General features: G+C 44.0%; 1 protein-coding gene across 1 annotated transcript; it reads right to left on the reverse strand.

The window, feature by feature from the left end:
* Positions 1 to 23920: 23920 nt before the first annotated feature.
* Positions 23921 to 108552, reverse strand: LOC141051284 (hexokinase-1). Its single transcript, XM_073548165.1, has 18 exons — positions 108096 to 108552; positions 91321 to 91483; positions 77189 to 77337; positions 64971 to 65090; positions 59103 to 59198; positions 58209 to 58308; positions 57945 to 58128; positions 39433 to 39588; positions 39101 to 39334; positions 37685 to 37989; positions 36361 to 36509; positions 34596 to 34715; positions 34384 to 34479; positions 32539 to 32638; positions 28043 to 28226; positions 27800 to 27955; positions 25859 to 26092; positions 23921 to 24887 (listed from the first exon to the last, which is right to left on the reverse strand). The coding sequence occupies exons 1-18, from the start codon at positions 108156 to 108158 to the stop codon at positions 24743 to 24745; spliced, it is 2754 nt and encodes a 917-aa protein (XP_073404266.1). The 5' UTR covers positions 108159 to 108552; the 3' UTR covers positions 23921 to 24742.
* Between the last annotated feature and the right edge of the window lie 30359 nt (positions 108553 to 138911).

Raw genomic sequence — 138911 nt, forward strand, 5'->3', positions numbered from 1 at the left:
ATTATATACTATATGTAGGTGCTTTTTATTATATATATATTGTATATGTATATGTATATTTGCTCTGGCAAAAATTAAGAGACCACTGCAAAATTTTCAGTTCCCTCGACCAAAACTGTGCCACTAACTATAGACCTGTCTCTAATCTTCCCTTCATCTCTAAACTCCTGGAACGCCTGGTCCACTCCCGTCTTATCCGCTATCTCTGTGATAACCCTCTTCTCGACCCTCTCCAATCCGGTTTCCGCTCTTTACACTCTACTGAAACTGCCCTCACTAAAGTCTCTAATGATCTACTAACAGCTAAATCTAATGGTCATTACTCCATGCTATTTCTCTTGGATCTCTCTGCAGCATTCGATACTGTGGATCATCAGCTCCTCCTCACTATGCTCCGTTCCATTGGTCTCAAGGACACCGTTCTCTCCTGGTTCTCCTCCTATCTCTCTGACCGCTCTTTTACTGTATCTTTTGCCGGTTCCTCCTCCTCTCACCTTCCCCTTACTTTTGGGGTTCCTCAAGGATCAGTCCTAGGCCCCCTCCTCTTCTTGTACACTGCCCCTATTGGTCAAACAATCAGTAGATTTGGTTTCCAGAACCATCTCTATGCTGACGACACCCAATTATACGCTTCTTCTCCTGACATCACGCCAGCCTTTCTAGAAAACACCGGCGATTGTCTAAACACTGTGTCTAACATCATGTCCTCACTATATCTGAAACTGAACCTGTCAAAGACTGAACTCCTTGTGTTTCCTCCCTCTACTAATGTACCTATACCCGACATTGCCATTTCCGTGTGTGGTTCCACTATTACTCCCCAGCAACATGCCCGCTGTCTTGAGGTCATACTTGACTCCGAGCTTTCCTTTGTCCCCCACATACGATCACTGGCTCGCTCTTGTAAGCTGCACCTCAAAAACATTTCTAGAATTCAACCTTTTCTTACTTTTGACTCTGCAAAAATTCTTAGTGTTTCTCTTATTCATTCTCGTCTCAACTATTGTAACTCTCTTCTAATCGGTCTCCCTCTTACCAAACTCTCCCCTCTCCAATCTGTCTTGAATGCTGCTGCCAGGATCATATTCCTCGCCAATCGTTACACCGATGCCTCTACCTTGTGCCAGTCATTACACTGGCTACCCATCCACTCCAGAATCCAGTACAAACTTATTACCCTCACCCACAAAGCTCTCCATGGCTCAGCACCACCCTTCATCTCCTCCCTTGTTTCAGTATACCATCCTACCCGCACCCTCCGTTCTGCTGATGACCTGAGGTTAGCATCCTCAATAATCAGAACCTCCCACCCCTGTCTCCAAGACTATACACGTGCTGTGCCAATTCTTTGGAATGCACTTCCCAGGTCAATACGATTAGTCCCCAATCCCCACAATTTTAAGCGTGCCCTGAAAACTCATTTATTCAGACTGGCCTACCGCCTCAACACATTAACCTAATCTATCCCTGCGTGGCACAGCCAAAAGTTTTTACCATAACCAGGTTCCCCGCATCATGTTCCCACATGCTTTATGCATCCATTAGCCCTCTGTGTCTGTACTGTTACACACTTAACATCATGGCTGGTCCATACAATCAGGGCAACTGTTACCACCCACCTTTCGTGTCTCCCCTTTTTTCCTCCTAGATTGTAAGCTTGCGAGCAGGGCCCTCATTCCTCTTGGTATCTGTTATGATCTATGTGATTATTGCTATGCTGTAATGTCAATTGTCTGTACAAATCCCCTCCGAAATGTAAAGTGCTGCGGAATATGTCGGCGCTATAGAAATAAAATTTATTATTATTACTTATTATTAGTTTGTCTGATTTTTCTCTTTATAGGTATAATTTTGAGTAAATTGCTCTTTTATTCTATAAACTACTGACAACGTCTCCGAATTTCCAAGCACTAAATTTTGTATTTATTTTCAGAAAATGAGAAATGGTCAAAATAACAAAAAATGCAGTTCTTGCAGACCTCAAATAATGCTAAGAAACCAAGTTTATAATCATTTAGAAACAACAATACTAATGTTTTAACTCAGGAAGAGTTCAGAAATCAATATTTTATGGAATAACCATGATTTTTAATCACAGCTTTCATGTGTCTTGGCATGCTTTCCACCAGTCTTCCACACTGCTTTTGGGTGACCTTATGCCACTCCTGGTATAAAAATGTAAGCAGTTCTTCTTTGTTTGATCCTTCACCAAATTTCACAGTGGGTGCTAGACACACTGGCTTGTACGCCTCTCCAGGTCTCCGTCTAACCATTAGACGACCAGGTGTTGAGCAAAGCTGAAAATTAAACTCATCAGAGAAGATTTCCTTACTCCAGTCGTCTATGGTCCAATCCTTATGGTCTTTGGCAAACTTCAGCCTGGCTCACCTTTGCTTCTCATTGATGAAAGGCTTTTTTCTACCTTTACATGACTTGAGCCCTGCCTTTAGGAGCCTGTTACAAACTGTTCTTGCCGTGCACTTCACCCCAGCTGCCATTTGCCATTGCTTTTGTAGGTCACTTGATGTCATCCTGCGATTGCTGAGTGACACTCAAATAAGATGACAGTCATCCCAGTCAGTGGAGAGTCGTTTTCGCCCTCTGCCGGTCTGTAACTTTGTTGTCCTCAATATCTGCTGCTTGACCTTGTTGTAATGGACTGCTATCTTAGAAATTTTAAGGATGGAGGCAACATGACGCTCACTGTATCCCTCTGCTAGTAAAGCCAGAATTGAGCCCTTCTTTTTCTCACTCAAGACTTCTTTTCAACTCCTTTGGCATGGCTACAAGTTATTTTTTCATTCCTATTACTTTTGGGATATTACTAGCACTTGTTTTGCCATCCAGCTTGTCCTATTGCAAGAGGATTGTGAACACCACAGCAGGGTTTTTTATACTTTCTTCATTAAATAAGATTTGGTTCAGGTGATCACCTAATCAGAAGCACATTAAGTAGAATGAGGTGTACTCTGGCTGGAATTCAACTGACACTGGAATAGAATGGCTGTCAGACATGTAGAGAAGCTGATTTTTATAAAACTGTTAACTTTTGCCAGAGCTGTATGTGTGCTGTGTATTATCTTATATATACATGTGCTGTGTATTATATATAACATATATATATATTTGTGCGATGTTTATATATATATATATATATATATATATATATATATATATATATATATATATGAACAACGACAAAGCAAAGTCCAGCAATAACGTGAGCAATCCAGGATGCTGTTAAAAAATTTTTTCTTTTTATTCATAAATCCATTAAAATGCAATGGTCCAAGCAGTTCAAAACAGCAATAACGCAGGAAAGTCATGCAGATAGGACTACGCGTTTTAGCGGTAGAACCCGCCTTCTTCACGGTCCAGAATCTCTTGGACCATTGCATTTTAATGGATTTATGAATAAAAAGAAAAAAATTTTTAACAGCATCCTGGATTGCTCACGTTATTGCTGGACTTTGCTTTGTCGTTGTTCACATTTGTATGGATGGACTCCTACATCCAGATCCGGGCACAACGGAGTTAACCAGGTCAGCTGAGGTTCCAGGTGGTTCACAGGAGTGAGCTGGTCTACATTGTTGGATATATATATATATATATATATATATATATATATATATATATATATACACACACTGTGTATTTTATATATTTTATACAGTGGGGAAAAAAAGTATTTAGTCAGTCAGCAATAGTGCAAGTTCCACCACTTAAAAAGATGAGAGTCGTCTGTAATTTACATCATAGGTAGACCTCAACTATGGGAGACAAACTGAGAAAAAAAAATCCAGAAAATCACATTGTCTGTTTTTTTTTTCATTTTATTTGCATATTATGGTGGAAAATAAGTATTTGGTCAGAAACAAAATTTCATCTCAATACTTTGTGATATATCCTTTGTTGGCAATGACAGAGGTCAAACGTTTTCTGTAAGTCTTCACAAGGTTGCCACACACTGTTGTTGGTATGTTGGCCCATTCCTCCATGCAGATCTCCTCTAGAGCAGTGATGTTTTTGGCTTTTTGCTTGGCAACACGGACTTTCAACTCCCTCCAAAGGTTTTCTATAGGGTTGAGATCTGGAGACTGGCTAGGCCACTCCAGGACCTTGAAATGCTTCTTACAAAGCCACTCCTTCGTTGCCCTGGCGGTGTGCTTTGGATCATTGTCATGTTGAAAGACCCAGCCACGTTTCATCTTCATTGCCCTTGCTGATGGAAGGAGGTTTGCACTCAAAATCTCACGATACATGGCCCCATTCATTCTTTCATGTACCCGGATCAGTCGTCCTGGCCCCTTTGCAGAGAAACAGCCCCAAAGCATGATGTTTCCACCACCATGCTTTACAGTAGGTATGGTGTTTGATGGATGCAACTCAGTATTCTTTTTCCTCCAAACACGACAAGTTGTGTTTCTACCAAACAGTTCCAGTTTGGTTTCATCAGACCATAGGACATTCTCCCAAAACTCCTCTGGATCATCCAAATGCTCTCTAGCAAACTTCAGACGGGCCCGGACATGTACAGGCTTAAGCAGTGGGACACGTCTGGCACTGCAGGATCTGAGTCCATGGTGGCGTAGTGTGTTACTTATGGTAGGCCTTGTTACATTGGTCCCAGCTCTCTGCAGTTCATTCACTAGGTCCCCCCGCCTGGTTCTGGGATTTTTGCTCACCGTTCTTGTGATCATTCTGACCCCACGGGGTGGGATTTTGCGTGGAGCACCAGATCGAGGGAGATTATCAGTGGTCTTGTATGTCTTCCATTTTCTAATTATTGCTCCCACAGTTGATTTCTTCACTCCAAGCTGGTTGGCTATTGCAGATTCAGTCTTCCCAGCCTGGTGCAGGGCTACAATTTTGTTTCTGGTGTCCTTTGACAGCTCTTTGGTCTTCACCATAGTGGAGTTTGGAGTCAGACTGTTTGAGGGTGTGCACAGGCGTCTTTTTATACTGATAACAAGTTTAAACAGGTGCCATTACTACAGGTAATGAGTGGAGGAAAGAGGAGACTCTTAAAGAAGAAGTTACAGGTCTGTGAGAGCCAGAAATCTTGATTGCTTGTTTCTGCACAAATACTTATTTTCCACCATAATATGCAAATAAAATAAAAAAAAAAAACCAGACAATGTGATTTTCTGGATTTTTGTTTCTCAGTTTGTCTCCCATAGTTGAGGTCTACCTATGATGTAAATTACAGACGCCTCTCATCTTTTTAAGTGGTGGAACTTGCACTATTGCTGACTGACTAAATACTTTTTTTCCCCACTGTATATATTTGCTATGTATTTGTGAAAATGTACAGATCCAGTGTCTGGGGAGCTGTCAATGTTCCTCACTTCTCCTCTACTACATACTTGTGTTCTTCATGATGTAACACTTCTGCAGAACCTTTCTTACATTTGCCTTGTGCAGATCCTCTGTTATTCCTCCTGTATAATAAGATGAATTAATATCGGAGTGTGGCCATCAACTTTGTCAAAGAGGTGTGTCTCTACATGGTACTGGTAACACTGATTGGACAGCATGAGTGCTCCCATTGACACACCCAAACCTGTTAACATCCAGTTGTCAATTTACGTTTTAAATTCTAGGAGAAATAACAGAGGAACAAACATTGCAGAGTGGTAGGAAAACATACTCTGTCAAGAGAGTTGACATGAAAAATAAAATGCAAAGAGAGGCGCAATGAGTGTACCTGTGTTTAAATTAATTCCCTAACTGAATCGACAGGGTGCTCACCTTGCAGGGTTGTGCCACCCTTGCACAACCACGGTGTGAACGTGAATGGTAGTTGGGGAGCGTGTCCTCGCAACCCAGAAGGGCACTGTACGTGGCTGTCAGCAACCTCCGCTCTCCTGGTCAGTCCATCTCTCACCGGCTTTCGGATGTGAAGTTGAGACCGATCCCAGCTGTAAGTGAACACCAAGGATCCCGAAGCTTCCCTGCACCGCCCAGCAATTGCAGGCTCTCCCACAAGCAACTGCCCTCCAAGCTGCTCCTGCCGCTGATCCTCAGAGAGGAAAATTCAATGTGAAGCAACAACAAAAAAAGTGGTCTATAGGAGCGCTAAAGGAGAGGCAGAAACCAGAAAAAGGGTAAAAAAACCTCAGCTTTAATTCTTCCTCCAATACCCACTTATTGAGAGTTGACATGTCTTCTGGTGGGAGTTATATTGGAATGAGGCAGGCAGAGTTTATTTTACTCTCTCCACTACATTTTACGTCACCTTTTTAAATAAGCTTTGACATATCCAAATTTGATAAATTATGCATTGCGCATATCGCACTGTGACAAAGTTTGGCCACTCCCCAATTCACACCTATTTACCATTTCTTTCTAGTCTGGCAGGTTGAGATGTCAGAGGGGTGGTGGTTGTGAGGGACATTCAGAAGACACCCTAGATTGCAAGGTGTAGACTCAAATAAAGAACTGTCCTGTACCCTGTGTAGGGGGCACATGGCGGTAGTCATGGGTGAGGTGCTGTTGTTCTCCCACACCCTGGCACCCCACAAGTAAATAATGTCCTGTCTGTCGTGTGGTTTGTGTAAAGTTTATAACACTCACTTTTGGTCCTGAAGATTCCGCTTGTTCCACGATCCCGGACCCGGATGCAACCACACAGTCAACGAGAGCCTTTATCCATTTTCAACAGTTCAATTTTACTCTGCAGATTTAGGTCAGTCTTAGGCCTGTTTCGCACTTCAGTTTTTTGTGTCAGTTAAAATCCGCCAAAATGGTGGAAAACGGATCCGTTGCAAAACTGATGTGAACGGATGCCACCGGACCGTTTTTTTAACGGATCCGATGACTGAAGAATTTTAAAGGAAACGTAGCCCGGGGACGAGAGAGAGAGAGAATTTCTTCTGTCCACCAGAAATGATTTCAGGGTTAAATTTCCGGGTGACTTCATTCCTCCGGGCATACGCACTATAAAATGCGGATCCTGCAGCAAAAAAACGTTGCATGGTCTGTCCGGGCACGTTGGCGGACGCAAAAAATTTGACGGATCCGCTAAAAAACGGATCCAACGGATGGCCATCCGTCAAGATCCGTCGGTAATGCAAATCAATGAGGAAAAAAACGGATCCGCCAAAAAAATGGCGGATCCGTTTTTTTTTGCAAAACGGCGGATTTTGACTGATGGTAAAAACGGAAGTGTGAAACAGGCCTTAGTAACCGATATTGCACAGTACATTTGATTGATAATAGTTCCTTTAGCTTGCACTATCCCTTTCCTTGCTGGCATTCCTTGCCCCTGGGATATTACACCCTGCTCCGCAGCTTCCCAGAAACTCGACCCGATTACGGTCTGTGAATCCCTGTCCGTTTTCCCTTTTGGGGATGAAAACAAGGCAGGCTCCTCCATACCTTTTTCAGGACATTGGTCTCGGGACTAGAGATGAGTGACTTTGCCTTTTTTCGGGTCGAGTCGGGTTTCGCAAAAGTCGGGTCGAACGCAATCGGCCGATTATCGTGAAAAGTCGAAGGCCGACTGAAACACGAAACCCAATGCAAGTCAATGGGGAAGAAAAGTCGGCAGTGAGTGGAGGACAGGAAACACACCTACAGTGCCCATTTTAATGCCAAAAACATTATTACTTAAGCTTGTCAACCTTAATTTACTTTATAATAATAGTTAGGCATTGAAAACTGGGGGTTATTTGGCTAAAGTTGCGGGGGGGAGCTGGAGCACATGGTCCGGATTCCGGTCTCCGAGTTTATAGGGACACTGACGGTCCTGCAGCAGAAACCGGAGGAAGTAGCAGCTGTAAATGCTCTGTTCCCAACTGAGGCTCGGAGGCCCCAGCAGCGACGTGTGTGAGCCAGAAGGAAAAGGCTATGGCTGCCTGCCATACGAGAAAGTTCCAAAAGAGAGTCAACAGGGGAACTTCAGTGAACTCAGTACTGCGAGTACCTCAGATAAGCGCTAGAACGGAGGCCACACTACCTATCTGCAGAGAGAGAATTCCTAATTTGCTTCCAGGCTGACCAACTCCTTCTCTTCCTGTACTCTGGGTCCTGGACAGCACTTACCAAGTACAGGTAAAGGAACTGCACGACTGTCTGTCATCTTTCTCCTGCGCCTGGTGCACGGCTCTGCTACATCCTGCACTGCACACCATCTACCAACTCTTTCCTCTGCCCTGCGACTACGGCCCTACCTGTGCAGGGCTTCTACATCTTAGCTGCACCACAACATCTGTCCTAGAGAAGCGACACTGCAGCGCTGGTCAATCTGATCAGTAACCACAGGTGGCGTCACGTATCATTCACCTATAAACATTATTCACCCCTTTGCATGGACGTCCAGGGCCACGGACCGGGTTACCACCACCGTGACATATCCCTCTGAGACATGGGCCCGGTACGGATTAACCCCACTGCCCTGGCTGACGACCCACACTCCATGTCAGATTCATCTTGGACTGATGAATTCACGATTTGACTTGATAACCCAGGCATGGTATGTGAGAAAGAGCTACACGGACTAATGTGAAGTGTGGCCTGCTGCATCATACACTTTTGGTGGGGGTGAAGGACACAAGGAAAGGGGTTCTTCCTGACCAGGAGCCAGCACTTGACGACTCAGTGCTTGCATTTTTTGAAACTTCAGAAGAGGAGGGCATATTAGCTGGTGTCTGTTTCGGCAATGTAAGCCAAAACCAGTTCCTGATGCTCCGGCTTTAAAAGCGGTTAACCTACTCCCAGAAAAGGTAGCCTTCCAGGCCTTCCGGAGCCAGACCATGACGCAGGCTCAACACCTCCTGCCTTAGCTGCTATTGTGCTTTTTCCACTACCAGCAGATGCACCACCACCATCAGTACCAGCTGGCTCCCCCACGTCCACGTCCGCGGCCTCTTCCACCATACGTCCAAATTTTAGAGAAAATATACCCAAAATAACATCAGATATATGGTACTGTATCAGAGGCGTACAGCTGTATACAGTCAAAGGATAATTGTAAATCTCCGTATATATTTCATGAGTCACACAGAGACGCTCACAGGCTCAGTATGGATTAGACAAGAATATAAAAAGTAGAAAAAGGGTACAGTATCATCAGATAGCAGGTATATATAGTATAGTTTAAACATTCTAAATCTCCGTATATATTTCAGGAGGCAGACACAGACGCTCTCAGGCTCAGTATGGATTACAACACAATATAAAAAGCCGTAAAACGGTAATGGATCTGAAGCGTTCAGCTGTACACAGTGTAGGGGTCATTGTCAATCTCAGTATTTATTTCCAGAGTCAGAAACAGAATTTCACCTGACCAGTTTGGATTAGACCAGAATATAAAAAGCAGTAAATGGGTAATGTATCACAAGCGTAGAGCTGTATACAGTGTTGGGGTAATTTTTAAATCTACATATAAATTGCAGGAGTAACCCACAGACTCTCACACGCTCAGGATGGATCATACCACAATATAAAAAGAAGATCCGCAAGAAATAATCACACATGTGGGCCAATGTTCCAGGTGTCAATGATACACTTAGAGTGGTGGGTGGAGGAGGACTTTCTGGCAGTAAGGGTACAGTATCACCAGATACCAGGTATATATAGCATAGTTTAAATATTAAAAATGTATGTCTATATATCAGGAGTAGTGTTGAGCCACCCCTCTAGTGTTCGAGTTCGGTTCGTCGAACAGGAGGCAAGTTCGTCGAATGTTCGCCAAACCCCATTGAAAACAATGGCAGGCAAACACAAACACATACAAACACATAGAAAACACATACAAAACACCTTAAAAGGTGTCCCAAAGCAGACAAAATGCTCAGAAGACACAAATAACATATGGAAAAGGGCAACTACATATAGAAAAGAGGTGGAGGAGTAAAAGGAGGAGGAGGAGGAGACACAGATATAGGCATGTCATGCCCTTATAAAGTCAAGAAAGGCTGGAATAAAAAATCTAAAATAAAAAAAAATTCTAAAATCGAAGACGATCATATACCGTCGGACTTCCCACCATAAATTATGCCAACTGCCGATCAGGCGGCGCTATTCCCACGACCCTCCGAACAGCGTCCATGAAGGCAAAGTGTTTGGTTTCCGGGAGAAGTATGGTTGCAAAGCTGAACCTTAAAGGAATATCCAGAAGGGCACCACCAGGAGTGGAGCCTGCGGCTCAATTGGACTCCACACGGGCAACCTCAACCATGCCAGCCACGGGAAGGATGGACAGATTGCAAGCTTTCTCGATTCTGTGGGTGGTGGTGCATGGCCGTTTTTAGTTGTGCTAGCGATTTGTCAGCTTAATTCCGTTAACGAACGAGACTCCGGGATGCCCCCGCGGTCCGCGTCCAGCTTACTAGAGGGACACGCGAGGCTCTGGCACGTGAGATCGAGCAATAACAGGTCTGTCAAGCCTTACATGTCCGGGACTGCAAGCGCGCTACACTGAAAGGACCAGCGTGTGTCGCTTACAGGTGCGGATAACCCGCTGAACCCTGTTAGTGATGGGGATCTGGGATTCCAATTCTTCCCCGCGAACGAGGATTTCCCAGTAAGTGCAGGTCAACTGGAATTCTGGAATTAGGCCTAACCGGTATTCCAGAAAGAATGTGAAAAAATTAAGTGTCCAAACCACAGGTGCTGTAGCTTGCTTTACAGCTTGGCTCCTCTGCGGAGTAGCACACAGTTGTTACATAAACAGGCGGCATAGCTTGGTTCACGGGTGGGCAACTCTGCTGAATAGCAGACAGTGCTTACATAAACAGGCGGCATAGCTAGGTTCACGGGTGGGCTCCTCTGCTGAGCAGTAGACACAGGTACTAGGCCCAAAGTATTCACTGGGCTAAATGGAGTTAAAAATGGTTCTTACATAAACAGGCGGCACAGCTTGGTTCGCGGGTGGGCTCATCTGCTGAGTAGCAGACAGTGCTACAAGACCCAAAAGGATTTTCTGGACAAGATGCGGTAAAAAATTATTAGAAACACACATGGTGTAGCTCCTTGACAGGTGTACTACATCGCTGGCTACCAGACACCGCTACTATGCCATGAAACTGTCTATTAACATTGAAAACCATTATTAATGTGAAAATAAAGTTACGCTTTTGGTGAACGAACCGTTCTCGAACGGAACCTCGAACGGCCGAATTTTAAAGCAAAGTGTTCGAGTTTGACGAACGGCTCGAACACAGCCCAAAACAGCTCGAATTTGAACTTGGCGAACAGTTCGACTCGAACACCGCTCATCTCTGATCAGGAGGCAGACTCAGACGGTCTCAGGCCCAGTATGGATTCGACAAGATTCTAGAAAGTTGAGAAAGGGTACAGTATCACCGGATACCAGGTATATATAGCATAGTTTACACATTAAAAATCTATGTCTATATATCAGGAGGCAGACTCAGATGGTCTCAGGCCCAGTATGGATTCAACAAGATTGTAGAAAGTTGAGAAAGGGTACAGTATCACCGGATACCAGGTATATATAGCATAGTATACAAATTAAAAATCTATGTCTATATATCAGGAGGCAGACTCAGACGGTCTCAGGCCCAGTATGGATTCGACAAGATTGTAGAAAGTTGAGAAAGGGTACAGTATCACCGGATAACAGGTATACATAGCATAGTTTAAACATTAAAAATCTCCGTGTATATTTCCGGAGTCCGACAAAGACACTCACAGCCTCAGTATGGATTAGACAAGAATCTAAAAAGTAGAAAAAGAGTAATGTATTCGAAGCGTACACCAGTATACACTGTTGGGGTATTTTTAAATCTTCATATATATTTCAGTCTCAGTAAGACAGTCCAGACTCTCCGCAAGAGGAAACGAGATGGATAAAAGTACAGACTGAAAGTCGAGTGATTGCAGAAATTTTGGAATTACTAATCACGGGAAAAACTCCCGGGGAGAATTCTCAGAGGCGAGGCTGACCCTCAAGTACTTTGTCTGTGGAGACAGCGAAAACAGTTCTTTGTGAAGAAAGGGTTGCTGTATCGCAGTACCGTGGCTCCCATCACCGTTTCTCATCTCCATCAAATTGTGATCACAGGGAGAGATGTAGACATGGTCCTCACTGCCTTTCATGATCTGTCAGGTAACTTTGGAGTGCAAAAGACAGAAGCCACAGGCCGTAGGCGATTCCATTGGATTGGCATGAGAGGACACATTTAAAAATGTGGGCAGGAATGTCACACGTCTGTGAGTAGGAAAACTGTGAAAGCTGATGATAAACCACCACTGCATCTCATTGTGAGTCGACGTCCATAACAAATGGAAGCCATTGATCATCTGAAGGTAGAGCCCAGCAGGACAGGGCATAGCTACGTCTTAACCATCATCTATCAGTTCATCAAATTTGTAGTGGCAATCCCAGTGAAGGATTTAACAGCCCAGACTACACAGCGGTGCAGCAGGGAGAGGTAAGTATTGCAAGTGCTGGGGCCCTGAGTAAGCAGGGGGGCCCACTCGTGGGCGGTGGTACTGGCACAGGGTCCCTCATAGTACGCAGGTGTGTCTGACGGCGGGTGTGCACCCCCACCGTCAGAGACACTTGATTGTACTATGAGGGACCCTGTGCCAGTGCTGTCGCCCAAGAGTGGGCCCACCCACCTGTCCAGGGCAACGGCACTCGCATGGGTGCGTGCGCCAGGTCGTGACCCCGGCCCTGGGGGGGGAGGCAGCCCAGTTAGGGAGGTTGAAAAAATGCCAAATACAGCAGTAAATGCCAATAATGATCAGAAAATGACAATTAATTCTCACCAAAGATAATATATATATAGCAGCAAGTGAGATAAAATATAACTTTTAATGCATAACTTAAAAGTACCAAAACTACCGTGTCACCACACCACAGGGAAAGTGTAGGGCTTGTGCAATATAGGGCTAGCTGTGGACTGCCCTTGTAAGGGCAGGAGCCTGGGGATCAGATAATGGTCAGGTTGTGAGGGATTTGACAGGGCATTGTCTTCCCGTCGCTACCTTCCTGTATGTATACAGAGTATCCCTGGGGACTCCTGACCGTCTGCAAAAATTGGTGAGATTTTTCCTTTTTATTCTCATCTATTGGTGGCTACGAACTTTTTTGTCCAGCGAATATAAAAAAATATATATGTGCATTTGGCTATGGCATTTTGTTGCTATTTTTTATGCTGTATCCATTATATAGATTGCTGTTTGGATTGCTATACTAGCGGCATTCTATATCCCTTTTTGATGCTATTGGGTGTTTTCAATTATCCCTCGGGGATCACCCATTGAATGGGCATCCTTTTTAATCACTATGTGGTGACACGGTAGTTTTGGTACTTTTAAGTTATGCATTAAAAGTTATATTTTATCTCACTTGCTGCTATATATAGGTTGAAAAAATGGCATATGTTGATGTTGGACATTCAGCAGCTGCAAATGGAGTAATTGGAGAAGTCCGAGGAAGAGGAGGACAAAAGCAAGCCATTTTTCTGGCAACCTATGTGTCATCAGGGGAAGGTGGGACAAAATCCTTTGAAACCCATGCATGGTTCATTTTAATGAAGGTTAGATCATCAACATTTTGGGTCGACAGACGGGTCCTTTTTTCTGTCAGGATTGATCCAGCAGCACTGAAGACTCTTTCGGATAACACACTAGCAGCAGGGCAAGCGAGCTCCTGTAAGGCATATTGTGCCAATTCAGGCCAGGTGTCCAGTTTACAGGCCCAATAGTCAAAGGGGAATGACCTGTGAGGAAGAACATCGATATGGGAGGAGAAGTAGTTTGTAACCATAGTGGACAACTGCTGTCTCCTGTCACTTTCAATCGATGCAGTATTACCAGTCGTGTGAGCGGTACTTGAAAAATCAGTCTACAATATGGTCATGAAACCCCTGTCTCCAACGCCACTTCGGATGTGTGCACCACGAACACCTCTTCCATGTTGCCCCCTGCGGCTCGTGGGAGAACCATCACCGCTGCTGTGTGCTGGGAATGCCTCAAACAAACGGTTTACCAGAGTTACTTGTTTGTTAGCCAATATTAGCTCTAAGTTCTCCTGTGGCATGATGTTTTGGAATTTGCCTTTATAGCGTGGATCCAGGATGCTGGCCAACCATTAGTCGTCATCGTTCATCATTTTGGCAATGTGGGGGTCCTTTTTTAGGATCTGGAAGGTATAATCACACATGTGGGCCAATGTTCCAGGTGTCAATGATGCACTGCGAGTGCTGGGTGGAGGTGCACTTTCTGGCAAATGCACATCCCTCCAGTCACGCACAAACCCTGTACCTGACCTTGCCACGCCAACATTTTCTCTTGCCTCCTGAGAAGCATCCTCCTCCCCTAAATAATCATCCCCATCATCCTCCTCCTCCTCTTCCTCTACCTCGTCCAGGAGAGTTCCCTGAGCAGACAATGGCTGACTGTCATCAAGTCTTCCCTCCTCCTCTTCCTCCTCGGCTGCAGACGCCTGCTCCTTAATGTGCGTCAAAGTTTGCATGAGCAGACGCATAAGTGGGATGCTCTTGATTATGATGGCGTCGTCTGCGCTTACAAGCCGTGTACATTCCTCAAAACACTGAAGGACTTTACAGAGGTCTTTCAGCTTCGACCACTGCACACCCGACAACTCCATGTCTGCCCTCAAACTGCCTGCCCGTGTATCCTCCCAAAAATGCATTACAGCCTGCCTTTGTTCGCACAGCCTCTCAACCATGTGCAGGGTGGCGTTCCAGCTTGTTGCAACGTCGATAATTAGGCGGTGCTTTGGAAGGTGGAGCAATCGCTGCAACTTCTGCATACGACTGGAGTGTACAGGCAACCGGCGGATGTGCGAGCACAGTCTTCGCACCTTATGGAGCAGGGCTGTTAACTCCGGAAAATTATTGAGGAAGCACTGCACCACCAGGTTCAAGGTGTGAGCCAGGCAAGGTATGTGTCTGAGTTTTGAAAGGGCTATGGCTGCCACAAAATTCCGGCCATTATCACTAACTACCTTGCCTGCCTCAAGATGTAGACTGCCCAGCCATGACTCAGTTTGTCGCTGCAAGTAGTCGGCAGTACCTCCGCGGTGTGCCTGTTGTCGCCCAAACACATCATCTTCAACACAGCCTGCTGACGCTTACCACTAGCTGTTCGATAGTGGGACACCTCGTGTGCAACACTGGCAGCTGCGGATGGAGTGCTCATGCGACTGCGCTCTGTGGACGAGCTTTCGCTTCTGGAGGAGGAGGAGGGTCGAACGCCTACAGCCAACTGTTTCCTATACCGTGGGCTAGGCAGAACTGTCCCACCGCCGCTGTCCCCTGTGGACCCTGCAGCCACCACATTAACCCAGTGCGCAGTGATGGACACGTAACCGCCCTGGCCATGCCTACTGGACCATGCATCTGTTGTGAGGTGCACCTTTCCACTCACTGATTGCTTGAGTGCATGGACAATGCGGTCTTTCACATGCAGGTGGAGGGCTGGGATGGCTTTTTGAGAAAAGAAGTGCCGACTGGGTAGGTCATAGCGTGGTACTGCGTAGGCCTTGAGCTCGCAGAAAGCTTCGCTTTCAACCAACCGGTAGGGCATCATCTCTAACGAGATTAGTTTGGCAATGTGGGCGTTCAAACACAATGTACGCAGATGAGAGGATGAGTACTTTCTTGTCCTACTCAGAGTCTCTGGTAGGGTGAGCTGGACTTGAGAGCTGCATATGGTGGAACTAGCGGTGGACATGGCGAACTGAGAGAGGGTTGGTGATGGTGATGGTGTTGGTGGTCTTGCTGATGGCCTAGATTCAGTCTTTCATAGCAATAACATTGTGATTCCCTGACTGCTTTGGCCTTGCGACGACACCTCAACATTTGCTGCTGGCGGTGTGCTAACCGGTGGGCTTACAGTGGGGGAAGCGATGTAGCGTTGCTGACTACCTTCATTCGGAGCAGGTGCACATGTGGTACGTGAGGTTTGGTAGTCCGTCCACGCTTGCAAGTGCATGGTGGTTAAATGTCTAAGCATGCAACTGGCATTCAAATTTCTCAGATTTTTCCCTCGGCTAAAGTTCTTTGCGCACTTCTTACAGATAACCTATGCCTGATCATTAGGATTTTGTTCAAAAAAGTGCCACACTGCACTCTTCCTACTATGGAAGACATTTTGAGGCCTTGCATGCTGTGCTAATTTGACCGTCTGGCCAAGCTGTCCTGCAACTCTTTTGGTATTTGTAACCCGTTTTTGGACTGCTACGGGCCTGCCAGATAACAGCTGTTGCGATGTCGATGCCTGCTGGGGATCATCCTCCTCCTCTTCGGAGCTATTGGCAGCGGCACCCTCTTCCCCCAATGGATGCCAATCTGGGTCAACAACTGGGTCATCCATCACCTCCTCTTCAATTTCATGTGCATCTTCCTCTGTGTCACCGTGTAAGGTGGTATAGTATGCGGGAAGGGGCACCTGAGTTTCATCAGGGTCAGATTCTGGCTCAGTACACTGCGAGGACAATGTAGTACTCTGAGTGAATGTACCAGCAGAAAAATCTAACAGTGGCTGTGCATCAGTGCACTCCATGTCAGATTCATCTTGGACTGGGGAATTCATGATTTGCTTGATAACCCAGGCATGGTATGTGAAAAGAGCTCCATGGAGTAATCTGTAGTGTGGCCTGCCGCATCCTTCACTTTTGGTAGGGGTGAAGGACACAAGGAAAGGTGTTGTTCCTGACCAGGAGCCTCCACTGACGACTCAGTGCTTTTATTTTTTGAAACTTCAGAAGAGGAGGCGATAGAGCTGGAGGCTGTGTCAGCAATGTAAGCCAAAACTTGTTCCTGAAGCTCCAGCTTTAAAAGCGGTTTATGTACTCCCAGAAAAAGGAGCCTTCGAGGCCTTGTGGAGCCAGACGATGACGCAGGCTCAACACCTCCTGCCTTAGGTGCTATTGTGCTTTTACCACTACAAGCAGATGCACCACCACCACCATCAGTACCAGCTGGCAACCCCCGCCCACTTCCATGGCCTCTTCCACCATACTTTCTCATTTTTAGGAAAATGTACCCAAAATACCACCAGCTATATGGTACTGTAAAACAAGGTACAAGGTGTATATAGTATTGGGGAGAATATGAATCTCCCTAGAGATTTTAGGAGACTGAACTATTATCTCAGGCCCACTATAGATTACACCTCAAATTAACAGGCTGAAATAGGCTGGTGTATGACAAGGTACAAGGTGTATATAGTATTGGGGAGAATTTGAATCTCCCTAGAGATTTTAGGAGGCTGAACTATTATCTCAGGCCCACTATAGATTACACCTCAATGTAACAGGCTGAAATTGGCTGGTGTATGACAAGGTACAAGGTGTATATAGTATTGGGGAGAATTTGAATCTCCCTAGAGATTTTAGGAGGCTGAACAATTATCTCAGGCCCACTATAGATTACACTTCAATTTAACAGGCTGAAATAGGCTGGTGTATGAGAAGGTACAAGGTGTATATAGTATTGGGGAGAATTTGAATCTCCCTAGAGATTTTAGGAGGCTGAACTATTATCTCAGGCCCACTATAGATTACACCTCAATTTAACAGGCTGAAATTGGCTGGTGTATGACAAGGTACAAGGTGTATATAGTATTGGGGAGAATTTGAATCTGCCTAGAGATTTTAGGAGGCTGACAATGATGCTCTCAGTCCAAGTATGGCAGCAGGCAGCCTAATAAGCAGGACTGCTGCACACAAAAGTGTGGAAAAATGAACTCTTGGTAACTATGCAGAAAAGAGGAAGAAAATAATTTTTGCTTTTAAAAAAGCAGTCTGCACAGCAGTGTGCAAACAGCAATGCAGCTATCAGGGAGCCTTATAAGGCAGCCTAATAACCAACACAGCTGATGCACAAAAATATAGCCTCCCCTGTCACTGCACACAAACTGTTGTGTTGTAAGTGGAAATCGCTACCAGCAGAAGCAGTTTTTTTTTCTTCATTCCTGCCTAACGCTCTCCCTTATTCAGAATCAGCAGCAGCAACCTCTCCCTATGCTAAGATCGGCAGAAGTAAGATGGCGGTCGGTGTGCCCGCCCTTTTATAGCCCCTGTGACGCCACACAAAGCAAGCCAATCACTTGCATGCCCTTCTCAAAGATGGTGGTGACCGCTGCCCATGTCATCGCGTTGCCCACAGTGTGCGTCCTCCTTCATTGGCTGAAAAAGGGCGCTGGAAGCATCATTTGAAACGTGACTTTGGCGCTCTGGTCGCCGACCTCATGGCCGACCTCACGCTATGGTCCGGTTTCGTTTCATGAAACCCGACTTTAGCGAAAGTCAGCGACTTATGAATTTGACCGACCCGTTTCGCTCAACTCTACTCGGGATGTTACGAGAAGGACAAATGAAATTTGTCGCAGCCGTTCTCATGCTGCGCTTTCGTTTTGTATCCCATGTGACCTTCAGCCCTGTGGCCCTGAACTCCAGCTCTGATTACTCTTATCTAATCTAAATCTCTTAAGCGGGAGTCACACATAGCAATCTCGCTAGCGATATCGCTGCTGAGTCACAACTTTTGTGACATAACAGCGATCTCACCAGCGAGATCGCTGTGTGTGACAGCGATCAGCGACCGTCCCCCCTGCCGGTATCGCTGATCGCTGTAAGAAACCTCTGGACATTTTTTTGGTCGCTGGTCTCCCGCTGGCCAGCACGCATCGCTGCGTGTGACAGGCGGGAGACCAGCGATCAGCTGTAAAAAATAGAATTAAAATAAAAAATATTGTTATTCTCACCTTCCGACGTCCCGCGCCGCATTCCTCTCTCCACGCTCCAGTCCCAGTGATCCTTTGCACGAATGACCGCGAGACTTCGCGCTCCCGCGAGACCGTGACGTCTCGTTGTCATTCTCGCAAAGGATTACTGGGACCGGAGCGTGGAGAGAGGCAGGATGGCTGCGCGGGACGTCAGAAGGTGAGAATAACAATATTTTTTATTTTAATTCTATTTTTTACAGGGATGACAAGCGATGCCGGGCGCTCGGCATCGCTGTGCTGATCGCTGGTGAAGATGTCTGTGTGACAGCTCACCAGCGATCACATAGCGACTTACCAGCGATCCTGACACCTTGATATCGGTGTCGGTATCGCTGGTAAGTCGCTATGTGTGACTCCAGCTTTACTTTCAACATCTCTTCCCAACTCACTAAACTGCTCCTACCCCTTCCAACTGGGGTATTTCCCTAAAGCCTTAACTGTTTGTATGCTAAACCTATTTAACTTCCTGAACTAGTGTGCCCTCCAGTGAATTATCCTATCTAACGCTTAACTTAAGTCCTATTCCTTATTCTGTCCCTATGTTTCATGAAATACAACATTATGACATTATCAAAATATAGATGAGTCATCACAACATTAATATGGAAACATTCTACAGCATTATTTGCATCACAGCAAAAAGCGTACCGGTTTTATTAGGAAGGAATGAAGATCATGCTTGTCCCTGGCATATTCTTACTTCCAGGATGGTTGGGACTAGAGATGAGCGGATCAATTCACGGGACTCTGATCCAGTGTGCAGGTCAGTGGTACCAGGCGGCTGGACGGGAGGCCGCAAATCTGTTACCTTCGCCATCCCCGGCACAGCTTTTGATCACCCAGTGCTGGCGTGGTGTCATCTGTGCCTCCTGCTCATCTCTAGTTGGGACCTATGGATGAGATTTCCATTGGCGGTCAAGCTGAGAAGATCCGCGAGGAGACTGCAACAGGCGAGACCCGCTTGCGACTGCAGAGGGACAGTGTGTGTGAGCATGGCCTTCACTCCCAGCTATCATCTATGGTATCGGGGACGTCTGAAATTAGGGTATCAGGTTGGGAGTGGGCCGGTTGGTGCATGGGAGGCTGAATGGGATTAGATAGACTACGTCAGGACGAGGCTTGCGGCCTAATGGGAAAACTTGGTGACCCCCCCACTAGGGCCAGTTTTGCAGAGAGAGAACTCACGCGGTGACTCCCACGATTGGGTAAAATGATTGTCATGTACCACTGTCATGAACAGACCATTAATGCTATATCTACAAAGACTTCTTTAGCGCTATCAAGTTTATTTATCCTGCAATAAAGGAGAATTGGCAATCAGTTCTAAATAAAATGAAGGGAATGTGCAGATGCAGGTAGCTGCGATGGCATAGAAATGTCACTAGCAGACAAACACAACTGTCCTCAGCTCACATTACAATTATAGAGTGTGAACCCATCTGCCAGTCACAAGGTGGGGCTTTAAGATGGGACCCTATCATAAAAAGACAGTCTCCTCGTGCCTAGGCCTAAAATGAACTGTGAAACAACAGCAGGAAGAATACTGTAATGCCCTCACATTTTTATGTGCCTAACAATATCGTAGTGCATGCATTCACAGTGCTCAGTTCACCACAGCCATGGCGCACAAGCATCTGTAGAGTTACTTGATACTATGACAAACAAATAAATACCTCTCCTGCACGTCAATCCCTTTAAGCACGTCAATTTTGTAAGTGCGGTTCTGCAGCAGTAATGCATTCAGTGCACGTAAGCCTCGGCTGTAGTAATGCATTCAGTGCATGTATGCCACGGCTGCAGTAATGCATTCAGTGCATGTATGCCACGGCTGCAGTAATGCATTCAGTGCATGTATGCCACGGCTGCAGTAATGCATTCAGTGCATGTATGCCACGGCTGCAGTAATGCATTCAGTGCATGTATGCCACGGCTGCAGTAATGCATTCAGTGCATGTATGCCACGGCTGCAGTAATGCATTCAGTGCATGTATGCCATGGCTGCAGTAATGCATTCAGTGCATGTATGCCACGGCTGCAGTAATGCATTCAGTGCATGTATGCCATGGCTGCAGTAATGCATTCAGTGCCTGTATGCCACGGCTGCAGTAATGCATTCAGTGCATGTATGCCACGGCTGCAGTAATGCATTCAGTGCATGTAAACCTCGGCTGTAGTAATGCATTCAGTGCACGTAAGCATGTATGCCATGGTTGCAGTAATGCATTCAGTGCATGCATGCCACGGCTGCAGTAATGCATTCAGTGCACGTAAGCATGTATGCCATGGCTGCAGTAATGCATTCAGTGCATGTATGCTACGGCTGCAGTAATGCATTCAGTGCATGTATGCCATGGCTGCAGTAATGCATTCAGTGCATGTATGCTACGGCTGCAGTAATGCATTCAGTGCATGTATGCTACGGCTGCAGTAATGCATTCAGTGCATGTAAGCCTCGGCTGTAGTAATGCATTCAGTGCATGTAAGCCTCGGCTGTAGTAATGCATTCAGTGCATGTAAGCCATGGCTGTAGTAATGCATTCAGTGCACGTAAACATGTATGCCATGGCTGAAGTAATGCATTCAGTGCCTGTATGCCACGGCTGCAGTAATGCATTCAGTGCATGTAAACCTCGGCTGTAGTAATGCATTCAGTGCACGTAAGCATGTATGCCATGGTTGCAGTAATGCATTCAGTGCATGCATGCCACGGCTGCAGTAATGCATTCAGTGCACGTAAGCATGTATGCCATGGCTGCAGTAATGCATTCAGTGCATGTATGCTACGGCTGCAGTAATGCATTCAGTGCATGTATGCCATGGCTGCAGTAATGCATTCAGTGCATGTATGCTACGGCTGCAGTAATGCATTCAGTGCATGTATGCTACGGCTGCAGTAATGCATTCAGTGCATGTAAGCCTCGGCTGTAGTAATGCATTCAGTGCATGTATGCCACGGCTGCAGTAATGCATTCAGTGCATGTAAGACTCGGCTGTAGTAATGCATTCAGTGCACGTAAACATGTATGCCATGGCTGAAGTAATGCATTCAGTGCATGTAAGCCTCGGCTGCAGTAATGCATTCAGTGCATTTAAGGCTAGTTTCACACTAGCATTACCAAGCGCAGCGCAGGGCCGCCACTAAGCTCCGCCCCCGACCATGCCCCCACCATTCAGCTCCTCCTCTGAGTGAATGACGCTGCATGTGACCAGCGTACCCTATATTTAACGTTACGTACGCTGGCCGTGCGCTGGTATGGTTTTGCTGGCGCATGCGCCCTTGTTGCGCTGTGCCGACATGCGCCAAACGCACTCTGTTGCATTTTTGTGCGCTCGGCGCAACGCACAAAGGACGCATGCGCCGGTAAAACCATACCAGCGCACGGCCAGCGTACCTAACGCTAAATATAGGGTACGCTGGTCGCATGCAGCGTCATGCGACCATAGGAGGAGCTGACCGGAGGAGGTGTGTATTATGTATTTATTTATTATTATTAATAAGAGAAATCATTATTGTTATTATTGCGGGGGCAGATGTTACCAGAGGTGTGAAGAGGGTGGGGAAGAGGCATGGTCTGGAAAAGAAGCATAACTATGAGTAAAAATATTCCAGTGCTGCTGTTTGTTCCACCTGTGTCCTACTATAAGGGCTCGGCAGGTATAATTATTGGTCACTTCCAAAAAATAAATCTGCATTTCTCATAGGTAAAAAGGAAAACTCAGAAATACACTGAGATACTGTGCCAAGGTCTGTCATCTAGTGAATGAAATACCAAAAAAACGAAAATAAACACCGCGCTAGGGCTAATGTGGATGATATGATTAATACAGCGTGCTGATACCAAAATGGGTGCAACTAATTGCAGTAAAGCAAGAGACCTCTAGATAATGTGCGTTTCGCTGTGGCAATGGCCCAATGAAAATATTAGCTGACATAGATTGATTAATAGATGGTAAGGGAAGAGATTTCACTCACTTCTGGTCAGCTGAGGTGTCGTTGCTGTGTTCCAGCCGATGAGGAGTGGATGAATAGAGCGGTTTGGATGTGCTCTATGCAGGCACTATGTCCTATAAAATGATTGTCATAAATCAATATTATATAGGAAAATACGTATAACAGGATCAACCTGTTAGCTTAAAAACTGGAGGAAAACTTACTCCTATCATCCACATTAGCCCTAGCGCGGAGTCTATTTTCGTTTCTTTTTAAATCTGCATTTTTTACTCTTCATCATAAAGTAAGATCTTTCTAAAACACCTGCAGCCAGCAAATATTACAGAAATGTACAGATTGTGCTCCGATGTGTTGATGTTCTCATAGCATTAGAAGCATTTAGCTCTCCACTACGTTACTACAGCAACAAGCTCGTAGTCCCATCTTCACACCTACACATCATAGTCTCATCGGATGCCGCTAGGAAATTTATTATAGCTGCAATTCAAAGGAATTTACTATTCATAGCAGCGATCTTAACCTATTTTAAATTTTTGAGTAGATACTGTAAATAATATGAGCCCGGTGTGGCATACAGGAATGGTCCTGCCAACGACAAAGGAACTTTCTGAGATGGGACCTTATCCAAACAGACAAAACTCTCTTTGTGATAAGGTATAGAATGGCGGATAAGGAACCCATACCTGAGCGAGTGCATGGCACATGTGCGGGATCACAGCGCCACAACTGCACGTCAGCGGGCAGTGCGACTTACAAGGGAGGGGGGGTAATATTGTAATGATGACAGGAGGCAGGGATTTCTTCCAGGCACCGCACGCCCCGGAGCCTGGAAGAAATCATTAACATAAAAGATTAAAAGTGCATTTCCCAGCATCTAGACCGCAGCTATGAGGCATACAGGTAAGACTAGTTTAACCATTCAATAACCTGTACTATCGGCATACAGGTAATTGAATGGTTAAACTAGTCCTACCTGTATGCCCATAGTAATATCTACAGTACAAGCGTCCCAGGGGGTGACAGATTCCCTTTAAAGTTAACACTCATGCATTTAGCAGTAATCTTTTTCTCTCGCCTATTCCCCTGTTTTTTAGCCTTTTATTAGAAAATCACAAAGTAGTGACTTTTGTACATTTGATTTGGGTGTAAGATTTTCGGGGCAGGTCAGAGACACCCTACTTTGGTATACCTGAGTTACCATATATGAGAACAGTGAACACTCTGGACCACAAGACACACATTGGAAAACTTTATTGAGTGGATAAATACAATAAGTGACTCTAGTGTGGCATAATACGGTCTTCTGACCTAAACTGAATCTGTCAGGCATTTTTTTTTTTATAATACAGACTTTAAAAACATAAATTCACACCTTAACACATCCAATCACAGTGCAACAAAATATTCATAGAAAAGTATACAACCTCTCAGATGTTGGGGGCCATTAAGAATAGCAGCTTACAAAAGTGCCGTCCCATGAACAGGTTGAATTTTGCCTGACAATTTGAACAAAACCTACATGTTGAATTGATACATACTAACGACACAACACTATTCATACAAGCAATGAGAAATGCCACTGGCACTGAAGTATCCAGTGAGTCCTGTGCCGCTGGATATAATCCCGTCGCTCTCGGACTGCCCTTTGTGCCCTACATCTACGTGGATAATGCCACTGGTGGTGGTACAACATGGAGTAAAGTGTCACCTAATTACATGGCTCTTCATGTATGGCTGATGAGATCCAGTTTTAGAGGCTTAACTTAAAAGGTGAAATGATTTGGGAAACTAAAGAAATTTCAACAAACTGATAAATAAAGTATAAAACAAAAGAATAAATTAGACATAAATGGCCTAAATACAGGTTATGTTAGGTGGGGAGTGATGCAGTCCAGTAACAGCCAATGCTACTCAATTCTCTTCCTATGGTGGTCTCCTGTTTCTCCATGGCTACATTTCTATAGACAGTAGAGTTGGAAAGTTCCATCGTTGTTACAGTTACTTCTTGTAATGAAAGTGCTGGGAAGGCAGGAAAAGACAAGCACGATGACCCAATCTTTAATTTTGCTCAGCATCACGAAGTCTACATCCGACAGCAGTGATCAGAGCCGCCCCTTTCCCACTACCATCTTCTGAGAGGAGGAAGGACACATTACACTTTGGTGCAAGATCAACTACTGTCTGGTGCATGATTCTGGAGAAGCTGCAAAGAAAGAAAATATTTTTATCTACTTGACTTCCACAATAACAAAGCCATTAATACAATCATGGTGGGGTAGGGTACTGTGCAATGCAAAGTTTCCATGTACAAGGTCTAGGTTTGTCCCAGAAACCTTCTCCACTCTTTACATGTGCTCTCAAACTCACGGTCAGCGTGTAACAAACTCTCCTACATCCATGACTTTGTTCTGATCAGATCAGTTGGCATGGACCGGAAAAGGTGCGGGCTCAACGCTGGAGCCCACACCAAACAGGGGGAGGCATCCAAGTTCTGATATATCCTCATTGGATGTTAAGGGGTTAAACAATGTTTTACTTCAAAGAGAGAATCCTTTGCAATCTCCTGCTGTAATGTCTATATTCATTTTTCTCTGTTTTTTTGGTTGCTGCAACATAGCATTAATATGCAATAACGGGTGATCAAAACATCGCATCTAAACCAAAATGGTATTCATAAAAACGTCAGATTGACACGCAAAAAAATAAGCCCTCACCCAGCCCCAGACATTACGGGTCTCGAAAAATGGCAACTTTTTTTTTTTAATTTCTTTTACAAATTTTGGATTTTTTTTTACCACTTAAATAAAAAAAGCACTTAGACATGTTTGGTATCAGACCATGTTCCTGTATGGTCAGACCCAGCCATTACACAGTACACAGCAGGAGCACATGTATAAGATTATCTCAGCGCAGGAACATTTTATTTGATCACATCCAATTGTGGAAATTATTATCATTCCAAGATCTATTGAATAAAATTAACTTTTATTTGTGGGATAACCCCTTTAACTCCCATCCTACAGGCACGCTTGTTTCCATTTTCACATATCCAGTCCACCCTCCCTTTTTTTCTAATTTTTAAGCTGGATAAGAAAATATGATACCTACATATAAAGAAGAGTTTGGATAGATGGAAAATGTAAATCTACAAGACACAGAAATGTCATTACTTACTGTGGATGTAATTTATACAGAGTTCCATCAACACCAACTGTGACCTCCAAATGGTCCAGACCTCTGTTTTCCCGTATCTTATCCACCACGGCCGCCATTCCTGCTCCGCACAGCTGTGCTGCTCTTCTTGATACAATGCCACAGACTTCTTTGACGATTATACTGTCATCACAGGTGCTGTTAAGACCCAGCTGCTGAAGGATCGACCGTACTTGCAGCAATGCTAACCTATCACTGTACGAAAAGAGATACCATGTTCTTAACATCTCCTTAGTATCACAGATGTAGTATCCATCATCTATAACTTATTTTAAGAAATGTGTTATTTCTGTTTAGTTATTTGGATCTTACAATTAAAGGAAACCTGTCAGTTGATTCATACTGCCTAAACCACGGGGAGCATGAATCAGAGCCAGGTATGTACAACTGCAGCCAGGTATGCTTCTCTCTGAAACGCTTTGGATTTTGGGAGAAAATATTGTTTAAAGATCCAGGAACATAGGCACATAGTCCCATCTCTGCCTCAGGATTTCAGACAAAAATGTACCTGGCTGCAATTATACAGACAAGGTCCGATTTATGAGGCCTCCTATGATTCGGGCAGCAAGACAAATCGATTGACAGCTTTCATTTTAATCAATTTGTCAGCAGGATTTCACACCTCAAACTATTTATATGCACATGTAGCTCTTTCAGAGACAAGTCTAGCAATATGTTTACATGGCCAGTCTGTTCCTCCGTTACTAAGAAATCAACGTTTGAATTGATATGTACAAGAAGCTGAAAAGTTCTAGTAGATCTAAAGCCTGTGTCACTCCAGCTCTATTCTCTGCCCAGAACCGCCTCCTCCTGCTATATGAAGCTGAAAAGTTAAAGTAGATCTAAAGCCTGTGTCACTCCAGCTCTATTCCCTGCCCAGAACCGCCTCCTCCTGCTATATGAAGCTCAAAAGTTATAGTAGATCTAAAGCCTGTGTCACTCCAGCTCTATTCCCTGCCCAAAACCGCCTCCTCCTGCTATATGAAGCTGAAAAGTTATAGTAGATCTAAATCCTCTGTCACTCCAGCTCTATTCCCCACCCAGAATCGCCTCCTCCTGCAATATGAAGTTGAAAAGTTATAGTAGAACTAAAGCCTCTATCACTTCAGCTCTATTCCCCGCCCAAAACTGCCTCCTCCTGCCTAGCTGACAGCCTCTATGCTGTGTGACTTCAGGCATAGGAACTGTCAGTTAAGCAGGAGGAGACAGTGCTGGATGGGGAATAGAGCTGGAGTGACAGAGGCTTTCGATCTACAAATAGTTCTTCGACCTCATTTACTGTACATATCAATTCAAACACTGATTTTTCAGTAACGGAGGAACAGACTGGGCATGTAAAGGTATTTTTGGATTACTTACAAATTCTCTTTAATGTTAACCCTTGAAAACCGTTATTTACTTTTAAAAATTATTTTCTTGGAGCTGTGGCAGGCTCGTGATCGCAGAATCCAGTGATTGACTATAAGTAATGAAAGACGAGTAAGCAGAATTCCTGAAGCCCTGGGTGAGCAAAGCCTCAGGATGTATTTGCATGTCAATGTGAATGTCGTTGTGCTGCCCAATATTTTTATCAGTTGGCGCACAGACCCACTGAGTATGTCCGATTCTGATCATCAATATTGGGACAGAACAGGATATGATCTGATTTTCATGGATCACATTCTCAGATCCACGATTCTCTGTGACAATCTATATGTAAAAAAAGTGACAGAACTCGGATATTTCACATGGATGTGTGCGAGTCTGGTGTAGCAGATAATGATTCACTATGAAATAGTGTAATTGTTATAGTGACCTCTCACATCTGAGATACTTGGACAGAAACAAAGGAGCGCCATTTCAATTGTATAGGACGACAATTCCCAAAATAACCTCATACGTATGCACATTCTCATTACCTACCTCTCAATTTGTGAAAGGAATTTGGTTTCAAAGATACTTGTGGTTTTCAATGCTTCCGAAATCTGCCCACGGAATAGAAATCCTCGCTTTGTAAAATCAATTAGAATGTTTCTTACAATTTCTCCTAAGTACATGCCACTAATCATTTTCTCGTATCTGCAAAGTACAAAAATGACAGTGAGTGAAATCTAGACAAACACAGCTTTGTGTATGAGATCTGGTCCGATGTTTTGGCCATTGTACCTTTGTTTTCCTGAATTTAGAGACAGTTCATCAACTGCTTTGTCATATACTGTTCGGATATCATCCAGACACCCATTGTCTCCGAATGCTCCCCATTCCATGTTGACGCACATTCTCCCGGCATCTCCATCTACCATTTCTATGTTCTTCGTTTCTTCCATGTAGCATGCATTACTGCCGGTACCTACATAAGAAGACATGCTGGGTTATGCAGGAAACATCCAGAAAAATAGACAATATAGTATAATACTGATCTGTGCAGCTAAAAAATATTCTAATACATTGGTGCATATTTATCAGGCTTAATTTGCCAGAATGTGGGCGTAATTTACTCTCAAAAACTACTTTCATGACTTACATGTGTTTTAGATGTGCAATACAATGTAGCATAGCAAAATTGTGGCACAAAGTTAGACTAATTCACTAACACAAGTCTTAAGGGGAATCTTTCAGATTTTTTCTATTCAATCTGACAGCAGCATAGCTTAGGGTCAAAGACACTGATTCCAGGATGTGTCACTTACTAAGCTGTGTGCTGTAGTTTCAATACAATCAGTATTTTATCAGCAGGAGATTATCACTGCCAGACTAGCTGTCGCTAGCAAACTAGTCCTGTGTAACCCCACCCCAAACACTAATTAGCAGCTTGCTGAAAACATACAGTGTAGACAGGAAGCAGCCAATCAGACATATGGGCGGGGTTTTACAGGGCTCAGCATTCTGGTCCCTGCTACATTTACAGAGAAAAAATACACCACAGCAAGCAGCCCAGTGAGTGACACATTGCTGGAATCAGGCTCCCTGCCCCTATATCACGCTGCTGGGAAGGGAAGCAAAAGACCAGAAAAAGCCATACACCTGACAAATGCTATTGAGAACTCTGCTATTAGAAGTGGAAAGGAAGAACAAAGACGAAAGAATCTAATTAATAAAAATATTGGAGAAAGAGAAACCAATCACAAACTAAAATGTTTCTATACTAATGCACAAAGCATGGGCAACAAACAAGGAGAATTGGAACTACTAACACAGGAAAAGAAATATGATGTCATTGGAATCACTGAAACTTGGTGGGACAATACACATGATTGGAATACAAGACTAGAAGGATACAACTTATTTGCAAGAAACAGACTTGATAAACGAGGAGGAGGTGTCGCATTGTATGTTAGAAACACGTATATCTGCACAGAGATTGAAGCTTCAGAGACTGGGAGTTCTGTGGAAACTGTTTGGGTTAGAATACAAGGACAGAACAATGGAAAGGACACCATTGTAGGCATTTACTACAGGCCGCCTGTGCAAGCTGAAGATATGGATGAACTCTTTATGCATCAAATGGCCAAGTTCTCCAAAAAATATGACATAGTTGTCATGGGAGATTTCAACTATCCAGACATTTGTTGGGAATCTCTCTCAGGCAAAACTAACAGGTCAAAGAAATTCTTATCCTCTCTTGCTGACAACTTTATCTTCCAAAAGGTAGGGGAGAAAACAAGGGGAACTGCTACCTTGGATCTAATCCTTATAAACAGGGAGGAAATGGTTGAGGAGGTAAAAGTGGCTGGGACCCTAGGAGGTAGCGACCATGCTATTTTAGAATTTTGGATAACTAGAGGCGGAAGACCTGTGAAGACTCAGACGTCAAGATTAGATTTCAGAAAGGCAGATTTTAAGGGATTCAGAAAGAGAATTGGAGGGATCCAATGGCTGGATATCCTTAAAGACAAAAATGTCCAGGAAGGATGGGAGATCTTGAAAAATGAAATTCTCAAAGCACAGTTGTTAACAATTCCGAAAAGAGGGAAGAATAGGAAGCATTTAAGGAAACCAGGATGGATGAACACAGAACTTAAGCACATGCTAAAAAGGAAGAAAAAAATGTTTATAAAATGTTAAGAGGGAGGCATATCTAAAGAAGAATATAATGCTGTCTGCAGAACCTGCAGGGCACAAATCAGATTATCTAAAGCTGAAAATGAATTGAGGCTTGCAAGAGATGTCAAAAGCAATAATAAAGGATTTTGGGGATATGTCAAAAGTAAAAGAAAAGTCAAAGATGCTATAGGATTTTTACAGGATGAAAATGATGAAATGGTAAGACAGGATGTTGAGAAGGCTGAACTTTTAAATTCCTATTTTGCATCTGTTTTCTCTCAGAAAGGAAATGTAACATCAACTGTTATTCACTGTCCTATTAAGGGAATAGAAGAATCCAGGATATCTATAAACAGAAAGATAGTGAGGAAACACTTAGCTAACCTAAATGAATTCAAGTCTCCAGGTCCAGATGAATTACACCCCAGAGTACTGAAGGAGATAGAAGAAGAAATTTTTGAACCCCTCTCCATAATCTTTGAAAATTCTTGGAGAACAGGAGAAGTGCCAGAAGACTGGAGAAGAGCAAATGTTGTTCCTATCTTCAAAAAGGGGAAGAAGGTGGACCCAGGCAACTATAGGTCGGTGAGTCTGACTTCTATACCAGGAAAGATCTTTGAACAAATTATTAAACAACATGTATGTCAATACCTGGATAAGAATGAAGTGATTAAACAGAGTCAGCATGGGTTTGTAACTAATAAGTCATGTCAGACTAACTTAATTTCCTTCTATGACGGTATCACTGATTGGGTGGATCAAGGAAATGCTGTAGATATAGTATATCTTGACTTCAGCAAAGCATTTGACAAAGTCTCTCATACAATCCTTATTGAAAAAATGACTAAGTATGGAATGGACAAAGCAACTGTTAGGTGGATTCATAACTGGCTTAGTGATCGGACCCAAAGAGTGGTCGTAAATGGCTGCACATCCAGTTGGAAGAATGTCTCAAGTGGGGTACCACAGGGCTCTGTCCTGGGCCCTGTATTGTTCAACATCTTTATCAACGATTTAGATGAAGGAATTGAGGGTAAACTGATTAAATTTGCTGATGACACAAAGCTAGGAGGGATAGCTAATACTAGAGAAGAGAGAGAGAGGATTCAAAAAGATTTAAATAAACTGGAGAAGTGGGCAATAAAAATGAAAAAAGCATATATAGAATGGGAGGAATAGGGCTAAGTGACAGCACATGTGAAAAAGACTTGGGTATACTAATAGATCACAGACTGAATATGAGTCAACAGTGTGATGCAGCAGCAAAAAAGGCAAATGCAATTCTAGGATGTATTAACAGAAGCATACAGTCTAGATCACGTGAAGTCATTATTTCCCTCTACTCCTCTTTGGTCAGACCTCATCTGGAATATTGTGTCCAGTTTTGGGCACCACATTTTAAAAAAGACATCAACAAACTGGAGCAAGTTCAGAAAAGAGCGACCAGAATGGTGACCGGTCTGCAAACCCTGTTTTATGAGGAAAGGTTGCAGGATTTGGGAATGTTTAGTTTGCAAAAGAGAAGACTGAGAGGAGACTTAATAGCTGTCTACAAATATCTAAAGGGCTGTCACATTGTAGAAGGATCAACTTTATTCTCATTTGCACAAGGAAAGACTAGAAGCAATGGGATGAAACTGAATGGGAGGAGACACAGATTAGATATTAGAAAAAACTTTTTGACAGTTAGAGTGATCAATGAGTGGAACAGGTTGCCACGAGAATTGGTGAGTTCTCCTTCAATGGAAGTCTTCAAACAAAGGCTGGACAGACATCTGACTGGGATGATTTAGCGAATCCTGCTTTGAGCAGGGGGTTGGACCGGATGGCCCAGGAGGTCCCTTCCAACTCTACGATTCTATGATTCTATGCTCTCAGATTCCATAGCAAAACCTACTGACAGAGTCCCCTTAAAACAACCTTGATTTATGAAATAGCATGAACCATTTAGAAACCTTTCATGCATTTTAAGACTGTTCACTTTACAGCCCTCTATGCACATTAGGTAGCTGCTGGCCGAATGATCAGCTATCTCGCGAGATTCTCCCATACATCGTGGTGCCCACTCAGCCAATGTTCTCTGTGAACAAGTGACTACCAGACATCTAGGGTGACTGCTTAGTTCTTAGACAATAAAAGGATCGACGGTCCGAAATCAGACATGCCAGATTCTTATCTCCTAGACATCTACTATCGGGCGCCGCCATACAGTCGGCCGAGCCCATCGTTATAGGTGGGTTCTGCTGACGTTAGTCTAAAGTGAATGGGGGCCTTAAGATTGCATGCCCTTAGGCCGGGATCACACACAGCGTAACACGGCCGAGTCTCGCAGGTTAAAACCAAGCTCTGGCGCCGGCACTCCGGAGCGGAGCGTGCAGCCGCACAGCAATACATGGAGCTGCACGCTCCGCTCCAGAGTCCTGGTGCCAGAGCTTGGTTTTAACCTGCGAGACTCGGCCGTATCTCGCTGTAGTGTGACTCCGCCCTTAGAATTAGGCAGCATTATTATATACTGTATACCCCAATAAAGCTGTGGTGCTATCATTATGTGATTCTGCAAAGGGGAAGCTGATACAAGTCTAAGACTTAAAAATATGGTACAAAGCGTGTGCACTTACCCACTATCAGACCAATTTCACAGTTTGGATCTTCATATGCACAAGTCATCATGGTCCCGACAGTGTCATTTACTATGGCGACTACATCAAGGTCAAATTCCTGTTTTTAGACATGGAGACATAGTATTAATCCAGAACTGATTTTCTGTGATGCTCCTCTGCTCATTAGCACTAAGCAATTCATCTGTCCAAGAAACTCCCTGTTAAACACTATAAGGCCACGTCCATACTATCAGTATTTCTAAGCCAAAACCCGGAGCGGGTGATAAATACAGGAGTGGTGACGTGTCTCTATCATACTTTTCCTCTGATTGTTCCGCTCCGGGTTTTGGCTACAAATACTGAGGTAAAAAACTGACCAAATCCTGACTGTGTGAACGTGGCCTAATATTACCATACAGGGGGCAAACCTTAGCACCGGAGCTAAGGATATAAGCCCAGAATGGTAGAGCCATCGTAGGTGTGATACCGTAGTATGAGATTTATCAGTCTAAGCCCTTGGATGGACCCTGCGAGACATTGTGGGCACTATTGCAGCCAGATCTACAGCTGACATCCTCCAATGTAGATGTCGGTCATCTTCTGATCACTTTCTCCTGCATGACTAGTCACTGAGGCAATAGGCCCACTATCAGGGCTAAGTATACATGTGAACAATTAAAGGGGTAACACATTAGAACCATACGTAACCCAATCATGAATCAATATATGTATAAATATAATGTTAGGAATTCTGATTTGCTCTTCTGTTATAGAAACAGAAAGAAATTCATTCTGGAGAGAGATTCATCACAATGATGACAAACACAAACTGTGGAGGACAGACCCTACTGACTATAATAGGGTCCATTGGGTCTCTATAATGGTGTCAGTCATTTTACAGGAAAAAATAGGGCAGCGTGCTCCACTCTTTTTATGTTAAAAATGATGAGGCATTACAGACTCGTCCCTGAGCCTCCAACACAGATATCAACAAGGCCTTTATCTATAACAGATGTAGTATGATTTTTTTTTCCAGAAAAAACTTTATTTTTGGCCATGGACATTGCAATTTCGCCTTGTTAATTTGAATAGGACTGAATAATAAAACCAGAAACAGCCTTATGGCTTATGCGGACATTGGTAAAAATTGGTCCGAGCACGGACCGCCAATGCGCAGATTGGCCATGCGTCTCCCAACCCAAGTGTGACAGTTTCATAGAAATATATGAAGCTCTCACACTCCGATGGGGAGAGACACGGCCAGTCCGTGGAATGTGGTCCGAGATCAGACCGAGATCCACGGACGTCTGAATGAGCCTTTGGGACAAGAAAACTGCTGCATCTGGGAGCAAAGGAGGCCCTAAAGGCTCTGTGCACATGACATCTTTTTCTTTCAAATTTGATATATAAAATAGTGGCGGCTTATAAGAGTAAGCTACCTGAAGAATGTTCACGCTCTTTTTTTTCGTAGCCAATTCACAGCTTTTGAAGCCTGAAGCAGTTAAAAGAAGCAGAAAAAAAAGATGGAACATATGCACAGTAAGTTATTTTGACATTGCTGTGCATACTGTATTTCTTGAGCTCTTTGTCAGGCAGGTCCCAGGCGGAATCCACCTGGAAAAGAAATCATCTGCACATACATTATGGGAAGGGGGAAAAAATATAATTAAAAAAAAGTACAATCTTAATCCACTCCATGTTATAAATGTTCATGGGTGGCTAATAATTGTCCAGGATTGTGACTAAGTCCCTACCGAACCCAATGACTTATGTTACCTTCACATTAAGCCCCAAAGCCTTTGTCCCTTATATACAAGAAGGTATGAAACACATAGTGTAAGAAAGCTTGTTTTACACTCATACCTCTCGCCTCTTGATTCCTTCCCTTAGCAGGTTAACCACGTCTTCACCCTCACAGTCAGTTGCTTTAAAGCCCTTGGTCCATGTCAGCAGGATCCCCTGTATAGACATACGCACTGTTACATCACAAGTCAGTGTATGTGTCCTAACCTCTAAATATATTTAATTACTTTTCTGACAAATCCCACAACCCCATAGTTGCCCTCATGACTTACAGCATCCAAACTGGTTTGCTTGCAGGGGAATGAGAAGGTGAAACCAAGAGGAAGTCGCGCCCCTTTTATGCCCATGTAATCCAAGAAATCAGAGATGCAGTGAACAATGTGATCAAAAAGCTGAAACAAGACAATGATAATATTGGTTATGGAACTAAACATACAAACACTGATCCTCAGTGACATCACTAATGCACTCGAATCTGTCATATTCACATTTTACTTATTTTTCTAGGGTCCAAATTTGACTGATGATGACAGATCTATATCCAGCTTAAAATGTTGGGGACGTCTGATCAGAGACACACTTTAGACTGTTAGACATTAGTCTGATGTGTATTGGGGACTTTAATGCCAGGTTTTCTTACAGCTGAGGTCCCTGCATGGAGACATTTTGTTATCTACTTATCGTCACGATTGTAAAAAGGGAAGATCATCTTTACCATATATATAGTTGCAATGTCTTGAAATAAATTTTCATACCCCATGAACCTTTCCACATTTTGTATTCAACACCCCTGAGTCAAAACTTTGTAGAATCACCTTTTCCTGCAATTACTGCTGTAAGTTTTTTGGGGTAAGACGCTACCAGCTTTGCACATCTAAAGGCTGAACTTTTAGGGATGTTGTCCTGTTGGAGGGTGAATCTATGCCCCAGTCTTAAGACTTTTGCAGCTTCTAACAGGTTTTCCACCAGGATTGCCCTGTATTTTATCCATCCATCTTCCCACCAACTCTGACCAGCTTCCATGTCCTTGCTGAAGAAAAGCATCCCCACAGCATGATGCTGCCATCACCACCAGATTTGACAGTGAGGATGATGTTTTCAAGGTGAAGTGCAGTGGTAGTTTTCCACCACACATAGCTATTTGCTTTTAGCTTAAAAGTTCTACATTGATCTCATCTGACCAGAGCCCCTTCTTCCACTTTCTAGTTATGTCCCCTGAATGGCTTTTTACAAACTGAAATGGAACTTTTTATTTAAAAATGGCATTCTCCTTGTCACTATTTCATAAAGGCCAGATTTGTGGAGAATAAGACTACTAGTAGTCCTACCTGAAGTGAGGATCTCTACAGCTCCTCTAGAGTAACCTTGGGCTTCTTGGCTTCTTCTCTAATTAGTGCTCTCCTAGCTGGGGATATAAGTTTACGTGGGCGGCCATGTCTTGTTAGGTTTTCAGTTGTGCCATACTCCTTCCATTTTTGGATGATGGATTGAACATTGCTCCGTGAGATGTTCAGAGCTTGGGCTATTTTTTAGAACCTAACCCTGCTTTACTCTTCTCTGCAATTTTATCCCTGACCTGTCTGGTTTTCCCGATGCTGTTTGATCCCTAATGTTCTCAAACAAACTTCTGAGGCCTTCACAGAACAGCTGTAGTTATACTGAGAATAAATTACATACATGTGGACTCAAATTTACTACTTATGTGACTTCTAGAGGTAATTGGCCACTCAGGCTTTTATTTAGGCGTATCAGAATATAGGGGGCTGAACACAAACGCACATCAAAATGTTCAGATTTATATTTTTAAATATTCTGAAAACCATGTACCGTTTTCTTTACACTTGTACACTTCACAAATACTTGCTACTTTGTGTTGGCGTTTCACATAAAATCCCAATAAAATACATTTAATCTTGTGGGTGTAACATGAAAATTTGTGGAAAAGGTCACGAGGTATGACGACTTTTTTAGGATACTGTAAGGTCATAATGTTTCCTATTGGACACAAAGGATAAATGCATTATCTATCTGACTTACCTCATCCCCAGTCCCTTGCATGACATCTGTAGGAATGGCATAGATTTTATTATGCATTTCCACTGTTCTTCTTTTCCCACTACGGATCTTGACGAGTAAAACTCTAAAGTTTGTTCCTCCAAGGTCCAAAGCCAGAAAATCACCATTTTCTAGAATAGTTACCAACAATACATGATAAGTATACAGTAGATGATACACAATTAACAAAAAAACCCCAAAGACCTTGATTGCTTTATAAAAAGTTAAGTTGCCGTAAACATTAGATCAGGGGTGGAAAATCTCAGGCCCGCGGGCCATTTACGGCCCTTGATGATATTTTATCTGGCAGATTCCCGGGGACCGCAATGCTTGGCCCGACAGCTGTATTTCGATGACCTCCGCCTCATTAATTTCTTCTTCCTCTGTGAGCTCGCGCACGCAGTGTTCACTACTGATTTTTGAGCCGCGTGCAATGAAAAATTACGTTCTGACACTGGTGTCAGCGTCAAGACGTACTTTGTGGGTGTAGTAGGCGCCGACATGCCCGAACGGAGCATGTAACGTTTTTTCGGGCGGCAGGATCCGCACTTCTCAATGCGCATGCCCGAAAGACTTCACTCAGCCTGAAATTTAACCCTAAAGTCTGTTCTCTCTCTCTTTCATTCATCGGATCCGTAAAAAAAACCGGTCCGGTGGCATCCGTTCAGCAACGGATCAGCTTTCCGCCATTTTGGCGGATTTTAACTGACACAAAAAACTGAAGTGTGAAACAGGCCTTATTGGCAGCTTTGCCGGGAGATTTGGAGGAGCCCGGATCTAATGTGTATGGGGGCCTCCGACCATGCATACCAATGTTCTACAACATGATTTCAATAATCAAAGAAAATCAGATTATTTAAAGGGGGTGGATATCATACATAAAATGCCATTTACAGAGACTCAGAAAACATGGCATAGTCATATACTGTTTATGCAACATATTCCCAGAATTGTCACATATGCAATATGACTGTAGATCAGAAAGTACCGTGCTTTTATTACAATTTTTGTTTATTTTCTTTTCATTATAAATATAAAACTTGGATTTAGGACCTTGTCCACAATCCAGCATTAACAAGTATTTATGGATGTGCATAAAACAAGTATTGTGCTCCCGAATGGATAACTTGAAGCTCATGGGTCCCAATGCAAAAGCTCCAACGGGGTCCCTAATTATTGCAATTCTTTAAAAAGATATTTTTTGGCCCTTTAGGCACCAGGCTCCAGGGCTCGGGTGTGATTGCAACCCCTGCACCTATTGTAGTTAGGCCCCTGGTGCTCCCTATATTTGGATGGTGACCATTACCGGTGCCGTCTGGTGTACTGCGCACAAATGTTGGCAACATTTTCACTTTTGCAATTTCATGAGTCTTCTTCTTCAGTCCATTCTCCATCTCAACCCGCATCCTTCTCTTCACCTCCAACAACTGTTCATGACTGAGGTTGAACTCCTCGAGTGTCTCATCCATCTGTCTCCTCTGTTCAGCCAAACGGTAAGCCACTGCTGTCACCATAGCCGCTCCCTTACCGCTGCCGCTCTCTGACAGCAGAAATCGCACATCCGAGTCAGGGACCAATCGCCTCACTGTTTTGTGTAAGCGTCTGGCGTATCTGAACAAAACATGTAAGAGAAAATATTACATTAACTGTATCAGGTCTATTAAGACTAAAGTTTCTCTATATAAGAGCAACAAGGAGAAAGGACCAAACGTGCAAAGTGCAGAACCATGCGAGACCCACGGAGGCCAAAGGCAAATCCAACACAAGTTCTTAAACTAACGCCTTGGCCATTTAGCATGGTGTCATAGTTTCATGATTTTAAGGCTAAAACAAAGACGTAAGTCCATCAAGTTCAACTTGTAGCCTAACATCTTGATCCAGAAGAAGGCAAAAACACACAGAAGGTAGATGCTAATTTCCCCATATTAAGGGAAAAATTATTTGCCGACCCCACAAACATCAATCAGACTAGTTATCTGGTTAACTTCCAATCACCGAATCTACTACACATAACCTGTAATGTCATATTAATCAAAAAAGGCATCCAGACCTTTCTTGTACTTTTTTAGTGAATTAACTATTACGACGTCATGTGGCAGAACGTTTCATAGTCTTACTGCTCCTACAGTAAAGAATCTGCGTCTGTGATTATGATTAAATCTTATTTCCCCTAGAGGAAGAGGATGCCCCCTTGTCACCGTCACAAGCTTAAGTGTAAAAAGATACGTCAGTAAGATCTCTGTACTGTCCCTTCATATTTTTGTACACTGTAATAAGATCGCCATTGTGATTGCTAATTTATTGAACAGGATCTAGAATGTCCTGGCTGCATACTTTAGGAAAATAATATTATGAATGAAGGCTACTAGACTTCTGGAGATGGGACATTTATCTAGGGAGTTATTCTGTTTGCCATCATTTGAGCTGTATGAACGGGAAGGGATTTTTCTCCACCTAATGTGCAGTCGGCATCTAAATCATAAGAGGATGGATTTAATGGCTTTATGGAGCAACATTATAGTTACATATAGAAATGTTGAAAAATCCATTATTGTTTCCAACGTCTAGAAGAAATACACAGTAGAAAGTAATTATTTGCAATAATGGTGTCAAAGTAATTAGGCGTAAAGAATATCCCAAATACCCACTTCTGAGAACATCAGGTAAGTGAGGATGACGATGGGGGGAGAGAGATCAATGATCAATTACGGTAATCACTTACTGTGGATGCATCTTATACAAAGATCCATCAATGCCAACTGTGGTGCGCAGTCTGGGGACACCTTTATTGTCCCGAAGACGGGTTAGGATCCCACCCAGTGTAGAGGCTATCAGGTTAGCTGAGCGGAAGGAAACAATTGTGCAGACATGTTGGACAGCGATACAATCTTCATGGGAGGGTTCCACCCCCAATCTGGTCAATATGTCTTTGGCTTTGCTTAAACCTTCTTTGCTCCTGAAAAGAAAATATGAATTATTGAAAATAGCACATACTGGCTGGTAATACACGACTCCTTATGACGTGTATTGTTATGAGTACGTGGTTATACTTACTTCTCTATGGCAGATACATGTTTAGTTTCAAATTTCCCTCTAGTTAGCAGCTCTGGAGTGATCCTTCCTTCGAAAAGAAGTCCTTCTTTGGCCATTTTTACCAAGATAAGTCTGACAAGTTCTCCCATATACATTCCACTGACCATCTTCTCAAACCTGCAGAGAAAGAAACACATACTGACATTGCAAAAATGCAATTACTAACAACTAGGCAATATGGTTTTCAGTTCTCTTCCATGTCATTACCACTGATGAGTAGAGATGAGAAAACCCCGAATTCGGGGTTCGTACTGGACACCTAGTGTCCGATGCTGAACTCCGAACACGGACTTCAAGAGAGAGATGGAGACAGAGAGATTCCAGCTCCAAATTACGGGTCCCCATTGATTTCTATGGAGTTCAAGTTCAAATTCGGGTTCAGTTCTGGTACTTTGGACTAAAGTTCAGTCGAACCTGACAAACCTGAACTTCCATGGGTCCGCTCATCCCTACTGATGACCATTTGACACCTTTTTGTTATATGCTTAACCCCTAAACACCCGGGGCATTTTCCATTTTTACGTTTTCATTTTTTGCACCCCTTCTTCCCAGAGTCCTACCTTTTTTTCTTTTTGGTCAAAATGGCCATGTGAGTGCTTGTTTTTTTGCGGGACAAGTTGTGTTTTTGAATGACACCATTGGTTTTAAACATATTTTGTACTGGAAAATTGGAAAAAAAGCCAAGTGTAGTGAAATTGCAAAAAAAGTGCAATTCAACGTTTTTTTTTATTTTTTTGCCATGTTAACTAATTGCTAAAACTGACCTGCCATTATGATTCTCCAGGTCATTACTGTCACGCCGCTCCCACCTCGGGGCGGGACCCCGGGCCCGACGTCACCACTTCCGATGCCGCGGCCACTCAGAGGGTCCCGTCGGGTGCGCACGCGCACCTCTTGCTCCTAGCTCCATGGTTGCGCTATGTTCCAGTGCGCACATGCACTCTGCCCAGCTCTGTCTTCGGTCTTGTCCTCTCTATGATACTGGAGGACTTGACCCGGAAGTTCTTGTACTCATGTGCTATATCAGGCTACTTCTTCCTATGGGAGGTGCCTGATTATTATTGTGCTTCCTGGCTAGGTCTTGTTAGTCCTTGCCTGGCTGTGCGCTGTATTCAGATCCTCTGCCTTTTGCTCTGTTCCTGGACTCTGCCTTGTGCACTGTTCCTATACTCTGCCTAGCCGTACTTCCCAGCACATGCTCCGTGCATACACTCCGCTCTGTGTTCTGTCTAACTCTGCACTCCAGCGTGCTCTCCGCGCACGCTCTGTCTGACTCTGTACTGTGGCGTGCACCTTTGCACGCACCCTGCGTTGCTCTCACCCGGGCGTGCTTGCCTGTACACACCATACATGCTCTTGTGTACTCGCCTTGCACTATCTAGCATCCCACGCACTCCTGTGTACACTCCCAGTATTGCCCTGTACTCTCTGTGCTCCTGTACACTCATCCTGTTTACTCTGCGAGTCCCTGTGCCCACGATTTGCACACTCTGGCACTCTGCACACCCCCGGTTACTAGACACACTCACTCATGTCTCCTGTGAGCCGGCCACCTGGTGCCAGCAGTCGTGGTACTGTCAAGGTGAAAATATATTTTCTTATATAACTTTTATACTTTTATACTGTGAAACAATAAGTTTTTCCTAATTGCTTGCTAATGCAAATGTAACTGTATTAAAGATGGCTGCCAGTGTTCACTTTCACTTAAATTCAGTGTCTAAAGAGTTAAGTTAAGGTTCATTTCTCCTAAAAAAGATAACTCAGGAATGTGAAGAAGAAGTAACCATCGGGAGACGTTTTGACGAATCAGAGAGAGACTGGACACTAGATGTATACTGCATAAACCCCGCCTAATGCACGCCTTCCCCTAACACTCAATATAGTATTGTGTATTTGTAAATAAAGCCAGTTGTTGTACTGCTCCTGACAGGTGTGGATGCGGGACATTAGCTAAGACTGAATCAGCTGCGTGTCTGAGTCATTCTTAATTGGTACCAGATGTTTTGCGCTCGCACAATGATTTGGAATGACTGGTGAATGAGGATTTATTGTCGTTTACGACCCCGACAATTTGGAGCCCAACGGGGGGCGTGGACAGTGATCCGAGGCTCCTCTGGACCCATGCCTGGATGTCTGTGGATGATACCTGTAGTGGCTGACCTCGAGGACTGATCACCCTCCAAAACACGGTAAGTGAGATCATATACACTGTATGTGTCACACTTGCTAGTGTCTCAGCCGTTATTGGTTTGTCTGTGGTCTCCTTGGGTCTGAGGGGTGACCGGTCGAGTGGTGAGACTGAGTGCGATCCTGTGCCACGCTCTGAACCAGCAACTGAGAGACGTCGCATTCTGCGCGTCCTCGTGTACACCACACCTCCTCCACCGGTCATTGTACTCCATTTAACCACCCTACCCGTGACTATTGTCTAGTAGTGAAGTGGAGTGATAAATTGAGCTAGTTGCAGATTGTGGGGCAACTTAGAGGAAGGGATAGGAGACGCAGCCTCTGTGATATTGTACCAACTAGGTAATTAAGACGTCCCGAGAAGGGACCACCTGTATTTCTGTGGAGGGCTCTCACTAGGAGACCGCCTCCCGACTGTTGGAATATCGTGGCAGGATAATCTGTTAATCACTGCTGTTCAAGGTTAGGGAAAGGAAATATTGAGCGCGAGGCTCTTTTCCTAGTACGTCGAACGTGAGGCTCCGTACTGTGGAACATCAGTGTTGATATCGCTACCAGTGGTTTTTCTGCAGAGAACCATAGTATTCTGTAAGAGTCATGCTGCGTATCTTAAAGCAGAAGAAGTCTGTGCCCCACAAGTTAGATGAGGATGCTGTGGAGGTCAAGGCAATAGTAGCGTCACGGGAAGGCAAGAAGGCAGTCAAGAATGTTGAGAGATTGTATAAGCATGTAGGATTGCCCTCGTCAGGGAGATTACAGCCGGCTATGTGGCATAATCTCATAGAGAACAAACGAGGCATGTTGAAAGATAAAGGATTGTTAGAACAAGCACAAGCTCATCTGCGAGTTGCGCGAGGCTTGAAGAATGAAGGATGGAAAGAGATTGATGGGGAAGGAGGATCAGACAATGCGGAACCTGTGTTTGGTTATAAAATGCCTTTGAACTGTGATCTTATAGATTGTAAAATGGCCGCCGTGCCACTGATGATGAAAATGCAGTCCCAACCACTGCCCTATAATGGCGACAAGACGAGCTCTCCAGAAGCGTGGGTGTGTCCTGTTTGTGGCGTGCAGAATCCAACCTGGGTGGAAACCTGCCGTGTGTGTGGGGCGGGCCGTCCTTGGGGTTCCGCCCAGACCATGGACGGAAGTGGGGCATGCCACGCCTCCACCGGCAGCCATCTTGGTGCACCCGGAATTCCTCCCCAGCCACTATGTCCGCTGGTAACACTTTCCGGCGAGTACTATCACGGACCACCACTTCCTGAGAAACCTCCGGCACCGACCGATGCTGTTCCCACCTCTAATGTTCCTGTTTCTGTTCCGGCCTCTGGGCCTAGTCTCCCGGTGCAACCCACTGTGATATTTGTAAATACACCTGGTCAAGGTCCCTTCACTCTTGATGCCCTGACCGGCAGTACGGCTTTCCGGTCCGTAATGCGTATGAGGCGCCAAGCTATCGGAGATGATGAGGGATCAGAAGATTCTGACAATCAGGTTGCTACAATTCCCCCTGCCCCGCCACTGCTATTAGGTCCGTTCGAATCCCCCCGGCCCGGAAGGAGCCCACTACCTACCCCTCTCAACAAATCCTCTAGGTTGCCCCATGACCCTGAAATCTGGTTCCCCTGTCATTCACGCTATTACATCACACCTCAGGGCTCCCAGGTTCTTTTCTCAGTGGGGTATGGGGACATAGTTACCCACCAGGTAGGAGCCATAGTGAACCCAGCTAACTCTACCCTGTCGCATAGAGGTGGTTTGGCCCAACAGATAGCTAAAAAGGGAGGCCCAGCCATAACCCAAGAGTGTCAGGCCTACCTTACCAATTATGGCCCCTTGCATCCAGGAGACGCTATGTCCACCCAGGGAGGGAATTTGCCCTGTGATATAGTGTTACACACTGCAGGCCCTATATATGATTACAGGACACCCGAGCATTGCCGTACAATATTGCAGACCGCCTTACAGACAGTGCTTATCTTTGCAGGACGGCTAGGGAGAGATACACTTCCTCGTAGAACTTTGGCTATACCATTGATATCTTCAGGACTCTTTGGATACCCACTGGGCCCCTGTATGAAGGAACACGTTGAAGTCATCAAGAATTGTCTCCAATCAACCCCAGATCTCGATTTACAAGAAGTTAGGATCGTCTGTTACCATGAATCCGGATTAGAGGGCATCATGCCCTTGGTAGCTGAATACATGATACCACTGATGCACACAGGTATAAAGCCCCTGGATGAGGTAATACCCACAGCACCCCCAACTGCCCCGAAGGATGAGGCAGTGACACATGACGAAGAAGAAGAAGGGCTGAAGCTGAAATACAAACCCTTCACTCCGGTACAAATTGATGCTATTGTTAACAAGTTACCTGACCCGGACAAATTTCCCATGCAGTATGTAAGGAAACTGGAACAGACTAGGAGCATCTACGGGGCTACATGGTCTGATCTATCAGGCATCACCTCAATCAAAGCCTCCGAATATTTTCTCCCCACCATCATGAAGGAATTGGACCCCACTAAAGCAGGACCTCTCAACAAGTTCAAGTCTGGAAAGGAGTTTATCGCTCAACTCACAAAGTGGGCCCAGGATCGTCTCTGTGACGAAGCAGGATCAATACAGGATATACAACAAGAATCTGGTGAAGCTGTGGAGAAATACGCTGCCAGACTAACTATGCAGTTTGAAGACTTGGGTTATTCAACTCATGTGAAGACGCAGGCAGCCTTGTTGGTCCGTGCTTTTATTGATGGTCTGGAAAATCCACTGAAGGATAGGGTCATGAAGCTTCGTCCCGAATTACCTGATGGTCCCCTAAAACAGGCCCTCACTGTTGTGAAGAGTTATCAGAAAATGCTTCAAAGGGAAGAAAAAGAAGCAGAAAAGGAAGCTGAGAAGGAAGCACAGAAGGACAAAGGCAAGAAGAAACCAGCCATGTATATGGCAGAAGCCTCAGAAGTACCTGTTATGGTGTATCAGGCTCAGGATCGGTATGGATCACCACGCTTGAGGCCGAGAGGGTCCCAGGGCCAAAACTACAGGGACAGACCAGTTCGTGATGACCAAGGGAGACCTCTGTGTTGGGAGTGTGCCAGCCCTGGTCATATGAGAAGAAGTTGTCCTCGCAGGGGGCACCCTCAGAGACCTCTTCCTCCTCCACACTCATGAAGTTCAGGCCAACCGGTGCCCACTTTTCCCGCCACCTGTACTTCCTCGTCTTGTGGTACAGTGACCCTGGAAGTGGACAATCAACCTCTCAAGTTCTTAGTGGACACTGGGGCGGCCACCTCTGTTATCTCTTCATCTCAGCTGCCTCCTACAATCTCCCTGTCTTCAGATTTCCTCACATGTATTGGAGTTGAAGGTCAACAAACCTCATCACCACTCACTGTTCCCGTCCCAGCTGGCCCATTCTCTGGTGTCTTTGCCAAATTTCTGGTGTCTGAAACCTGCCCCGTCAACCTTCTAGGAGCTGACCTCCTTCAAAGGCTTCACGCTACCATCATCTTCGGTGATCAAGGGATGGAATTGCAATTACAAGATCCTGCCTCACAACAAGGCACTGAAGATCGTTGTGTCCTTAAGGCTTTCCCTCTGATGATGATGACTCTGCAAACGACACCTTCCCCGGATTTGCCCAATCTACCTACCACTCTGTGGTCAACTGGACCTGAGGATGTGGGTCTGCTCAAAGTGCCTCCAGTAAAAGTCCACCTCAAACCTGGGCACCCATACCCCAGACTACCTCAGTATCCGCTTAAGGCTGCCCAAGAGCGGAGCCTTGGAGTTCAGATTACCTCCCTCTTACATTCTGGAGTGCTAATCAGATGTGTTTCACCCTGTAACACACCCCTGTTTCCAGTGAAGAAGAAGACAGCTCCTGGAGACTCTCCGAAGTACAGACTTGTACAGGACCTCAGAGCAGTCAATTCAGCCACCATCTTGGAAACTCCTGTGGTACCCAACCCAAACACCTTGCTTTCTCAAGTGCCTACTTCAGCAACACTCTTCACCGTTATTGACCTGGCTAATGCTCTCTTCAGTGTCCCGCTTCATGAAGACTCACAGTTTTTATTTGCCTTCACGTTTCAAGGATCTCAGCTGACCTGGACCAGGACACCACAGGGTGCCCAGAACTCCCCTAACCAGTTCACTCATGCTATGAAGATGACCCTGGATCCGTGGGTGTTACAGAATCTTCATGTCACGCTTCTCCAGTATGTTGATGACCTACTCCTCTGTGGAACTGAAGAGAATCTGTTTGCTGCTTCTGAGTCCTTGCTCCTTTTTCTTCATTCTGCCAACTGCAAAGTCTCAAAGGCCAAGGTCCAGTGGTGCAAAGAGAAAGTCGTCTTCCTCGGACACTGCATCTCTCAAGGCTCGAGACACCTCACCGAGGACAGAAAACATGCAATCGAGGATATCCCTTATCCAAAGACATACTCTGCTATGCAGTCTTTCTTAGGACTCTTTACCTACTGCAGACAGTGGATTCCGGATGCTTCAAGACTCATGCAACCTTTGTATGATTGCCTCAAGACTGGAGGACCGGACTGGGATCATGCTGAAAATCCGTATATCTATGCTCAGCAAAAGGACTGTTTCCTGGCTCTCAAGGAAGCTGTTGTCAGCGCCCCTGCTCTGGGTCTCCCTGACTACACTCAGCCGTTTCATCTCTTTGTTTCAGAATCTGAAGGACATGCCTCTGGTGTGCTGGCACAGAAACATGCTGATCGTTTCCGTCCTCTGGCCTACTACTCAGCCAGGCTAGACCCTGTTGCCAGAACTGCTCCTTCCTGCCTCAAGACTGTGCATGCAGCCCATGTTCTTCTGGATAAGTCTGCTGACATAGCACTTGGTCATGACTTGGTCATTCAAGCTGGACATGATCTCTCTGCTGTCCTCCAACAAACATCTCCTAAGCATCTAACGAGCCAAAGACATCTCAGACTTCAGTGCTCTCTACTTCTGCCCTCCAACATCACCTTCCAGAAATGTACTACCATCAACCCAGCCACTTTGCTTCCACATTCTAGGGGGGAGTTCCCTGACGGGTATAAGGATTTACCAGACGGGAGGTCACCTGATGACCCGCATGACTGTGTAAAAGCACTGGAACAAGAAGCCTCTGCACCACAAAATGTGGTAACTCAAGAACTTCTCAACCCTGATTTGCAACTATGGACTGATGGATCTCGATTTGCAGACTCTTATGGCAAGTTCCACACTGGATATGCGGTCACCACTGAAACAGAAGTCCTTCTGGCTGAAGCCTTGCCACCTCACCTTTCGGCTCAAGAAGCCGAACTTGTGGCCCTACAACAAGCATGTTATCTAGCAGAAGGGAAGACGGCCAATGTCTACACTGACTCAAGATACGGCTATGGAATCTGTCACGATTTTGGATTCCTGTGGAAGTCCCGAGGGTTCATTACGGCTACAGGAACCCCTGTTAAACATGCACTAAGGATTAAAGCCCTGATGAAGGCATTGGAGCTACCTGTACAAATTGCGGCGATCAAGGTCAAAGCTCACGGGAAAGTCAATTCGAAGGAGACTAGAGGAAACCATTTAGCAGATCAAGCTGCCAAAGCTGCTGCCATAAAGAATGTCTCAGCAAAGTGGGAAGAAGAAGAAACAGCACCAGAAAAACCCTGTTGGGAAGGCACTGATACACCTGTGATGCCTGTGCTTACCAGAGCACAAACAAGAGAACAGGCAACCAAAGAAGCTACCCAAGCCGAAGAAGAACGAGACTTTGAGAAGTCCGAAGCCCGAAGAAAGAAGAGGGAGTTGATAGAAGACATGGAAATGGAATACCCTGCCACCGGATCTGTCTGGAAGCCAGCCCGACCACCTGAAGAGAGATTGTGGGAAGAACAAAAGTTGACCTCTAAAGAAGAAAAGAAGCAGTGGGAAGCTGCAGGAGCCATTCATGGGAATCGTAGTTCTGCCGGACAATACCAATTTCCTAGACTCTATAAGGTGGATGGGAAACCCTGTCTACCCAAAAGAATGTATCCAGCCGTTGCAGCATGGGCTCATGGATCAACTCATCGAGGAAAGAACCAAGCTCTGGCCTGTATCAAGAAGCTCTACTGGGCCCCAGGAATCTCTACCACTGTCACAGCCTACTCAAGAGCCTGCCCAGTCTGTGCCATCTGTAACCCAACAGCCACCGCCAAGGTTCCACTTCAGCATCTTGCCAAACCAGACTACCCTTGGCAGAGAATCCAGGTTGATCATATTCAGATGCCCAAGTCAGGAAAGTATGAGTACGTCCTAGTGGCTGTGGATATGTTCTCAGGATGGCCCGAAGCCTACTCAGTGACCAACATGACTGCCAAAACTACAGCTAAGAAGCTCATCACTGAAATTTCGTGCAGATTTGGAATTCCCGAAGTTGTTGAATCAGATCAAGGCCCAGCCTTCACTGCCAATGTCTACGAGGAATTGTGGCACATGTTAGGGACAGATTTGGGTCTGCACACCCCCTATCACCCCTCCAGTTCAGCCAAAGTTGAGAGAATGAACTCCACAATTAAGACCCAGTTGCTTAAAATGAGCCAGGACCACCCACTCCCATGGCCAGATTTGCTCCCCGTGGTCCTATACCATATCAGACACACCCCACAGGGAAAACACGGCCTGACTCCCTTTGAGATTCTTTTTGGTGCTCCACCTAAAATAGGAGACATTAGGCCACAAGAGTTGTCTGAGACAAATGATAAAGTTGTACAATTTGTGATTGCATTGTCTAAGGAACTGTCTAACACCCACTCTAGTTTCTGCTTCTCTTCCAGAATCCACAGGTGACGTGGTCCATGACTTTGTGCCAGGAGACCTGGTGTATGTGAAAAAGTTTGTGCGCAGAGATTGTCTCCAGCCGAGATTTGAAGGACCCCACACGGTGATCCTGGTCACCCCCACTGCAGTAAAACTTGAAGGAAAGAGCACCTGGATTCATGCTTCACACTGTAAAAGAGACCGAACCAGTGTTTAGTCACAGTAGTGACTGAAGGGAAATGTTGCTGTTGTTTTTGACCTTGGGACTGGGGGCCATCCTCGCCCCTACCTCTTCGGCCCCTATTGTAAATAAGAATTCTGGTCCCTTTATTCTCTGGGTAAACCTGACAGCCCCGGTGAATATCTGGCGATTTGATTTCTGTGATGTAGTCAAGTGCCTTGAGACTGAACGGGTGGTAGAGGGGATCATCCAGTTCTATATGTGTGTTACCAGACAAGACAACAATAATTGTCATTATTGGACAGATGCTGCCTGGAGTACGGGGAATGATTGGGGATATAAACCTAGCGAAGCCATGTTCCCCAAGGATGGGACGGGTAGGAGTCTTCGTGAGAGAATGCATCTAACAGCCCTTCTGCAACCATTTAGGGGCTGTAAATGGGGTAGAAGCTGTCACCCCCTTCTCCTAAATCTTGAAAGCCCTCAATCTGCTGATCTGCAGACGTTCGTACTAGGAAGGCATTATAATTATGTATTTAGTGCTGGACCTTATGCGTATTTAGGCCATATACGGCTTCAGGATATTAGCTTCAGACCAACCAAGGCCCCCGTTACCAGTACACCTAAAATAGGCCCAGGTGAGCGTTTGCAAAATGTAGTTAATGAAGTGATCCCCATTCCAGGTCTCAGTTGGCAAGAGGTTTTCTCCATAGAAACACAAACAGCCCCAAGGAAAAATTTGTGGTTAGAATGGGTGAGGTACAATGTAAAAGTCCAGAATATCTCTGTAGGATGTATTGCTTGTGCTGCTGCGAATACACACCTATACACACATGCATTGCTTTTCCCTGATGACAACACCACTGCCTGTGTCATGAATTTGTTGAAAGGTTTGAAGCCCACTGATTGCCCAGATTACGTCCCACTAATTCATAAGGAACCCAAACTAAAGGTCCCAGGAGAAGTAACTGTATTAGCTGACAATTACACCTGCTATAATTCCCACGACACCACAGGTACACCAGTAGGGATCTTCGAGACAGGTTTCTGCAAAGAGAATAGTTCTCTAGATACTGACTTGTTAATCAAACATACACAATATATGTATGACATTTATTGGTTATGTGGAGATGGTAAGCTCCGTCCTAGGTTGCCAAATGCCTGGACAGGCCAATGCACCCTTGTTAAACTAGCTATGCAGTTCAAGATTCTACCCTGGGATCCAAAGATACCTGATGAACCTACCAGGAAAAGGAGAAGCCTCGATCAGCTCCATATGAGTTATGAAGAAGATCCACTAGTATATATTGATGCTATTGGAGTGCCAAGGGGGGTGCCTGACCAATTTAAAGCCCAGAACCAGATCTATGCTGGCTTTGCTTCTATAATCCCACAGGTGCAGATTAATAAAAATGTTGAATGGATCAATTACATATATTACAGTGAACAAAGGTTTGTCAATTTCAGCCAAGATGCCTTCCAAGGTATAGTTGAAGAATTGGGCCCTAACACTAGAATGACACTCCAAAATCGACTAGCCCTTGATATGATATTAGCTGAGAAAGGAGGAGTTTGTGGGATGGTGGGAGAGGAGTGTTGTACCTATATCCCTCAGAACTCTGGAGTGAATGGAAAAACCATGATAGCCCTTAAAAAGATAACTGGGTTAGCAGCAGAATTGAAAACTAATGCTGGAGTAGACACATCTTTCTTTTCCGGCTGGTTGGGTGGACTCAAGGGATTCCTTCAACAAGCTTGTATAGTACTGATTGCCCTCCTTGTAATTGGATCGATAACTCTTTGTTGTGTTATTCCCTTGTATAAAAAGGTTATTGCCAAAGCAACTCCGACTGGCACCTTCCTCAATCAAGAAGTAGACCCACCAGAGTACGATGGTACTGATCTAGGGGAGATCCCTAAGTATATTCCCCTCAAGAGAGTAGACAAAACCCCCCATTCTCAGATGATGTTAAGAGACTTAGTTTAGGGACAGCGGGAGAACTCCATGTGAGGTTAGTGAAGGGTTCAGCTGCCTGGAGGCCTCTCGCTAGGGGAGAGCTTCTGAGGTGTCTGGATGAAGAAATCCACCTCCCCTTTTCCCATCGCATGGACAGTCTCGAAGGATCTTTCATTAAGGGAAAAACTTAGTGTTTAGGGGGGATTGTCAAGGTGAAAATATATTTTCTTATATAACTTTTATACTTTTATACTGTGAAACAATAAGTTTATCCTAATTGCTTGCTAATGCAAATGTAACTGTATTAAAGATGGCTGCCAGTGTTCACTTTCACTTAAATTCAGTGTCTAAAGAGTTAAGTTAAGTTTCATTTCTCCTAAAAAAGATAACTCAGGAATGTGAAGAAGAAGTAACCATCGGGAGACGTTTTGACGAATCAGAGAGAGACTGGACACTAGATGTATACTGCATAAACCCCGCCTAATGCACGCCTTCCCCTAACACTCAATATAGTATTGTGTATTTGTAAATAAAGCCAGTTGTTGTACTGCTCCTGACAGGTGTGGATGCGGGACATTAGCTAAGACTGAATCAGCTGCGTGTCTGAGTCATTCTTAATTGGTACCAGATGTTTTGCGCTCGCACAATGATTTGGAATGACTGGTGAATGAGGATTTATTGTCGTTTACGACCCCGACAGTACCATACCCCCTGGGGCTTGCCTCTGACACTCTCTGTATAGTGGGTGGTCCTCACTAGGCCAGCTCACCCTGGGAAGGTTGGTGCCATGACCCAGAAGGTCCACTCTAGGAGTCGTCACAGTATAATCAGGCCATGGTCCCTGCTGGTAACACAGCTTCAGCCCAAAAGGAGCTGCTGTTCCTATGGGAAAACCAGACCAGGATCATGTCCTTTTTTAAATCCTTGGAGTCCCGTCTGCCCTCCTTGCAATCCTCTGATCCTGGGAATGCATCCCAGCTAGCCAGTCTCCAACAAGAGCTCACTCGGCAACGCGACACCCAGGCCCAAATCCTCAGCTACTGTATATGGCGTCGGTAGATAGCCGGCTTCTTTCCCTGCAGTCCGCTGCCTCCGTTTCTGCCCAGGCTTCGGCCCCGCACCCGCTGCCGCACTTGTGCAAACCACCCCGATACAGGGTTGACCCCAAGTATTGTCGGGGGTTTTTGAACCAATGCCAGTTGAATTTTGAGCTCTTGCCGCAGCACTACCCCACCGATCGTGCTAAAATTACTTTTGTAGTTTCCCACTTAGAGGGAGAGGCGTTGGCATGGATAAACCCTCTCTGGGAGCGTGATGATCCCCTCGTCGCTCAGCTTTCCATCTTTTTGGACACTTTCGCAAGGTGTTCGACGAGCCGGGTCGTCTGGCTTCCGCCACAGAGTCTCTCTTTAACCTCCACCAGGGTACTCTATCGCTAGGACAATATGCCATCCGGTTTCGCACCTTGTCCTCCGAACTCGGTTGGAACAATGAGGCCCTTGTGGGGGCCTTCTGGCGTGGCCTGTCCGGTCGGATTAAAGATGAACTGGCGGGTCGGGATACTCCCACCTCTTTGGAGGAGTTGATCTCTCTTGCCACACGCATTGACCTGCGTTTTCAAGAGCGTACCCATGAGGCAGCCAGAGAGAGAAGATCTCCTCGTCTCCCTCCGTCTACTTGCAGTCCTCCCCGCTCACGACCCGTGCCTTCTTCTGAGGTCCCCGCTCCTGAGCCTATGCAGGTGGACCGTTTCAAGATGGCCGAGCAGCGTCGCAGTGAGAGGCTCACACAAGGACTTTGTCTTTACTGTGGGAGTCCTTCTCATCTTCTTCGCTCCTGTTCCAAGAAACCGGGAAACTTCTCCGCCTAGGAGTGGTAGGAGAGGCCTACCTAGGTATACTTGACTCCTCTCCTCCCCTGATCGTGTATGTTCTGTTGCATGTGGACTTTAAGCACTATTCTGAAGAGGCTTTATTAGGCTCGAGGCGGTTAAAAAATACCAGATTCCTGTCAGATCCCTGGAGACTCCTCGGGTAATTGCTTCGGTCGATGGTAAACTCTTGCAAGAGACCGTTACCCATATCACGATTAGATTGAGATGCAGGTTGGAGCTCTACACCGGGAGATTTCCTTTCATGTCTTGTCGACAATGTCCCATGGACTTCTTCTTGGCCTCCCTTGGTTACGGGCTCATGAGCAAATCTTGGGCTGGCGGTCGGGCGACATACTCCGCTGGTGGCCATCTTGTCAAGAGAAGTGCTTGTCATCCATGCATCCCACTTTACCTGTCCGTCCTCAGCACCTGCAGGTCTGCCGTCAGCTTATTGGTCTTTCAAGGATGTCTTCGACAAAAAGGAGGCCAAGACTCTGCCTCCTCATCGTCCGTACGCCCGATTGACCTCTTTCCTAGCGCTACCCCACCCAGGGGCAGAATTTACCCGCTTTCGTCTGCTGAAACCCAAGCTATGTCAGAATATATCCAAGAGAATCTTGCCAGAGGTTTCATCCGTAAGTCCTCTTCACCCGCAGGAGCGGGATTCTTCTTTGTCAAAAAGGATGGCTCCCTCCGTCCCTGCATAGACTATTGAGGGCTGAACGATATCACAGTCAAGAATAAGTACCCACTACCACTGATCCCAGAGCTCTTCGACCGGCTAAGAGGAGCACAAATTTTTACCATGTTGGATCTTCGTGGGGCCTACAACTTAGTCCGTATTCGTTCCGGTGATGAGTGGAAGACCGCCTTTAACACCTGAGAGGGTCACTATGAGTACTTGGTCATGCCCTTCAGCCTTTGCAACGCCCCAGCGGTATTCCAGGAGTTTGTGAATGACATCTTCCAGGATATGCTGTACTCCTGCGTTGTAGTCTACTTGGACAATATCCTCGTGTTTTCCCCTGATCTGTCTGCTCACAGAAAAAACGTGCGCCAAGTCCTCTTGCGCTTGAGGGAGAACCGCCTTTACGCCAAGCTCGAGAAATGTGTCTTCGAACAGACGTCCTTGCCATTCCTGGGGTACATTATTTCAGACTCCGGTGTTGTGAATTCTCTTGCTCGGAGTTCTGAGCCGAAGCTCCCTCTGGTGGTTGCTGAGAGTAGTGGAGCTGGCTAGGTGGATGGAAGATCCCCACCTGACAACGATAATTGTAAACCTGGGATTACTGGCTGGGAGCATATAATTGAGCTGGCTGCTCTTGGAGGTTGCTGGTGATTTCCTCAGTGTGCATTTGGAGCTCTTTTGTCCCCTGCCTGATCTGCATGGTTCAGCTAAGTGATTCTTTTGCTAATCCTTTGCATCTAATCTGGTTGTCTTTTTTTTGCTTTCTGTTTTGCTGCTAGGGTTCAGCATGCTCCCTGCTGGGGGCAGCGCTGGGCCCTGCTTCATATGTTGCAGCTTGTTCAGTCCCCTGTTATGTTAGTATCTTTTTGCTTTGCTGCCAGTTTATACCAGAGTGCTGATCTAGCGGGGGTGAGATCGTGTGATCTCAGGTTTTTTGTATATCAGTAGTGTTGGACTTTTTCAGGGTTTTGTGCGTGATTGCAGACAGTATCTTTTCTATCCTGTCCTGTCTAGACAGCTTGGGCCCCACCGTTTGCTCAGTCTGTTCTCTGCCTGTGTTTGTATCTCATCTTGTCTCACCGACAATATATGTTTGTGGGCTGTCTATTCCTTTGGGAATCTGCTCCGGGGCAGTTTAGATTTCATCTTTCTGTCTTTAGGCTTAGTTAGTCCTCCAGCTGTGACGAAGCGTCTAGGGCATCGTAGGAACGCTCCATGGCTTCTGCTAGTAGAATAGGATCAGGGGTCTGCAATCTGCTTAGTGATCCCCAGGATTGGGCTTTTTCTCTGACACCTGGGGATCCTATTCTGGCTAATGTGGATGCGTTTTTTCAGGCCCTGGGGTTGTTGTATGATGAACCTAATGCTATTGATCAAGCTGAGAAGACCTTATTGGCATTGAACCAGGGTCAGGATGCTGCGGAGTTATACTGCCAGAAGTTCCGAAAGTGGGCAGAAATGCTCACTTGTTATGAGCGCTGACCACCGGGCAGCACTCATAGTAATCTGGCTATGACAACCATATAGGTCTGCTGGAGACCTCTGGTTGCCATGCCAACCCATCGGTGACCCGCGATCACGTGACGGGGTCACCGATGGGCGGGATTTCCGGAGCGCTTCCTTGAAGTGCGAGTTAAATGCTGCTGTCATAGATTGATTACACCCGCGGCTGACATGTGCCGGGAAAGATGTGGGCTCAGCGCCAGAGCCCACATCAAAGGGAGGGAGTCCGACATGTGCGTATTATTACGTCCAACTTTGGAAAGGGGTTCATAAACATGGGTTTACAGTGACAGAGAGGAGCCAGAAGGTCGCAATGTGTGATTTTTCCTACTCCTGCTTTGTTTAGAAGCACTTCACCTTCATATTAAATGGTGCAGGGATTAATCTGATTAACTGATGTTTTCCTGCATTAAAGCTCTCAACTGTTCACTGTTAGCCCCTCCTACTCCTATATAATCTGGGCCCTGGCTAGCACTCATTGCCAGGGGTAGCTTATGCTGCATGGTTAGGAGATGGTGGTTTGTGGTTGTTTGAGAAGGCGTTTGGTGCATTTATCTGAGACTGTTGCTAGGTTTGGGTGTGTGCTAATTCCCCTTCTTCACCTACTTTGGTTTTACCCCATCCTCCACTCCCCGGTGTTTACCTCTATTATTTCTGTGAGTATATTTGTATGATTACCATTTTCCTTGTAATGTCACGTGTGACTGGATACACCGCCTCCAGCAGGGCGAATTTAAACAGAGTTAAGGGAAACACCGGGGAAACAGTTACAATGGAGGGCCCTGCAATAGGGAACGGGGACGTGGAGACCTCCTGCACTCCCCTGAGTCAGTGTCCCTACACTCCTGACGATCCCTAGGCAGGTTCCGCACCTGGCGACAAGCTGGATACCTCAAATCCCTAGCTCGCCCTGCACCTATCCCTTTGTAGTGAATTGGACGGTGCAGAAACTAATCCCACCACTGCACTAATACACACACAAGGAAAGTAACAAACAGGGAAAAACACCACTTAGCTTTTCTCTGTTGCTATTGCTCCCAGCAACAGAGTACGACACCAAAGTTCAGCTTCACCCCTGAAGCTCGACACCTGAATTCAGCTTCCGCGTGAAGCAATTACACCAGAGCTCCCCTGAGCTGCAAGGAACTCCTTTCTGTAGTTCCTTCCTTCACCAGACTTGGTTGGAAATGAGCAATATCACCAACAGTGAGTGAGACCACCTGCAACTCCTTTATAGGTAGGAGCCAGGGAATCACACCTGCTTCAAAATCACGTACAATAACACTAGTGGCCACCGGGGGCAACTAAACTAAAGTAACCAGAGTGCAATGACCCTAACGGCCACCGGGGGGCAAAATTAGAACTAAAACAACCACAGTGTAATGACCCTAATGGCCATCGGGGGCAAAACTAACTTTAAGCAAACAGCTTAAAGGAAAAAAAAGGTTACTTGTGCAAAATCTGTCATCATCCAACCTGGATCATGACATTCCTTTAGCCCTGTTTATATTACCGTGTTAGTCTGGTTGGTGTATTACGGTTCACTACTACTCCCGTCTTCCCTGGATGGGGAAAGGGTACAAACTGAAAGCAGATGCAGGAGCTAAAGCAAGGTACATGGCCCCGACATCTTCACCATTAGAAGTAATCGAGGGAACAGGGTCAGGGTAAAACTGGACATATACACTACTATTCTCCAAATAAATAGGTTAAAACATTTTTTGGATTGTCTACAGATGGGCCTCCTGTTTCTAAAAACTCTGCTTGTCCACTGTCTTGGCCTTGGAGAATGCCATTTCAGTAAGTATAACTGACTGGCCCATAGTAGCTATCACTAATGTGTCTCTAGGACTACTTTGTGATTAGGAATCTGCAGTGCAGGGCACTAATATGCCTTGTCTGCAATTATTCTTTTTACAAATTTTACAGAGTTAAATGGTAACTAGGCTTTTAAATATGGTTTGATATGTAACAGATCATGTTCAGTAGTGTTAATAGGTGGTGTCCAATTCCAGGGACTGCCACTGATTGATCAAACAAGTGCTCGGCTAATCCCCATTGCACAAGCTGAGGTACATTGAGCCTCTACAGACCTCTGAAAAATGTTTCCACTTGGTTTGAGCAATTGGTGGGGGAACTTGGACCCCACCTATCAACACTACTACTCGTAGATACAACAATTTAATAAAATGTGCCTGCCCATACACCTTCAATTGCTGTTGGCTGAACAGTCATCACATACACTTGGATCAACCACCAAAGTAAATGTAGCTCCTCCACATTCAACAAATGCAAAAGCGACTTTTAGGCCATGTGCCCACGGTGCGTGTTAAAACGCACACCAAAAACCGGACTCCTTCCCAGAAATCGCGCGGTTTTTTCCGCGCGATTTCACTGCGATTTTACCGCGATTATGATCGCGATTTTGCCGCGATTTTCGCGTGCGATATTCAAGCACTTTCCAAGCGATTTGAAGCATCGCTTGGAAAGTGATTGACAGGTTGGTCACACTCGTCAAACATAGTGTTTGACAAGTGTGACCAGGTTTTTACTATTGAGGCCGCCTATGCGGCCTCAATAGTAAAAGATAGAATGTTAAAATGCTGAAAAAAAAAAAAAATCGGGGTATATTTACCTTCCGGCGTCCCGCGCTGCATTCCCGGCCTAACGTTCCCAGTAATGCCTTGTGAGACCTGTGATGACGTAGTCTCGCGTTGCTATAGCGATCTCGCGAGACCGCTAAAGTCACGCGAGACTACGTCATTAAAGGGCCTTGCCGCAAGGCATTACTGGGAACGCTAGGCCGGGAATGCAGCGCGGGACGCCGGAAGGTAAATATACCCCGATTTTTTTATTTTTTATTCTTGTTTTTACAGGGGTATGGTACCCAGGGCCTGGAGGACAGTCTCCTCTCCTCCACACCGTGGGTACCAACCGCACATGAGACGCTTAACTTCCCGCATGGTGGGCATAGCCACATGCGGGAAGTAAGCGATTCTCATGCATTCCTATGGGTGCGGAATCGCGGCAATTCTTTGCGATTCCGCACAAAAGAATGAGCATGCTGCGATTTTTTCCGCGATGCGATTCCGCCGCGGAAAAAAGCGCAGCATTAGCACAGCATGTGCGGAATGCCATAAGAATGCATGGGGGGCATTCTGTACACGATTTTTAAACGTTTTCGCTGCGTTTTCGCACCGAAAATCACGGCAAAAACGCTTAAAAATTGCTACGTGGGCACACAGCCTTAGGGTTTGAACTGCCTCGGATGTGTGCAGTTACTTACAGCTGCTTTCCTGGATTCAGGGAACCTCTGTCAATCTCTCTATCAAATTCAGTCCTAATGTCTTCCAAAGATCCATCATCCCCAAAAGCTCCCCATTCAGTGTTAATGCACATTCTCCCCTCATCTCCTTCTACTAAATCAATGTGTCTCAACTCCTCCATGTAGCAGGCATTAGTTCCAGTACCTGGGAAGATAAATCACAGTAAGTCAAATGGCAAATTATCCATTTTTAGACTCCTATACACAATGATTGTATCATGTTACCAATGATTATGCCAACTTCACAGCGCTGATCATCAAATCCACAAGTCATCATTGTCCCAACAGTATCATTTACAACGGCCATAATGTCTGCATCATAGTCCTATAAACAAGAACAAAACAGTAAGAAAGCAATAACTTACTAATGTATAAATAAAAGTATTTAAAAAGGATCTGTCAGCATATAACATATAGAGGCAGAAACCCTGATTCCAGGGATATGTCACTTGCTTGGCTACTTGCTGTATCTTTGATAAAATTACTGTTTTCTCTGCTGCAGATCTAGCAGTTCTGTGAATGTTGAGCTGTGTATAACCGCCCACATCACTGACTGACAGCTTTCTGCCCATAGAAAGCTGCCAATCAGTGGTGGGGTCAGGGTTGTACAGCGCTTTTAATATACTTGAGTAGCTGGCAGCAGGTTTCCTATTCCTCTAATGATAATCTGCTGCTGATAAAACAGTGATTTTATCAAAACTACACTAGGCAGCCCAGTAAGTGACACATCGCTGGAATCAGGGTCTCGGCCTCTACATTATGCACCATTACGTGGTAAAAACCTGCTAACAGATTCCCTTTAGGAGGATTGTGAAATCCTTATTAAGAATAAGTCATATATGATTAATGCATCATTCATTAAATCATTCATATTTTACCATAGATGCATTTATGGGAATCACAGTACATAATGTTAGTCATCGGTGACCATCTACACTTCCAAAATAAGATGGCTCTAGAAACCCTGCGTAGGTCATACTGATAGATCTTACCAGGCAACCGTAGATATATCAGCAATTCAATATAATTGTCATAATACATTGAAAGTTCATTTTTAGAAGTTTATTTCTTTCTGTGTAGAATACTTTCAACTTCTGCTCAAAACACACAAAGGCTCACCCCTCTTTTTTTGATGGCCTTGTTCAGCAGTTTAACCACATCCATCCCTTCGACTCCACTGGCCTTGAATCGTTTGGTCCATGTGAGCAGCACACCCTGTAGCAATAATACTGAAATAAGTGGCATATTCTAGTGACGTACAGTAACCCTTCTATAGAAGGACAGAGGTAAACTATGATAAAACTGTTGTACTTCTCTATATCTCACGGTTTTGTATTTGGAGACATTGACACCAAAGTGGCAAAAATACTCCTATTTAATTGGGAAATGCGGAAATACATAAAATGCAATTTGTCCCCTTCAGTTGCTACAGAAAGATATAATCATCATTATCCAATTACAGGTAACATGTCAGAAACGTTGACCTCTCCCCCAAAACCGTTAATATGATTGTATAGCCCTTTATATGATAAGCCAGTCTATCCTTTTATCTTTTACAGGGCTACACAATCATGTTAGTTGCCTGGGGGATACAATTTTTAACACATTCCCATTAAGGTAGGCTAGTGAATCATAATTGATGGCCAGTCAGGGGCATGGTTTTGTATCCTGACTCTGGAGCCTAAATGAGCCCAACGGCAGGGGTGGACATACCGCCGCTGCAGCTGCAAAGGGGCCCGGAGGTGGATGGGGGCCCTTGCAGGCAGCCAGGGCCAGCATCACCACCCAATGCAACTGACAAGTGCTGGTGCCCACCCATGCTTTAAACTGTTTGAAATACTTGACTCTCCCTCTTCCTCCGCAGCTCCGGTCTCTTCCGTGTCCTCTGACTCTGTGATGTCTCAGGGCATAGGACGCGATGACATCACTACCGCGCACCCTCTATCCTGAGCACTACAGAGAAACAGAAGTCGCTAAACAGACCGGACCTGAGGGAGAGGTAAGCATTTATTTTATATATATATATATATATCAAGCATTACATGGGGCCCATTCTGTATGGAGCATTATATGGGGCCCATTATTCTGTATGAAGCAATATATGGGGCCCATTATACGGTTTGGAGGACTATATAGGAGGAAATTTACTTTTGTAAAGAGTACACAGCAAAGGACATTTTCTACTGGTAGGTGTGGTACAGTAAAGGGTGTTTTACTGGATGGGAGATACATTTCTCCCAGCAGATTGTTTGGCCGGGTTTTTCCCTAAAGACAGGACCTGCGATGATGTCATTGTCACGTGATCAGCCCATGTGATGTCTACCTCACCGGTGAGGGGTTATGGGCTATGTAATGGAGGTTGGTATTTGGCACATGGTGAGTGTGTGTCTGGAAGTTACAGGAACTTGGCTAGACTTAGCCTGAACTTGTATACAGGATCCCCGTGCTGCAGGACTATAGCAGCAAGACTCTCAACAACCCTGGGAATGGCACCTGGCGGATGCCGCAGGACATGGCAGCCGCTTAGTTAAGCCCGTCCCGTGCGAGGGGTGAGTCTGGGACCAGTGGTTCTCCAAGCTGGAGTATATTTATGTTTTTCCTTACTTTCTGTTAACCTGGTGTTTGCAAAGTGACATTAAACCACTGAAATTAGACTTTAAGCCTGTGTGTTGCCTCGTTACTGCAGCCCTGCCATTACCTACCAGAGCGGATCCCTACATAAGGTACATTTATCAAAATTCCGTTGACCTCTAATACTACAGGTACTGAAACACTGAAACTTGTGGACCCTCAGTCATCTGAATTCCCGCTGCTGTATGGTATTCTAGAATTTACAATAGATATCATTCATGTAATATCAGAAGTAAGTAAAATCTTATCCCTATATTTCTCTGCTGTATCTGTGCATCATGAATTGTGGTATTTGCTAAAGGGGCCAACTATTATTATTATTATTATGCATTTATATAGCGCCATTTATTCCATGGCGCTTTACATGTGAAAAGGGGAAATATAAACATGTGTAAGACAAGGGACACACAAGTACATAAGGAGAGGGGGCCCTGCCCGCGAGGGCTCACAGTCTACAGGGATGGGTGAGGATATAGTAAGAGAGGGTAGAGCAGGTCTTGCTGTGGTTCAGTAGACCGAGGATCATTGCAGGCTGTAGGCTTGTCGGAACAAGTGGGTCTTCAGGTTCTTCTTGAAGGTTTCCGTTGATGGTGAGAGTCTGATGTGTTGCGGCAGGGAGTTCCAGAGTATGGGGGAAGCACGGGAGAAGTCTTGTATGCGGTTGTGGGAAGAAGAGATAAGGGGGGAGTAGAGAAGGAGATCTTGAGATGATCGAAGGTTGCGTGCGGGTAGGTACCTAGAGACCATGTCACAGATGTATGGAGGAGACAGGTTGTGGATGGCTTTGTATGTCATGGTTAGGGTTTTGAATTGTAGCCTCTGGGCAATAGGAAGCCAGTGAAGGGCCTGGCATAGGGGGGAGGCTGGGGAATAGCGGGGAGACAGGTGGATTAGTCGGGCAGCAGAGTGTAGGATGGACTGGAGCGGAGCCAGAGTGCTAGAGGGGAGGCCAGAGAGTAGGAGGTTGCAGTAGTCGAGGCGGGAGATGATAAGAGCATGCACTAGTGTTTTTGTGGTTTCGTGGTGGCAGGAGGAGGTGAGGGCTTGGATATGTGGTTTGAAAGAGAGCGCAGAGTCGAGGATCACCCCAAGGCACCGAAAGTGCGGGACTGGGGAAAGAGAGCAGCCGTTGACATTGATGGATAGGTCTGGTGGAGGGGCAGAGTGAGATGGGGGAAAGATGATGAATTCTGTTTTGTCCATGTTCAGTTTGAGAAAGCGAGCAGAGAAGAAGGCTGAGATAGCAGACAGACATTGTGGGATTTCAGTCAGTAAGGAGGCGAGGTTGGGTCCAGATAGGTAGATCTGCGTGTCGTCGGCATAGAGGTGATACTGCAAACCGTGGGATTCTATGAGCTCTCCCAAGCCGAAGGTATAGATGGAGAATAGTAGGGGTCCTAGGACAGAGCCATGGGGAACACCGGCAGACAGGGAGCGACGTGAGGAGGTGGTGTGTGAGAGGGAGACACTAAATGTTCGGTCTGTTAGGTATGATGAGATCCAGGATAGGGCCAGGTCTGTGATGCCAAGAGATGAGAGAGTCTGTAGCAGGAGGGAATGGTCTACGGTGTCGAAGGCAGAGGACAGGTCCAGGAGAAGGAGGACAGAGTAATGTCGCTTGCTCTTGGCGGTTAGTAAGTCGTTAGTGACTTTAGTTAGGGCAGTTTCAGTTGAGTGACGCAGTCGGAAGCCAGATTGTAACCGGTCAAAGAGGGAACAGGAGGAGAGACTTTTCCGCCCGTGGCCCATGAAAACCTGGAGCCAGCCCCATGTGTCAGTCTGAGCATGTGTGCATTTGTTTATACATGTGTATATATGTGTGTGTTTATGCATGTGTGTAAGTGTTTATGAATGTGTGTATGCATTTGTGTGTGTATCTATGTGTATATGAATATATGCTTGTACAGTGGGTATGAAAAGTATTCAGACCCCTTTAAACTTTTCACTCTTTGTTCCATCGCAGCCATTTGGTAAATTCAAAAAAGTTCATTTTTTTCTCATTAATGTACACTCTGCACCCCATCATGACTGAATACAGAAATGTAGACATTTTTGCAAATTTATTAAAAATGAAAAACTGAAATATCACATGGTCATAAGTATTCAGACCCTTTGCGCAGTATTGAGTAGAAGCACTCTTTGAACTAGTACAGCCATGAGTCTTCTTGGGAATGATGCAAAAAGTTTTTTCACACCTGGATTTCAGAATCCTCTGCCATTCTTCCTTGCAGATCCTCGCCAGTTCCTTCAGGTTGGATGGTGAATGTTGGTGGACAGCCATTTTCAGGTCTCTGAGATGCTCAATTGGGTTTAGGTGAGAGCTCTGGCTGGGCCAGCCATTCCTTCGTTATTTTAGCTGTGTGCTTAGGGTCATTGTTTTGTTAGAAGGTAAACCTTCGGCCAAGTCTGAGATCCAGAGCACTCTGGGAGAGGTTTTCATCCAGGAGGATATCTCTGTACTTGGCTGCATTCATGTTTCCTTCAATTGAAGTCAGTCGTCCTGTCCCTGCAGCTGAAAAACACCCCCATAGCATGATGCTGCCACCACCATGTTACACTGATGGGATTGTATTGGGCAGGTGATGAGCAGTGCCTGGTTTTCACCACACAAACCGCTTAGAATTATCACCAAAAAGTTCTATCTTCATCCCATCAGACCAGAGAATCTTATTTCTCATAGTCTGGGAGTCCTTCATGTGTTTTTTTAGCAAACTCTATGCGGGCTTTCATATGTCTTGCACTCAGGAGAGGCTTCTGTTGGATCACTCTGACGTAAAGGCCCAACTGGTGGAGGGCTGCAGTGATAGTTGACTTTGTGGAAATTTCTCCCATCTCCTGACTGCATCTGTGGAGCTCAGCCACAGTGGTCTTGGGGTTCTTCTTTAACTCCCTCACCAAGGCTCTTCTCCCAGTATTGCTCAGTTTGGCTGGACGGCCAGGTCTAGGAAGACTTCTGGTGGTCCCAAACTTCTTTCATTTAAGGATTATAGAGGCCACTGTGCTCTTAGTAACCTTGAGTACTGCAGAAATTATTTTGTAACCTTGGCCAGATCTGTGCCTTGCCACAATTCTGTCTCTGAGCACCTTGGCCAGTTCCTTTGACCTCATGATTCTCATTTGGTCTGACATGCACTGTGAGCTGTGAGGTCTTATATAGACAGGTGTGTGCCTTTACAAATCAAGTCCTATCAGTTTAATTAAACACAGCTAGACTCCAATGAAGGAGTAGAACCATCTCAAGGAGGATCACAAGGAAATGGACAGCATGTGACTTAAATATGAGTGTCTGAGCAAAGGGTCTGAATACTTATGACCACGTGATATTTCAGTTTTTCTTTTTTAATAAATTTGCAAAAATTTTTACATTTCTGTTTTTTTCAGTCAAGATGGGGTGCAGAGTGTACATTAATGAGGAAAAGTGAACTTTTTTGAATTTACCAAATGGCTGCATTGAAACACAGAGTGAAAATTTAAAGGGGTCTGAATACTTTCCGTACCCACTGTATATGTGAACATATTTGTTTTTTGGTTAATGTGTCATATTGTAATTGTAAAGAATAGGAAAATCAGCCTGGCTCTTTAAAGGGTTATTCACCAAATAATCAAGTTATCTCCAATCCATAGGATCCAACCACTGCCTCTCCAGGGATTCTGAGAACAGGGGTCTGCCTTCTTGTCCTGAATGCAGCAGAGTTGTGCGTGCTTGGCCTGTACTCTATTCATTATCTATAGACCTACTGAGTGGCTATTTACATCAGTTCCATAGACAATGAATACAGCAAAAGTCAAGCCCTTTAATTTAATATAATATGTACATGGTTGAACTCAGCAGAATCCAATGCTAATGGAGATATACACCCATTTCAGTAATAAAATATAAATCTATAATCTATATATTTAAAGAGGTGTGAGGGCCCAAATAGAACTTGTATGCCCCTGCTTGCAGGGCTGTGATAATGAGGGCAATCATCATAAGCGGCATGACGGGCAGGGAGGAGGGCCCAGACATATTTCTTGCACAGGGCTCCAAGCTGTCAGTGTCTGCCCCTGCCCAAGGGCCTGTTTGCTCCATAACTGGGACCAAGAAACTTTGCATTAGGCTGGGATCACACATGTGAGAAACTCAGATGAGTCTCGCATCTTAATACCCGGCACTGCCGCCGGCACTCGAGAGCTGAGCGTGCAGCTGCATGTATTTCTATGCAGCAAGCTCCGCTCCCGAGTGCCGGCGGCTGTGCCGGGTATTAAGATGCGAGACTCGTCCGAGTTTCTCGCATGTGTGATCCTGACCTTACTCCTCTGCCTGCGCGTTACTTATCTAACAATTACTCACTAGCCGTATGTGGATTATGTTACCTCATCTAGTTTTGACTGACTGCATGGGAAGGAAAAGGTGAATCCAACTGGCAGTTTCTTGTCTTTGATCTGCTTCTTCTCCATGAAGTCTCCAAGGCATTCAGCAACATGGTCAAAAAGCTAGTGGAATAAAGAAAAACAGTATACTACATTACTGCAGGAATAATAAAGAAAATGAATACATCTTACAAAAGGTGAGACAGGCAAAGCAGGTGAATAAGTGTTGAACACGTCACCAATTTTTCTGTATCACAAGTCAGTGAATTGTTATTAATATTTAGAGCACTGCGTCCTAACCTGCCAAAACATTACATTAAATAAGTATTGAACAAGTCATCAGTTTTCTAAGTAAATATTTCTAAGGGCTCATGCTCACTTGCGATGAAATTGGATGAATTCAATCCGATAAAAAAATCAGATTGAATTCAAACCAATGTTAATCTATGATGGTGTGCTCATCTGCATCTGCTCGGATCGGATCAAGATCGGGCTGGAAAAAAAATTGCAGCATGCTGTGATTGGAATCGCAAATCGGATCGCATCCCACAATAGAAGTCAATGAGTGCGATAAAAAAATAGCACAGCACTTGCACAGCAATCATAACATGCGAGTGCTGTGCGATTTTTACGCACCGGTGTCCTTTGAAAAGCCAGCAATTCATATGTGGCTATACAGTAAAATCACATTGACAGGTTAGAAAAGAATAGACAGAATACATATATACACATAGAATAGGTGTATATATATCTCTATATATAAAACTGAATGTATGTATATGTGTATGTGTGTATTACCAACCAATCACGAAGCATCTTTCATTTCACCAGAGCTGTTAAAAAGAAGCTGAGCTGTGATTGGTTGCTATGAGCAACAGTTTTCCTTGCAACCAATCACGAAGCATCTCTCATTTCACCAGAGCTGGTTAAAATAAGCTTGGGGGAGCATTTATGCAGGGGGCATTTATGCACATGTAATCGAAGTACATGTATCAAAGTACTGGCAGTTATAACATGGCAGTTAGATAGGGCAGGAGACAGGTAAGACATTTATATACATCTACTCCCTGTACAATAGGAGTACAACAAATATATACCATATGCATTTGTGTAATTTATATCCTGGCCGCTGCATTCACACACATCCACCGCCCTGGCATTAACTCTCTACACTCCTTTCCTCTCCTATGTATAGCACTTACGCTCTTTTCACATTGTTAAATTGCACAGATCCAGTCAGTCCCACCATTCAACATAAGAGACGCTCTCACAAATCACTTAACCATCTGCTCAATCTTTCTATCCTCCTTCTTCTAGTCGCAGGAGACATTGCTAACAACCTTGGTCCCCCATGTTATAGAAAGTCAAACCCCCAACTGCTACACTCAGAAACCCCTCTAATCTTATTAATATTCCCTGCATGCCATCTGTCTCTCTTAATTGTGCCCTTTGGAATTCTCGCTCACTGTGTAACAAACTCTCCTTCACTCATGACTTTTTCCTTTCTAATTCTCTTAACCTCCTGGCTCTTACTGAAACCTGGATCCAGCAGTCAGACACTACCGCTGCTGCTGCTCTTTCATACGGGGGACTACACTTCTCTCATACCCCAAGATCAGACAATAGAGCAGGTGGAGGCGATGGTCTGCTCCTATCACCAAAATGTACCTTTCAGGTTATCCCTCATGTTATGAGTTCATTTTCCCCTTCACCATTGAGGTCTGATGAACTCCCTCTTCTGGTGAAGGAAGGTAGTGAGGCTGATTACCAAGCACCTGAGCTGGGAGAGGATGACTGGGCGACGGGGATCTCTGACTGGATATAAGGCAGCCGACGCCCTTCCTCCTCGCTGGTGATTTCTCTGTGGAATTCTAGGAGACCAGTCTGATTCCTGCTCCTCAAAAGCTAAGTTTTCTGCTTTGCCTTTTTGCATTTGTGTTTTGGTTTTAGTTTGCCTTGCTTTTCTGGATTCTGCCATTCCCTGCTGGGGTGAGCTGAATTCCTTTTTTGTCGGTTGCTCTGTCTTCAGAAAATACCTGAGTACTGACATAGTCTTTTTGAAGCCTAGCGTCTTCAGGGCCTTTTTCCCTGTCAGTCTGTTGGCTCTTATTTTCATAGGGTTTTTCGCAGATTGCAGACAGCAGCTTTCCTATCCTGTCCTGTCTAGTTAGCTTGGGCCCCATCATTTGCTCAGTCTATCTTTCTATCTGTGTTAGTGTTTTTTCTTCTTGCTTCACCGTCATTATATGTTGGGGGCTGCCTATTGCTTTGGGGTCTGCTCTGGGGCAGTTTAGATTTCCCTTTCTGTCTTTAGGCTAGGCAGTTCTCCGGCTGTGATCGAGGGGTCTAGGGCATCGTAGGAACCCCCCACGGCTACTGTAGCTGTTGTTGATAGGTTCAGGGGTCTGCAATCCGATAGCTGCCAACTTCTCTGGTTTTCTGGACTTAGCTAGCATTTTTGTTTTTGCCTCCTACGGTGACTCATTCATAACACCCTCAACTACCCTCACTAGTCTTCCCTTCTTTTGAGGTCCATGCCGTCAGACTCTACACCCCCTTCTCCATGCAAGTGGCGGTGGTGTATCGTCCTCCCGGCCCCTCCCATCAGTTCCTGGATCATTTTGCCACCTGGCTTCCACATTTTCTCTCCTGTGACATCCCTACCCTCATCATGGGAAATTTCAACATCCCCATTGCTCTTCCCCTCTCCCCATCTGCTACTCACCTTTTATCTCTAACCTCCTCGTTTGGCCTTTCGCAGCTTACTAATTCTCCAACGCATGAAGACGGAAACTCCCTCGACTTGGTCTTCTCTCGGCTTTGTGCAGTGGATGATTTTGCAAACTCCCCTCTCCCGCTCTCTGACCACAATCTTCTTTCATTCTCTATCAAGAACTGCCAGGCTGCTCAGGTCACCCCCACTGTCCATACTTATAGAAACATACAGGCCATTAACACCCAGAAACTTATGAAGAGCTTGCAGTCTTCATGGGCCCCTATCTCCTCCCTCTCATGTCCTGATTCTGCATTGAAGCATTACAATGAAACACTTCAAAGTGCCCTGGATGAATTTGCACCCCCTATAAATAGAACACCACAACACAGACGGCGACAACCCTGGCACACCCTGCAAACACGTTTCCTGCAGCGGTGCTCCAGGTGCGCCGAACGTCTGTGGAGAAAATCCAATCTACACGAAGATTTCATCCATTATAAGTTTATGCTTAGAACATACAACACTGCCCTTCACCTCTCCAAACAAACCTATTTCAACACCCTCATCACCTCACTGTCCAATAAACCAAAACGTCTCTTTGACACTTTTCATTCTCTACTCAACCCAAGAGTACAGGCCCCAACCACGGAGCTCCGAGCTGACGATCTGGCCAATTACTTCAAAGAAAAAATTGACCAGATTTGATAGGAAATTATCTCCCAATCTCCTCATACCATGCACCGTCCTCCCTCCCCCACTGCATCTAGCTCGCTCTCTGATTTTGAACCAGTCACAGAAGAAGAAGTAAGCAGGCTCCTTGCATGTTCTCGCCTAACCACTTGCACCAGTGACCCATTTCCGTCACATCTCCTCCAATCCCTTTCCCCTGCTGTCACCCCTCACCTAACTAAAATATTTAACCTTTCTCTCTCTTCTGGTATCTTTCCCTCCTCATTTAAGCATGCCATCATACATCCACTACTTAAAAAACCATTCCTCGACCAAAACTGTGCCTCTAACTATAGACCTGTCTCTAATCTTCCCTTCATTTCTAAACTCCTAGAACGCCTGGTCCACTCCCGTCTTATCTGCTGTCGCTTTGATAACTCTCTTCTCGACCCTCTCCAATCCGGTTTCCGCTCTTTACACTCTACTGAAACTGCCCTCACTAAAGTCTCTAATGATCTACTAACAGCTAAATCAAATGGTCATTACTCCATGCTAATTCTCTTGGATCTCTCTGCAGCATTCGACACTGTGGATCATCAGCTCCTCCTCACTATGCTCTGTTCCATTGGCCTCAAGGACACCATTCTCTCCTGGTTCTCCTCCTATCTCTCTGACCGCTCCTTTACTGTATCTTTTGCCGGTTCCTCCTCCTCTCACCTTCCCCTTACTGTTGGGGTTCCTCAAGGATCGGTTCTAGGCCCCCTCCTCTTCTCCTTGTACACTGCCCCTATTGGTCAAACAATCAGTAGATTTGGTTTCCAGTACCATCTCTATGCTGACGACACCCAATTATACGCTTCTTCTCCTGACATCACGCCAGCCTTTCTAGAAAACACCAGCGATTGTCTAAACACTGCGTCTAACATCATGTCCTCACTATATCTGAAACTGAACCTGTCAAAGACTGAACTCCTTGTGTTTCCTCCCGCTACTAATGTACCTATACCCGACATTGCCATTTCCGTGTGTGGTTCCACTATTACTCCCCAGCAACATGCCCACTGTCTTGGGGTCATACTTACCCCGAGCTTTCCTTTGCCCCCCACATTCGATCAATGGCTCGCTCTTGTCATCTGCACCTCAAAAACATTTCTAGAATTCGACCTTTTCTTACTTTTGACTCTGCAAAAACTCTTACTGTTTCTCTTATTCATTCTCTTCTCGACTATTGTAACTCTCTTTTAATCAGTCTCCCTCTTACCAAACTCTCCCCTCTCCAATCTGTCTTGAATGCTGCAGCCAGGATCATATTCCTCACCAATCGTTACAGCGATGCCTCTACCTTGTGCCAGTCATTACACTGGCTACCCATCCACTCCAGAATGAAGTATAAACTTATTACCCTCACCCACAAAGCCCTCCATGGCTCAGCACCACCCTACATCTCCTCCCTTGTTTCAGTATACCACCCTACCCGCGCCCTCCGTTCTGCTGATGACCTGAGGTTAGCATCCTCAATAGTCAGAACCTCCCACTCCCATCTCCAAGACTTTACATGTGCTGCGCCAATTCTTTGGAATGCACTTCCCAGGTCAATACGATTAGTCCCCAATCCCCACAATTTTAAGCGTGCCCTGAAAACGCATTTATTCAGACTGGCCTATCGCCTCAACACATTAACCTAATCTATCCCTGTGTGGCACAGCCAAAAGTTTTACCATAACCAGGTTCCCTGCATCATGTTCCCACATGCTTTATGCATCCATTAGCCCTCTGTGTCTGTACTGTTACATACTTAACATTATGGCTGGTCCATACAATCAGGGCAACTGTTACCACCCACCTTTCGTGTCTACCTCTTTCCTCATAGACTGTAAGCTTGCGAGCAGGGCCCTTATTCCTCTTGGTATTTGTTATAATCTATGTGATTATTGTTACGCTGTAATGTCTATTGTCTGTACAAATCCCCTCTGAAATGTGAAGTGCTGCGGAATATGTTGGCGCTATAGAAATAAAATTTATTATTATTATTATTGGTTGCTATGAGCACGTTTTCCCACTTGACAACACCTCAGCAGACACTGACATGGTGGGAGAAATTGAGCATCCCCGGGAACATAAGCTCCCAGCCATTGTCTGCCCCCCAGAAATGAGCAGAGAGCAAATGAATCCCCCCTCCCTCCCGTGCCCATATACCCATCACACATCCTCTATCCCATAGGCACATCTTCTCTCTTAATGGGATCATTCGTATGGAAGTCAGAGCGAATCCATCCAGCGCTTTGGTTTTGACCCCAGGCCTCTGCTTTGGTTTTGACCCCAGGCCTCTCTTAAAGGGATCCCCGGTATGGAAGTTAGGACCGTTCCACTCAGCTCTGTGGTTCTGACTCCAGGGTTTCTTAAAAGGATCATTGGTATGGAAGTTAGGGCAAATCCATGCTGCGCTTTGGTACTGACCCCACGCCTTTCTTAAAGGGATCTCCGGTATGGAAGTCAGGGCAAATCAATCCAGCGCTTTGGTTCTGACCCCAGGCCTCTCTTAAAGGGATCCCCGGTATGGAAGTGAGGGCAATTACCTTCAAATGCTCTGGTACTGACCCCAGGCCTCTCTTAAAGGGATCCCCGGTCAGGAAGATAGGGTAAATCCCTCAGCGTTCTGATTCTCACCCCAGGCTTCTATTAAAGGGATCATTGGTATGGAAGTCAAGGAAAATCCATTCAGCGCTCTGGTTCTGACGTCAGGCCTCTTTTAAAGGGATCCCCGGTATGGAAGTTAGGACCGTTCCACTCAGCGCTCTGGTTCTGACCCCATACTGACGGGATGATGTGAGATATTAGGGGTAGTAGTCCGGTGTCTCTGGCTGACGTGGGATATTAGGGGGAGTAGTCCGGTGGCTCTGGCTGATGGGATGTGGGATATTAGAGGTAGTAGTCCAGTGGCTCTGGCTGACGGGATGATGTGGGATATTCGGGGTAGTAGTCCGGCGGCTGTGACAGGATGATGTGGGATATTAGTGATAGTTGTCCGGTGGCTGTGGCTGACGGAATGATGTGGGATATTAGGGGTAGTAGTCCGGCAGCTGTGACGGGATGACGTGGGATATTAGGGGTAGTAGTCTGGAGGCTTTGACGGGACGATGTGGGATATTAGGGGTAGTAGTCCGGTGGCTCTGGCTGACGGGATGATGTGGGATATTATAGTGAATGTGGCTATGCGAAGTGGGCGGGGCTCTACACTCAGCTTTATATATATATAGATATAATCAATATAATTTGTTATAACTAACCGTAGTTAGTTACTATGGCAGCGCTTTGCTCTTCAGAGATATATATATATACAGTATATTTGTCAGTGACACACATATATATATATATATATATATGTGTGTATTTATACTGCACAGAAAGATAGATAGAATAGCCGTTATTTCATTTGTAAGTATTGAACACACTTACAAATTTTTTTTTTCTATGACTCTTTTTATGAAATTTTCAGTATCAAACACAATACAAAACAAATTGGTGATATAACTTTCTCAAGCATTAATGATATATAAAATACAAAAGAACTATAAGCATATTAATACAGGAAAGATGTATATCTTTGTACCGTGTTAGCCAGTAGATAGAAAAATATTCAGGATTGAGAGTCCTCAGTGGTTGATACCTTTTAATGGCTAACTGAAAAGATGGTAATACATTGCAAGCTTTTGAGACTACTCAGGTCTCTTCATCAGGCATTGACTAATACAAAATCCGAAGACTCACATATCTATGCACAACACAGCACAGAAAAAATGCAATAGATAAGACAGGGAGTGCGAGACAGTTATGGCCATAAATATTGGACCAGTTCATAGATAAGGAGTGAAAGTTTTATTGTCCTCTGATTGGGGTCTGGTAATGTGTTGTGTGATGCCCCCACAAAGTCTTAGGAGCAAATTCCCTAATTGATGTAAAAAGACATAAATCCATGTTACCCATTCATTCCTACACTGAGAGTATGTTAGGCATTGGGCTCCTGTCGGTGCACAGCAGGAATCCCGAGCCTTGCCTTTGGCAGTCTCCCATTCATCTTCCGGCCTCAGAGGAGGCTGCTCAGCAGACTCATCAATCCTGGCGCTCTGCTCAGACTAGCACTGTGGGTTTGGTTGCTGCTGCCACCTCTGGTCCAGCTATAGCAACGCATGCTGGTCAGCAGCGAGCTACTCCAGGGACTGTCCTCCTTTCGTTCTACTGAGCATGCCCGTGGGACATGTCTGTTTTCACACATTTTGCAGCATCTGTTGGAGGTATAAATTGTGAGGATCTTCTGACATATATCCAACATATACCCCTGATGGATGTCACTGTATGGACATGCAATATCATCAGTTGCCCATAGGCTCCCATGGAAAAATATATACCGGATATATGCGTTACCTTCCGTTAGGGAAGACTGGCAGATTTGGCATGACAGATGTGACAGAGTCTGGAGATGCCGTGGAGAGCGATCTCCTGCCTGCAACATCCTCTAGTATGAACGGTTTGGCAGTGGGTCAGTAATATTATGGGGAGAGCATTTCTTTGGAGGGCCACAGAACCCTTCATTTGCTAGCCATAGGTTCACTGATTGCAGTTAGGTACCGGGATGAGATCCTCAGACCCATTGTTAGACCATTTGCAGGTGCAGTGGGCCATGGGTTCCTTGTAATATATGACAGTGCTAGGCCTCATGTGACTAAAGTGTGTCAGCAGTTCCTGCATGATGAAGGCATTGATGCTATGGACTGGACTGGCCTACCAGTTCCCCAGACCTGAATCCAATCGAGCACATCTGGGATATCATGTCTCGTTCCATCCACCAACACCACTTTGCACCACAGACTGTCCAGGAGTTGACTGTTGCCTTAATCCCGGTCTGGATTCCTCAGGAGAAGATCCGCCGCCTCATCAGGAGCATGCCGAGGCATTGTAGGGAGGTCATACAGGCACGTGGAGGCCACACACACTACTGAGCATCATTTCCTTGTATTGAGGCATTTCCACTGAAGTTGGATCAGCCTGTAATTTGATTTCCCACTTTAATTTTGAGTATTATTTCAAATCCAGACCTCGGTGGGATATTATTTCATTCAGTGATATCTAGGATGTGGTATTTTAGTGTTCCCTTTATCTTTTTGAGCAGTGTATATTGGCCTTAGAACAATGTATGATTTTCGGATGTGCGGGCCATATCTTTCTCAACTGCTTTAGTAGAAAAAGGGTTTGTGTTTCTCTCTCAGAAACAGCGCCACAGCTGTACTGTGTCTGGTATTGCAATTTTAGTCTATTCGCTTGAATGATGATGCATCCTCAGACAAAGCATATGAATAGATAAGGTGCTGGTTCCCAAAATATATAAAGAAGCATATTACATTCTCTAGTCTTGAATACAGTAGCATGTAAAAGTTTGGGCACCCTTGGTCAAAATTACTGTTATTGTGAACAGTTAAGCAAGTTGAAGATGAAATGATCTTTAAAAGGGGTAAAGTTAAAGATGACACATTTTCTTTGTATTTTGGACCTATATATATATATATGGTTATTAATACATTGCTCTCATCAGTGACTCTTATCCCCCTTGGGCTTAGAAGAACATGCTAGCCTGCTAAGCAACAAAATAACATCTGCAGCTCTTACACCAGGGGAATTGTAGGTAGCATTATAGATCGTCTGTCAGCGGGTTTTGCTACCCCAATTCAGAGAAGCATAATGTAGAGACAGAGACCCTGATTCCAGCGTTGTGTCCATTTCATGGGCTCCTTGCTGTCATTGTGATAAAATTACAGTTTTCTCTGCTGCAGATTTATCAGTTCTCAGAATACTGAGCTCTATATAACCCCACCCATAGCACTGATTGGTAGATTTCTTAATATTCTGTGCATATGCAGAAAGCTGTCAATCAGTATTGTATGAGTGGCTATACAGAGCTCATGAATATGGAAGACTACAGTCATGGCCAAAAGTATTGACACCCCTGCAATTCTGTCAGATAATACTCAGTTTCTTCCTGAAAATGATTGCAAACACAAATTCTTTGGTATTATTATCTTCATTTAATTTGTCTTAAATGAAAAAACACAAAAAGAATTGTCCTAAAGCCAAATTAAATATAATTCCACACCAAACATAACAAAGAGGGTGGACAAAAGTATTGGCACTGTTCGAAAAATCATGTGATGCTTCTCTAATTTGTGTAATTAACAGCACCTATAACTTACCTGTGGCACCTAACAGGTGTTGGCAATAACTAAATCACACATGCAGCCAGTTGACATGGATTAAAGTTGACTCAACCTCTGTCCTGTGTCCTTGTGTGTACCACATTGAGCATGGAGAAAAGAAAGAAGACCAAAGAACTGTCTGAGGACTTGAGAAACCAAATTGTGAGGAAGCATGAGCAATATCAAGGCTACAAGTCCATCTCCAAAGACCTGAATGTTCCTGTGTCTACCGTGCGCAGTGTCATCAAGAAGTTTGAAGCCCATGGCACTGTGGCTAACCTCTCTAGATGTGGCCGGAAAAGAAAAATTGACAAGAGATTTCAATGCAAGATTGTGCGGATGTTGGATAAAGAACCTCCACTAACATCCAAACAAGTTCAAGCTGCCCTGCAGTCCGAGGGTACAACGGTGTCAACCCGTACTATCCGTCGGCATCTGAATGAAAAGGGACTGTATGGTAGGAGACCCAGGAAGACTCCATTTCTTACCCCGAGACATAAAAAAGCCAGGCTGGAGTTTGCCAAAACTTACCTGAAAAAGCCTAAAACATTTTGGAAGAATGTTCTCTGGTCAGATGAGACAAAAGTAGAGCTTTTAGGGCAAAAGCATCAACATAGAGTTTACAGGAGAAAAAAGAGGCATTCAAAGAAAAGTACACGGTCCCTACAGTCAAACATGGCGGAGGTTCCCTGATGTTTTGGGGTTGCTTTGCTGCCTCTGGCACTGGACTGCTTGACTGTGTGCTTGGCATTATGAAGTCAGAAGACTACCAACAAATTTTGCAGCATAATATAGGGCCCAGTGTGAGAAAGCTGGGTCTACCTCAGAGGTCATAGGTCTTCCAGCAGGACAATAACCCAAAACACACTTCAAAAAGCACTAGAAAATGGTTTGAGAGAAAGCACTGGAGACTTCTAAGGTAGCCAGCAATGAGTCCAGACCTGAATCCCATAGAACACCTGTGGAGAGATCTAAAAATGGCAGTTTGGAGAAGGCACCCTTCAAATATCAGGGACCTGGAGTAGTTTGCCAAAGAAGAATGGTCTAAAATTCCAGCAGAGCATTGTAAGAAACTCATTGATGGTTACCGGAAGCAGTTGGTCGCAGTTATTTTGGCTAAAGGTTGTGCAACCAAGTATTAGGCTGAGGGTGCCAATACTTTTGTCCGGCCCATTTTTGGAGTTTTGTGTGAAATGATCAATGTTTTGCTTTTTGCTTCATTCTCTTTTGTGTTTTTTCATTTAAGACAAATTAAATGAAGATAATAATACCAAAGAATTTGTGTTTGCAATCATTTTCAGGAAGAAACTGAATATTATCTGACAGAATTGCAGGGGTGTCAATACTTTTGGCCATGACTGTATATGACAGCAGATTTACTAGTCCTATAGTGTTAATCACGTGTTGAGAAAACTGATTTTATTGAAACTACAGGCCGGTAAGTGACGCATTACTGGAATCAGGGTCTCAGTCTCTACGTTATGCTGCTCTCAGACTAAATGGCAAAAACCTAGTGACAGCTTCCTAATTCCTGTCTTTCATTCAGTAAGTAGGGGCTCCAGACTAATCTGTAGTCAATACAGCTTGTTCCCTCCTCATGAACACTTCTCTCATTTATAACATATTTTATTTCCACTTTTTCATTGTCATAAGTGATTTCTATACACAGTAGTTAAAAGTAGAAGGGTTTGGTTGACCATTTGCTATGTATGGGTGTCTCTTGACTATCCCATAAACAGATTGCGTCAGGGAACAAAAGGATCAGGAAGTTGGAAATGAATTGCCCGATCCTTTTGTTCTGTGCGCAGACATGCAGGGACTTACTCATGTGCATGGGGAAGATGGGAAGAGATAGCTGTCGGCTAAACAATCATTTGTTATCCGATGTATATGGCTAGCTTTAGGAGTGACAGACATGCTCCAGGCACCAGGTATATTGACGATACATAGACCACTTAGAGTCACTAAAGGGTCACTTTAAAATACATGTCACTCACAATAAAATGTGTACTGCAATATTTCCTCTACCATTTCCAGTGATCCATGTGTTTATTCATGTATACCTTTATGACTAAATAGGTGTTTTAAAAATTGTCCGAGGGCAAAAGGTCCGGCATGTTGGATTTCAGTATGCCCAATCCTTAGAGGTGGCGGCAACTGATTACTCCACTCTCCACACTGAAAATACTTGCATGTTCTGCATTATGATGGCCACTAATAGTGACTGCCATCAAAGCCCCAATTTAACAAGATCGTTGTTGTTCATCTCAGTCTTGATGAGAGGATGTAGTGGAGTCAACGGCAACTGGAGTAAGATTTGTGACGTAAGGCGTGCCACAGCTCGCCACGACCATTCCCATCACTGCTTCCTCTAACTCCGCCCATTTTGGCGGCGCTGTTGGAAACTGCTGTGAAAACAGTAAGAGTCACAAAATGTCTGGACCATGCCGCGGGGTGCAAATGTTTTCTGGCTTTTTAAAGTGTTATGCACCAGATTTCTGGCATAAAAACTTGAAAAAATTGAGGCCAAAGATCTCTGGGTATTTTTTTCTTAGTAAAATAAACTCTTTTTATGTGCACAAAACTCTTACCCGTGTTCCAGTGCCATGAATAATGTCCTCAGGTGTGTCATATATCTCACTTTCCATCTGAACTGTCTGCTTCTTCTCATGTGAGACCTTCACTCGCAGAATACGGAAATGTGATCCACCAAGATCCAGCGCAATGAGGTCCCCCTTTTCTGTTTGACAAGACAACAACGGCGGATATCTTTAGCAGATCAGGACGACACTTTCTGTGATAGGAGGACGGTTTCCTATAATTACAGAGATTTTACTGCCCTTGTAACACAGAGTAAACACTATAACAGATGTCCCATTGTCACGCTTCAGTGAATCCAGAGCGGCTGCTACTTGAACTAAACACTGGATAATTCCAAATGTACATAAAATGGTTAATGCACAGCTAACGTGGTGAAAGTTATCCGACATTGAGTGTAATAGAATTAAGCAAAGCAAACAGTCGGCTCATCCTGGGAGAAAGCAAATCTAGCAGTGAGCAGAAAACACCCGTTATAAGGGACATAATTATGCATATTGGTTTTGCTGGGAACCTATCTAGTATGAACACTTCTCTAAGGGCCCCTTAATGTCCCAGTGATCCCACCAACGATCCGACGTGGATGGGATCGCTGGGACATAGCTGATCACTGGTGAGCAGTCACATAGACAGACGCACCAGTGATCAGGATCAGCGAGCAAGCTGGTATCCAAGGTAAACAGCGGGTAACTAAGCACCACGCGGCTCTAAGTTACCCGCTGTTTACCCTGGATACCAGCTCCCAGCGTCGCTGATCGTTGGTCTCTTGCTGTCACACGCAGCGATGTGTGCTGCCCAGTGGGAGACCAAAGATAGAATTATGGCCCAGACCATTTGGTAATGATTAACGATCAGCCAACTGATCGTTGCTACATGTAACACGCAATGATGTCGTTTTGACATCGCTGCAACGTCACCAAACTGGTGACATTGCAACGCTATCGTTCACAATATCGTTGTGGGTAATGGGGCTTAAGGCTAAATCCTAAATTTATGGGCAGGTAGGATCTTGCTGGGACTAAAACCGCCACAGGCTGCAGGAGGTTTAATTGCGGCAAGATCCCACCTACCCATAAATTTAGGCTTTAGGCTTAGAGAGGTGCTCACACTAGATAGGTTCCCAGTAAATCCGGAGACCACCTTGTCGTTGGCTGCTGGGCATGCATGAGACAAATGATGTGCTAAGTATCCCCATTTTTTCTTATTATCTAGAGCAGTAATGCTATTTATATCTCATATATTTCATATTTACATGCTTTAGCACTGCAGAGTGCAACTTTGTTTGTTATGTATAGAAATGGGCACTCTTAGTTTGCACCTGTTCACACCAGTTTCCTGAGTCAGTCTTTTGTTATATGTGCAGTAAAGTGCCATGTGCAGAGTCACCCAGAGTAAAATGGCTCTGGAACCCACATCTGTCACCACAAAAGGTGGTTTCTTTTCTGCAGGAAGTTTTCGTGTTTGTTACATAAATATTTACATTAGTTGCACTTCCTAAATTGAAACAATCTTTTGTACTTGTCTTTCCTCTTTTTTGAATTGTATTTTCTTTTAGGGTCATGACACTTTCTATCTGTACAAAACACCATGGGGTATTAAATCAATGAGTGTCCATCTCATCTGCCCACTGCAGACAACTAACTCAGTCCCAATTTTGCAGTAATTTGTACCAAAATGACAGTCTATTCATTCAACTTCAGGAGCAAGGGAGTTGTGAACCCCTCAGCAGGTAGGGACTAGTTTTGTATTCTGCATGACTGACAGCTTTACCCTGATTGGCCATCATTTTAAGTAATAGAGTACAGGGCAAAAATTTGGACACACCTGTTCAATCAATAGTTTTCTTAGTTTTTATTAGAATGTGCATTTTGTATATTCAGACTGAAGACAGCAAAACCATAAAGGAGCAAATATAGAAACAAGGATAAAGAAACAAATGTGAAAAAGCAGTATATGTGTTAAACTTCAGATTCTTCAATGTATTCCCTGATGACAACTTTACACCCCCTTTAACATTGTCTCAAGCAGCTTCATCAGTGGCGTGGAATGGCTTCCATTGTATAGGTATGAATCATCAAGAGTTGATTTGTGAAATCACCTGCTTTGAGAAACTGTTTGCCACCCTCAAACCAGAAAATGACAAGAACCACTCAACTATGTAAAAAGAAATCGCATTCCATCATTACTTTAAGACATGAACGTCAGTCAGTCTAGAAAATTGCTAGAACCTTGAAGGCATCCTCAAGTTGAGTCATTAAAACCATCAATTGCTATGAATAAACTGTCATGAGGACCGCCCCAGGGAAGGAAGTCAAAGAATTACCTCTGCTGCAGAGTATACGTTCTTTAGACTTACCAGCTTCAGAAACCGAAATTTGACAGGACCTCAAATAACAGCACTCATAAATGATGCCCAGACATCAAGTAGCAGAAACATCTTAACATAAACTGTCCAGAGGTGACTGCGAGAAGCATGCCTTTATGGTCAAACTTCTGTAAAAAAAAAAAGTCATCACTCAGGACCACAAACAAGAAGATGAGACTTGTGTGGGCCAAACAACGCAAGGACTGGACATTAGGTCAGTGGAAACCTCTGCTGTGGTCTGATGACTCAAAATATGAGATTCTGGGTATCAACCACCATGTGTTTGAGAGAAGCAGAAAAGGTGAGCGGAAGTTTCTTACATGTGTGGTGCATACTGTACAGTGTGGAGGAAGATGTGGCATGGTGCGGGGATGCTTTGCTGGTGACACTGGCAAATTATTTCACATTCAAGGCACATTGCTCGCACAGCATTCTGCAACAACATGCCATCCCAACTGGTCTGCACTTAGAAGAAAAGAAAATTGTGGTGCGAAAGGACAATGACCCCCAAAACACCTACCGGCTATGTAAGGGCTATGTGATCAAGAAGGCGAGGGATGGAGTGCTGCATCAGATGACATGGTGTCCACAATCCCCCAACCTCAACACAATTCAGATCGTTTGGGATGAGTTGGACCACAGAGTGAAACCAAAGCAAAGCAAAGCAGCCATCAAGCGCTGAGTTGGTGTAAGTGGCAGGTCACAGTGCAGCACCGTAGGAAATTATTAGATGCAATGTGGCACTGTAATCTCTAGAACGTGTAGACCTAGTCTTAAAGTAATAATCAGTTGTGCATGTGTGCCAGGTTTACATCTCAATGTATAGTCTGCTTTGCAGTAGAGAGCATAACTGCAATGTAAAGTATGGGGTAGAAGAATACAAGAAGGTGTACAAAAGTTATGTAACGTGTATGCCCAGATGTAGGGTAAATTCAGACATGCTTTTAATTTTACATGCTATAATGACACAAGTTAGATTCTGATGTTAAGAAAAAATTTTTAGAAAAAGAAAACAGATCACAGCAGTTGTGATGACCTTGATCTGACTGAGTGTAGAAATTTTACTTTTTAGATACCAAGAATGCCTATTAAATATTTTAGCCAGAACATCTTGATGGCGGCAGCAGCAGCTATTGATATCGCACCAGACACATGCTGCAATTGTCACGATTCCTCCGCTCCGTGTGTCTTGGACGCGGTAACTGACAGCTCAGTCATCCAGTCTGGTGCAGGGGTGTGTTGAACTATCAGTGTTTTCATGGACAGCTCAGCCAACCTGGGTCTGGGAGGTGCTGAGCTTCTTTCAGCTGTTCCCTGTTCTAGGTGATTACCCAGCTACAGAGCTGAGTTTTCAGTCTCAGATCATCTGCACAGTGATTTACTTTGCATTTCTGTGCTCTGCTTGTTGATCTACTGCTGCCTGACCTTGGACTTTGTTCCATCCGTTTGCCTAGCCCCTTTGGTCTGATCCCCCATCTTCCTGGTATTCTGACCTCGGACCATAACCTGACTTCGGCTTTGTCTTTCCCCTTTAGATTACTCCGTGCTTTATTGGTATCTGACCCCGTAACGGTTGACTACCCTGCCTCATGGCTCATTGCAGTGACTAGCTTCACAGCAAATATCCTTTTCTGCCAATCATAAGACTGGAACAGGATACATTACACATTACATTTTATAACAAGTTCTACTTTCTGATTATCTCCCTTTTTCTTAACACTGAAATGTAACAAGACATGCACTAAAGCCAATGAATGGCTAAATGGTTTAGTCCCATGTGTGAGCTGAAATACTGTGAATAAGAGATCGATCCTAAGAAGCGCTGTTAATCTCATTTTTGTTTTTTTTGCTTAACAACTAAGGATGTTGGTCGTGGTTTTATGTTCTGGGACCGGGGCTCCTCCCTTGTTCAAAACTCTTATCTAGACACCACAGAACTCCCAACGGTGCGGACAGTCAAAGACACTCATGATTCATCTGTTTGCAAGTATATTTGCCTGGTGAAGGCGAGGGATATTAAAATTACCTATTGCTTACACTGACGTTTTATGATGAGTATTTGTTTTATAAAAATGTATTTTTGTTGTTTTCATATCACTGCCTATATTACATTTGCCATTTGTCACAGTGGCCACTTGACCTAATGTTTAGCCCATACTTTCTGTTCTTTATATGGAGATTAGCAGCAACAGACTGAGTCACATACTATTTATTAGTATAGAAGCGTTAGCTAAGCATGCTCTAATCAAGTGAAGGGAGAGGGGAGGAGGCCAGTTGAAAGAATACCTATTGTCAATGGTGCTTAAGTATAGAGGTATCACCTTTGATTGTAATACAAACCTCCCATTGATGCTCAGGAGCTTCAGGTTACAACTTGTCTTATCTCCAAGGCTGATAAGTAAGGATAGCGATCTGGATGAATGGCATTTGCAAGTAAAATATCCGCACTACTATACAAATACAGATATGAGCAAAGTCAGAGGTTAAGGCGTGTGCACACGCTGCGGATTCTGCTGCGCATCCGCAGCAGTTTTGGTCCTGTGGATCTGCAGTAGTTTCTTCTGTGTTGTTCAGTACCATTAAAATCAATGCAAAATGAAAACCGCTGTGCAGACGCTGCGGATTTGCTGCAGTTTCAAGACCGTAGCATGTCAATTCTTTGTGCGGATTCCGCTGCGGTTTGGCACCTGCTCCATGGCAGGTGCCAAACCGCAGGGGAAACCCACAGGCTAAACCGCAGAAAAACTATAGATAAACCGCAGGTCTTTTGACCTGCGGATTTACCTGCAGTTTTTGACAAATCCACGCAGAGAAATCCGCAGGACAATCCGCAGCGTGTGCACACAGCCTAAAACTGACATGATGCTTATAAAAAGAGGCAACTGAATGTGAATTTCTGTGTATTTCTCTGTATGACATTTGTAATGGCAGTGAAAGAGTGGTGCAGCCGGGATTGTACATTGGGGGGCATCTGAATGTAATTTAACCTTTCCCCTTTAAAGTAAATATATCCCAATTTATACTGTAATGTACCAATATTGCCGACAGTTATAGGTGGCAGACTAAAGGAGTGTCAGGATTCCTTTCTTCTCTATTTTGCTAAGAGAATTAATATCTTATCATTTTGCCCATTAAGCTCATACAGACAAGCATATAAATCGCCATCTGATTTTTAAGGATAGATCTATATTATAAACCTAGGAAACTGTGTGTAATCATGTACACGTTTTAATGGAGTTGTATGAAAACAGATTGCACATTTGCACATGGACAAAAAAAATGAATACACGGATGGCTCATAGATGAAAATCTGATGAAAAGGAGAAAAACAATCACCCGTTTTCTGAATGAAATTCTGACAATTTTTCCTATGCTCGTCTGCAGGCACCCCAACCGGAGGGACAACTATAGGGGTTTCATAAGAAACAGTCACATCTGGGCCCTGGTCTACAACTTTGGAAGCAGTATAGATGACACATGGCAGGTAGGTGCCATGTTACAGAATTTGCACTGGTGCCATAGAGCTTCATATTAATCCTCTGGTCACAATGTAATAGGAACCTAATCCAGGATGTCACATCAATGCGAGCTGTGGCAAGAATGGTAGCTGTGTCTGTCAACACAGTGTCCAGTGGAGCCGATACCAGGAGACAGGCAGGTACACCAGGAGACGTGGAGGTGGTTGTAGGAGGGCAACAACCCAGCAGCAGGACGGCTACGTCCTCCTTTATGCAAGGAGGAACAGGAGGAGCAGGGCCAGAGCCCTGCAAAATGACCTCCAGCAGGCCCTCATCATCCATGTGTCTACTCAAACTGTCAGAAACAGACTCCATGAAGGTGGCATGAAGCCTGATGTCCATAAGTGGGTGTCTTACATCCCAACACTGTGCAGTGCAACTGGCATTTGCCAGAGAACACCAAGATGGGCAGATTCAACATTGGCACCCTGTGCTCTTCACAGATGAGAGCAGGTTCACACAGAGCACATATGATAGATATGACAGAGTCTGGAGACGCTGTGGAAAACGTTCTGCTGCCTGCGACATCATTCAGCATGACCGGTTTGGCAGTGGGTCATTAATGCTGTGGGGAGACATTTCTTTGGCGGGCCGCATAGCGCTCCATGTGCTCGCCAGAGGTAGCCTGACTGCCAATAGGTACCGGGATGAGATCCTCAGACCCATTGTGAGACCATATGCAGGTACAGTGGGTCTTGGGTTCCTTCTGATGCATGAATCATAGAATCATAGAATCGTAGAGTTGGAAGGGACCTCCTGGGCCATCTGGTCCAACCCTTTGCTCAAAGCAGGATTCACTAAATCATCCCAGTCAGATGCCTGTCCAGCCTCTGTTTGAAGACTTCCATTGAAGGAGAACTCACCACTTCTCGTGGCAGCCTGTTCCACTCATTGATCACTCTGTCAAAAAGTTTTTTCTAATATCTAATCTGTGTCTCCTCCCATTCAGTTTCATCCCATTGCTTCTAGTCTTTCCTTGTGCAAATGAGAATAAAGTTGATCCTTCTACAATGTGACAGCCCTTTAGATATTTGTAGACAGCTATTAAGTCTCCTCTCAGTCTTGTCTTTTGCAAACTAAACAATCCCAAATCCTGCAACCTTTCCTCATAAGACAGGGTTTGCAGACCGGTCACCATTCTGGTCGCTCTTTTCTGAACTTGCTCCAGTTTGTTGATGTCTTTTTTAAAATGTGGTGCCCAAAACTGGACACAATATTCCAGATGAGGTCTGACCAAAGAGGAGTAGAGGGAAATAATGACTTCACGTGATCTAGACTGTATGCTTCTGTTAATACATCCTAGAATTGCATTTGCCTTTTTTGCTGCTGCATCACATTGTTGACTCATATTCAGTCTGTGATCTATTAATATACCCAAGTCTTTTTCACATGTGCTGTCACTAAGCCCTATTCCTCCCATTCTGTATATGCTTTTTTCATTTTTATTGCCCAGATGTAGTACTTTGCATTTCTCCCTGTTAAAAACCATTCTGTTAGTTGCTGCCCACTTCTCCAGTTTATTTAAATCTTTTTGAATCCTCTCTTTCTCTCTTCTCTAGTATTAGCTATCCCTCCCAGCTTTGTGTCATCAGCAAATTTAATCAGTTTGCCCTCAATTCCTTCATCTAAATCGTTGATAAAGATGTTGAACAATACAGGGCCCAGGACAGAGCCCTGTGGTACCCCACTTGAGACATTCTTCCAACTGGATGTGCAGCCATTTACGACCACTCTCTGGGTCCGATCACCAAGCCAGTTATGAATCCACCTAACAGTTGCCTTGTCCATTCCATACTTAGTCATTTTTTCAATAAGGATTGTATGAGAGACTTTGTCAAATGCTTTGCTGAAGTCAAGATATACTATATCTACAGCATTTCCTTGATCCACCCAATCAGTGATTCCGTCATAGAAGGAAATTAAGTTAGTCTGACATGACTTATTAGTTACAAACCCATGCTGACTCTGTTTAATCACTTCACTCACATGACAATGCTAGGCTTCATGTGAGTGAAGTGTGTCAGCAGTTCCTGCATGATGAAGGCATTGATGCTATGGACTGGCGTTTCCGTTCGCCAGAGACGAATCCAATCGAGCACATCTGGTACCTCTCATTCCATCCACTAACAGACTGCACCACAGACTGTCCAGGAGTTGACTGATGCTTTAATCCACGTCTGGGAGTTGATCCCCCAGGAGAACATCCACCGCCTCATCAGAAACATGCCCATTGTAGGGAGCTCATACAGGCATGTGGAGGCCACACACAGTACTGAGCATCATTTTCCTTGTTTTGAGGCATTTCCACTGAAGTTGGATCAGCATGTAATGGAATATGTTATCAGTGATAACTAGGATGTGGCATTTTAGTGTTGCTTTTATTTTTTTGAACAGTGTATATATGGTATGACAATGGATGAGAAGATGTTCAGGTTTCTCAGACAGACCTTGAATTTGAACCACTGTCCTCCTTGTGAGCGCCCTGTATTTTTAACCAGCCTGTTGCTCAGCTGTCATTGCCTCCAGGCTAAATATAGGAATACAAGAAACCAGAGACACAAACAACACTGGCCAGAAATGTCGCCTTTCAAATGTCAGGGTAAATATCATCAAACTTCTTAAATTAGCAGAGTACCCGAACAGGTTAAAATGTCTACATGGGTTAAATTTTATCTTTGCCCTACTACATAATAGCCCCAAGAGTGAAAAGTTATGACTGTTTACTTGCAACAAAAAAAGAACATCTACTTGTTATAGATTAATACAGCGATCACTAAACAGCGTAGCGGGAAAAAAAAATCAACAAGTCAGAATTACATTTTTTTGGTCGCTGCAACATTGCATTAAAATGCAATAATGGGCAATCAAAAGAACGTATTTGCACATTAATGGTATCCTTAAAAACATCAGCTCGGCACGTAAAAAATAAGCTTTCACCCAACCCCAGATCACGAAAAATGGAGATGCTACAGGTATTGGAAAATGGCGCAATTTTTTTTTTCCAGCAAACTTTTTGGAATTTTTTTTCTCACAACTTAAGATAAAAAAGAACCTAGACATGTTTGGTGTCTAAGAACTCATAATGACCTGGAGAATCATAATGGCAGGTCAGTTTTAGCATTTATTGAACCTAGCAAAAAAGCCAAAAAAAAGTGTGAGATTGCACTTTTTTTTGCAATTTCAGCACACTTGGAAGTTTTTTTTTCCAGTTTTCGAGTACAAGACATGCTAAAACCAATGATGGCTTTCAAAAGTACAACTCGTACCACAAAAAAAAAGGCCTCACATGGCCATATTGACGGAAAAATAAAAAAGTTATGGCTATGGGAAGAAGGGGAACGAAAAACGAAAACACAAAACTGAAAAAAGCTGTTGTCATTAAAGGGTTAAAGATAAGTACAAAGAATGCATGCGGAAGTAGGCAGAGCTTAAGGGAAGAAGTGTGTAAGTAGGTGTAGCTTAAATGGGATCTGTCTCCCCATTTTCGGCCTATAAGCTGCCAGCACCGCCATCAGGGGCTTATCTACAGCATTCAGTAATGCTGTAGATAAGCCCCCGATATAACCTGAAAGATAAGAAAAAAAGAGTTAGATTATACTCACCCGGGGGTCCGGTACGATGGTTGTCGCGGTCCGGTCTGGCGCTTCCCATCTTCTAGCAATGACGTCCTCCTTCTTACTTCTCCCTTGGCTCCTGCGCAGACGTACTTTCTCTGCCCTGTTGAGGGTAGAGTAAAGTACTGCAGTGCGCAGGACCTCTCTGACCTTTCCCAGCGCCTGCGCACTGCAGTACTCTGCTCTGCCCTCAACAGGGCAGATAAATTACGCCTGCGCAGGAGCCGCAGCAGAAGTAAGAAGGAGGACGTCATCTCTAGAAGATGGGAGGCGCCGGACTGGACCGAGACACCCATCCCCCAGGACCCCCAGGTGAGTATAATCTAACTTGTTTTTCTTATCTTTCAGGTTACATCGAGGGGGGGGGGGGCTTATCTACAACATTACAGAATGCTGTAGATAAGCCCCTGATGGCGGTGTCGGCAGCTGATAGGCCAAAAATGAGGTGACTGATTCCCTTTAAGGGAGGAAGTACGCAGCCCTACGTACTCTACCCAACCGCAAGTGTGAACCCGGCCTTAGGGAGGGCTGTATACAAACGGACGTCACAATTTTCACATTTATATTTGTAAAATATTTAGAAAACCAGTTTCTGCTGCGATGTACAGTACCATAATATCCTAAGGGAAATGGAAACAGCAGTGCAGACGGTGCGGATTTTTCCGTGCGGTTTTCCTGCGGTTTCTAAACCGCAGAAAGAATTGACATGTCAATTCTTTCTGCGGATTCCGCTGCGGTTTGCCATTTCCTCCATTGTGGAGATGAAAAACCGCAGGGCAAAACCGCAGGCTAATCCGCAGGTAAAACCGCAGGTCTTTTGATCTGTGGATTTACCTGCGGTTTTTGCAAAATCCGCGTGTATCAATCCGCAGCAGAATCCGCAGCGTGTGCACATACCCTTAGGCTACGTGCACACGCTGCGGATTAGGGTGCGGATTTGGCCATGCGGATTTTGTAAAATCCGCAGGTAAATCTGTAGGTCAAAAGACCTGCGGTTTTACCTGCGGATTAGCCTGCGGTTTTGCCCTGCGGTTTTTCATCTCCACCATGGAGGAAATGGCAAACCGCAGCGGAATCCGCAGAAAGAATTGACATGTCAATTCTTTCTGCGGTTTAGAAACCGCAGGAAAACCGCGCGGAAAAATCTGCACCGTCTGCACTGCGGTTTTTAATATCCATAGGATATTATTGTACTGTACATCGCAGCAAAAACTGCTGTGGATCCGCAGGGCTAAAACCACTGTGGAACAGCAGCAGAATCCGCAGCGTGTGCACACAGCCTTAAGGCCACGCTGTGATTCAGGACACAATTCATACCACACCTGGCTATTGTCTCCCCTAGGTGGAGATTCCACCTTCTGATCACCTGAGAGACACTAAAAACCATTTCAAGAGGGAATTAGACTATGTTTATACGGAGTTTATTGAAATGGAGAAATCCGACAAGGTTTTCAAGGGCAAACCGCTTAAGGAAATGCTTAATTTTTGGGAGAGTTTTTGCATTAATTTTTACTTTCCTGAAACATTTTTTTTTTAGAAATCTGGAAAAAAAATTTCTTGAATCATTTTTTACATGCATTTTAACTGCGAACGCTGAGATTGGAGCAAATTCCATCAGAGTAAGTTTCAGAAAAGTGACATGCACTTTTTTTTTCCAAACAGGTGTTATTCAAAACTCTCTAAAAACTCCTAATATGAACAGAGCAAAAAATGACAGAAGTAAGTTTATTTTTTATCATAGATCAAAATTACTCATACAAGTTTATGGGTCTGTGAAAAATTAGTAATAGCACACAGATGGCATCCGTGTACAATCCGTGTAGTGTCAGTAATTAACACTGCCATGGACAGGAGAAGGCTTGCAGCCTTTTTTTTTTTATCTTTATTACTGATGAAAAATCACTTCTGACACACTGGTGGACGGATGGTAAAGACTGACACGCTGATCAAACAATGATGAAACTGATCCAAAACACTGATGAATAATGTTCTGTGTTTTTAAAGGGAATCTGTCGCCAAGTTTTTGCTTCCTCATTTAGCTGGAACTTTTCTTTTCTCCTGTCTACAGTCAACTTTCGTTTGGATCCAGACGAGGTTGCGTGCTCCGGCTGTGGTTGGTGAGCTGGCTAGGGCTTTTTTTCAGCCCGCTTTTTATATGTGAGTTTTGATAAAATCCCTGTTTTTTCTGCTTCCGATCTAGCAGTTCTCTGAATTCTGAGCTCTGTATAACCCCGTCCACACCACTGACTGGCAGCTCTGTGTACACTGCAAATAAGCAATTATTGGTGGAGACAGAGTTCATGAATATGCTTTCTTACAGGCAGCTGTAAGTGATAATCTCCTGCTGATAAAACTGTGATTTTAGCAAAACTACAGCCAGCAGCCCAGTCAGGGCCTCTATCTCCGCATTATCTTGCTCTCAGACCGATTGGCAAAAACCTGGTGACAGATTCCCTTTAAGGGCAGTTTCACACGTCAGTGTCTCCAGTACGTGTAGTGACAGTTTTCTCACGGAGCGGAGACACAGATGTCAGCGTGTTTTCACGGACTGTGTGTCTGTGTGCAAAACACACTGACATGTCCGTTTTTGTGCAACAGCACGGATCACACGGACCCATACAAGTCAATGGGTCCGTGTAAACACGTACCGCACACGGATGCTGTCCGTGTGCGATCCGTGTGCGTTTTTAAAAGTCAAAGGGTTAACATTAAAAATAATTTTTCAAAAACACGGACACGGACAGCATACGGACAGCACACGGATGGTACACACGGACATACGGATAGCACACGGATGACCTCCGTATGCACACGGATAGCTCCGGTACCGGTTTTTCCAGTACCGGAATTATCTGGACGTGTGAAACTGCCCTAAGTACAAGGAAAATCACTGACGTCTGAATGAGGCCTAGTTGTTCTGGTACTAGTTTGATCTCCCATGATATTATATAGGTATTGGAGTGATAGAATAAGTCAGGGGACAAGGCACTAGATTAATGCCCATAAATCTGTCTGACATCTCCATGCAATTAATATGTAGATCACAGATTTCAAAGTAGTTTGCATTTTTCCGAGCCAGGAAGTAATGCACAAACATGGAGGACCATTCCGTGAGCTCAGTCTGCCCACTCCATGAATGCTGGGTACGTGAATGCCAGTTCCATCCATAAATAACATATAAAGCAACCATTTTTTACGAATTTCAAAATAAAAAAAAATATTTTTTATATCCAAATAATGTAACAACACACTACAAAGCCATGTAAAATCCTGCAGTCAGGGAACATATGCAGCAATAGCACTGCTCCAACGCACCTGGTAAAGGAGATTAGCTGCTGTTATAAAGGCAATCGCTCTAGCTACTTAGGAGGAGAGGAGAAAGTGGGTCATTCCTACCCGGATAAGGTCACAATGCTGCTATTCAAATACATACTGATAAGTGACAGGAAAGCTTTATCCGTAAAACCACAGGCAGTTCTGTATGTGTAAAGCTGTACACTTTTACGCACACTGCAATCCAAAAGTGTGCCGCAGTTACCTGGGATTAATCACACTCAAGTGTTGGCATATCAAAATGATGCCACAAAGGTATAGCTAAAGGGGTTCAGTTACACATTTGCTTTAGGCGCCAACAGCATCATATTACACCTAAGTGTGCAACCTTAAAGCGAACTCATCATGTCCAAAAATGCTATTTAACCTAAAAATATAGTGGTGATATGCAGGTAAATAGTGTTTACATCCTATGTAGCCGGCTTCCTGGAACAGCAACTACAGGGAGAAAATTAAGTTTTATTCTCCCTGGTTGGGAAATGATAATCCCATAAATCCCCCTCCCTCGCATAATTACCCCCAATAGCTATTGGGAACAATAGGGATATGAAACATTCACACATGAGTGCAAGCATGAGATGATACATACGAGGGTGACAGTAATAACATGAAAGGGCCAGTCCCCACGAGTATCGCTGCCTGCTGGCAGCTTCATCAGGGGCCTCTGCCCATTAAGGGGCCAAGTTTAAATAGAAGCCGCAATGGAGGTTAGAAACAGGCGTACCGAAGATGTTAAAGTTCCGTTTGACCCGTCCTGACACGTCCTGCATGCTTCAGACTGGAAGTGACGTGTGCGTCTCACCATTGCGTTCCACCTGGGTTCAGATAGACCGGAAGTGAGGCATACGTTCCAGGTGACGCAAAGATTTCGTTCCACGAGAGTAACTAATTGAAAGAAATGCTCAGTTCAATCGACGTGAGCTGGTACGACGTGGAAATGAGCAAGTATAAAAGGCAAACAGTATGCGCAAAAGATCCCCCCTGTCAGTCAAAGAGGCGAGAGGTCATACAGTAAGTCAGTAAAATTGGCAAAGCAGGTACGTTTATATACTAAATACGCCAATGGCCGAATGAGTCAACCAGGATTTAAAAAGACAAAACAAAAAAAGAAGTGGAATTTATCCAGTATTTCCCTTATGAATAATTTGAATGTGATAATACCTAGTTCTTCAAATAACAAAAGAATAATCCCCATAAATCTGCTTAAACATAATCTGGACAAAACCTGAGCTAAAATGTGGTAGAGTGGACTTTAGGTCAGCCCTAGGAGAGCACAATAATGTCATCCAGCCTACCTGAGCCATCAGGAATGGATCTCACAAATGTTGGAAGCATCTTGACAATGGCTGTTGGGTTGGTGTCCCTCGAGAGACCGTTTTCCATCTCTTTTTTGAACCTGGACATAATGTCCAATAATGTCTCATCCGAAAGCCGCATTGCGTACAGGTACTTATCAATCTGTAAAGAAGAAAACATTCCATAAGTCTGCAAGGTTCAGAATCAGCCGGCACATATGATTAGCATACAGTCGGTTAAAAAAAACAAGAAAATATTGTCTACTAAGAACATTACATCGGCAGATTTGATGCAAAAGAGTTTCCATAAAAGTCCACCAAACCAACCGTTTTTGGTGGAATTGTCTGACCATTAAATGTCTATTGGAGTCTCCGAAAAATTTCCTTGCAGGGACAGAAGGATCTGGTAATCTGACAGGGACCCTATCATAGAGAACACAGGAACATCTGATAGGCTGGATAATGGTGAAATCTGCACAACAATCCAAATCTTCATGTCACAAAAATGACAGAAATTACATTTTCAAGGTATAACCACAGCAAAAAGTGACATCTGAACTTACCCTTAAGGAACCAATATATAACAGATTACTGAGCAGTTGGCTGACAGTGATCTCTCCTGATCCCCCCTAAAACACATGTATTATTGTATCCTATTGGTGCCAAAATCGGTAGGTTCAGTCACCTTTTCTCTACTGTGTATGGGACCCTTCAAGTCTTCATTTATGATAAAGGTTCTGGGAAAAGGGGCCCCATCATTTTTTATTTTTTTTTTAAATCTACCTTACAACAAAATTTTATATGTTAATGAGCGGGATTTATTTTTCCTAAAGAGAACCTGTCATTAGATTCAGGCTACCTGAACCACTGGCAGCGAGAATCGGAGCCTGGATGTGCATCTGCAGCAAGCTATGTTTATTCTGAAACGGGCTTCCCCCCGCACCGCTCCATTTGTTTGACAGGTCTCTCCCATATGTATACATAAGGAGAAACCTGTCAATCAACTCGAGTGGGGCAGGGAGATGCAAACCAGGAACGCCAATGGTTAGGTCTCTCCCTACTGCCCCCGGACAACTTTTCAAACTATTTTTTCTCGGAAACACGGTATTTCAAAGTAAATATACCTGGTTGCAATGATGCGGCCAGGCTCTGGTTCCCGCTACCCTTTCTTATTTAAATGTTAAAATCCCTCTAATTGGTGATATAACCATGGCTGTAGCGTAATAGTACAGGTAGCAAGACAAATCTCATATCACTTGACTGTGCAGGGCCCGAGGGGGCAAGCAAGACATTCACTTTTTTTTGTTTTTGGTCCCGTGCTATGTATCACCCACTCAACCCAAGCATTAGGAATAATACTATGTTCCCCTTAGAACCAGTGTTTTCGGGGGGGGGGGGTTTAAGTGACATGTCTAGTAAAGCTAGAATAAAAAGTGAACTGATGGTGCTCTTGGGCATAACATAAAGGAAAATAAACTCAAAGTGAAATTAGAAAAAAAAATTTTTTTTATCTTTGGAGAACATTGAGACTTGTTGGCCTCTGTGATTCTCAATTTTGTGCCATTACTAAGCTACAATTATTGTGATTTATTACAAGATATTTCAAAGATGATATAGGAATTTTCCAGGGACTAACATGCAAGACTGAACATGTCTGATAACCGAGAAAGAGCATGTAATATACTGACACAGGCTAAGAAAGGTTCAGCCGTGTCCGGTGGAGAAACTGTGCTGTATTCATACATGCCATGAACATTTCTAGCCCCATCCGGGCAGAATACTGACATGTTGCCTTTTGTCTATTCATGTACATGTGAGGTCGCTATTCTGATTGACCTGCTGCTTAGCTAATAGCTTTCAGAGATATGCTGTATGGTAACACTATGACCTTGGATGTTTGATATCTGGACACATTTGTATGGGAGAGTGTGCCAGGCATGCTCTGTGACCTGTGCAGAGGTTACTGTGCAGAGAGGGGGAAAGGTGAGCTACCTTATGTCTTATCATTTACTGTCCTTGTTAAATCCACATCGGCGAGTAGCGCGTGAATTACAGAATGTCAAAATTGTCTTAAATATAGACAATGAAATGAGAAATTAAAATATACTTCAATACTTCAAATCATGTCATAATTATATGTTCATTTTACAGGATAAAATAGAGCAGGGAGAGAAGTGAAGGGAAGAAGAATGTCAGAGTGGTTGTTCAACCTTTGGGGACAATTATTTATTTTTTTTTAATAAAAATGCATGAATTTGGGGCTAAATATTATTTTTTCTAATTAGGTTCCATTAAAAATATTGCACCATTTGGCTTTTGTAGGCTCTTTCCCTGCACATCTTGTATCTAGTCGGTAGCTATAAATCAGTTGAGATGGGCTCGGAAAACAGAAACAAAAAGTTACCAATTTCCTGCCAGACTATCATAGTGGGCTAAATTAAAAACACATGGGACATGCACAAAAATGAACAGGTCAGTAAGACAATGTTCACACCACCCAAAGACTGAGACACAGAAAAAACACACAGTATAACAAACGTGTATACCGTGACATGGTGGAGTGGCTTCGTATACATTTTTTGCAAAAAACGTATCAACTATATACCCTGTTTTTGTTATCATCTTTTACTAGCACTTGCAGGTTAGGCCTGTTTCACACATCCGTATTTTACCATCAGTCAAAATCCGCCGTTTTGCAAAAAAAACTGATCCGCCATTTTGCTTGGCGGATCGTTTTTTTTTCCCATTGAGTTGCATTACCGGCGGATCTTGACGGATGGCCATCCGTTGGATCCGTTTTTTTGCGGATCCGCCAACATGCCCGGACGGGCCATGCAACGTTTTTTCGGGCGGCCGGATCCGCATTTCTCACTGCGCATGCCCGAAAGACTTCACTCAGCCGCAAATTTAACCCTAAACTCTGTTCTGGCGGCTGAAAAATTCTCTCTCTCTCTTCTTCCCCAGGCAGCGGCTCCTTTAAAATTCTTCCTTTCACAGATGCGTTAAAATAACGGTCCGGTGCCAACCGTTGTGGTCAGTACAGGAACGGATCCGTTGTCCGCCATTTTAGCGGATTTTGACTGACCAAAAAAACTGATGTGTGAAACAGGCCTTACTGTTACATATATTTTACAACAGAGTATTCATGCACGTTTGTCATACTGTGTGTTTTTTCTGTGTCTCTATCATAGTGGCCTGTCTGATGGATTCTCAGGTAACTCATTTTACAGCCAATAATATGCAACACACAAGCTATAGAAGGCAAAAAAGTGCACAATTTTTAATGAAATCCAATTGCAAAAACAATTTACCTCCAATTACATGATTTAAAAAATGCCCCTAAATGTGGACAACTCCTTTTAGAAGGATTACAAGAGTTTTGCAACACATTTTGCAAGTGTGGGCAAAATGGTGAAATAATAACTAAAGAAAAGATCCTTCATTTATTGTTACTGTCTTTTCTTTCTATGTTTAATTTCAATGGAACCCAATAAATAAATCTTTGAACAGAGACATAATCCACTCATTCATTGGCCAGGGGTGCACAACATTTTTTGGTCGAAGGACCACATTCCCATACTGAACCAATCCTAAGGGTATGTTTCCACGTGGTGTAATTCACCCGGATTTGCTGCGGATTGAACGCTGCGTACAGCCAAAGCGTTTAATCCGCAGTGTCCAGATGTTACAGCATAGTAGAGGGGATTTTATGAAATCCCGTCTCCACTATGCATGCAAGAACGCGGGTGACACACCCGAAATTACGGACATGCTGCGCGTCTTTTTAGACCGCAGCATGTCTATTTATCTTGCGTAGACGCTCCATCTACGCAAGATAAATTACACAGTCTATGGATACGATGCGGTGATACCGCAAGTGTTCAATGAACACATCCAGTATCACCGCACGTAGAAAGGAGGGTGGCGCTTTGAGCGGAGTGGGATTTCCGCAGCGCCCAAAACGTCGGCAATACGCTACGTGGAAACATACCTTTAGGGCCACAAACATATTTTAAAGGGTTACTTACATGAATACATCATCAGAACCACCATCAATCCATTAATACATCACCAGAAGAAAGTTTTGAGTAGTTGTGACACAAATAGGGGAATTGAGTCATCACTATCATGTAATTACAATGGGAAACTCCTGTGTAAACTCCTGCGAGAAATCGGTCTGACATTCAAAGCCCAAAGTATATGGAGGTGTGTTAGCAGCACTCACCAATGTCCATAAAAAGTCTTTATTTCAAATCTTTCTTAAAACCATCTCTGTGGCAGAGGGAGCGGGGAGAGGTGGAGGGCGGAAGTTCCAGCACAGCAAAAGAGGGCCGTTTTGCACTGGAGTGCGCTTCAACGGGTCACGTTTTGAGAATTTGAGAAAGATTTGGAGAGTTTCTCCTCCAAAAAAATAGTGAAAATACAAGCTAACTTAAACTCAGTGTTTGGAGCAGAGACTCTTCAAATCCTCCTCATAATCTCAGATCTCTAAATTTTGAGGATTTTTAAGCTTTAGTATAGCTATGAAACATGTTATGGATACATACACTACATGTGTACAAGATCACAACTACATTCAACACATAAGTGCGGTGCCACAACCACCATCAGTACTTGAATGTAGAGCCAGAACCAGAAAAACACAAATACATTTGAATATAGGAAGAAAGGGTCCTGTGGACTGCAACAAACCCCTTGGCGGGCCACGTGCAGCTACGAGCCGTATGTTGTGCAGGCCTGATTAGGCCTCCATACACCTTAGATTACGTTCAGCCAAACTGTCCCACATAACTCTCACCCAAGAAATGAGGTCTACATTAAGCCCATTCAGATCACAGATAGGCTCGGTCTGCATTCATGTATATAGGGGAGTCAGTAAAGATAGCTGTCTGTCAAACAAACTTTCAGCCAACCACTGTCTAGCTGTTGGGGAGTCAAAAATGTTAGATTTTTCTTCAATGTGAGATTTTTGAGCTTGTTCTGTCTGTCTTAGCACTGTGAAAAAGGGAAGCTTTACCAAACTTAAAAGTTATTCAGTGTATTACTGGAACTTACAAGTTTGACTGAAAGCTTTTGGGCCTCAATGCCTACCATGTGCCCTTGTAATACTAGTGTCTTATTATGGAGCATAGGGACATTTGAGCCTACTTAGGCATCGAGGCAGAACGCAGCTGAAACCTCTACACTCTCCCATACCCTATATCACTGAACTATGTTCTTAAAGGGAATCTGTCAGCAGGGTTTTGCTATTTAATCTGAGAGTAGCTTAATATAGGGCACAGGAGCCTGATTACAAGCATGTTTCACTTATTGGGATGTGTGTTGTAGTCTCAAAACAATCACTATATTATCACCAGGAGATTAAACACTACAGGACTACATCTCACGTGCAGACCAGTCAGGCTAATCTGTGTAACCTCACCCCCTTCACTGATTAATTGTGAGCAAGCAGCCAAACTGCAAATCAGGGGTGTGGGCGGGGTTATACACAGATCATCATTCTGCGCACTGCTACATCTACAGCAGTGAAAACGGGGATTCTATCATAACAGCACTCCAGTAAGAGACACATCCCTACAATCAGGCTTTTTTCACTGTATTATGCTGTTCTCAAATTATACAGCATAAACCTACTGAAAGATTCATTTTAACAAAAATATTAGATTGCTTATGACATTTTTTTTTCCTCATATCTTGGCCACATTATTAGATTTTTTTTTATTCTTTAACAGTTCCCTAGAAGAGTCTGTTACTAGCGAGCTGCCGGAATTCAGTATAGTAATGCAGAGTCAAAATTGCTAATTGACTGATAACAAGTTTGCAATAATTGCGCCCTCCTGCTCCCTTGTGGAATATGTGATGCATGGGACATTTTCAATAATTTCCATAGAATTCCAGAATTCGCTGGACCATAATAAAAAGAAATTAAACAGATCAGCTGGCTTTTTAACAATAACTTTATAGACACATCTATTCATGATAAATAGGCCATCATCTACTATATAATCGTCTAATTATGTCTGTCTGTTTGTAACGGAAATCCCGCGTCGCTGATTGGTCGAGCCCGGCCGGCCGCGACCAATCAGCAACAGGCGCAGTCCGGCCACGAATTGGCACGGAATTCGAACGACGCACGCCACCTCTACCGTCGGGAGATCTGCGGCGCTAGCTGCTGATCTCCCGACGGTTGCCACGGGTCATCTCCTGCAGTTGTATTAAGTTCTATGAGCAATAACATTTAATGATAATATATATATTTTACCTGGAAAATCCATTCATTGCCTTATTCTTAAATCTTCATAAATGAACTACATGCATATTCTAGAATACCCTATGCGATAGTATCAGATAATGGGGCGCATGGCTAGCTGGGCAGCGGGTTACACACATTCCTGGACATGTACGTTCATACAACTGGCCATACACAGGCCTGATAATGGATGTATATAGCCAGCGCTGTGCTCTCAATGTCATTACAACTCATTGTTACAGCTTGTCTTTTTATTATGTAATAATATTATCACTGGTAAATTTAATCAGACTATAAAATTGAATTTATGCTATTTGAAGATTTCTCAATGTTGTAAAAAAAACAAACTACACCAGACATTATATTGTTACTGTGGCAGTATATTGCCTAGATGGCACCGATTTAGACGTTTCCACATAGATAAACCGTCTGAAGAAATTCGTAAACTCTCTTGGGAAAGTTTGTAATATGAAACTTGGTGATTTTTAAGCCTCTGCAGAGAGATTTTTGCTAAAGAAAGGAATGTTGTAAAACTGGCGCCCGGTGTTTGCATACTCGTAATTGCTTGTGAAATGCATAACAATATGGAAAATGTAATAGAAAAATAAAGAAAAATGTTCAAAATTCAATAGACAGCTTAAGATATTTATCTATAAGGAAGGGCCTAGCCTACTTGTCTAAAGTTTCAAGGTATGTATCAGTACAGTCTGCTACAGCAGACTTCAAAGGGATTGCTGAAAAGAAGTGTCACTCTATTTCAGTCTATTTCTAAATGTGGTCATCTAGGTGGTCATCCACTCTTAGGGGTTGACCGGTGTTAAGCTACAAATCTGCAGTAACTCTATGTGACTGGCTGCAGACTTGCGAATCCTCACATCACGCGCACTGTGCGCTGTGAGGATTCCCTGATGTCGGCATCGGAAGAAGGCGGTCATGTGACTACAAGTATGTGATTTACATACTTCCAGCCACATTCCAACTAGATGTGTCCTGCCGATTCTCTGGTATTGGAGCAGAGAGCAGCTAGTGCATGACTGTAAGTATGCGATTTGCATACATGTAGTCACATGCAGACTAGAGGCAGGATACAGTCTAGTCGGAATGTGGCAGGAAGTATATGAGTCACATACTTGAGATCACATGACCGCCCGCTCCCGGAGAAACTCACAGTGCACAGTGAGGATTTACAAGTCTGCAATCACATAGAATTACTGCAGACTTGTACATTGAGGCCGAACAACTGCAAAAAAAAAAAAACAGTCTAAATTGTATGTAGTTTGTATTGTGCATACAATGACATGTGAAGTGGAAATTGAAAAGCAGCATGTAGAAGAACTAGGAGGATTGGCAGCGAGACATGCAGGAAGAAGCTTGTGCTTAACAGACTACCTGCTGCCACCTCTGCCAGTCCAAGTCCCCCGCAGAGCTGACTATTCATCCCCCACAGCAGCTGGCTCAGCTGTGATGGATATGGAGACAGTGTGGAGGTATATGGCACAGAGACAGTGAAAGTCTCCATCCTCTGCTACTCACCCCGTAAGGTCTGTGCCTTAATTGTTAGTATCTGCAAAATTCTGTACACGCACGCCTCAATATTGAAACTGCAACAGCAAGAAGGAAAAAAATGTGAACATATGGAAATTACAGAATGACAGACATGGTAATGATAGGCAACTAATGATAAAATGAAAACAAAAAATTAAAACAAATTTGAATTATTCAATATCCAGTATGAGCGCCACTTGCAGAAATCCCCAAATTTACACGCTGCAGTCAATGAGGTTATTGGTTGTCGGAGAAATTTTCTCTCCCATTGATTTCACTAGGGTAAATCATAAAGATCCACTGCTGGCAGATTCCTGTGTAATTGCTGACCAATGATGTCCCAGATGTTCACAATGGGAGATAAGTCTCGAGATGCTGCAGGACATGGTAGCACACTACGGCCATTTCTATAAAGTGTCTGGGGCCATTTATCAAGACGATAACGTCAGGCCACTTATTGCTCGTGCTACTGTGAGCAGACTGTGTGGCTTAAACATGCTACCATGGCCTGTGGCGTCTCCGGATTTTTCTCCCATTGAGCACATGTGGTACATCATTGGTCAGCAAACTGCAATGAGAGCTGCCAGGAGCAAATCTTAATAATTTGCCTCTCAAGTGTGTTCCTACCTTATTTATAGCATTGACAAGGTGTGTAAGTGCGAGGATTTCTGGATGTGGTGCTCATATTTGATACTGCATAAATCAAGATTTTTTTAAAATGTTTCCATTTTTTCATCATTTGCATATGATTAACATGTCTATGGATCCTTTGATTTCCATAATTCCACAACTTTTTCCTTCTTGGTGTTGCAATTTCAATTTGCATTGAAATTGTTGTACTATTCATGACACACTGGGGACCCTGTTGCATCAGTGGGTCTTTAAATGGAATCTGTCACCATCCAATCTGAGAGCATCATGATGCAGAGACCCTAATTCCAGTGATATACCACTTACTTGGCTGCTTGCTGCAGTATTGATAAAATCAGTATTTTATCTGTTGCAGATCTACCAGTTGAATGCTGAGCCTTGTATAATCCTGCCCACACCATTGTTTGACCGTTTTTGGGAGTACACTGTGTATTGGCAGAAATTTGCCAATGAGTGGTGGGAGTGGGGTTAAACATAGTTCATGAATATGAAGAACTACTAGGATGCAGGTTTACTAGTTGTTTAGTGATAATCTTCTGCTCATAAAACCTTGATTTGATCAAAACTACAGCAAGCATCCCTCGAAGAGAAGCATCTCTGGAATCAGGGTCTCTGCCCCTATATTATGGTGCTTTCAGATTAGTTGGCAAAAGCCTGGTGACAGATTCCCTTAATTTTGTACAACTAGGTGGTAAACCTTCAGAATAACGTAATCTGATGGCCAAAATACACCTCATTCTATATATTTTTTTACATTTCTTTTCCCCTGGAAAGGAAGCCATAAATGTTAGGCACAGAGGGAGTCTTGAGCCATGTCCTCTACAGCCACAGAGGTACCTGCTCAGCAGAGACGTCGGTCTCAGCGTCTTGCCCAGGGTAATGTTAGGTGTCTGGTTGCTACTCCAGGCTCAGCTATTGTACCATGCATGAGTCAGCGGCGAGCAGACGCTCCTGGGACTAAGTCCTGCTTTTCTCCTACTGAGCATGCCCATGGGACGAACTCTCATTGGAGGTCAGAGGTCACATGCTCAGGTCCTATTGCAGCTCGGATTGGGCCATCAGGAAGGTCCCGGAAGGCTGCGTCTATAAAAGGATCGCATGGCTGTGCGCTAATATAGAAAAAGATTAGACCATGTGGAGTGAGTGTTGTATGCATGTATGACTGTCTCTGGTGAATGACTCATTATGAAAGCCCTACCCTTGGTACGCATGTGTTGCGTAGCCTAGCCTGCTAACACCCAGGCTGAGGTCCAGTTAGAGGCAGAGTCAGAGACTGGCATCAGCATCCACCGGTGGCTTTGTCTGTACGCTATGGTGCACATAGTCTGCACTCCTCGTGGTCAGCGTTCATTAGGGGCGTCCGCAGGTGCGATGCTGTACGCTCAGTAGGTCTAGAGGGACTCGGACCTCGTGTCCTTGGGGCCGAGTTCTGTGACCACATACTGAGCGCTCTCTTGCCGATTGCTGTGAGTTCTAACAGGCTCCGGCATTTATGTTCCCCAATACTGCGGCTCTGTGACGTAACAGAGTCCGCTCCTGTTCACACCGGGTGACGTTAACCCACGCGGGACCTTCTGTATACCGCTATATACATCCGCCATTACCAAGCAGCAGTTTACCACCTCACACGGTGGACCCCGGGCTGCGAACACACCTTACTATCATTTTATTATTTGGTGCGTTCCGCCAGCCCTGACAATAAATGCAGATAATGTTATCTTTTGTATTTCCAGTATTCCAGATGCTCCAATGAAGTCATTGATCAGTGCTGTAACAGCAGTATGGAAGTGTATGAACAGGTGGACTGCACTGTATACATAGGTGTGTCCTAGAAAGTGGCTGCCATGTTCATTGTCAAGAGTGCAAACCTATACAGGATGCAAACTCAGTTTATGAGGAATTAGATCCTAGTTATACACATATACAAAGGCTAAAACACAGTTCACACACACAATGATGTTTAGTAACGTTTATGTAGCTTATTGTGTACACTAAGTACAGGATGTAATGAGTATCAGAAATAGGAGAAATCATTATTTATTGATGTGGAGTTGGAAAACACAGCACTTAACAGGAATGGGTCATCAGAAAATGACCCATTGTTTAAATCAGGTTTTTGTGCAAAATATATTTTTTAAATTTTGCAATTTTTTTTTCATAACATGATTTTTTTTTTACAAATAAAAGTAGAAATCTTGCAATTTTCACATTGAACACTGGAGCTTTTTAGACCCATACTAGTGTTTCAGAGGATGCACATGTACATTAGGAGCAATGATGCTATATTTTGTATTTTTTTTCTCTAAGGCCATGTTCACATCTTCAATATTTGAGCAGTAATTTACATCAGTATTTATGAGCCAAAACCAGGAGTGGAACAATCAGAGGAAAAGTCTTAACAGAAACCCGTCACCACTTTTATCACCCACTCCTGGTTTTCTCTTACAGATACTGATGTAAAATACTGACCAAATACTGAATGTGTGAACTTGGCCTAAGCCTGTGTATGTAGTGTGTGTGTTAATATACTCACTTACCGCCATCGTCTCCAGTATCCAGCGCCGTTCTGCTTCTCTTCTCAGTGACATCCGCTCTGCAGACTCTCTGTGTCATGTTGCGCTCTGCTTGACCCAGAAGTGTTTTTTATAATATAAGACTATGTCACATGTTATATTTTTTATGCGTTTTTTCCGCATGCAAAACCTGCTTTCTTGGCAGTAAGAAAGTTGCCTAAAAAGAAATCAGGTTTTGCTTAATTTTTGTTGCATTTTTTTTTTGCTGCGTTTTTAGTGAACTTTTTTCCTACGTTTTTGTAAAGGTACATGTGTCTCTTGTGCATGCTGCTAATGTTTAGCGTATAAAAAAAAATCTGATTCTACTTCATCAGGTTTTGGGGCAAAAAACGCAGCAAAAACTGATACTTGTGTTTTTGCAGCATTTTTTGCACCACCCATTGATTTCAATGGGTGAAAAACGCTGGAAAAAAAACGGTGAAAAAAACACTGAAAGAAGTGGCATGCTGCATTTGGCAAAAACCAAGGAAATGCACACTGAGGACAAAAATAAGAAAACAAGCTGTGTTCATGAGATTTCTGAAATCTCATAGACTTTGCTGGTATTGTAAAGCGCAGCTGAAAATTAGCATTATAAAAAGGTGACAAAAACGCAACGTGTGAACATACCCTAAGACTGTGGAGCATTAAAATGAGGGTACAAAGACTCACTGGCGGACATAGACAGATGTCGCCACCATTGCAAAAACAATGTATGAGCCATTTGCAGTCCAGCAGCTCATCAATTCCACCAGTTTTGGTGTTGAAAATGGGCCCCTGTGCAACCAATGATATGTCCACCCCTGCACAGACTTACATTATAAGGCCGGGGTCACACTTGCAAGTGTGATGAGAGAAACTCGCGCGACTCTCTCACATCAATACCCGGGCACTGCCGGCGGCACTCGGGATCGGAGTGTGCGGCTGCATAGAAGTACATGCAGCCGCACACTCCGGTCCCAAGTGCTGGCGGGTATTGATGCGAGACACTCTCGCGAGTTTCTTGCATCACATTCACAAGTGTGACCCCCGGCCTAAAAAGGACCTCCAAACTCACACATAGGGCATAGAGTGATCTGGATGGTCTGAAGAGCGGTGACGTCACTGAGAAGAGGAGCAAAACGACGATGAATCCTGCAGTAGACGAGTGTATTAACATACACACACACTACTCACACATATACACAAGGTTAGTGAACAAAATCCGCATAGCACAAATCTAAACAATAGGCAATTTCCTGGAGACAAGTTCCCTTTAAATAATCCCTTTAAATTTCAATGTGCTGAGTGTGCTGAATTGAGTACACTGAATGAGTGCAATGAAGCCTCCATTCCTAGCAATTAGGACGGGCGTCTCAGGCTCAATAGCAATCTGTCACCAGGACAGTGACGCTGTATGCTGTGAGATGGGGCCAGGCTGCTGGGAACACTTGCAGACATGGCGGCCGATTCCTTCAAGCAGTGGGTTTGTAGTTTCGCAGGCTGTTCCCATCTGCTTAACCTGAAGAATGAAGGCAAGCAGACAACGTGACAAACTCCATTATAATGTTATTCTCATAAATGAAGTATTCAGAACATTCCACCATCACTACAAAAGACACCGCAAGTCATTTTATTTGGCACTGAGGAATCTGCTTTCATCCTTCCAAGAAATCCTCTTACAAACCATCATTATGCTACAACGTCACAGCAGTGTCACCGATCTGTCATCTGATCCAGAATTATACCAAGGCTCCCATACAATGATTCTTCCTGTCACACCTTCAGTGTGTGTTGTCATGGTTACAGCACAATTCAGGAAGCCGTCTAGTGAGCAGCGGTATTATGTGGTCTAGTAAGATGGTCATGGGTATAATAATCCCACTCTTAAAGATGAATATTAGGCTAAAAAAAAACAATTTGATCAGTTGTAGGATGAGAGAATACATGCACAGCTATAAACATGATCAATAACAGCAGCAGCGGCAGGAGTGAAAAAAGATTAGAAGACTGGAAGGATCCCTTAAGTCTATGCTTAGCACTGAAACTAGTGAAAACAAGATAACATGTTGATTTCGGGGGGCCCAACCTTTGTCACGTGAACCAATTGTCAGAATTGGGAACTTATATCCCAGTTAGAATGCAGTGATAGCGCTCATGATTAACTAGCGCTCCATTCCCTCATTATGGGGCTGCCGTGCACTGTGCTCAGCTTTTTCCAGCAGTCCAGTAGACAATGAATGGCGCGGCAGTCAAGCATCTGCAATTGTATTTTGTAATGGGGACAAAAGTTGCCTGTCAGGGATAAAAATTCCCAGATCCATCGATCACTGAGGGTCTCAGCAATGGAACACCCACCGATCAGCAAGTTCTCACCTATCTCTTGGACAACCCCTTTTATAAAACAGTGACACATTTATCAAAACTGTCCAGGACTAAAAAATGCTTTGCTACCCTTGACAACCAATGAGAGCTCAGCTTTCATTTAATTAACTGCTCTGGAAAAATGAAAGCTGCACATTGATTGGTTGCTATGGACAATAAGGCCCGTTTCACTCTTAGAAACTTCTGATAAATGAGGCTTTCGGCCATCTTTTGTCCGCTGTTGGAAAACAAAACAAAATTTATATTTGTGACAGAAAATGTTTTATTTGGCCTTGATATATGGAGTATTTTGAATGAGAGGCCATCTTTCTATTGTAAATAAAGTAGAAAGTTCTAATCTGACTAGGACTTGTGAGATCTATTCAGCACAAATGTTATGGTAACATAAATCCACAAAACTAATTTGATCAAATAGTTTAGATAAGCCTTCCCATTTTGTCACAAAATGAAGTCAGTCTTTCTGTCAAATTGGTAAAAATTCTCCTCAGCTATTATTACAGACCTGTTGACCCTCTGTGTAGTGGTGCAAGAAACAAAAGGGATGTAAAGTATGTGCCCCTAGCAGCACAATGTCACAGATCCTTACAGCACATATCTACCAGGGGGCAGACGTATCATTGGCGTAACGTGTAAGCCCAAGGGGGCGCTCTACCACCCTCAGTGAAGAGGGGCCATATACTGTTCTTGCCACCAGTGAGTGATATGGCCACGTGCATGGACCCTAAAGTTGGCCTTACACTTCATATGGCCGTCGGCCAAAGGCTCTTCCACCTGACAGCTGACCATGGCCGACTCTGCAAAGAGCATGCAGTATATGTTCTCAATAGGGAGATGGGAGTAAATAGCTGCTAGACTCCTCTGCTGGAGGTTTATCTTCACCAAGAACATAATGATTGGGCATGATGAAATATAGCTGCATTCAGAAGAGAGTAGGGAGGCCCCCTGCACATTAGGTGCTCGGTGGTCCTGCCTTAATCAGTGAGTTTGGTTGACATTTATCTGATATGTACGGCCACTTTTAGGTAAGATATTGATGACCAATCTGCCAATTAGCTCTCATCTGCTCTGCTAGCAGCTGGATGTGAATAATGTACAGAGCCAGAACATCACGGTCCGTATACTGTTCAGTGACCACCCAGGGCATTGGCTGATCAGCTTCTAATCAGATGATTTAGAGATAGTCTGCTGTCCCCAAAAGTGGTCACCAAACAGCATATGGAGTCACACTGCTCCTGGTCCATTTTACATCCAGACGTTGCCGGAGCAGATGATCAGTGGGGGTCTCGGGTGAGTTGATGGCTCGGTCAATAATATGTTAGTCCTGGACAACCCCTTTAATCATACAGAAATAGAAAAGCACAACGTAACAAGGCAGTTCTCCACCTGGTTCCTCAGGAGAACAATAGATGGCCCTGGAGCAAATGGAAATATCAAGCTATACATGGTGGAGGTATGATTTGTAACCTATATGGATTATTAATGATGCCTTATTATCAGAGATGCATTGCTGCGCTCTTATTTTAGTAGTAAATAGTCAGCCTTGTGTCATTAAATTCTTTCTAATAGTTATTTTGATGGCACATCATCCTTTTCTTATTCTGTTGTTACTTTTTCAGAGAACACAGTCCTTTAATGAGTAGATAGATTGACATATACAAGGTCACAAGGAGAGGAGGCACTCAGTCACTTTACATTCCACGCCTATCCCTGTGACGAACGTCCATCCTAAAGCAGACAAATCCATTAAAGGCTTCACGCAACTGGACTTCTACATGTCAGTATAACCGTCCTGGTAGTATAACATCCATCTGCAATATCCATCCAGAATCATTTCAGGAACAGGGAGGGACATTGATTACAAAACAGAGTGACATTGATTTCACGTATTTTACACCAACCAATAACCAAAACACTACCTAATACACCAGTATTCGTGGCCTTCACTAGAAATAGTAAATATGTCAACTATGAACAGAAGCCAACAACCGCAAAAGAATGTCAGTAATGGCTGCCTTCTATTAAATGATCCAAGTGGTCTGACCCCCCCTCAGGATATTTATAGGACATGTAGATGGCAGCAGAGGTCACATGCCTGAATCATGCCATTTACTAGGTGCCGGTGACTGGATAACAGCGGTATGGATTGGTTTAATGGTAGCAAGCGATGCCAAATGAGGAGAGGTGACCTGCCATGTAATGAAGACTCCTACACTAAGGTGTGTCCTCGTGGATAAATGCAGCCTTCCCTTCTGTGTATACTCAGGAGGATTAGCAGGGGCACAGTTAACTACAGAAATCGCCAGCTGCCATTAAACTCACTTGTTGCCTTCAGACAGCTCATACAGGCGTCATATGAATGGTTAATTCCATGTACGTGGTGGCAAGCATTGTTCTGCGCCACTATGGTATATGGAGTGGCTTCATATGACAATCATACTAAAGATAGATATTGTAGATAGATGGATAGATAGATAATAGATATATCTGTAGATAGATAAATAGATAGATATTGATAGATAGATGATCTCATATATAAATATATATATATATATATATATATATCTTCTATACAACTTTCAGAGTAATATCTATTTTTAAATAATCTAAAGATTAGAGATGAGTGAATTGATTCGCAGGACCGCGGTCCAGGGTGAAATCACTATTCCGTGACTGACGGATGGGAGTCTTATGATTAGTAGGCCGAGCACGGCGTCATATGTGCATCACACTGCAATAGCGCCATAGCGCTGGACTTACTAATCAGAAGAGGCGCCTGTGATTTCAGCAGGTAAGATGCAGCTTGCAGGGCTCCAGTCCGGCGCACAAGGAATGCGGACATGATTCCATTAATCGAATCACTCATCTGTAGCATAGGTTGTGTGTATATATATACATATATGTATGATAGATACTCTGAAAGCAGTATAAGAGATTATATATCTGTGTGTGTGTGCGTGTGTATATATATATATATATATGTGTGTGTGTGTAAGCTCTACTTTTTATCTTTATGATTTTTTAAATACCTTTCTTCTTTAGATAGATTATGGCTAGGGTCTTCCATCACGCATTTCTAATACCGTTGCAGGTAGTGTGTCCGGCCTCACGCCCGCCGCTGCATGGTTACACCAGGTGTTGTTACAGGTAACATTTCTACAGGCCATTTTCCCAGTCGGATGCCACAGTCCCTTCCCAGGATGTACAGAAAGGCCTCAGCACAGGCACACAATGTCTTCTACATCCTGCTCTCAAGGACACTGCAGCCTTCATCATGGATACAATGTCCTCCTCCTCATATTACTGTACCTGCTGTATCCTTTTGAACCAAAGCAAACCCATTGTATAGGTAGTAGTGAAATACTAGCAGGTACAATGCCCTGATGCTGGCTGTCACATGGAGGGTTAGGACTCACCTTTTTGACCTGATCATCTTTGAGCTCTGTGAAGTAATAGGCCAGGAGCTGGGCAGCTATCATCCTGCAGACTGGCTTTGGCAGAGTCTTGGGCCCCTCTTGTGCTGCGGATTGTCCCCAATGTGGAGGGTGCTGTATAGACAGATAGCAGCTGAGCTCTCCTTCTCACTGCCCTACAAGCTCAGAGATGTAGATGTCTTTTTTTTCTCCTTTCCTCTCCTACAGTGACATGCTAGATCCAACCCACTTCCTGCCCTGGGATTGGCTGTAACATGGTCTTGCTGCATTGAGGGGAGAGCAGCTTGATGATCATCTACAGGGGGCTGCCTGTGTAGGGCTGGGGGGTGAGCCCTGTCCTCTGTGCGCTCCTGGAAATCCAAATTCTTGGGGTTTACAAAAGTCGATTATTTCTCAAGACGGAGACCTCAATAGTGTTCTTTTCTTTCCCGAGAGTGTGCAAGGCTCTGGTGTGATGGTGCTTAAAGGGTGTGCACACAATTACGTGTAGGGGGAAGGGTGTGCAAGACACAGGTCTACATTACACAGGGAGGGAGGATCAGGCTCTTGCACAGTAGAAAAGAGTGAGGAGGTTTCAACTTCTTAAGGGGAGGTCCATATCATCTACTAAATATGTCATTATGGCACGTTCATCACGAACTACTACTGTGATGCCCACCGCCTACTCGCCATCACTTCCTGGGCATGGAACCAAGGGCAAAGGCCTGTTTCACGCTTCAGTCTTTTTGCATCAGTCACAATCAGTCAAAGTGTGAAAAAAACGGATCCAGCAAATTATTTTAAATTCCAAAAGCTGCAGCTTCAACAGATCCGGCGAAAAAACAGATCCGATGCATCAGTTTTTTGCAATCTTCACTGGATCCATTTTTTTCACACTGTGACTGATGCAAAAAGACTGAAGTGTTAGCCGCTAGATTCAGCACTTGTAAAGCCATCAATGCTCTACATCTTCTGTATAAGTAGGGCATCACTAGGACATATGACCCCGATGACATTGAAACATCCAGTAGAGGTCAGGACGTACTGTATTTAGTCTACCGATAACAGGGGAGGGGGGATAATTGCTTAAAAAAAGAAGCCGGCATACCTTATGTATTAGTAAGTAATGGTGGCTTAACGATCTGCGATGACACAGCAACCCTTCCCCCACATATCTTCCAGGCTACCAACATTTTATTCAACATGCCCCAGGTGCCGTAGTAACGCACACTAAATATCAGTAGAGCAGACATAGTAGACCGGATGAAATACCGCATCAGGTTACAAAGCAAAAAATGCACAGACATCAGCAAAAGGCCAGACAGAAAAATGTACCCAAGATGTGATAGAACCGATAGTGGGAAATATACTCAATTTGTAAAAATGAAATGTGTCCAATTGATTATAAATACTTCTTCTCTTTCAGCCTCATAACTAATCGCAAAGAAGGAGCAATGGAGATGAAGAAGCATCTGAATGTGGGTGAAGCATACAGATCTCTCAGCTGCAATTGATGCAGCATTGTCCATATACTGTATCCTAGAGGATATTCAGAAATAGATATTGATGACCTATCTTTATGTAATTGTAGTGACTGCTGTTCCACCTCTGTATACGGTGTAGCTTTGGTAAGTGGTGTAACTTGAGGAATGGGAGTCATTTTGCGGGTGCATCTTGAAGTGAGCTTTGTCATCTCAGTTGCTACATTTGACAAACTCATCTCACTGCTTCGCTCTTCATAAGATGCCAACAAGATAGAAAGTGTGAAAAAAATAAATGCATACAGTATCGAACCATCAGCAGAGCGATGCACATGATTCAATACTGTCAGCATTCATTACTGAGAGATGCTTTTATAAACTGCTAAAATAAAGTAAAGGGAACACTTAAACAACACAATGTAACTCCAAGTCAGTCACACTTCTGTGAAATCAACCTATCCAGTTATGAAGCAACACCGATTATGAATCAATTTCTCCTGCTGTTGTGCAACTGGAACAGACAACAGGTAGAAATGATAGGCAATTAGCAAGTCAACCCCTATAAAGGAGTGGATCTGCATGGGGTCACCACAGACCATTTCTCTGTCCTCATCCTTTTTGGCTGTTGTTTTGGTCACTTTTGCATTTTGTTATTGTTCTTACCCCTAGAGGTACTGTATAGTAGCATGAGGCGGTGTCAGTCACAGAAGTTGCTCAGGTGGTGCAGCTCATCCAGGATGGCACATCAATGCAAGCTGTCGGGAGAAGGGTAGCTCTTTCTGTCAGCACAGTGTCCAGAGCATGGAGCAGATACCAAGAGACGGGCCAGTACACCAGGAGATGTGGAGTGGGCCGTAGGAGGGCAAGAACCCAGCAGGAGGACCACTGCCTCCTCCTTTGCGCAAGGAGGAACAGGAAGAGTAGTGACATAGCCCTGCAAAATGATCTCCAGCAGGCCAATAACATCCATGTGTCTGCTCAAACTGCCAGACACAGGCTTCATCAGGGTAAATGAGGACCCGACGTCCACAAGTGGGTGTTGTGCTTACATCCCAACACCGTGCAGGGCTATTGGCATTTGCCAAAGAACAACAAGATTGGCAGATTCAATTTTGGCGCCCTGTAATCTTCACAGATGAGAGCATGTTCACACTGAGCACATGTGACAGACTTGACATAGTCTGGAGACGCCGTGAAGAATGTTCTGCTACCTGCAACATTCTCCAGTATGACCAGTTTGGCAGTGGGTCAGTAATGGTGCGGGGAGGCATTTCTTTGGAGGGCTGTAAAGCCCTCCTTGTGCTAGCTAGAGGTTCCCTGACTGCTATTAGGTATCAGGATGAGATGCTCAGACCCATTGTGAGACTATATGCAGGTGCAGTGGGCCCTGGGTTCCTTCTGATACATGACAATGCTAGGCCTCATGTGGCTGAAGTGTGTCAGCAGTTCCTGCATGATGAAGGCATTGATGCTATGGACTGGCTTGTCCATTCCCCAGACCTGAATCCAATCGAGCACATTTAGGACATCATTCTTGTACCATCCACCAACCCCATGTTGCACCACAGACTGTCCAGGAGTTGACTGATGCTTTAATCCAGGTCTGGGAGGAGATCTTTCAGGAGAACATCCGCCCCCTCATCAGGAATATGCATGCAATGAATAAAGATTTGCAACTGGAATATCAGTGATATCTAGAATGCGGTATTTTAGTGTTTCCTTTATTTTTTTGAGCAGTGTATTTTTAAATGTTTTGTAACCTTAACTCGGGTTCAGGTCAGAGCTAGGGATTGGGTTAGGGTTAACTTCAGGGTTAGGACTAGGTTTAGGATAGGGTTAGAATATCAACTTTGTTACACAAAATACAAATATATAATCGAAATTTTAGCAAAAAGCAGAAAAAAAATAAAAAACTATAAAATAAAGTAATACACACTGGCGCTTACCACTCAGAAATGAATGTTTGATAGATCTCAGATGCAGCTTGTGAAAAAAAATTAAACTTATTAGCCCTTAAAGGCAAATCCGACGGTATCTTAAATTAAAAAGGAATTCCTATTTATCAATAATAAAACCCCTTCTATACCAATCTTTTATCATATCCCCAAAATACACAAGAGCATTGAAAACCCCCAGGCAGACCGATTATATCTGGCATCAACTGCCTAACCGCGAATTTATCAAACTATGTGGACACGCACCTACAAAAGTGTATAACTTTGTTACCAGCGTACCTTAAGGGCACTACTTACACTTTACAAATTCTAGATTCCCTAGAGTGGATAAGCAACTCCATTATGGGAACTCTAGACATCAAGTTCTTGTACACTGTCATTGATCCCCAGCTAGGTTGCCAGGCAGCCAAATATTTCCTTGATGCACTAAACATATACAAGGAACCTCAGATACAATTTATCATTGATAGTATCAAATTCATCATGAAACACAATTATTTCCTATCTGATAAACAGTTTTACGTCCAAATGCATGGCACTGCGATGGGCACGCGATTCGCGCCAAGTTTTGCTAATATTTATGTTGGCATGTGGGAACATAATACTATTTATATGAACGGCAGTTTACACAAAAGCCTTTGACTCTGGCGTCGATTCATAGACGACATCTTGTTCGTCTGGGATGGTACAATAGGAGATCTACAAATTTTTCTCTCTGACCTTAATTCTAATAACTATGGCCTTGAATTTACACCTCCAACTCCCCTCATCTCTGCTGAGGACTTTGCCACCTACTTCAAAAACAAGATCGACCAAACAAGGCAAACCTTTACAGTTCCACCACCCCAACCACTCCACATACCAGACCTCTGCCCTTCCCTAATAACCTACGTCTCCAACATCACTGAAGGAGAGGTTACTCATCTCCTTTCCAAATCACACCTCACCATCTGTGCACTTGACCCCATCCCTTCCCATCTGCTCCCCAACCTCACTAACATGATCATTCCAGCCCTAACCCATCTCTTCAACCTATCCCTAACTTCTGGTACCTTCCCCTCTGCCTTCAAACATGCCACCATAACACCCATCCTCAAAAAAATCAAACCTTGACCTAACTGCTATGCCCAGCTATCGCCCCATATCACTGCTCCCGTTTGCTTCCAAACTCCTTGAACAGCATGTCCATGCTCAACTTTCCTCCCACCTCTCATCTAACTCCCTCCTTGACATCCTGCAATCTGACTTCCGCCCCCACCACTCCACTGAAACTGCCCTGACCAAAATTACTAATGACTTACTCACAGCCAAAGCTAACAGACAGTTCTCCATCCTCCTCCTTCTTGACCTGTCCTCTGCCTTCGACACAGTTGACCACTGCCTACTGCTACAGATTCTTTCTTCCCTTGGCATCAAAGACCTTGCCCTGTCCTGGATTTCCTCCTACCTTTCTGACCGCACATTCAGCGTTTCCCACTCCCACACTACCTACTCATCCCGCCCCCTCTCTGTTGGAATCCCCCAAGGCTCTGTCCAGGGGCCCCTACTTTTTTCCATCTATACTCTTGGCCTAGGACAACTCATAAAGTCCCATGGCTTCCAGTACCACCTGTATGCAGATGACACTCAGATCTACCTCTCTGGCCCAGATGTCACCTCTCTGCTGTCCAGAATCCCGGAGTGTCTATCAGCTGTATCCTCCTTTTTCACCTCTCGCTTCCTAAAACTCAACGTAGACAAAACTGAACTCATTATCTTTCCTCCATATCATATCTTTCCTACCTGATCTATCTATTATGGTAAATGGCATCACACTCTCTCCCACACCTGAAATCCGCTGCCTCGGAGTAACTCTCGACTCTGCCCTGTCCTTCAAACCACACGTCCAAACTCTTGCCACCTCCTGTCACCTCCAACTCAAAAATATTTCCAGAATCCGTCCCTCAGCCCCCAATCTACTAAAACTCTTGTACATGCCCTCATCATCTCCCGCCTTGACTACTGCAACACTCTCCTCTGTGGCCTCCCTGCTAACTCTCTTTCACCACTCCAGTCTGTCCTCAATTCTGCTGCCTGACTAATCCACCTGTCTCCTCGCTACTGCCCTGTCTCTGGAATGGTCTCTGGGTTATCTAGATGTGTGGTGAGCACTTTAAACCCCCCCAGTGCTTCACAGAAGTTTATAACGCCCGGGCGTGAAAATAAAAAAATCATATTTTTTCCACAAACATGATCTCTTAGTCCCCAATTTTTTTATTTTCCCAAGGGTAACAGGAGAAATTGGACCCCAAAAGTTGTTGTCCAATTTGTCCTGAGTACGCTGATACCCCATATGTGGGAGAAAACTACTGTATGGGCACACGTCAGGGCTCGGAAGGGAAGTAGTGACGTTTTGGAATGCAGACTTTGATGGAATGGTCTGCGGATGTCATGTTGCCTTTGGAGAGCCCCTGATGTACCTAAACAGGGGAAACCACCCACAAGTGACCCCATTTTGGAAACTAGACCCCCCTACGGAACTTATCTAGATGTGTGGTGAGCACTTTGAAAACCCCCCCCCCCCCAGTGCTTCACAGAAGTTTATAACGCCCGGGTGTGAAAATAAAAAAATCATATTTTTTTCCACAAAAATGATATTTTTGCCCCCAATTTTTTATTTTCCTAAGGGTAACAGGAGAAATTGGACCCCAAAAGTTGTTTTGCAATTTGTCCTTAGTAGGCTGATACCCTATATGTGGGGGTAAAACACTGTTTGGGCGCATGGCAGAGCTTGGAAGGGAAGAAGCACCGTTTGACTTTTTCAACGCAGAATTGGCTGGAATTGAGATCAGACGCCATGTCGCATTTGGAGAGCACCTGATGTGCCCAAACAGTGGAAACCCCCCAATTCTAACTCCATCCCTAACCCCAACACACCCCTAACCCTAATCTCAGCCCTAACCCTAGCCCTAATGGAAAAATGGAAATAAATACATTTTTTTAATTTTATTATTTTTCCCTAACTAAAGGGGTGATATCGGGGGGTTTGATTTACTACTTATGGCGGGTTTTTATGTTTGGCAGCTGTCACACGCTAAAAGACGCTTTTTATTGTAAAAATAGTTTTTGCATCACCACATATTGAGAGCTATAATTTTTCCATATTTTGACCCACCGAGTCATGTGAGGTCTTATTTTTTGCGGGACGAGTTGACGTTTTTATTGGTACCATTTTCGGGCACCTGACATTTTTTGATCGCTTTTTATTCTGATTTTTGGGACGCAGAATGAACAAAAGCCAGCATTTCAAGAATTTCTTTTGGGGGGTGCGTTAACACCGTTCTGCGTGCGGTAAAATTGATAAGGCGGTTTTATTTTTTGGGTCAGTATGGTTACAGCGATACCTCATTTATGTCTTTTTTTATGTTTTGGCGCTTTTATGCAACGAAAACAATTTTATATTAAAAATAATTATTTTTGCATTGCCTTATTCAGTGAGCTATAACTTTTTTATTTTTTTGCTGATGATGCTGTATGGCAGCTCGTTTTTTGCGGGACAAGATGACGTTTTCAGCGGTACCATGGATATTTATATTCGTCTTTTTGATCGCGCGTTATTGCACTTTTTGTTCGGTGGTATGATGATAAAGCGTTATTTTTTGTTTTGTTTTTATTTTTTAAGGGGTTCGCTAAGGGGGTTAACTAATGAGACAGTTTTATAGGGCGGGTCGTTACGGATGCGGCGATACCAAATATGTGTACTTTTATTGTTTTTTTTTATTTCCAAAAAATGAATTCGGGAATATTTTTTTTATTTATTTAGCGATTTTTTATAAATTATTTTTACACTTTTTTTTTTAACTTTATTACAATGTCCCAGGGGGGACACAACTCTCATGTGACAGATCTCTGATCTGTCACAGGCACTGCTGCAGGCTTCCTCATGCCTGCGCTCTGCAGGCAGTGAGGAAGCCAACTCCCTGCAGGCCCCCGAAGGTCCCCGTCGCCATATTGGATCCGGGGACCTGCAGGGAGGGAGGCCCCCGCAGCAGCGCTGCACATTGCGCTGCTGCGGGGGTCGCAGGGAAGCACGGAGGGAGCCCCCTCCCTGCCGATGCTTCCTTTAACCCCCGGTACACCGCGATCATGTTTGATCGCAGTGTGCCAGGGGTTAACGTGTCGGGGGCGGTCCGTGACTGCCCCTGACACATAGTGCCGGGTGTCAGCTGTGATAATCAGCTGACACCCGGCCGCGATCAGCGGCGCTCACCACGTGGGCGCTGCTGATCGCTATGACGTACTATCCCGTCCCTGGGAATTAAGTCCCAGGGCACATGGACGGGATAGTATGTCATACGGCGGAAAGGGGTTAAATCACGATATTGAAATTTCTGTGTTTTAACCGAACCCCTTTTTTCTATATAGGAAGTGTGCCAATTGCTACCACGTTGATCTCTTGGTTATAGCAATATTTGAATTTACTGCCTATCGGTATTAATTCTTTGAGGCAGGACATGGTAATTGCACTTATTTTACAATTAAATTATTTAATACAGGTACATTTACCATGTTTATATCCGAAAGTGCTATGGGATTCACTTGGGAATTAATTCCCAGTGTTAGTTAAATGTTACCTTTTATAATAAGTAGACACTAGGTTGGGTCTATTTTATTTGTTTTACCAGCTTTTACTAAGGCTAGTTTCTCACTAGCGTTTATGAGCGCAGCGACGGCCTGCGCACGGCCGCCGCTAAGCCCCGCCCCTGCCGCGCCTCCGCCGGTAGCTCCGCCCACCGGCGCATGACGCTGCATGCGCCCTGCGTCCCCTATCTTTATCACAGGGGGCGCAGGCCGTGCGCAGTATGCGTTTGGCGGCGCATGCGTCCTTTTGACGGTGCGCCGACCTGCGCCAAACGCAACCTGCTGCAGTTTGGTTGCGTCGGCGCACCGTCAAAAAGGCGCATGCACCGCCAAACACATACTGCGCACGGCCTGCGCCCCCTGTGATAAAGATAGGGGACGCAGGGCGCATGCAGCGTCATGCGCCGGTGGGCGGAGCTACCGGCGGGGGCGCGTCAGGGGCGGGGCTTAGCGGCGGCCATGCGCAGGCCGTTGCTGCGCTCATAAACGCTAGTGTGAAACTAGCCTAAGTCTGTAGTAGGGATACTATTAATTAAAAAAAAAAATATTGATACAGTTATCTTAATATATTTTATTACATTGAGAGTTTTTATTTTATTTTATTAATAAAAGCTATATTTTATATTATCACACACAGGCACATTCATATTCACTTTTATCTGCATTTTTATCTAGTCAAACTAATGACAATTTTCATTATTTGAGGCGCATGTGGCTACAAATCAATTAAAAATGCAGCTTATCACCTACAACCAAAGTACTACCTCTATACATCAAACTCATTGACTAATTCTATTCAGGTTAACTAATGAACTAACTTGATCCATAGACCGATACAGGTTTAATCAATTAACAATCAGGGTAGACACTGGTGAGATACAGGGAACTGGTATATAAGGACGAGTGCGCAGAGTTCTGCAGCATATCCCTGATGAAGAAGGGTGACACCCCTTGAAACGCGCAGGATTGAGTCTATCGCGCACCCATCCTGCTTCTTTGTGACATCAAAAAAGCTTCTCTCCACGCCGCAACCCTCAGCGCTGCTTCCGGCCGGAGCACGCGAGGAGTCGGTGTGTTTCAAGATTGCACTATCACTGCTAGCCAGCATCACCACCGCTCAGCAGCAGCTGCATCCAGCCTGCCCATGGAGTGTTTAGGCTTTACAAGTAAGCGCACTATCTTTAGGCATTCAGCCCCATGAGGGATTCCTTTTAATTACCGCTATCGTTTATATAGTACACATTATCATTGTCTCCACCAGCTGGGCTGCCTTCACCTACAAGTTATTTATACTGCTTCTGCCTCTATCACAGTAAGGCCGGTGTCACACTTGCGACTGTGATGCGAAAAACTCGCACGAGTCTCTCGCATCAACACTCGGCACTGCTGCCTGCACTCAGGACCGGAGCATGCGGCTGCATAGAAATACATGCAGCCGCGCGCTCCGGTCCGAGTGCCGGAAGCAGTGCCGGGTGTTGATGCGAGAGACTTGTGCCAGTTTCTCGCATCACAGTCGCAAGTGTGACACCGGCATAAGTCTATAATTCTCATGGGCTCACAATAATGCTGTGGGGAACATATTTAATAATTATTCTGTTATTCCTTGAAGCACATCAACCTCCTTTAACCCAGGTGCATAATTAAAGCGCACTGGTAACAAACACTTTGATCCGAGTTGTTTCGGTCAGCTCCATAACCCAGCGTCCTGTCCAGGGATCTCTCTATGGACATTCGCATTAATCAGTAAGTACTGGGAATTTTCAGTCAGCAGTACTACTGGCAATTGTATTAATTTCTGTATATGATTTACACTACTATCATTTTCATCAGCAGTGTCTACCAAACAGATGAAATCCATATTTGTTTCCTGTTATACGCTCTACATTAACTCAATCACTGAGTGAGTATTTATTTTTTCTTTTAATCTCAGTATGGCGAGGTGATTCGATATCACGTTTATAGTTTATAATTAATATTATTAATATTATTATTATTAATAAAATATATATTTTTTCTACAGCGCCAACATATTTCGCGGCACTTTACATTTCAGAGGGAACTTGTACAGGCAATAAAGACATCATAGAATAACACATAACTCGACAGATACCAAGAGGAGTGAAGGTCCTGCTCACAAGCTTACAATCTATGAGAAAATAGGGGAGACACGAAAGGTAAATGGTAAAACATTCTTATATTGTAAGGTCCATCCGTCAATATAATAAATAGGGTATTCAAATAATGCTGCATGAACCGATCACTAGCCAGTATGTGTGCAATGCAACAGTATTTTCCTCAAATTATAATACATATGCTTGAGGGTTCAGTACTGGATTAGTGCTAATCAGGGGTGGGATTCGGCCGGTTCTCCCCGATTCGATGGAACCGCTTGTTAAAAAAGCAGCCAGTTCCCCGAACCGGGGAGATTCAGTGCCGCAATCCTTCAGTACTCTGGGGTGTAATTCATCTGGACCTGGAGACTTGAATTCATTTAAGTTAGCTAAGTGTTTCCTCACTATCTTTCTGTTTATAGATATCCTGGATTCTTCTATTCCCTTAATAGGACAATGAAGAACAGCTGATGTTACATTTCCTTTCTGAGAGAAAACACATGCCTTCTCAACATCCTGTCTTACCATTTCATCATTTTCATGCTGTAAAAATCCTATAGCATCTTTGACTTTTCTTTTACTTTTGACATATCCCCAAAATCCTTTATTATTGCTTATGACATCTCTTGCAAGCCTCAATTCATTGTCAGATTTAGATAATCTGATTTTTGCCCTGCAGGTTCTGCAGACAGCATTATATTCTTCTTTAGATATGCCTCCCTCTTTCCATTTTATAAACATTTTTTCTTCCTTTTTAGCATGTGCTTAAGTTCTGTGTTCATCCATCCTGGTTTCCTTAAATGCTTCCTATTCTTCCCTCCTTTCGGAATTGTTAACAATTGCGCTTTGAGAATTTCATTTTTCAAGATTTCCCATCCTTCCTGGACATTTTTGTCTTTAAGGATATCCAGCCATTGGATCCCTCCAACTCTCTTTCTGAATCCCTTAAAATCTGCCTTTCTGAAATCTAACCTTGACGTCTGAGTCTTCACAGGTCTTCCTCCTCTAGTTATCCAAAATACTAAAATAGCATGGTCGCTACCTCTAGGGTCCCAGCCACTTTTACCTCCTCAACCATTTCCTCCCTGTTTATAAGGATTAGATCCAAGGTAGCAGTTCCCCTTGTTTTCTCCCCTACCTTTTGGAAGATAAAGTTGTCAGCAAGAGAGGATAAGAATTTCCTTGACCTGTTAGTTTTGCCTGAGAGAGATTCCCAACAAATGTCTGGATAGTTGAAATCTCCCATGACAACTATGTCATATTTTTTGGAGAACTTGGCCATTTGATGCATAAAGAGTTCATCCATATCTTCAGCTTGCACAGGTGGCCTGTAGTAAATGCCTACAATGGTGTCCTTTCCATTGTTCTGTCCTTGTATTCTAACCCAAACAGTTTCCACAGAACTCCCAGTCTCTGAAGCTTCAATCTCTGTGCAGATATACGCGTTTCTAACATACAATGTGACACCTCCTCCTCGTTTATCAAGTCTGTTTCTTGCAAATAAGTTGTATCCTTCTAGTCTTGTATTCCAATCATGTGTATTGTCCCACCAAGTTTCAGTGATTCCAATGACATCATATTTCTTTTCCTGTGTTAGTAGTTCCAATTCTCCTTGTTTGTTGCCCATGCTTTGTGCATTAGTATAGAAACATTTTAGTTTGTGATTGGTTTCTCTTTCTCCAATATTTTTATTAATTAGATTCTTTTGTCTTTGTTCTTCCTTTCCACTTCTAATAGCAGAGTTCTCAATAGCATTTGTCAGGTGTATGGCTTTTTCTGGTCTTTTGCTCCCCTTCCCATGTTGTTCTAGTTTAAAGCTCTCCTTACAAGTGTAGCAAGGCGGCTTCCAAATACATGTTTTCCAGTCTTCGTAAGGTGCACCCCATCTCTAGCAAGTAGTCCATCGTAAAGGTAATTCACTCCGTGATCCAGAAATCCAAATCGTTGCTGACGGCACCATCGACGTAGCCAGTTGTTCACCTGCAGAATCTTATTCCACCTCCTTGTTCCATGGCCATCCACTGGGAGGATGGAAGAGAAGACCACCTGCGCTCCCAGTTCTTTCACTTTCTTGCCTAAGTCTTCAAAGTCTCTGCAGATGGTTTCCCGGTCGTTTCTTGCAGTGTCATTTGTCCCCACATGAAGTAGCAGGAATGGGTAGTCATCTGTAGGTCTGAAGAGTCCTGATATCCTGTCAGACACATCTTTAATTTTTGCACCTGGAAGACAGCACATTTCTCTTGAAGTTATATCCGGTCTGCAGATAGCGGCCTCTGTTCCTCTCAACAGGGAATCCCCCATGACCACCACTCTTCGTTTCTTCTTCACAACATTTTTCTTTCTCCATCCAGGAGGACTCTGAAGGCGTACAAGGTTGCTGTTTGTGGGCAAAGTCTTATCCTGATGTATTTCTTCATCGTTTTCCTGCGTGAGAGCCTGGTACTGGTTCCTGAGAAGTATGGGTGCTGACTGCCTCCTGATCCTCCTGCTTCTAGATCTCTCCACAGGTGTTCTATGGGATTCAGGTCTGGACTTATTGCTGGCCACCTTAGAAGTCTCCAGTGCTTTTTCTCAAACCATTTTCTATTGCTTTTTGAAGTGTGTTTTGGGTCATTGTCCTGCTGGAAGACCCATGACCTCTGAGGGAGACCCAGCTTTCTCACACTGGGCCCTACATTATACTGCAAAATTTGTTGGTAGTCTTCAGACTTCATAATGCCATGCACACGGTCAAGCAGTCCAGTGCCAGAGGCAGCAAAGCAACCCCAAAACATCAGGGAACCTCCGCCATGTTTGACTGTAGGGACCGTGTTTTTTCTTTGAATGCCTCTTTTTTTCTCCTGTAAACACTATGTTGATGCCTTTGCCCAAAAAACTCTACTTTTGTTTCATCTGACCAGAGAACATTCTTCCAAAAAGTTTTAGGCTTTTTCAGGTAAGTTTTAGAAAACTCCAGCCTGGCTTTTTTATGTCTCGGGGTAAGAAGTGGGGTCTTCCTGGGTCTCCTACCATACAGTCCCTTTTCATTCAGTCGCCAACGGATAGTACGGGTTGAACCTGTTGTATCCTCAGACTGCAGGGCAGCTTGAACTTGTTTGGATGTTAGTCGAGGTTCTTTATCCAACATCCGCACAATCTTGCGTTGAAATCTCTTGTCAATTTTCCTTTTCTGTCCACATCTAGGGAGGTCAGCCACAGTGCCATGGGCTTTAAACTTCTTGATAACACTGCGCACGGTAGACACAGGAACATTCAGGTCTTTGGAGATGGACTTGTAGCCTTGAGATTGCTCATGCTTCCTCACAATTTGGTTTCTCAAGTCCTCAGACAGTTCTTTGGTCTTATTTCTTTTCTCCATGCTCAATGTGGTACACACAAGGACACAGGACAGAGGTTGAGTCAACTTTAATCCATGTCAACTGGCTGCAAATGTGATTTAGTTATTGCCAACACCTGTTAGGTGCCACTGGCAAGTTACAGGTGCTGTTAATTACACAAATTAGAGAAGCATCACATGATTTTTCGAACAGTGCCAATACTTTTGTCCACCCTCTTTTTTGTTTGGTGTGGAATTATATCCAATTTGGCTTTAGGACAATTCTTTTTGTGTTTTTTCATTTAAGACAAATTAAATGAAGATAATAATAACAAAGAATTTGTGTTTGCAATCATTTTCAGGAAGAAACTGAGTATTATCTGACAAAATTGCAGGGGTGTCAATGCTTTTGGCCACAACTGTATCAGGTCCTGGAGGGATTCAGCTCCTGCAGTGGACCAGTGTTGTAAGTTAATAAAGGGGATATGCATTTCCAAAGCTTTTAAGGAAATATTTGTTAAAGGAATATTTAGAAGGCTTGAAGCAAATTTCCTCCAATAACGTATTGCTGTTGATGTGGTGGGTAGATATGGGGTGTAGTTACTAAATTTAATAGCTTCCATTTCCAACGTAAGCCGCGTCGACTTCAATTTAGAATAAAATGACTCAATATGAAGCCACTTATGTGTCTTATCCAATAACCACCAGTCTCTAATACCCGTTAATACCGCCGCTTTATGATAAGCATGTAAGTTAGGGGCACCCATTCCCCGAAATTCATAAGGATAATATAGTAACCTACCAGCCACTCTTGGTTTTTTATATGCCCAAATGAAGTCATTAGCTATTTTTTGAAGGGATTTAATTATCCTAAGAGGAATCTGGACAGGGATGTAACGAAAATAGTATAAAACCTTGGGAAGTACCAACATCTGATAAATGTTAATCCTTGCTATCCATGACATAGTAGCTGTATGTAATTTGTCCAGACTCCTCCTACATTCTGGTATCAATTTTGAGAAATTCCTTTCCACCAATTGTGTAGAATTAGTGAAGACTATGCCTAAATATGGGAGTTCATCACTCACCCACTTAAAGGGATACTCCCGCTCCAAACATTCCTGAATTGTGGGTGGAACCAATACAGGAAAGACCAAAGACTTAGCAGCATTTAGTTTATAATATGAGACATTAGCAAACTCCTCCAAAGCAAGGATAATAGCACGGAAGGAGGACTCTACATTAGTACAAGAGATAATCACATCATCTGTGTATAATCCAATTTTGTGAGACACCTGTCCAACTCTAATACCTGCTATATCCTGGGCACTCCTTATTTTTTCTGCCAAAGGTTCCATGCACAAGGCAAAAATAATAGGAGACAATGGGCAGCCTTGGCGTGTACCATTCGATATACAAAATGACTCTGAAAGGAACCCTGATGATAAAACTTTGGCAGAGGGATTCGAGTGCATAGCACATATCGCGAGTAAATGGGGCCCGTTAGACCAAATTTTCGTAGAACACTTTTGAGATACCCCCAGTGCACCCTGTCAAACGCTTTTTCAGCATCTAGGGACAGGAATGGTCAATTCTAGCTCGTCCCTCTCTTTTTTTAACTCTACGGTCTAACAGCGCCCCAGCTCTATCTCCTGTTGCATAATAATTACTTTTAAGTTTCTTAAGATTATATTCATATAGCAACAACAGGTTTTCTCGTAGTTTGAATCAGATATTATAGATTTCATCAGACAGAGCTTGTGTGATCACTGTTTTATTTAAAGACTCTAATTGTTGAAGCCAGGCTCACAAAGTGTTAGGCATTGGGTTCCTGCAGGTGCACAGCAGGAATCCAGAGCCATACATCCAGCGATCCCCCATTCCTTTCCAACCACTCAGGAACCTGCACAGCAATCTCAGTGATCCAGGCGCCCTGATCAGACCAGCTCTCTGGGTCTGGATGTTGCTGCCACCTCTGGACCAGCAATGATAGTGCAGCCTGTGTTGCAGGAAACCACTCCAGAGGCTAAGTCCTCTCGCCGCGCTACTGGGCATGCCCACGAGATGATCTCCTAGTGGAGAGCGGGGGTCACGTGCTCAGATCCTTGTCCTGATCTGATTGGCCCATTTCAGAGGTCTGGAAGGTCCCGGAAGCGCATGGCTATGCAACCCCTTCCCTCTGATATTACGCATGTGGATAGGGAATTAGAGTTATAGTCAGCGCCAGTCAGTGGCAAGCCATACGCCACAGTGCATACCGCACCGCTACACTAGCGTCCGATAGTGTGAAGTCTCATGGCACTGTCGTATAGCGGCAGTAGTTACTGCCGCGCTGCAGTTAGCAGCACTTACCGGCGTCCGCGGTAGCGATGCCGCACGCACGGTAGGTCAAGACGGACACCGACCTCTGTCTTGGGCCGTGTCCTGAGACCATATACCGTGTGTGCACGCCAGCTGAGACCTGTGAAGCTAACAAGCTTGGCATTTATGCTTTAGCGCCTCTGTGAGTTTAACAGAGTTCGCTCTGCGCACCTCGGGTGACGTTTAACCCGAGCGCAGTATACCGCCATATAGCAAGTCTGCCATTACTCAGCAGCGGTTGTTACACCTACTGCACGGTGGACCCTGGGTGGCGAACGCACTTCCTATTATTTATGTTTAGTGCATTCCGCCGTCCCTAACACAAAGTAACCCTGCTGGATTATTCCAGAGGTTTTCAATGGGGTTCAGGTCTGGAGAATGGGCTGCCCATGACAGGGTTTTGATGTGGTGGTCTCTTAATTTTTGCCAGAGCTGTAGATCAGTTAATGGGTAAGTATGGCAATTGTTATGTGGTTTTTCTGTATGTCTGGGTTAAATGGGAAGCCGCAAGAGTACCGTATATACTCGCATATAAGCCAAAATTTTCAGCCCATTTTTTTGGGCTGAAAGTCCCCCTCTTGGCTTATACGCGATTCACATACCCAAGAGGGTCAGTGGGGGAGGGGGAGCGGGGTTGTCAGATCATACTTACCCCCCCGATGTGGTCTCTGCAGCCCCCCGCTTCTTCCGATCTCAGGGTCCTTCCTTCAGCGGTCACGTGGTACTGCACATTAAAGTAATGAATATGCACATATTCATGACTTTAATGAACGGTACCACGTAACCCCTGAAGGAAGGAGCCTGATACCGTGGGAGAAGTGGGGCTGCAGAGACCGCACCAGGAGGGGTAAGTATATTCAATATTCACCTGTCCCCGGTCCACCGTTGCGCACCGCTCTGTCCTCTGGCTGTGATATTCAGGTCAGAGGGAGCGGTAACGTAGTTAGTGCGCGCCGCGCACTCTGCTGCCTGAATGTCACTGACAGAGGGACCCGGAAGACAGAGCGGCAGCGGTGGAATGGGGACAGATGAATATCTGAGGTCCCGGGGCCCTGAGCCAGTGGTGACACCACCACCTGGCCCCCATAGCGCCGGTGTCCCCACCTGCTCAGGACACCGGCACCTGGCCCCCAGCGACAAGAGGTGAGTATGTCATTTTTTTTATTTGCAGCAGCAGTGGCAGCATATGGGGCATAATCTATGGACCATCTTATGGGACAGCATATGGGGCATAATCTATGGAGCATCTTATGGGGCAGCATATGGGGGCATAATCTATGGAACATCTTATGGGCAGAATATGGGGGCATAATCTATGGAGCATCTTATGGGGCATAATCTATGGAGCATTGTATGGAGCATCTTATGGGGCATAATCTATGGAACATTTTATGTAGCATCTTATAGAGGCATAATCTATGGAGTAGCATATGGGGCATATTCTATGGAGCATCTTATGGGGCAATTATTAACCTTTGTGCAGCATTATATGGGGTGTATTTTGTATGGAGTATCTTATGGGGCTATTATGAACTGTATGGAGCATTATATGGGGCTCCTGATTCAATATGGATATTCAAAAACATTTAACCTACTGATGTCTCAATTATTTTACTTTTGTTGGAATCTATTTTTGTTATTAGGGGGGTCGGCTTATACACGAGTATATATGGTATATTACTTTTACTACTATAACCTTCACTCTATCTATAACTAACTTCCTCTCATCTCCATGCAGCATATTCTAGTTTTTGTTGTTTTTTTGTCAAGGTTTTCAATTAACATGAAGTAGTAGGCCAATCTAACAATCCAATACTTGTAGGCATGTATGCCAGGGTGCAGTTTAACTAATATTAGAGTGTGTTCTTCCATCTCTAGGAAAAAAATAATACTTGACAGTGCCCTGTATTTTTGTGCAGCATTCATTTGCAGTTTTTCTTACAATCCTTTGCCAAATTGATTTGTACTCAATATGTATAAGGGTATTCTTTGCTTTTAGATGAGATTACATCCCTATATACAAAATTTCCTGATGCCAGTATGACAGTATTACAATACCTGTGTAGAGGCTCTATGCATGACAATACAAACTCCATCATATTTATATGATCCCTATTTAAGAAAATATGACTTACAGCTAGTTACATCTGGATATACAGTATCTTAAATATAATGTACTTTAAGAAACACTGATCATCCCCAGTGAATTAAATATTGCTCCATGAAGAAAAATACAGTGATTAAAAACCACGTATACTTAGAGGACAGGTCACTGGATTATTTCATTTAAACTGTTCACCACCTTCATTTGAAGCTGCTGCACTGATTCTTGAATAGTTTATTTTTCTTCTCTCTTCCAAAATTAAGTTCCTCTATAATAAAGAGAGCCTTGTATGCAAATTTTCAGTCAATCAACTGGGCATATGCCACAGAACTTCTGTGTGGGATTTGCTTTTTCCCCTCTATAACGCTGGCCAATAAAAACACGGCCGATTCATACAGAAAGAAAGCAGAAGCCAACAAAAGAAGGTCACAGCTGCAGCCTGAGATTTGTCTCATGAAGTCAAAAAGTCCCTTCTAGCTATTAGATTGCAGGAACTTAAGAGAATAGTAGCACTGGAGAGCAAGAGTGCTGGACCCAACTTTTTTACAAGCAATGCACTGTGTTGCTTTTCTACTGAGCTCTGGCTCTCCAGAACTGCTGCTCTCTTGTCCTTTCCAGCCCTGCTGCTTTCCTGTGCTCTGGCTATCCAGCTCTGCGGCTATGCTGAGCTCTGGCTATCCAGATCTGCTGCTGCCTGGGATCTGGCTCTCCAGCTCTACAGCTCACCCTACCTCTGGCTCTCTAGCACTGCTGCTGTCTGGTGCTCTGCTGCTCTTCTTTGCTTTTTTTGCTTTTTCTCTCCAGTGTTGTTGCTCTCCAGTGCTGCACAAGAGCTCTGGCGCTCCAATAACAGGAAGATATGCATCAACTGCAAAGTGAGAACACACTGAGCCAAGCTGCAGCTTTGTTCTTCTCTGTGGGTATTTGCTTTTTCCTCTATGACATTGCCGTTTTGTAATTGGCCAGCATCATATAAGAGAAAAAGCAAATTCGCAAAGAGTGGTATATGCCAAGTTAATTGAAGGGATAATTTGCATACTGGGTTCTCTTTATTACTAGGAGGATATAACTTTGGAAGAGGGGGGAGCACAGAAGAAAAAGAAATACTGTTCCAGAACCAGTGGAGCAGCGCCAATTGGAGTGAGTACTTGCAGCACCCATTGGACGAAGTACTTAGTTTAAATTAAAAAAAAATTCCAGTGAAAGGTCATATTTAATTATGACAAACAGGAAGAAAAAACCCTCAAAATGCATTTTCAATACATGCTGTGCAAGTGCACAAAAGAAGGCCCCAAATGTGAATGGAGACATAGGAACGACTCAAACAGACCATGAAAAAAGGGGAGAGAAACAGAGTCCAAAGCTACAATGTAACAATATAATTTATTGAAAAAAGCATGGTGGAGACAAGACAAACAGGCTTGGAATAGATAAAATGAGATAGCATAATCATCATCACCGGATACAAAAAGCACCCTGCACAAAAGTAGGTGTCAAGCCAAACGAGGGTGTGTATAGATTTACACATCAAGGGCAGGCAGAAAAACGCTGAGGACAAATGAACACCCTCCAAAATCCACATTCCAAATGTGACATTCCATGTGGATGCAGTCAATATGAATAATAAAGTGGAGTGAAGGGCACAAAATCCATTGGTTAAAGTACTAAGCCCAAGATGTTCATAGTGTGTAAAACATACCCATCATTGCAGCTTTCAACCCGCCGCTGTGCAGGAGAGCCCCGATGCACGTTTCGTGGTATAACCGCTTGGGTTCTACTACAAGTGATGTGTTGACGGATGGAAAAAGTCCGTACTCCATCAGCTGACTGAAAGGTGGACATGCGTAATATATGTTTTTTCAGCCGTCTCGCCTGCTGTGTGACTCCCTGTTAGGCGGCTGGGGCGGTGGGGTTAATTGTATATTTCTCCATGTGTAGACGTCACTTACTCTCTCGTGGTTGGACACATCAGGCTCACGTGACTGTGAGGCGCTCGTGGGCGGAGTTTTTTCCTTCCTGTCCAGCTGCTCTTTCTGGCGTGCGCCGTTGCCGGGTAACGGCTAGGCGCCAGCCGTCCCTCCATCGGCGTCACTCCCGATTGGGGCAGCTAGGGCGGAAGTTCTCACTCCTTCTCAGAGCGCAGGCGCCATCGTTCTCCTCCATGATTGGTCACTCGGCCCCTTGTGACTCTCTCCTTTGAGTACTTATTTGGGCACTGGTCACTACTCAAGCCACGCCCCCCCCCGAGGAAGCGGTTATACCGCGAAACGTGCGTCGGGGCTCTCCTGCACAGCGGCGGGTTGAAAGCTGCAATGATGGGAATGTTTTACAAACTATGAACATCTTGGGCTTAGTACTTTAACCAATGGATTTTGTGCCCTTCACTCCACTTTATTATTCATATTGACTGCATCCACATGGAATGTCACATTTGGAATATGGATTTTGGAGGGTGTTCATTTGTCCTCAGCGTTTTTCTGCCTGCCCTTGATGTGTAAATCTATACACACCCTCGTTTGGCTTGACACCTACTTTTGTGCAGGGTGCTTTTTGTATCCGGTGATGATGATTATGCTATCTCATTTTATCTATTCCAAGCCTGTTTGTCTTGTCTCCACCATGCTTTTTTCAATAAATTATATTGTTACATTGTAGCTTTGGACTCTGTTTCTCTCCCCTTTTTTCATATTTAATTATGTGGATTACTAAAGGAGTTACCTGGAACTTTAATAATGATGGCCTATCCTTAGGATAGGTCATCAATGACTGATTATTGGGGTTGCGACACAGAGCACCCCGCCAATCAGGTTTTCCCAGTGGCGGCAGGTAGATCTGCTCAGTTACAGAGCTGCACAGCTCCATCACCTTTATAGTGGTTATGACTGGTTGCTGAATATCCTCCCCCTATTCAAACCAATAGAGGGCAGATATGCAGTGCCTGACTGTGGCCACTATTCTGATGATAGAGCTGTGCATCGCCAAAACTGAGCAGTTCCATATATTTGAGTTTTCCAATAGCTCAGATCACACTATATTCTTACTGCCAATGTCAATTGACACAATGTCACAGAACTATCTCCACTAAATTATGCATGCACAGCAAAGTGATGTAGTGACACTTGTCAAAATCAATAAAAGAAAGCAGATATAATGGATTTATGACACAAAGTCTTGAATAATAGAAAATGTTACAGGAAATATATAAATCTCTGCAACCAGAGTCAGGCCCAAACTAAGATCAACTTTCACAGCACTCTTTGTTATGCTCTTTTATAAAATTATATACTGCTCAAAAAAATAAAGGGAACATGAAAATACCACATCGCAGATATCTCTGAATGAAATATTCCAGTTACAAATTTTTATTCATTGCATAGTGGAATGCGTTCAAAACAATAAAACATAACAATTATCAATGTAAATAAAAATGAATATCCCATTGAGGTCTGGATTTGGAATCATACTCAAAATCAAAGTGGAAAATCAAATTATAGGCTTATGCAACTTCAGTGGAAATGCCTCATGACAAGGAAAAGATGCTCAGTATTGTGTGTGGCCTCCACGTGCCTGTATGATCTCCCTACTGTACAATGCCTGGGCATGCTCCTGATGAGGCGGCGGATGGTCTCCTGAGGGATCTCCTCCAAGACCTGGACTAAAGCATCCGCCAACTCCTGGACAGTCTGTGGTGCAACGTGACGTTGGTGGATGGAGCGAGACATGATGTCCCAGATGTGCTCAATCGGATTCAGGTCTGGGGAACGGGCGGGCCAGTCCATAGCTTCAATGGCTTCATCTTGCAGGAACTGCTGACACACTCCAGCCACATGAGGTCTGGTGTTGTCCTGCATTAGGAGGAACCCAGGGTCAACCGAACCAGTATATGGTCTCACAAGGAGTCTGAGGATCTCATCTTGGTACCTAAGGGCAGTCAGGCTACCTCTGGCGAGCACATAGAGGGCTGTGCGGCCCTCCAAAGAAATGCCACCCCACACCATTACTGACCCACTGCCAAACCGATCATGCTGAAGGATGATGCAGGCAGCAGATCGCTCTCCATGGCGTCTTCAGACTCTGTCTCATGTGCTCAGTATGAACCTGCTTTCAACTGTGAAGAGCACAGGGCACCAGTGGCGAATTTGCCAATCCTGGTGTTCTGTGGCAAATGCCAAGCATCCTGCAAGGATGGGCCCTCAGACCATCTTCATGGAGTCGGTTTCTAACCGTTTGTGCAGACATGCATATTTGTGGACTGCTGGAGGTCATTTTGCAGGGCTCTGGCAGTGCTTCTCCTGTTCCTCCTTGCACAAAGGTGGAGGTAGCGGTCCTGCTGCTGGGATGTTGCCCTCCTACGGCCCCCTCCATGTCTCCTGGTGTACTTGCCTGTCTCCTGGTAGCGCCTCCAGCCTCTAGACACTGCGCTGACAGACACAGCAAACCTTCTTGCCACAGCTTGCCTTGATGTGCCATCCTGGATGTGCTGCACTACCTGAGCCACTTGTGTGGGTTGTAGAGTCCGTCTTATGCTACCATGAGTGTGACAGCACAACCAACATTCAAAAGTGACCAAAACATCAGCCAGAAAGCATTGGTACTGAGATGTGGTCTGTGGTCCCCACCTGCAGAACCACTCCTTTATTGAGGGTGTCTTGATAATTGCCAATAATTACCATCTGTTGTCTATTCCATTTGCACAACAGCATGTGAAATTGATTGTCAATCAGTGTTGCTTCCTAAGTGGACAGTTTGATTTCACAGAAGATTGATTTACTTGGAGTTAGATTCTATTGTTTAAGTGTTCCCTTTATTTTTTTGAGCAGTGTATTATCCCATTTGACTTCTTTTTGGATGGCTATGGGAGGCGGGGCCCAGACGGCAGAGTAGGGGCATGATGGACGGCTATGGGAGGGCGGGGCCCAGACGACAGAGCAGGGGCATGATGGACGGATATGGGAGGCGGGGCCCAGACTCTACAGAGACATGATTGACTGCGGGGAGGCGGCTGCTTTTGGGGGACACACCATACCTTTGGGACTAAATACAGGTATGAGGACCTATTTATAAAAGTTAATATTTTGGTGTTACTGGGGGTCAGAAACGGAAGAGCCACCTTCACAGAATGCAGCCTTAGTGCTGCTGAAGTTGGCTCTTTTAGTTAAAAACGCCCAGGGGGGGTGACAGGTTCCCTTTAAAGCGAAGGTCGAGCATGCCCACCTTTATTACTTACAAGACTTGGTGTTATAGCTCTATATTCACAGTCCTAAAGCCCCAGTCTTGGATCACTGGTGGTCGCAGTGGTCAACCCCTTAACAATCAGTAAGTTATCCCTTATCCTGGGGATAGAGAATAATTTTGGGGGGTATTAAGTCAAGTTGAGAGGCATGACAAAATAAAACAAAATTCCCTGAATTTTGCATTTTGCGCTGCTATTTATTCTTAATAGGAGGGATTATTTTATGGGAGCTGTCAGGATTTGTGTGCAGGGCTGCTTTTTAGACCTAGTCTGGCCCTACTCCATATTTATGGAGTCTGGTGACACATTTGTTTTTCAGCAGAAAAAAAAAATCTATACGGCATCACATCATATCAAAGCTGTGTTCAGGTACATTATGGGGCTCATGCATGTTCATAGAACATGCCCTTAAAATTATTGTTTAGGGAATATATTTTAACTTTTTCTTTATCATTTTGTTATGCCTTGACACAAATGGCTCCATGTAGGCATCCGGGTTATTGTTATGTTATATAAAATACTAGGATTATGCAATAATTGCACAAATTGCCTAATTGTACAAAATCATATGTAGTTTTATTTGCCTTACTTTCATGTCGTTTGTGTCTGTGGTAAGAGAGTGCACCAGCCACTGCAATAGCATGGATAATTACTTCTATACCTAGACCCCACTCTATAAATAATTGATTTGTGTGGGCTGTAATAATAATTATTAGAAGGTTGAAGTGGTTATTTGTAAGAATAATGATGGCATGAAGACTTCTGGTATAACAATAGCACAATAAGACCTTTAGTGATTATGCAAAGTGGTGAATTGATGAAATCACTAATTGACAAAAAAAAGAATATTATTATGGTCGTCCACATTATATGGCTGTGAGCCGAACGATGCATTGGCTGCTCGGTCAGCCAACAGCCACCTCAGCCGACTTTCCAATACACAGGAGAACCACTCCGCTGAGAACTGATGGTATAGTGGTCCAAAAACTTATGATAGGTTTCATTTTAAGGCTATATCAATAGAGAACAATATCCCTTTGAAATAACATAAGAGAACCAATTCCCACTACTGTAATCAATCTCACTTCAGGAAAATATCTTTTGGTTTTCCAAAAAAATCTATTGACCTTCCTTTTGAGGAAAGCTTGATGGAACCCAGTAAGAGACATTATGTCATCAACCCGAAACAAAAAGCATTCAACAAAGCAGGTGACCATTTTACGAATGATATATAATTATTTTTTTTATTTATTTTTGCTATTGAAGATTTGACATTTACATTGAAATAAAAAAAATTGTATGGTACAGTCCCCATAGGTATTAGAATTATTTATGCTGTCATTAAAGAACCACTCCCACTAACATTTTTATTGTTTAAATGTGTATGTGCATGTAATGTAGTGTGAATGTATTAATATTCTCACCTGCTCTCTCTGGTGTGCATTGCCGATCTTCTGCTCTTCTGAATGATGTCGCCGCTCTGCATACTCTCCGGGTCACGCTGCGCTCTGGGTGTACCAGAAGTGACTTTTACAATGTCAGGCTATGGAGCATCAGAACAATGCTCTATAGACTTTTATGGTAACATGGACTCTTGGCTCACGCATAGAGGCAGCAGGTCTCATTTGCTGTGCTGTCACTGAGAAGAGCAGAAGACTGGCGCTGGACACCGGAGAGAGCAGCGGCAGGTGAATATATTAATACATGCACACTACATTATATGCACATACACACATTTAAACAATAAAAATGTTAGTGGGAGTGCTTTTTAAAGGGAATCTGTCACCCCATTTTCGGCCTATAAGCTGCAGCCACCGCCATCAGGGGCTTATCTACAGCATTCAGTAATGCTGTGGATAAGCCCCCGATGTAACCTGAAAGATAAGAAAAACAAGCTAGATTATACTCACCGGAGGGTGGAGTCGGGTGCGGTGGGTGTCGCAGTGCGGGAAGGTCAGAGAAGTCACGCGCCTGCGCACTGCAGTACTGTGCTCTGCCCTCAACAGAGCAGATAAAGTACGCCTGTGCAGGAGCCGAGGAAGAAACAAGTAGGAGGACATCATCGTATGAAGATGGGAGGCGCCGGTCAGGACGGCGACACCTATCGGACCGGACCGGACCGAACACCCGGGTGCGTATAATCTAGCTCTTTTTTCTTATCTTTCAGGTTACATCGGGGGCTTATCTACAGCATTACAAATGCTGTAGATAAGCCACTGATGGCGGTGCCGGCAGCTGATAGGGCTAAAATGGGGTGACAGATTCCCTTTAAGGCTGGTTTTACATGTCCAATACTCACAATCCAAGTTTGGACCATGTTAACCAGATTGACCGTAGATCTCCTGACCCCAAAAGACATATATAAGGCGGTTAAGTGTTATCAGGAGACACGTGGCCGACTCGACATCAAGGTCAATACTTGAACCATAAATTTGAATATGTAAAACAGGCCTAAGGGTACTGATGTCTTATCAAATATTAATAACAATCTTACCTTGTCTGTCATGTGATACTGATTAGCCGCTCGCATACAGGCCACGGACTCCCTGCTTTACTGTTAGAAGGCTACTGGAAATAACATTTGTTTTGTTCCTGGAGCTGCCTTGAAGTGACCTTATTGAATAAGCAGAGTTCATTCTTTAACAATTCCACTGTTCAGCCCTCTGCTTGGAATGGCATTTTGCTTTTTGTATAAAATAAATGACCTTGCAAATTATCCAAATTTCAGCCTGGCTGTGAATACTCCTTATAACAACAAGACTCATGCCCAGCGCTGAGGATCACTATTAGACCTATATGTTTTCTTTTTTTGACTAATGCGATATGTTGTTATTAAATGATTTAACAATCCTGGCAGCCAAACTTACATAGTGGTATGAACGGATAATATATCTATTGTATATATGAGATTACATTAAGGATGATGGAGTTTGATATTAATCTGTGCCAGCTGGGTCACATCCACGATCAGCACTGCCAAGCCCTGCACATTGCTTTCCTCCTCAATGACAAAACTGGCACTCAATTAAAACTCTGCTTTGTGGTTAGACTAACCTAATGTGTTCGCTTTTTGGATGTGACTGATACAATCAAGTGTATACTATATCCTATTCTCATCATATAACTGGGCATTAATTAATTTTTCCCTGCCTTATCAATGCGTAAATTGGTATGAAGCCAAAGGGTCAAAGTGTAAGGGCTCATATGGCAGGTGTTGGATCCATATTTATACAGATAGAACACATACCTATTATAATCAGTGAGGCATGATTAAGACATGTCCGATTTTGATCTGAGTAATGGTTAAAAATCATCCATACAAGTGTATGGTTCCAATAAAAGCCTGAACAGATCTGAGATTTGCATCTTTGTGTGCAAACAGCTTAAGTCATTGTGTCCTCACTAGTGATGGGCGAGTAGCATCGTTGCACGGGTCTCCTCGAGCACGCTCGGGTGATCGCCGAGTATTTTGGCGTGCTCGGAGATTTAGTTTTCGTCGTCTCAGCTGCATTATTTGTGACTTGTAGACAGGCTGAATACATGTGGGAATTCCTTAACAAACAGGCATTCCACACATGTATTCAGGCTGTCCAGCAGCCACAAATCATGCAGCTGAGGGACGAAAACTAAATCTCTGAGCACGCCAAAATACTCAGAGACCACCCGAGCATGCTTGGGTAGACCCGAGCAACGAGTATACTCGCTCATCACTAGTCCTCAACCCCACCTACCCACTTGGCTTCTCTGTTGTGAAGTCATTCCTACTTTTTCTTATTGATAATATGAGTAAAGATTTGGATTCATGACTCATTACATGGACACAGTTCACACCTCCACAAGAAGGTCTCCTGATGTCTGACAGAACACTTCCAGTTCACACCTCTACAAGAAGGTCTTCAGATGCCTAATAGAACACTTCCACCTCATCTACATGTATACAAAAGCCTTAATTTGTTTTCCTTGGCCTATCTCTAGCAAGCATCTCTCATGTCCTTGTATAATTCCTATATAAATGTTGCCATCACTTCTCAGTAACAGTCTGATGAAGGGGCCTTCTGAGCCTTGAAAGCTTGCAAATATAATTTCTCTGGTTAGCCAATAAAGGTATCACTCCTTGAATACTTTTCTCAATTTTTTTTTTGGGGGGACATAAGTATTTACATCGAGTAAATAAAGAAAAAGGTAAAATAAAATGCATGAAAATCTATGGTCATATGACCTATTAGTGAATTTGGAGTTAAAGGAAACTTTAAATATTCAGCCATTGACAGAGAGAAGACCAGTCTGTCTTTGCCTCCTTCCGACTCATCCTAGCACTGCTGCAGGTGGTTGACAGGTCTATATCTATGTATACATGATAAAAAGAACTTTAAATGGCCTGGAGTGGCACTAGGAGAAGTTACCTGGGAGCAGAGCCGGACTAGTCTCAACTTCGGCTATGGTCCTCAGTCGGATCTATAATGTTTACATTCTCTGAAATGCTGGTGCGTTTCAGAGAAAAATACCTGCAGCCTGGCTCTGATTCATGTTGACCACGATTTGGGTAGCATGAATCTGATGCCAGGTTCCCTTTAATAGAGAGAGTTCCCTATACAGGAAACCCTCTTGGTCAAGCTGTGGAGTGGTCACAAAGACTATACAGCTCTGGCAAAATTTTCAGTTTGTCTGATTTTTCTCTTTATAGGTATATTTCTGAGTAAAATGTAAATAGCTCATTTATTCTATAAACTACTGACAACATGTCTTCGAATTTCCAAACACTAAATTTTGTATTTATTTTCAGAAAATGAGAAATGGTCAAAAGAACAAAAAAATGCAGTGTTTGCAGACCTCAAATAATGCTAAGAAAACAAGTTCATAATCATTTAGAAACAACAATACTAATGTTTTAACTCAGGAAGAGTTCAGAAATCAATATTTTGTGGAATAAATATGATTTTTTTCATCCCAGCTTTCATGCGTCTTTACATGCTTTCCACCAGTCTTTCACACTTCTTTTGGGTGACCTTATGCCACTCCTGGTACAAAAATTTAAGCAGTTCTTCTTTGTTTGATGGCTTGTGGCTATACATCTTCCTCTTGACTTCATTCCAGAGGTTTTCAATGGGGTTCAGGTCTGGAGATTGGGCTGGTCATGACAGGGATTTTATGTGGTGGTCCTTCATCCACACATTGATTGACCTAGCTGTTTGGCAGCCCTCAGAGTTGGGGAACATTACCTGAGCAGAAGCAATCAACTGTTGTTCCAGAACAACCTCGTATGTGGCTTGATTCATACGTCCTTCGCAAAGATTAACCTGCCCAATTCCAGCCTTGCTGAAGCATCCCCAGATCATCACCAATCCTCCACCAAATTTCACAGTGGGTGCAAGACACTGTGGCTTGTACGCCTCTTCAGGTCTCAGTCTAACCATTAGATGACCAGGTGTTGGGCAAAGCTGAAAATTAGACTCATCAGAGAAGATTACCTTACTCCAATCCTCTATGGTCTAATCCTTATGGTCTTTGGAAAACTTCAGCCTGGCTATCCTTTGCTTCTCATTGATGAAAGGCTTTTTTCTAGCTTTACATTGCATGAGCCCTGCCTCTAGGAGCCTGTTACGAACTGTTCTTGCCATGCACTTCACCCCAGCTGCTATTTGCTATTCCTTTTGTTAGGTCACTTGATGTCATCCTGCAGTTGCTGAGTGACATTCGTATAAGATGACAGTCATCCCGTTCAGTGGCAAGTCATTTTTGCCCTCTGCCGGTCTGTAGCTTTGATGTTCCCAATGTCTGTTGCTTGACCTTGTTGTAATGGACTGCCATCTTGCAAATTTTAAGGATGAAGGCAACATGACACTCACTGTATCACTCTGCTAGTAAAGCCAGAATTGAGCCCTCTTTTCCTCACTCAAGACTTTTCTTTCCAACTCCTTTGGCATGGTTTATTTTTTCATTCCTATTTCCTTTCGCATATTACTAGAACTTGTTTTGCCGTCCAGCTTGTCGTATTGCAAGAGGATTGTGAACACCACAGCAGGGTTTTTATACTTTCCTTTGTTAAATAAGATTTGGTTCAGGTGATTATAATGATGCGGAATATGTTGGCGCTATAGAAGTAAAATTATTATTATATTATTATCACCTAATCAGAAGCACACTAAGTAGAATGAGGTGTACTCTAGTTGGAATTCATCTGACCCTGGAATGGAATGGCTGTCAGATATGTAGAGAAGCTGATTTTTATAAAACTGTGCAGTGGTCTCTTAATTTTTGCCAGAGCTGTATCTTTCTCAGGAAGTCCTGTACCATCCTACACAATGGTCAGTGTGTAATGTATACTTACTTACCCTATAGTGGCACTGATGGCAAACTGAACACTAACTGCTAGGTTGCCCCACAGATTCTAGATGATTGCTTGGCGTCCGAGCAGGTGGACCCTTGTGATTATCTTATTGTTCTGAGACACTTGTAGCAAGTAGAAATTGTCCAAAGTGTAGAACCACTCCCTCTAAAGAAATAGTGTAGGACAGATTTGTCAAGATTCGCATTTTATATCACAGTCTAAGAAAAAAAGATCATAAGAGTAAATTGTGACAATTTTATGAATAGGTACATTATATATTTGGAGCAGTTTTAGACTGTCCTTAAGTCAGAAAATGAAATCTACACCACCTATGACCGGGAGGAGATTTGCTTCAAAATTTACTACATTTTCTGGCATAAAGATTACGCCTGCATGCACACCGCTTTGCAGTTTTTTGCCGTGCTTTAGGCAGAAATGCAATGTTTTTGCTGACATATTTGAAAATAATACATTTTTGCACTGATTCGGTAAAAAATTGCATTGTGACACACAACGTTGGAACAGAATCTAATAAATCAGTCTAAAAGTTGTTGAACGCACCCCCCCAAGTACTCCACATCCCACTTTTTCAACTTTTGTAAGCATGGTGCAGAAGTATAAAATGTGCAATTTATGACTTTTAAAAAATTACAACTTTTTGAGGTTTCTTTAATACAAAAACTGATGTAAACGGCTTCTAATGATACCGTACTTCCAGTCACAGTCGCTCCATCCACTAAGACTAAGACAGTTCTGCAAAGTGACCGTATAGATAAGGCCGGAGCAAAGCTGGACCCTCCCCCCCAGCGTGGGCGGAAGCCGGCATGACAATGGGAGGTGGAGATAGGGGACATGCTTGAGTCAGATAGGTTTGGTGGCCCTTTATAGGGCTGGGTTGGGGATGTGGCCAGTCACTTCTCGCTTTCCAGCATCGTGTTTGGTCCTGCCCACCCTTATTGTCACTAATGTCATTTGGAAGGGGTTGTGGGTTGTTTAGCATTTATTGGCTCATGGTGGCTTTGGCGGTTGGGGGGGAGTCCTTGGAGTTGGTTATAAATTGGTATGGAGATCCATGGGTATATGGTTTCCTCCTTTTGGCTTTCAATATTTTGGATCTGGTGAAATGGGGAGGGGAAGTCAGCAAGGTTGTCGGATCCCCAGGCTGTTTGGAGTGAACGTTGGAACCCTTGGGGTTATAGTGCTCCCGAGCCAGTGGGGTAACAGCTGTGGGTAAAAAAAATGGTGGTTGTTATGTTCACTTCGTATTTGGTGTTCACTAGATTTCTGGGAGCTTCAAGGACTCCTCCCAG

Source organism: Dendrobates tinctorius, unplaced genomic scaffold (assembly GCF_039654945.1).
Source record: "Dendrobates tinctorius isolate UK_male_01 unplaced genomic scaffold, ASM3965494v1 ptg000156l, whole genome shotgun sequence".
Classification (NCBI taxonomy): Eukaryota; Metazoa; Chordata; class Amphibia; order Anura; family Dendrobatidae; genus Dendrobates; species Dendrobates tinctorius.

Coding starts and splice junctions, on each gene's coding strand:
- LOC141051284 (XM_073548165.1), bottom strand. CDS start 108,158: ATGATAGCTGCCCAGCTCCTGGCCTATTACTTCACAGAGCTCAAAGAT. Junction 34,716..36,360: donor TGCAAGGGACTGGGGATGAG/GTAAGTCAGATA, acceptor GTCTTGTTTCAG/CTTTTTGATCACATTGTTCA. Junction 32,639..34,383: donor AAGGAATCAAGAGGCGAGAG/GTATGAGTGTAA, acceptor GTCTAAAAACAG/GAATTTGACCTTGATGTAGT.